Source organism: Hyposmocoma kahamanoa, unplaced genomic scaffold, assembly GCF_003589595.1.
Source record: "Hyposmocoma kahamanoa isolate Upper Pololo Valley unplaced genomic scaffold, ASM358959v1 303, whole genome shotgun sequence".
NCBI lineage: Eukaryota > Metazoa > Arthropoda > Insecta > Lepidoptera > Cosmopterigidae > Hyposmocoma > Hyposmocoma kahamanoa.
The window spans coordinates 715,137-844,739 of NW_020653784.1; the positions used below are offsets into that span (position 1 = coordinate 715,137).

The 129,603-nt window shown below is 36.2% G+C and overlaps 1 protein-coding gene across 2 annotated transcripts; it reads left to right on the forward strand.

Moving 5' to 3' along the window:
- Positions 1-22,883: 22,883 nt before the first annotated feature.
- Positions 22,884-121,684, forward strand: LOC113229327 (lachesin). Of its 2 annotated transcripts, XM_026462881.1 has the most exons (11): positions 22,884-23,107; positions 53,975-54,128; positions 56,781-56,887; positions 79,079-79,286; positions 89,314-89,475; positions 101,326-101,454; positions 106,764-106,938; positions 110,030-110,139; positions 110,651-110,713; positions 111,163-111,324; positions 120,640-121,684. In XM_026462881.1, exons 2-11 carry the CDS (start codon positions 54,056-54,058, stop codon positions 120,705-120,707), a joined length of 1,257 nt encoding a protein of 418 aa, XP_026318666.1. In that variant the 5' UTR covers positions 22,884-23,107; positions 53,975-54,055; the 3' UTR covers positions 120,708-121,684. The 2 variants fall into 2 exon arrangements, with proteins under 2 accessions (XP_026318666.1, XP_026318667.1); XM_026462882.1 differs by lacking the exon at positions 111,163-111,324.
- Positions 121,685-129,603: the final 7,919 nt, after the last annotated feature.

Below are 129,603 nucleotides of genomic sequence, written 5' to 3' on the forward strand. Positions count from 1 at the left end.
ACTATGAATTACAAGTAACTCACTTACATGAGAACACAGAGAATTTTGTTAAAAAATTTTATACACGGACGGTAATACAACTACAAAAAAAATTTTGTTTTACCCTATTCTAACATAACAACACTCAACACTGATCTCAAATGCCAACTGCGCAACCATGGCTATATTCGCAGACTACGCCCACTGTTATACTAGATGTGACTTATTATGTTAATGTTATTATCTTAACAATTATTTATTATATAAATATATTATAAGTATGATATAATTATGTATTTTATATCATATTATATAGCAAATATAACATAATTATAATTGTAAAGTTATAAAAAATAATACGAACTACATGAAACAAATTATGTGTAATGAGAAATTTAATAACTCACCTATTAAAGAATTAAAAAGTTATCTACTAATTTCGTTCCTAGAATCATTAACCCACTCTCCTGAAAAGTTGTCATTTTGCAGATGAGGTCTTCTTACACCAAGGGTGCGAATTATCAAACAGCATTACTTAATTATAATATGTATAATGAAGAATATTATTACAAGAAAAATAAGCGTTGCATGAAAAATTATGCAAAAATTTAAAAGTCAATGAACTCTGCCAACGAGTTAAAAGTACTACTTATTACGACTGCTTCTAGTATTCTTTCGTACCCATTAAAATCACTAGTTAGTCCAATTTTTTTTATGATATACCAGACGAACAATTTATGCGCATGATGATAACCGCTACGCTTATCCATAATCTCCTTACGTACATTGTAATAGGAAAACCTTCTGTGCCATGGACACGACATAGACAACCTCAAATTACACCCAAACTGACGAGAGAAATAAATGTAGACCATACAAATATTTCTACCGCATGGAAACCGTTCGGCCACAAAAGTTTCTTTTTTTAACAAATACGAACAAATTGTGCGCCTGGTGGTAAACGACACGCCTACTCATAACAATTGCAGAGCCGTTCAGAGCTTTACATGGCAAAGATCTTAGGAACACTGCCACTGCGCCCGTCACCTTGAGACACAAGTTGGCAGGTCTCATGTGCCTATAATTTTACCAGCACCCTTTCTCTTCTAAACCGGAACGCAGTAATGTTCACTGCTTGGCGGCAGAAATAGGTAACGTGGCAGTACTTCCCTGGACAAACACTCTAGGAAGGAGCTCTACTGCTACTAAGTTATATTATAATACTATTTTGTCGCTTTAAAAGTGGTAAATAAGACACTTGATGGTTATGTTTACTGTAAGCTGAATATATGAAATATTAACTTTACACGTCCTATCTAGTTAGGTCCTAAAACCTTTGTTAATCAAGTTGCGATTTTCGAAAAAAAATAACATGTTTGGAAAAATAACTAAATTGATTTTTTTTAATCCAAAACGTAGCATATGTTATTTTAAAAGAAGTTATTGGGCGAGTCCGCCAAGAACTACACATTTCAAAAATCATCACTTCATTCCTGAGGGTACAATTTGGCCTATAGATTATTACAACCATCACCATCATGTTGATTTGTTCAAATCGAACTTTGAATATATTCAATATAGTTTGAGTGCTTTCTGTGCAGCACTCAAAGACATACAAGCACTAAGTTGAACTTAACTAAGTTCAAGGAAGGTGCGACGGGAAGCAAAGTTGTCCGCCGCCGCCGACGCCGGGGGCGTTACGCTAAGTCAGGTAAAGTAATAAGTTTATTGACTATATTAGTAGACAGAATAATGTTTAATCTCAACTAATACCGTTTCTGAACATAAATACAGAGTAGATATTTAGGAGTCTTCATTCTTGGAGCTATCACAGACTATTACAGAATTATGCCCACGGGCTTTTTCGTTACATTAATACCTTAAAATTTAATTGCACTGTACTTCTCTTATACATTAAGATTAAGCAAAAAGTTTTAAAGCTCATCATGTATGCTTGAAGTATAAAAAAACTACTTAACATTTGCTAAATTAATTATATAAATTCAAATTCTGCAGCATTCTTACTATTTTGCTATTATTCATTTTATATCTTTCTCGTCATTGCTGTACCTATGTGTTTTTGCCATTTACAATATTTTAGTTCTAGTTGTATTATCTACGGAAGAATAGCTGGCCATCTGTTTATGCAAAAAAAAAAAAACAAAAACCTGCTATTCGCAAAATTTGTAATTTTTGTATAGTGAAGCGATATTTATTCATACAGGAAATAATTATCATTATATTTATTGTCTCGAGTCATTGAAGCCCTCAGCCTTGGGCTTCGGGCTTATAATGAACTCTCATTAGTAATTTCCTATTTACCGCCCTTAATACACAATTTACTATTGTTTTTGTGTTTGTTTTAATGTGTCAGAAAGTCACATGCATAACGACGTGAGCTCAGCGATTGGCACTGCGGGAGCTTTATCACGAGGTCTCGGGGTTGATTCCATAAGACCGATTTATTAAATGTATATTTTTAAATCGTTTCTGGTCAAGGTGTTCAGTGTGGTGCGGAGTTACCGTTACTCCGTTACTCATATTACAGGGATTTACCCTGTTAGAGACAAGATTGTTCGTGTGATCGGCTGGAATATTATTTATACTTTAACACGTATGCACAAAAAAGCCATGGTAACCTAATAGTTCCACTTGTGGCCGGTCAAGCAGAGGCCATGAGTTCTATTGAGGTTTAAATGAGTGTACAGTATATTACGAACACTAATTATCAATTTTATTTAATAATGTAAAGACGTAGCAGAATACTTCACCTTATTAGTAAGCTTAGTGCTCTCCAAAATTTATCTCGGTACGTCTATACCAATCACGTAATCTGATATCGCAGGCGCCGCGCCTGCCGTCCACCAATCAAGCTCTATGATTAGCTCACCCCAGATTAATTTGCTGCGATCGACTCCACTCGGTTAATATCGACTTCAACTCAGATTCGTCGAACAAGCGACGATGTGATTCGGAAACGAAGCTTAATGGTAGAAGGAGAAATTAATTCTTCTTTCAAATTTAATTGATATTACACTTGAATTTGAACTTTATTGACCACAGACGGAAAAAGACGGGAATTATAAATTTCAAGTGTTTGACTTTGCATCTGTGTGTTTGTCTGTAGCATCGTAGCTCCCAAACGGATAAACTGATTCTAAAACGGCTTTTCTCAGTTAGTGCTGGGGTGTGAGTCATAATATGAATTTTTATTTTATTTCCACTTGACCGATAGACTTGAAATTTGGAATACTATGAAATTCCGATGACATTACAATAATATGGTAAGCTTGATCTGATGCTGCAACCAGGACAGGCTGCAGACTACCTATAGTCTTTTTTTGAAGATGGAGTTAAATGGCATTTGCAGGGTTGCCAGTTTAAACGTACTTGTTATCGACAATTTTGTCGATAGATTGTGAAAGTAGGTAAAGTTTTCAAAAATTAATAATTCAAATGAACCTGTGCCCAGCAGTTGGGCGAATAAAATGAAACAAGTTTCGCTATTTATTCCATAAGCGTAACCAACATTCAATTGGTAGTCGATATAATATTCATCGACTGCAATCTCTAGCTGCTTGCAAGCGGGCAACACTCTTGCACAATGAACTGTCATTTTCCTCCATCTTCAAGAAAGACAGACAGAAATAGGTAATGTGGTAGAACTTCTTTGGACGAACTCTTTCACAAGGAGCTCTTCTCCTACTGGAATACGAGCCATTCGTGCGAAGCACTTACATTACTTATTCCTAATGCGTACGGCAAGTAAACGGCATACACCACCAAGTCTATTTTAATAGATAAAATTATAGTTATATGCATATATGTGACTGATGCTACGTATTACGCACATTATTTAAAAAAAATATAATACCGTCAATTTCTCAAATTTAATTGGATCACTTTACGAAAGTAATCGCTTTGTTATCGAGTGACGGCAAAATAAACATACGAAAACAAATAAAGTGGTGCTCTTTTCATACGCTCACAAGATACAATGCAAAATAAGGGGCGCAATAACAATATCTTTCAACATTACGACGTTCGATGCTGATGTTGTTTTTCGCTCGCAATAAAACTGCGTCATATAAATCATCGCCGGCGCGCGATCGAGGACGATCCGCGGTTTTGCATAAGCTTTATATTATAACCTATTGACGTTCGCGACGAATTTATTTTCTTCTCTCCAAAGGAAATTGTACTCTTAAGTCAGACTTTTGTTTTGGAACTGTAATATAATCTAATAAGTGAGTAAATAATTTGTGCTGGGTTTGTGTCTTGGTCTAATAAAGCTCTAATGTGATCATGTGTTAAGTGTTTTTATCACAAGTCACAAACATAATAATTATATTTTAAGACCTAATTATGTAATGACTGCATAGAATAGTTTTTCTAGGAGTAAATTAAAATGATGAAACACAAACAATAAATTACAGATAAATTTGTTAACAATCCACCACAAACAAACTCAAACAGTAGCCAAAGAAACGGTACAAAAAAAAACCAAAGAGATAGAAGTGTCCGTGATTGGCCAAATACTTGAGCAGCGGTCATTTGATAATTTAATTGGCAAAAATACTTCTTTTTTTTTATTTTTCAGTTCAGTAGCGAGTACCATAGACAATAGAATTTTGGTTCAGAACTGAAAACAGCGCCTTTGTGATATTGTTTATGAAATCATAATAATATTCCACCTCTAAGGGTGGCAAACTAGGGGATGAATCCAGTTTCGCGCACTTTCCGGTAACCGATTTCAAATAAATCTTGGCAAATAGATTCTACGAACGTTTGAGGTCGGTTTTTTGTTTTTATAAAAAAGTTATGTCAATTTATATACAAAGTTTGTTTCCAAAGAAATTATGATTTGTGACTCTTGTGTGCAAATTGAAGTCTGCAGTATTTATCTACCTCGATGGAATACAGATTTAATGTTTTGTCTAGCTACTTAAGCATTTATGTTCGCTATTATTTCAGTAATTGGATGAGCAAAGACAAGGTACTGAGAAATAATTTTCTGAATGCAGCAAACACTCCACCTATCAGTGGCGAAGGCATATTGGCTCGTCTAAGAAATTTATTATCCAACTTAGTAGTTGGTATTGAGCGGAAAATTGCATTGAACCATTTGTTACGTAGCTTCTATACATTCTTACCATCTTCACATATCCCTACGCCACTGCTGCTTACAATAAGAATTTTCTCATACAAAGCATCTCTAAATTTTAGTCCTTAGAGCGTTTCGTGGGTACCTTTTTGCTTGCGCACAATATTCCTAATTTCACTTTTTAGTTCCAATAGAGGTGGTAACCCTATGCAACAAAATATTGTTTATGTAAAGTAGGAGACAAGCGAGCAGACAAGCCTTTTGATGGGTGGTGGTCATCATCACCCATGGACATCTGCAACATCAGATGAGCTGCCTATGCGTCGCCAGCGTTTGAGAGAAAATATGCCTGTAAACACGCTTTTTGAAGAACCCCATGTCATGGCGCAAAGAAAATACTTCAGTAGGAACCATTCTACATCTTGCAAGTTTGAAGAAAGAACGGACGTAATGCCCGCGTGGTCTTATAATGCCAGGCATTTATGATGGGGGTTGCTTCCTGAATGCGAGGTTGACGGTTTGGACTCCTGGGGCGGCATGTTTATGACTTAAATATCTAAGTTACATACATTTTGAATTGGAAGCTCTCGGTAACGGTGAAAGCAATGTCATTTCAATCAAGCAGACTCTGGTGTACACCGGTGGATCCCGGCGCATGACGATGGAGAAATACTCTGCAATACTCCGAGGTCGGTTTCAGAGCATTGAAGTATATACCCTATTTCAATAGGAATAGCATAAAATTTATACATTTCAGTAGCAGCAAAACTCCTTGTGAAACAGTTCGTCCAGGAAAGCACTGCCACCTTACCTATTTCTACCACCAAGCAGTAACGTAAGCATTACTGCGTTCCGGTTTTGAAGGGTAAAAGTGCCAGGGAAATGCACATGGGACTTGTCAACTTATTGCTCAAGGTCTTCTCAAGCTCCTTGCTCAAGGAGATCTTTGCGATTTAAAAAGCTCTGAGTACACTACAACTGTTTTGGATAGGCGTGTCACTTACCACCAGGTGCATGACTTTTTCGTCCCGCCACTTGGTATTATAAAAAAATATTCATAAATTTAATGTCCCGTTCACCGGTTTCGCTGATCTTTTGCCATAATGCTTTTTCTAGACGTGTCCCGTGCCCAGTTGAAAATGATGACGAAATGACAATTTACCTGCATAATAATATGTCCTATTCTGTGCAGCACAATAGGTTAGTACAGTGCACTATAAAAGTTGCACAATGTGCAAAAAATGTCCCTAGTGTAACCTGTGCAGAGGATGAGCGTGACAGCGGTTCTTAAACGCCCTTTTTGAGCAAAGAAGAATTGTGAGATGAATATTTTACATTGAATTTTGTAGAAACAGGTCTTCCTGTAGTATAATGCTGTTTATCACCATTGTTGTAACACAGTGTTGGACAAAATGTATTTCATATGTCTTGCGCGCGTTACAGCTCTTTTAATAAATTATCAGATCATTCTGAATTCCATTTGCTTTGTCCAAATATAGACAGAATTCGACGGTAAATGACCAAACGTCACTTAAATACAGTCATCATGCAAGAGACTGACTGGATTTGTTGTTTTTCGTTTTTTGTTCTCTTACTCTCTCTCTTTCTTACTGATGTTTTGAATAACTATAGTTAACGTCCATAAGTTAATGATTAAGGAGTTATTTTTTAAAGCCTAAATTCTAGGATTCTATAACATTATATAATAACTAAGAGTGACCAAGATGATTGGAGCTATAATAATTATGATTATCGGCAAAACCTTAATTATTATTAATATACAAGATGGTCATTCAGACGTAATTCTAGGGTTGTGAACCTTTCTTCCACTACAATGTTTCTGTGTATAGAGATCAGCAGTTTTACAGTAAGTAGCAGGCTTTTAAGTTGGCAGTTTGCGCGCCGCATTGCCGGATCCCGCGTCCCCCGGGATTCTATTGTTTGTGTCGCCGGGATATTGTATGCACGCTCCCGCTGTAATAATGTTCCCGGCAAAATGCGCTGCAAATTCTGTTAGCTAATTACGTTTGTTATTTTATCCCGCAGCCTCTGTCCGGGATTTGTTACAAAACTGCTTTGATTAATGTTTTGTGGAATGTGTCGCGTAATATTTCTTACATAATATGAGTTTGTGTGTAATGTAGTAAAACTCAATCGCTAAATTTCGGTGTTCACCAAAATCTTCTATGCAAATGTATGTGCATAACATTGAAACGATCCCAGCGGGCCCTATCCAGCAGTAAAAGTCGTTGGAACTTTGTAGTTTCTTCTACATTTAATTTAACAACTGTTGAGTTTAATTCTGTTAGATTGTTGAGAACGAAACTACTACTTGAACCAAATGCAGTATTTTTTATTTTATAAATTTGAGGGAATGTACGAGTAATTATTATATATTTTATGATATCAAAAGAAATCGTGTATGGTGGTAAGCGACACGCCTTACCCGTAACCAGTAACAGTGCCACTCAAAGCTTCAGGCGCACTGCCACTGCATCCTCACCCTTTCCTGTGACGTAAAGTTGACAAGTCCCCTGTGCTTGTGATTTTACCAACTCGCTTACCTTGCAAAACTGGAACGCAGTATGGTCACATTGCGTCTTGGCAGCAAACCTAGGTAAGGTGGCAGTGCTTCCCTGGACGAACGCTTTCACAAGGAGCTCTACTGCTACTATTTTGATGATTGTTAGTAAGAATTCACCATTACCATATTCCTGTTTGAATGATAGGGAAATGTAACCCAATCACAAGTACAAAAGACTTAAAATAAATTACCTGTCACCGTCTGTAACAAATACCTTCTTAAGCATACCTTTGTAGTATCGCAAAGCGACGGCAGTTACCAATTTTCATCACGTACATCGACTGTTTGCCGGTTTGAACCTATAACCAAAAAATATTATTTAACTGTAGTCTTTAAATAAACTTCAAGACTTTTTTATTTTAGAATATAAAAAATACGTAGGGAGAGGAAACTTTAAATTCTACATAGTTTTACAGAAATGTTTGAGAAGTACTGACTGTACTGTACTGTACAGTACTTGCGTTCGATCTTTCTATTAATAATTATAACAAACTAGTGGAGAGATTTCACAAAAAAATTCAATAAATTTAAAAAAATACAATTATTAAAGCGACACCTGTAGTCAGCTGCTGGTAGTAAAGGTATCTTGGCTAAGTGAAGAAACAGATTTCTCACAGATGGCGCTACAGCAAAAAAGGTGTTAGAATCCAAAAACAAAGAGTCCGCTTGTTCGTTCCTTGGTCGTGGCTTAGTTGGTATGGCGTCTGACAAGGTTTGCTGGAAGACGTTGGTTCGAATTCAGCTGGATCGAAGGAATTTTTTCATAGCGTTCGATCGTTGTAGTAATAAATATAACAAACTAGTGGAGCAATTACAAAAAAATTATTGAAAATGATGCTGGTCAAATATCGTGACATTTAATGAACTTAAAACAATTACAAGTACCTGTACTGTTATTAATTATATTCATAAAGGCAATTTCGAGTGGAAAATACCAACTCAGTGATTTGTGATCGGTGCTTTGGTGCTTTAAGTTTATAAACCTGAACAAACCTTATCACAATTTCAATTTCCATAAGCAATAAATCCAATTTGTTGAAAGTGTTACAATGACTCTCAAAAGGAAATGTAACATTTTATCAAAAGTAACAAAATAAATAAAAACCATGAAATGAAACTAATTATCGTATTTCGTATGAAATATTATTTTGTTCTATTTGGCATCAGACAAATGGGATCTAGGACAAGTGCCACGAACAGTCAAGAACAGTGCATCAAGCTTAACACTTTAAACTTTGAACCGTTTTTGTCGTAAACAGCACAGAGTTGAATTTAAATAAAAAAAGGTTATAAAACCCTAGTGATAATGACCCGTTTAGAAGCTCAGGTTATCTTAATATTTCAAATAAATATTCTTCTTCTTCTTGTAAAGTCAATGACAAAAACCAACAAAAAACCAGTATTATATTACTTTATTGCAATACGCAGTCACCTCTACGCCCCTATCTGTTGCCTCAGCAGGTCATCGCGGGTGCAGCGGGTCGGACACTGTGGCCATGAGAGGAAGGGAGGCATAGTTTGTGTGGGGGATCTGCAAGCATAATGATTTTGGGTCGGGTTTAAATAACCTTATTTCACCGTGTTGTCTCTACATCGAAATAAATATTGTAAATAATAAATGTACGCAATGTTTATTTACAAAGAGGAATACCTAGAGTCTTGCTCATTTTCAAGGCTATCTGCTTGACGGACGATTGATAGAGTTTAATCAAAGTGACGATATCAAGTCTGATTTGCTTACCTATTAAACTTGTGACATAATTTTGAACAAATCTAATTCGTCGGTTTTCCCATAAATTACTTTCCGAATTTTGTCATTTTATTATTAAGGATGCAATATATTGGACTGTACTGTAGGCATTACACAAACGGACGCGCAACACCAAAGAAGCAACCACAAAAAAAAATCACAATATTAAGTGACAGAACGAACAAGACCTGATGATAAACTACACGCCTGTCCCCCTGAAACACACAAGTCGCATGTGCCTATAATTTCACCACATTTTATTATCAAAGTAACAACAAAACACTTACCATCTCACCTGTCTCGCACTGAATTTGGCAAATTATATAGACCTCCACCAGCTATGCTCTTTACAAACCTTCACTTGTATCGTCTTTGAATACACACCTGTTTATAGAAATAGAAATAATTAATTCCAAAAATAGCAACAAGTTTATTCTTGGTATTTTTGATTGGGCCTTATTAAAGGATATCCTCAAATAATGATGAGATAATGTTCGGGGAACGATCTCTATCGATAACTTTCCTCTTCCTCCTTCCTATTTGTTCTGTCTATAAATATGTATTGTTATTCTATTTACATCCATCCTTTCCCTATGACCAAACCATCGAAGCATTCTTTTCTAATAATAATAATAAAATTTATTTGAAAAAACATGTTTACAATTTCAAATTTACCACGGTCCTCACACTAGGCAAGCCTGAATCGTGAGGTCCCAGACATACGATTTACATATATTACAAAAATAAATATCATAAAAAGGTATATAATTTAAAAATATGAACAACATTTTCAGCAATTTTATAAATTACTAAAATCAATAAAGTAAAATGAAAAATTGAAATTAATATAAATGAAATGCTGCTAAAGCATACGATTAATCAAATTTTCAATAAAATCATAAGACAATTCAAGCAACCAGTTCTGCAGTACACGTTTAGCGTCGATACAGAGCTGAGTTTTAGGTCACAAAATCTTAGGATGTTGTTGTATTTCTATCCTAGTGACTACATCATCTTTCACACAAAACAAAAATCTACAGCAGTTACTCTACTTTCATGCATCTTCTGCCATAACCAACATTCACAACCGTACATCAAAGTAATGTGACCAGCTCGCCCGGATGAACCGCCAGATGTGCTTTTTGATGAGTTCGACCTCATCAGTGGCTACCCGTAAATTGATGCAGAACTCCATTGTTTTTTCTATGATATCAAGTACCGGGGCAAATAAGCCATACGCCTTGTGGTAAGCGACACGTCTTCTGAGTGGCACATGTAACTTATGTCTCAGAGTGACGGGCACAGTGGCAGTGCCCTTAAGATCTTTGCGATTAAAAGCTCTACGTGGATTTGCAACTGTTATGGATATGGATAGGCGTGTCGCTTACCACCAGGCGCACGACTTGTTCGTCTCGTCACTCGGTATTTAAAAAAAAATTGAAGTGCCACTCAGAGCTTTAAGTCGCAAAGATCTGAGGGAGACTGCCATTCCGCTCGTCACCCGGAGACTTAAGTTGACAAGTCCCATGTGCGTGTAATTTTATCAAACACTACCCTTCAAAAGTGGCCCTGGTTAGCGACAGAAGTAAGTATGGTTTTCTCCTGATTTTTGGCTTTCCTTTTAATATCATATTCACACTCTCCATCTTTTATTAAAAAACTACTCAGGTGAACTAATTCTTTCGTTCCACTCTGGCCACCGATAGGAATTTCGCATTATGTAACACTTTCACCTCTTTCAATTAGGTACCATTACTTTGGACTTACCAGTATTCATTCTATTTCTCAAAAGCTTCATGCCTAACTGTTGCCATTTACAGCAGCTGTTCTGCCGACGAGACATGAATTAGTTTATCATGGGCGCAAGACAGGGTTTGATAAGAAACTCATTCATTCTTAATTCCCATTCACTCTTTATTCATATCTGACAAGCACTCGTTCGTGAATAGATTGAATAGCCCTCCAGATGTTAAACCTTTCAGTTTATACCCCGCTTATTCTAACGCGAGCACTTGAATCGTTAAATAAAGATTTGTAAAGAAAATTAAAAATAAACAATAGTTTTGCTGTTGTTCAACCGGACAGTGCAGCATCTCAGCTGTCTGCAAACCAATACATTGAAAGGATTAATGGACCAATTGTCAGATTGTTTAATGTACGAGTACAATCATCACCATAATGTTAGTTACAAAACGTTTAAATTTATTTAGGACCAATCGTGTAATTTTAGTATATACTAAAAAAATACCAATTGTGAAAACGTGGTATGCTAAAGCGAAAAACATAAACCTGACCTCTACTCGGGATCAATTAGCTTATGTTTCATGTAACGAATTACACTCAGAGTTCAGTTATTTGAAGCCATCACGAACTTAATTGTATCAGTATATTTTATGAAACTATGATACACGTGGTAGGCCAATGTTGGTAAAGTTGTTTTCAGAATTTTTTCGCAATTCCTCATCAATACTTGGAAAATATTTTTCTGCTAAAACAATAAATTTAAATGAAGTTGATCATGACTAAATTGAAAGGAATAATATAAAATATTTTACAATAAAATTGTGCATGTAGGTACATAACAATAATATATAACGTGAAATACAACGCTGTACAACTCGTTACAACGTATATTAGTGCAGAGAATTAGAGTGTATAATAGTGTGTGTATCTATGTGAGTACCTCGGTGTGTGGATGTATGAATATGAGTTTGAGAACTGTCTGCCTTACATTCTGGTCCCGCGATTACAGGTAGCATATCTTGGTAACGAAAACCCGAGAACAGGCAGTACCATCGTACCTCTCTTAAAATGTCCTTCATTGAAGAGTTATTAAAAAGCAAAAACGTGCATCTGTGTCCGATTAATTTCTTATTTGGATAGAGCGTTAGATTGCTGTTCAAAGTGGAGAATTGTATAAGTGCACTAAATCGTCTACAAATCGGCTTGCCGGCAAGGGGTCGAAACGACTCCGGATCCGAACGGAAGCTGCGGCGGCTACGGACAAGTTTTTAAAAACCTCCCGCGGGGCAAAGTGGGCATGCTTGCTAACTATTATGGTACACGTTGATTCATTGATTTTTTGCGAATTTGTCGTCACACTGACAATAAGATTCGCACCGTTTAGGTTTCATGATCTGTGGTTTTTTGTATGTATTTTTTGTGATAACAAGTGACGAGATGAATAAATTGTGTGCCTGATGGTAAGCGACACGCCTGTCTATAACAGTTGCAGTGCCACTCAGAGCTTTAAGTCGCATGTAACTGAGGGGCACTACCACCGCGCCTGTCACCTTGAAACATAAATTGACAAGTCCCATGTGCCTATAATTTCACCAATGTGTTACTTTGTAAATTTTTTATATTTTCCGGAAGTTTGTTATATATTTTTATTGACATTTTGTATGAGCATATCATAATGCATACTTAATCTAGAATATGGTAGTGTTCATCTGTTTCTGTTTCGAAATGCATATGCAGTTGGCATATCTTTCGATTTCGATATAGGTATAAATTTATAAATTTCTACTATATACATAGATACAAGGGAAAGTTAGGATTTTATGTTTGATGAAATGTATTATGTATTTTGTGAATAAGCTAATTAATTTCTTTTGTAAAGTGAACAATTGCCCCTTGGAATTACAGCATAACCACGCGTAGGCGTAGGCATAATAGGTAGTTACAGTCTGTTGTTTAATAATAACATACACAGTTATAGACCCGCACTAGGGAAACCCTGTGTCACGAGTGCTGTGGACACACACATAGACAACCACAAATTACACCTAAACAAAGGCTCTGTCACTCGCTCGAGGTGACGCGATAAGTGCCTACCGCTGAGTGTATCGCCGACAGTACAAGCGCTAAGACAAGTCTTTAATTTGCTTTACAATACTTGTACAGCCCCAGCATTCGGTTCCGCAAGACTGCATACGGCGCGCAACGTTATTTTCACCTCTCTCAGCGCGTGCTTAGGTTTCTTTTTCCTCGTAGTGAGCTCCTGGTTTCATTAGTCAGATTTGTAGGCTATTATGGCGTAGGTATTTTCGATTTAGTTTTTGAACGTGTTTTTTCAAATTTAAATCTTATCTATGTCAACTGCTAATAATGTATAACCATCAACTGGTGTTATATCTGTATCCTGGTATTTTACAGCATTGTAGTTATTTTCAACTACAAAAGTTTACAGAGAATTCTCGAGGTTTAACTGTACCCTTTAAGTTTACATAAGGTACCAGTTTCAATTTATTCAACGGTATAACTGTTTGTTAAGTCATAACACAATACATGTGTAGTTAAATCGCTGTGTCATTTGAGCAGACGATCGTTTTATTTACTCGAAGTTTAGCTGTTTTGTTATTTTATTTCTTCAAACATCAGAAGTATGATTATTACAATTTTGATCAACGTAACTTGAATCGCGGGTCCATGTGGACCCTCCAATTAAAAACCTATATAATTCCTAACAAACTTACAATTAACACACAAATGGTTTACGAGAGCATTAAAACAAGTTTTATTAAAATAATCCACCTTGTATTGAGCAATATCTTTAAATTATTTTTGGCCCCATTTTTTGGCAAGATTTTTTTAATACCCTATTTTAGCACGCTTTAAAAAACTTAAACTTAATAATTAGAGTAACATTAAGGAATCGCGGGTCCAATTGGACGTTTTGAAATTAAACGGTTTTTCTGTTGTTACCGGGTCCAAATTTACCCACAATTCCGGTTAAGGGTTAAACATTAAGTAACATTTTGAATAAAGTGAAAATCTAGTTGGGGTAAAGTATATACTAACTTTCTACCATCAATAACTGATCTCGCCAACCGCAGTCTGGGAACAGTGGAACTCAAAAAGATGTAAATGACGTTGAGGGAGAATGATGAATGTAACACCTTACACAAAAGTGTTACTTCAATGCTCGAATATACTATAACTAGGTGTATTATAATTTCTTACATTATGATAATTAAATAATCAGTGTATTTAATACTGCTGCTGCTGCTGGTGCCAGATAACGACATCAATTACCTGGTTTCAAATTAGGGAGTTCCCAGTACTATCGCTACCACAGAACATCCAGATTAGAACCAATTTAGAAAAGCTAATTTCCGAATTTGGTTTTTCCGAAAATTTAACTCGGAACCTCCTCATCTAGCGGCCACAGTGTAAACCGTTGGTCACCGAGGTCGTACTCAAATTATCGCTTCAATATGCAATTTTTAGATAACACGACTTTAAAAGGGAAAATATACAAAATATTTTGTACTGTTTGTGTATTACAGTATTATATTATTATAAAGCGGAATAGCGCTTTGTCTTGAATTTGTTTTTAAAAGTTATTTCTTTAGCAATTTCCGTAGCTACAGATTGCACAACAATAAAAAAAGTATGTATACACAAAACTTGAGCTGACTGGCTTTGGTCTGCGCCTAGAATGAATTAATCCGTGAATTGCAAAGCAACTAATCGACAATATTACCGGTTTGACGTTAATTGCCATCGATTTTGAAGCGCACGTGCTAAAATGTTGCTACGCAACGTTTCCTTATTTTCCCGGACAGCTTTTAACGTCTTGACCTTTTAAAGTGGCGTTCCTCGGGGTGATTTGGTCCATTTTTCTTATCTATGTATCAAGACAACAACTACACTATAACTGTGTTTCCCAAGAACTTTACTAGGTTCAAGCTTTTATTACTTGAACCTAATATAAACTATAATTTTGATGAAGTAAGTACAGAAATATCAATGCCAAATTTGGCGAAGCCTACCCAAGCAGCACATCTAAATATATACTATAAGATATATAATAATAATATACTTTTTAAGAGTTCAAATTCCCTCAAGACATCTTGAAGAAGGTTTCTAGATAATTAAAAGTTTATTAGCAGATCACAAGAGTGCTCTGAGAAATTATCTGTAGGTATTAAGAGTGATTCTTATCTTTTTTCTCAAATAACCCTGCTGGAATGCTACAAGACCATTTGTAGAACACGATTTAGTCTTGTAGATAGTTTTTAGATAATTTATAGTCTATGATAGTTTTCTTAGTAATGCTATTTTAAAGCCAAAGTAACTAAACCGTTACAAACGTAAGACGCAATTCTCTTAATGCTAATAGATTTAAAGTCTAATGGCTTACAAAGTATAAACTATCAAAATTGCAACATGGCGAAATTAGATATAATATTTGTGACTTTTTCGCGCAATGTTTAATCGTTTAGAAAACACGAATTGACATGCGACTTTAAATACATTGTGAAAAGTAATGAAGAACCTGTCATAAAACTAATGCGCTCGCTGTATTTTAAATATTTATGTATAAATATAAATAGGAATGAAACTATTTTTCCGGATTTAAATCGCGTATATTTGTTTTTTCAAACAAACCGACGTTTCGGGCCCTTTACAGGTCCCATGGTCACGGTTGACTGAGGTGGTACAGTCTTCAACCAGTTATGTCTAATATTGATGCAAAAAAAAAAAAAATTTTTTGCATCAATATTAGACATAACTGGTTGAAGAAATAGTTTAATTCCTATGTATAACAATCGCGAAAACCTAAGAACTCGATATATAAATATAAACTTAATAAAAATACAGTTATCGATTTTCGGTTTTAAATATTTATAAAAAGCTTAAATACCTGTACAAAATAAATCACAAAACAAACCATTTCCAAGAAGTTCTAGGCTTCTTCAAGCTAATTTCAACTTAGATTTACTTTTTCAAAAGAAAATAAATTTTTCTCGGCTACTTTCACACAATGATTTCTATTACATCGGAACCCTGAATTACTTCACAATGTTTATTTATTTGTCAACAAACAAAAACGCACCATGCCCGGCTCGCGCGCGAATTACCAACTAATATATCGAATGATGTGACATAATATCCAAGGTTCACATCTTCACCAGATCTTTTAACATTCTTCGCTTTATCCATTTTGCATGAACTCTCGCAACGTCCAATAGAGTAAAAACCCTAATGTAGTATTTTTTTAAATAAAATCTATCGTGTTCAGTATTTGTCAATAAGCATACTCTACAGAATGTCTGTAAATGAAATGTATCTAGAATAAACTTCAGAACACTAGTTTTTACAGTATTAAGAGACTTTACTGGATGTGTGTAGAACAATTTTACTAAAAATAATCAGTTGTTCTACAGATGAACTTAAAATAAGGACTATAAGAGTAAATCTTAAGAGAGATCACACTTAATTAAGTAGTTTGGTATTGAGAAGGTTTTAAAATTTTAACTTGAGTGAAATAAGTCTATAAGATCAATTTCTTTCTTCCAAAACCATTTATAGAGAACTATTATCTAAAACTATACCATAATAAGACTGTTTATAGATATAATAGTTTTGAGGCGTATAAAGTGTGCTCCTTGGGTAGTGCTAATCTTTAGGTTGTAAATTTAACTATTTCAAGTTTAAAATCAATAAGTAGATATAAATAGTAGATGAATTACATTTTAAGCCGGGTACTCACAAGCGAACTGTAACTGTAACTACTGCATGTTACGTTACCAATAATCTTAGCGTGTTCCGCTCGCCAACGATAACCATTCTAGCAAGTGAAGACTGTTTCACGCGTACACCCTAGAACCTCGTTACTGTATTTGTTAGTTACATTTACACCTCGCTAATAAGTACTCGGCTTTAGATCAGTTGTTTTCCTAAAATGGGATCTATAGAGTATTATATTATGTAATAACGTCACTTAAATTTCACGACATTATTCATTTGTGCGTCATTTTATCCACTCATACACAGCACACGGCACGCCTGCCTCTGACTTTCGTTGATAAATTAGATTGATTCTATATTAATGCAGCTTCCAATCGCGTTGACTGTTGCAGCAACGCCGATTTATTGAATTCTTTCCGACAAAATTTGTACTTATTCCCCAAGACCCCGAAATTCACCAATGTGAATTTTATTATTATATTATATTGAATGTAATTAATAGAAATCGATTTATTTAATTTAAGCTAATTCTTGGAATGTATTAAATTATATATAACAAGCAGCAAACAATGTCACAATACGATACAACATTACAAGATACACGGTATTAGTTACAATAGGTATCAGATTAGCTAAAGGTGAAATAATAGGTAGTATAGAAGATGATAGTAGCAAAATGCAACACCTAGTTTAAAGACTAGTATTGTGAAATATTTGCTAGTATAAGGTGGTGGCGCCAGTGACTGACACCACTATTCAAGATCTTTTTTTTTCAAGGTTTTAATTATTGGTGAGTGTCGATTACTGGTTAGTTAATTAGTAGATTTTTGGTATTTAAAAAATGCGTCGTCAAGTAAACTAATCACTATCGATATTATGTTTAAAAATAGTTATTACAAATTTAAACACAAACTTTCCTTAAAACCCTAACTTATACAATGGCTACATAAAATATTCATAGCTTTTGCCTTTTACTATTTGAATGACTTGCGACAGTCGCATAGAAGTGACTTTGTATAAAAATGCAACTCAAGCGAGCTACACCGACACATTTTCGCACTAAATGGCGCTTCTACGATAATTTTGTCGATGTGAGCATCATTTATAAGTACACACTGCACTGAAATTTTCCAAAAACTCATTTTTAACCATATCCAATTTTGCTTTTATCTTTCTACACCATTACCTTAAAGAACCAAAGATTCTTTTTTCAAAGGCCTCACGTTAGCTCAAGGCCAATTTATATTTACCGTTGGAGAAATCGAGCAACTATCGCTTAATTCCTAAATGCAGTACTGTAGTTTAGTTCTAAAACACAATATATTTTAGTAATCACAATGAAGAGAAAACAAAAAATATATAAAAATGAAAATATAGCTAAAATAAGAAAAATTTCAAATCTCTCACTAAACGATAACGACGGAGCTATCGACCGCATATATAACTTTGCAGAACTGTATAGATATCCGTATGATTAATTACATATCGTTTGACGTTTCTATTTCAAGGTCGTAAAGACTCGATAACTTCCACTATCGTGGCGATTTGCTGTACAATGATAGTATATATCGATAAATGGACAGAACTCACGAAACGTCATCAAGTTGTATTCCTTAAGTAAAATGCATAACCTCCACCTTAATATATACGTAAAAAATATAATAATTGTAAAGGGTTTTTCAACAAGAACTTTGTTTTGTAAATAAAAAAAAAATCAATTTAGATGACAATGAAAAATGACATCTGATAAATGTCCACCATGACCACAGTTACAGATGTCGATTCTTTTATCAAAGTTTTTAATCACTTTTTGATAAAATGGTGGGTCTATTTCGTTAATCACTTCACGAATTTTGGGTTTTAAGGCTGCAATCGATTCGATTGGCTCCGTATAGACTCTGTCTTTAATATAACCCCATAAAAACTAATCCAGCGATGTTAAATCACATGATCGAGTTTGCCACTTAACGGCTGAATTTGGTGAAATTAGGCTATCAGGAAATTTGGTCGGCAATAAATTCATTGTTTCGGTGGCTGTGTGATTTGTGCCTTTGGCATTGGGCCGTTTTTTTTTCGATAATTCGGCTGGAAATGCGGTTACAGTCAATGGATTACGCTATCGAGAGATGTTAACAACTCAATTTTGGCCTATTATTGATATGGATGTCACTAACATGTGGTTTCAACAAGACGGTAGAAAAAATATATTCTGCACCAACAGGTGCCCGACTTCGTCTGCGTAGAATAAATGCTTCGAGTGGCTAACTGTATTATACTAAGTTTTATAGTTTTATTAGTTCTCCGTACAAACTTTCGTCGTCTATTTCAACCTCTTCAATATTCATTTTTATGGCAAAAAGTAGCCTATGTCCTTTTCCTAGGTAATAGATAGGAATCTATCTCTAAATCAGAAATCATCACAGTTAATTCAACGATTTAGGCGTGAAAATGTAACACAGTTACTTTCGCGTTTAGAATATTAGATTAGATTATGTGTTAAGCAGAGTTGTGCTTAAACTAAGCAGAAACTTGTATTACAGGATACCGGGTCGCTCATCACGGATTGTAGATAAGTCGTGACATAGACATAGACATACTTTTATTGGCACGAATACAACAACACAAAACCACACTAAAACAGTTTACATACAAATAAGTAGGTATATGACTTATAATTACAAGTAAAAACTAAAACAATGATGCACAGTAGACAGTAGTATGGCCTGTGTTGTAGCGTCATGCCAACACGGGACTTATTTCAGCATATGCTGCAGTAGCTTTACCACAGCGCTGATTTTCAGTAAACCCGTAGAGCTCGACGCCAGAAATTCATTAAAAAGAAAAGAATAAAACTAAAAATAAGACTAAAAAGTCGTTGAAAGACCAAGTACAAAGACACGACGCAAGCACATAGAAAAATTCGTGAGGTCGGTTGGTTCGTTCCGTGGCTTAGTTGGTATAGCGTCTGACACGGTATGCAAGAAGACGTCGGTTCGAATCCGACCGGATCTAAGGAATTTTTTCTGAGTGTTTTTTCTGAGTGTTCGATTTTTGTATTAATAATTATAACAAACTAGTGGAGTATTTTCACAAAAAAAATAATTGAATATCAATTCAATAAAAATTTAATTAAAAGAATAAAAAATAAAAAATAAATTAGAAATATTAGTGCTTTCTTTTTACTATTACTATCATATAATATGCAAATAAATATATATAAATATAAATAAGATATATTAGCGAAAATTACATAATACTTATATTTAAATGATATGAAATTACAGAGCTATACCCTATCAGCGAACCTTTTACCTCGAAAATGCTGGAACAACCCGGCCGCCCACGGACAACTCGGCCTGGTATGATGTTAATAGTTGTTTTATTTTGCTTTTAAAAGAAAAGAACGACTTTACTTCCCTCATAGGCGGCCTCATAGGTGACCTAATAAGTTGGTGAAGTTAAGTTCAACGAATTAAAAGGAATAATCCTTATTTTATAAGGTTAATGTAAGAAAGTAATTTTAATCTATCAACTACATTGTGGTGAGTGCGCGCGGGCATGCGTTCGTGCATTTGAGTGTACGCATATGCGTGTGAGTAGGATTGTTGCTGTAACTTAGGTTTTATTGTAAATACAATCATTTCGTGATTGACTTGAGCTTCACGTTTAGTGAGGAGTACCATTTTTTTAATAATATTAAGCAACGGCACAAACAAATCGTGCGCCTGATGTTAAGCTACACGTCTTTCCATAACAGTTGCAGTGCTACTCAGAGCTTAAATCACTTTAAATCACAAAGCTCTGAGGGGCGCTGCCACTGCGCCCGCCACCCTGAGACAAGTTGACAAGTCCCATGTGCCTGTAATTTCACCATATTTTACAAACTGTACAAAATTGTAGTCTATCGTTTGAAAACTTTACTTGATTATAAAGTGTGGAAACGATTAAATCGAATCGTCTACGCTCTACAGGTAACTTCAAAGATATTGAATACTGTCTTTATACACCTAAATTTCCCTATAAATATCTAAATATATCTCGTATACGTTACCTATTTAGTGACCTAAAGGACACTGATAGGCAGGCTTGACTGCCCCTCTATAGCAAGATATAATGCGAATAATATTGGAAGTGTATTGAATACATATTGAATAGCGAGATGATACGTCTACCCATTTTCTTGGGGTAGCATCCTTTGGCATTCAATTTTAAAAAGGTCCTCATGTCATAGAAATTGCGTGAATGTGATCGATCTATCAAATGGTGAGTTTTTCAATACGCTTACCTTCGCTAATACTGTTATAATGAATTATCTAACAACGTGTATTGATCGAAAGATGGAACGTGTTCAGTTATTAGGTCATTTACAAAGGCACTCGTAACGCAATGGCGCAACGTGACACTGCCACTGGATGGAAAGCTATTGTATACAATCCTGAATCCAACAAACACGCCATGCGGCGTGGTTGTGTGCGTGTTAAAATTGCGCTTGTCTCACTTCGCGTAGTGTCGCAGTAAAAGAATTCTTATTTTATAGCAATAATATATTATTTTTCTATTCCGTCAATTATAATTCCATATACCGTATCATAAAAGCGCTCTTTTTAGTTCTGAATCAAAATTCTATTGTCTATGGTACTCGTAAATGAGCTGAAAAATGTCATTAAAATTATTAATACATTGATCGAACACTCAAAAAAAATTCCTTCGATCCGGCCGGATTCGAACCGACGTCTTCTAGCATACCGTGTCAGACGCTATACCAACTAAGCCACGGAACGAACCAGCGGACTTCACGAATTTGTATTTAGTTTTTCAACAGCTTTTTAGTCGTAGCGCCATGTATGAGAAATCTATGAAAGTTTTATCACCCAGTTATATACCTTCGCAGCTACCAACCCTGGCGATTCACTGTATTACTAGTGGAGTAATTTTACAAAAAAATTATTGAATATCAAATGATTATCACTAGTATCAGGTTTCTTACCACGGTATGACTTCTTTTTATTTTCCCGATATTTCGGAACGGTTGCACGCTCCATGGTCACGGGTTGATACAACTCAAAGTGTCAAGACTTTTACAATTAAATAACAGTAGCAGTTATCGCTACCAACCGCGTAAAATGTTTGTATTAAAAATGTTGTTTCTTCATGTGCCCCAGAGACGCTGTATAATTTCCCATACAAACTTATGAAGTAATTTACGCTTTGACTTTTACCACGAAATTACTGTGACAACCGTCAGAGTAAACTCGGGGTAGAGGCACAGGTACACGCTGTCACAGGAATTCGGACAGTCGTCCCCTCAATTGAAAAGCTATCGTCTCCCGTCGTGCTGCCATCGCTTTTCAGATCGTAAAAGAGGAAAAACAAATCGAGTGCTTAGGTTTTCGCGATTTTTACACATTGGAAATGAAATCTCAGTCAGACGTGGTCATAGGACCTATAAAGAGTGAAACGTTGTTTTGTTTAAAATATACACAATTCCGATCCATTCAGAAAAAATAGTTTAATTTCCTAGGAAAAACAAATTTGAAATAATTTATGCATAGCAAAATTTTTTTTAAACTTGTCAAGTTTAAAGTCAAAGTACAACTTTACCACCGGAAAGTAATATCCCAGCCAACTGTAAAACTATGTTACAGTGGCAGTTAAATCCAAAAATAAAAATGAACATCTTTAACTCTAGTCGCGCGCAGTAGATCGAGTCGAAACAGTGTCACTAGACAATGTGTCTACCACAATGTCGTATGGTTCAATTTGGGTGTGTTTAAAAACGCTATCTAATTAGAAAGTTGGTCCACGTAACTAAAATGCAGCGTAGCAGTGCATCCCTTGCACCGAGGGTGAATGACCACGCATGCGCCGTACCTCCTCCTTTTTTGGACTAAATAGCCAACGAGCTGTCTTACGCGTTCATACTGTCTAACTGCGATCAAATTTCGATCTTACTATGTAACGAACTGGATCCCTTTGGAGGTGCGTTCGGTGGCTGGATACGGACGGCAGTGCCTCGCCGGTCGCCAAAGGCTGCGCGCGTACAATACATTGTCTGGTTTTTTTCGCGGCGAAAAGTTTTCGAACTTCTCTCGACGGCTTCTAAATTTGAGTGCGTTATATATTTTGTTTGGATGCCAAAACATTCTGTTGTGTGTACTGGATTATGTGGTTGGATTTTTGAGTTCTGGACATAATGTGGTGTTGAACTATGGTGAGTTTTACAATACAAGTTTAAACCACGTTGCTCCTAACAGGCGGATTGTACAAAAAAGGCAATTGTCTTTTTAGGAAATAACTACATCTGTTTCTTACTCCATTGCGTTTATTTCAACTTGCAAAATACTTGAAACCAAGTTAAATAATTCCTTAAAAATTTGTTGTCGCCGTTGTAACATAAAAATACATTTTAAATGATATATTCACTTTAAAATCAGATTCATTCGTGATTATTTCTCAATAGATATTATTATCACTCAATTACAAAATATAAGCTAATAATCGCATTAGAAATAAAATATGAAGTTAATAATTAGTCGAAGAGTTAACGAATTAATTAGTTATCTTTCTGTTTTCCAGTTAGTACGGCTTCTTTATGAATTAACATAAAGTCAGCAAAATGTTACTAATTAGTTTCCTTTTTGGAGAAGTAAAACATAAATTAAACTTCCTTGCGAATACTTCTTCGGACTTTAAACTTATTCCATACTTATTTTAAGTCTTTTTGTCCGTTATGATTATGACATAAATTAAATAAGTGTATGTTATTAACTTATATAACATTAAGACTGATTTGTACACAGCGTTATTGCGTTTTGTTCAAAACCTTTAAAGAAATACAAGTACCACTGTGTTGCGAGCACGATAAACTTGACACTTGAGATTTAAGTTGAACTCTATTCTATGCCGCTTATGATAAGAACGATTCAAAGTCAAAAGATCAAAACTTTGTCATAAAAGAATATGAACGTGTATAGACGTACCACATATTCTGAGAATTAATAATAACAAAAAAAACAACGCCATCGTATCAACCCCTTATACCTCACGCTGTAGGGCACGGGACTTTTTTGTTTTATAGCCCCACACAAGGGAAACCCGGTATCGCTGGTGCCATGAACACACTTATAGATAACCACAAAATACAACCAAACTCACGAGAGAAATAAATGTAGATTACACAAATTCTTCTCCCGGCCCGGGACCTCTGCGTGGCAGACCATGGTGATAACCGTCCGGCCACCGAGGGTCACCTCCAAGATTCACTCGCGCTTGAGAGTTTTAAATGTTCTCCATAGGAATTTAGGAACTGGGCAGACTCTGTTAATTTGGCGTCGAAAAGTGAGCGTGTCTTACAGCTCCGCCACCAATGAGGAGATTTGGTAGTCGATTTAGAATCGGCGGCTTAGCAGTGGCAACCGTTAGTCGTGCGAGGCGCGACGGGAAGTGAGCGTGCCTACAACTCCGGTACTGTACGTGCACCCGGGTCCCGGAACGGCTCACCTAAGGCACTACAGAAAACCAGATGAAGTCCATGCAAACGTCCGGGGTTAGGACCTGACTTAGATGGTCCCTATGCGGGTTCGCTCGCACAGGTCATAGTGCCTTTCTCGCCTAACCGAGAGGTTGATAGGGAGGAGCACTATAAACAAAACTTGTGTACCTACAAATACACGGCACTGTTCTCCATAGGTTGTGAATCTTCCTCGATATACAGGTTCAGTTAGCAAGAGGTACCTATAGTATACAATTAAACATTCAAAAGGTACGTAACTTAGGTATTAGAGTCACATCAATTGCGAAACAGTTGTTGTTTTAAGAAGTGACGATAAATAATTAGCTTCTTTTGAACAAAACATATAAATGATAACCCTAAACTATAATTCAGCTTAACCCATCGTGTATACGCGCCCACACCTACATAAACTCAGCAGGGATTCTCCCTAACAATATCTGTGTGAAACGCTCCCCGCATGTCAGGTGCAGGCGGGGCATAGACAATAGCCTTGCGAGGGTATTACCGCAGTTGATACTGCTGTAAACTGTGACAAAAAGATTAAATTGATGGTTTAAATTGTAAGAATGGATGCTGTACCTTACTCTTTGAATTCCGAAAACCCGCCCAGAGAGTCCAGCCGTTCTGTTACGCGTGTATATCTTTTGTAATATATTAAGCGGCATAACAACAGGCTACCTGGTGAAAAATAGTAAATTGTGATTAAGGGCGGTAGATAAGAAGTCACTAACGAGAGTTTGTTACTAGCCCGAAGCCAAAGGCTGAAGGCTTTAATGACTTGAGGTTTGTGATTATTACCGCCCGTTGCATATACGATGTTTTTCATCACATTTGCGAGGAAATGCATACGACGATAATTTATTTCTTGTATGCATAATTATCGCTTCACAACACATGTACGGATTTTGCAAGTGGCGGGTTTTTTTTTAAACAGGTCGCCAGCTATTCTTCCATAGATAGTAAAACTCGAACTAAAATGTTATGTAAAGACACAGACGCATGCGCCTACTAAATTCCAAAAAATACTGCAGAATTTGAATTCGCAAAATAAAGACGGATGGCGGCATCCCGTGTATTTTGTGACCTAGTGTTTTTGACGACGTGCATTAAAGAGACTAATCAATACTTATGATTCATTATCAAAGCATCGAAAAAGCTAATTGAGTACAGCCTGTAGAAGCTGGGGTTTTAAAGTTGATACAGGTTATGTTTATAACATTGTCCTGTATTTTGCTTCAGATGTTTGTCCGTAGTAGCAGATAACAACAAGTTTTCACATTATTCCTAAAAATAATAAAAATATTTCTAAATCTGCCACATTTAATACAACGTTAACATGTTCTGTCGCAATGAAAATTAAATCTGCCCAAATGGCAGACATCTGCCACAAACGGTCACACTGTTCTCAAACTCAAACTGACATTGACATTGGCAAGAGGCATCTTGTCAAAAAGTTCCTTTGCTAACTTTCGTATCTCTCATTTAAATATTGTCTACACATTTTTGTCGCATTGTGTTTTATTTTTTACTTTATAGCATTATTGTTTAATTAATTATTTGATTAGGTATTTTGTAGCTTTAATGTTTTATGTGTGTACTATAAAATAACCAATACTTCAGGTAGGTAAACATTCAATCATGCTTAAAATGAAATGTACGTACAAGAACGTTACCTAATCTATGGTCGAATTGAATCAATTGCGTTGTGTTCTTGCATTTATTCTAAAATGCACTGTTTTGCAATTTCGTTATTCCCGACTTTGATGTTGATTTTGGGTCAGCTTTCGCCATCCTTCTTTAGTGAAATATAGTTAAAATGCAAATGTTTAGTTTTTTCCATCCGTCAAGTTTATGCGAAACATTATTTTGTTCAGATTTTTCAAGCATAAAAACTTTTTGCTTAATCTTGACGTAAAAAGTCCGTAGGGCGATAATGTAATGGAAAAGTCCATGGGCATAATAAAGGATATTACGGCTTTGCCCGTATGCCATGACACCGTTTACGAGCAAGTGTGATGAAAACGCCATTGTATATTATATAATCATCAGAATTCTAATGCAATTGGCTCGCTACTGCAGCGCCTCGGGTATTTTCGCCGAGGTGGGTGAGATCAGAACTCGTAAAGCCTCGTTCTGGACTCAAGGGCCAGAGCCCAATATTGAGCTCTTTAGTGGAGAACGTAACTAGTTCTATGTTTTGGCACTGGATCACCGTGTACTGCACTGGCAACGTTAGACGACGGCTACTTTATTTTATCATATATTTTTTTGTCCAATGGCATAATTTTGTATGAAGAGTCTATGCAATCTGAAATGGCTTTGGTTGAAAGAGAAAGTGTTAAATCAATCACTTTATGAAAACACGATTCCTAAAAGTTTTCACAATAGAAAAAAACAAACTTATCTCGAAATTTTACAAGAAAAACGCTGTATTCAATAAGTACTAATGACTTTTTTTGTATCAACTGAACTAAATAGACACGTGTACTTTACGATACACATTTTATCAAATGGTTTTAATTTCGTTTATAAAAAAAATAATTCTGAAATAAAGCCAGTGTCCCTAACGCTCGACCCAAGCAAAACGAACCGTATTGGTACGGGAAAAATTTGAATTCTTAAGTTTTATCGTTAAGTATGTAATCGTATTATTATTTAATGATTTTACAACATTGAATATAAACGTGTGACCTTATTTGGATAGGTGCACAACCCTACCACTAGTGTAGTATTAAACAAATGAACGAAAGCAATGCGAGGTGGCGGTGGTGGTGCCGAGCATTGCGGAACCCGCGGGAAAGTTAAGTCCGTTGCTAACTATACATACAGAACCTGTGAGTATAACTGATCCCCGATACTAGAACGTCTTGGGTAGACGTTCTAGTATCTAAAAGTCTGAAAAGTGTGTGTGTGAATTGAATAATGGAGTATAAAGGAATGGCTTTTAAAGACATTGTATTTTGACACCAGTTATGTGCTTTTCTGTAATAATAAACACTTTATTTCAGGTATGCCCATAATTACAATACAGAAAAAAGCAATTTTGAAAATTTTGAAGCGAATTATAAAACATTAATTTAAAATAAAAATATAAATGTCAAAATTGACAATTGAATAAAATTGCACAATTTTTTTTACAACATTTTCTTTTGTATGTCGTTCCTTGTTATTGTATTTAACCCTAGAAAGATAACCATATTTCATAGTACGTTAAAGATAAGTCGATACGACGTGTTACCGTTCAAGTACTCATAATTTTGATTGTGTGTATATTTTTTTGTACCTGTGGTAATGTATCAATTAAAGAGCCATTCTGCTAAACTCAAACTCAAACTCAAAATAATCTTTATTTCATAGGTAAGCATTATTACACTTGAAATCGTCACAATGGTTAAACTCTACCGCTCATTCGTAAGGCAGATTCCCCTGAGAAGAATGAGCAAGAAACTCTAGGGGTTGCCCTTTGTAAATAGCATTTACAATATTTTTTTATTTTTATTTGAAACATCAGAGATCGAGACTACCTCCATGAGCTAAACGGGTTATTACCACGGATTTTTGTCATCCAAGTACGCAGAAGTTGTATAATAACCTTTAGTATAAAGTTTTTGTTTCACTAAAGTTTTAAACCTCGTGAAAGGCAAATTTTGTATATCAACCGGAATCTTGTTATAGAAGCGTATACATTGCCCCTTAATGCTATGTGTAAACAAAACAATGACGATTATTCGTATTTTTATTTAAAAAAATCGATATGTTTGATGAATATACGAAATAGGTCTTTCTCTAAAAAATATTGAGATCTCTTCTATAGGACGTAAAATTATAACTATAAATTTGAGAAAATCAATAAAGTACATTATGCAATATAATTTACTACAAGAATTTAAATAAATAAAAAACATTTTGGCCTCTAAGGCGTTTAGGACAAGTGTTCGACTTATGCTTTCCGCAAATAGGATTTTTCATTTTGTCACTCGTGGACTTTGTCATCTTTTTCATTTTTGACAGATATAATACACAATATTACCTTTTATTCGGCTTAGGTATATTATTGTTATACATATTAGGCCTTAGGAAACAAAGCCTTGGTAGTCTAATGGTTTGTCTTACCGCCTCCCAAGCAGAGGCCGTGGGTTCGAACCGGACTAGTAAAACAAAATATCGTGATGAAGCCTGCACGTCGAAGAAGTTTCACAACTCTCGAAAAACGTGTAAAGTCCCCAAATGGCATTGGGTCAGCGTGGCGGACTTCGGCCTAAAACCCTCGTCTTAGAGGAAGCCATTGCCCGGCAGTGGGACGTATAAATACATATGTTGTTGATGATGATGAGGCCTTTGTATCTTTAGCCGAATTTAGCACTTTGTATATACGTCGTCTTGTAATATATTATCATCACTTTCATTGTCTGATCTTTCGACATCTTCGTCTCTCAAATCTTATAGTAACCGGGATATTTCAGCATCTTTTACAAAACCTTGTCGCGTCATTTTCTTGTAATAACATAGCCAGTATTTTTTTTTTAATAATTATTAAAAATATATATATTTGTTCACACATAAATCACAAAACACAACACCACCAAAGTACAAAAACTAGCGCAAAAGGTATATTACTTGTAAAGCAGTTACTTACCTGTCACTAACAGTTTCTACAAGCTCTAGAGGTCAATTGAGTTGGCAGGAACGGTGCGTGCATTAGTGCCTAATACGAACGAATTATAACGATTTATCCAAATCGAATACGTCTTTTCGACGTAGGTTATCTTTCTAGGGTAAATTGTAATATCGTGACATTTGGTAATATGAAAAAAATAATTATATTGTTCCATTGTATCATATTCAATGACTATGCGTTTTTAGACGCATACTTTTATACTAAGTTCTTTATTATGTACGTGACAGTTATAGAAACATATTTGTGAATAGATAAGATCGACATAATTATGCCAGCATGAAATACGGTTCACACGTCAGGTGCACGAGTACGCGTGACAATACACGTAGGACACAGCGTTGAAACTAATTTGTTTTTGGAGTGTGACATAATATTCATGCTACTACACCAAGGCGTAACTTCAACAACGGTATGAGACATAATATTGCATAAAATATTAAGATATTTTATGAAACACGCATGTTTATGTCGAACTGCGTACTGAGAAAGCATTGTGGTGTGAAAGAAATTTTAGTGATCAAGATGAGAAAACTTACTATTTTAAAAACTCTCCGTACAAAACAGTGTTTATTTTTTTAAGATACAAGGGAAGGGACAAACAAGTCGTACGCCTCGTAGTAAGCAACACGCCTGTCCATGACAGTTGCAGTACCCTCAGCGCTTTAAATCGCAAAGATCTGAGGGGTCTGCCACCTGCGATATGAGTTGAAAAGCCCCATGTGCATGTGCCTTCAAAACAGTAACGCGCTAGTAAGGTGGTAGTACTTTCCTGATGGGACAAGGATGGAAAAAAATTTAAAAAACCCGCGATACAAAACGGAGTACTCCAAAAGGTCAATAAAGTCACCCGTAAGATGGCACGGCGTTGTCCAACAAAATGATTTTCCGTCCAGTCTTGAGTAGCCCTAAATTCTAGTTTTCAGGAAACACAGATACCGGAAGTGTATGCCATTCATTTATATATAGTGGGAAGAGGATCGCTTGAGCGCGCCCTACTCACACATTGCGGCCTGGAGGCCTACCACAACCTCTTAAAACAATATTACTTTAACCTTACATTGACTTTTCGTATCATAACTTAAAGTAAGCTTATTATAATGTTAAAACTATGATGTTTTGTTGGCAGTTTTGTGACTATTCATTAATTCAGTTCGTACTATGACGCGATTTTAACATTAAAGTAATATTGTTCCTATGTGAAATTTAGCAATCTTAAAATAATTACTCGGACGCAGTGGAAACAATATTATTTTCGAATTTATTATCTAAGTATTGATTTGCAATGATTAAAAGTTATGTTGAACTTATTTATTTACATAAATCTCTTTAATATTTTGTTTATTTTTTATTTAATAGTACATAGGAAATAACTTCTCATTAAATAAAAATACGCCATGTTTATTTCGTAAAATTATAACAGCAACATCTACATGCTCCTTGGCGACACTAACCGTTGACGCTAGACTTTAATTCCGAATTCACAACGTAACTATCGAGACTCAGCTTGTTTCATTTATTTTTCTTAATAAAAATGCGGCAAAATAATTGAAAACAACGTAATTTTAATAGATTTTATTATTACACACTTTTCTTTTTATAGCAGTTAAAATTCTCTGAATGTAAATAAAATTGAGTACTTAAACATACTATGACAAGATGATTCGGAACATCAAAGAAAGTATGGCATTACACAGTTCATATAGTGTTATTTCTTTCCTATTTTTAGTGAGGAATAGACAATATTGAGAAATCATTCGTTCTTTCAATCTCTTTAGCAATAATACATTACTTGGTTGACGGGTTTGTCATGGTACGAATATGAGTAATATTATAATAAGCTTACTGTATGCTTACATTGAAATAAGATTGATTTTGGAAAGGTTATGGTAGGCCCCCTGTTCAGATCCGCCTCTGATCGGTAATTGCAAACGCGAGAGTGCGCGCGGCCTAGCTCTCCATACATACTCGAAACTCATCCGTTTTGCGAGCTCCAAGTAGAAAGCAAAACGCCTTGGGAGAATGACTGATATACAATGAAATAAGCATAAAGAGTTTCGGACTATAGTGTAATGTAATGTACTTTCATTATAAAACAATTTAAAATTTAAAAAACCCCCGGTTTTTGTACATGTTCCAGAAAATCAGTAAAGTTGCCATCATCGGGCAGAATGATCAGCGTGGTAGTTCGACTGAGCTGTAAACACTGTACACTCAACTTTACACCCCAATACAATATAAGACTCCAGACCATACCCACAAACCTAGACCAGCCTTTTCTTTATCTTTACCATTGTTTATCTTTACCTTTACCATTGTTTATAAAGTACTGCGATTCAGCAAATAAACGTGTTATCTATCTATCTATCTACAGTAAGTAGTTGAACAGTTGAGTAGTCTGCAGACTGCTCCGGTTGCAGCATCAGATCAAAGTTATTGTAATATAATCAAATGGTCATTAAACATAGTTAGAACCGTCCCGATTAAATTGCTTTCAAATAAAAAAAAACTGCTTTGATGACAGCCCTTCTATTTGAAAGCTACCACGCCATAGACGTACACCCAAATACACACACAAACGCTTCAAAATTATAGCTCCCCTCTTTTTGCGCCGGGGGTTAAAAAACGGAATGCTTTGATTGTTTGCTCATATAGAAAGGATGGATGTCAGTAGATTGACAGCACAAATGAATTAAGCAAACGTGAATAAAAACGTGAGAGAGGTACTTCGACGTAGTACATATCACAATCAGATTGGGAGTGGATGAAGAGAGTGATCAGGGGTGATGAGGGGTGGAGGAGGGGAAAGAGGTTTATGATCACTATTTATGTCTAATGATATGTATGTGTTTGTTTAACATGAAAAGAAATAGGTTTGTTGAAGATTACGTATAAATTAAGAGAGTCGGCAACCTTTTGGTCCGTAAGCAATTTGAAACCCAAACTTCATAATTCGATCAGCATAAGATAACTTAATTAAAAACGCCCCTTGCCGGCTAACCGGCTACAAAAAAAAGACATTCCGTGGAAGGGTAGCTTGAGATAAATTAACGCTCTTCATTTTACTCGGATAAAAATCAAATTTCTTTAATGCCCAACATTTGTTCGTTGTCGTCGCGACTGAAAAATGTGGACAAAGATTAAAATGTACTCGAGGCAAGATGAAGAGAAGGATTGCGGGGAAAAGGGGACCATTCTTTACATTTTATTATGTTTAACGCTGTGTTCGTCGAATAATTTGAGAGCTTGATTTGATTATCTCTTTTATGAAGCATTAATAGCAACTCGGCAATAAAGAAAGAAGAATGATGTTATTTTCTTTTAATAGACTAATTAGTTTCTCTCGTAAATCTTTCAAGGAAATTAATAGTGAAATAAACCTGGCAGTTAATTTAACATTTTAAATTCCTGTCACCGCCATGAAATCGCGATAAACTCGTATAGTGTTAACAAACACTCAGCCGCTCTCCGAGGAAATAAACCGTGCCCAAACTGGCCGGGTCAGCCCCGCGTGCCTTTTTCAATTCCTACTGGGAGATTAGGGTCACCAAATTTTTAAGTAACTATTTGACGTGCTTTTTACCTTAAAATTTCATCGACTGAGGTACCGACCGGAAGATGGAATTTCACATTAAAATATTGCACAAAACATGGATTTTTTTTTTCATATATATTGGTAATAATAATAATCAATAATACAGTGCGCCAGAAAACCATACCAATAAGCTGGTCTTAACTAGGGAAGTCATTGTACTATGAGTACACTGTACTATATATAGTCACTTCGGAGCACTAACCTTCGGTGGCACCTCAAAAACATTAATTAATTTTGCTTTAGCGACACTAGTGTTTTTATAGCTATATTCTGAACCTAAGAAATACACACTTTCGTCAGAGTTGTGGATATAAAACGGTAGTTTGTTTTTCAAGTTTTGCAGCCTTATGAACTCAAGTCAAGATCCCGTGGGATCACGGGTCGGATCCCGGCACAATGGGCCGGGAATTCAGCCGGCGTCACGTTGACTGTGATTTGCGAACCTCTTTGCGCTCACGCGGACTTTTGATTGGTTACAAAACGCCATTGCCTTGTTGAATTACAGCTCGATTTTTTTGAGTACGGAGTCCGGTGCTTTCGCTAACCGATGATTTCTCCTAGTTAGATGGTCTGATACGTAGGTATCACGTAGGTATACGTAGGTACTTTGTCTTTTTTTATAAAGACTACGTCAAATATGCTTCTATCAGAAGATTTGTTTAATGCGCAATACTGTTAGCTTGCAAAGGGAGATGGACAAGCACCCGGGTTTTTACACGGCGCTTTTTTAACGCCGTGTTTTAATCGGGTTGAAATCCAATAATGTCCGAAATCTAAGGCAAAAACTATTTACTACTAAATATTTGTAAGTCAGTTTTGATCAGATATAATGATTATTATTGCAAAATGTTTATTGCTTGCTTACATATTTAACCTTTCTACTGAATCAATTCCCTAGGAACTCGCATTGAAATGAATATATACAAAAACTCGTTATCGTGAACACTTGAATCGATTTTGATAAAAAATCGAATCGTTATGTGCGTCTCTAGCGGTAAGTGAGAGTCCACAGGATTGCAAGAGAGTATTGGGTGGCGTTGCCTCTTTATGTAAAAAAAAAAATTCATCGCAATTTGTAATAAATGTGGAATTACCTCAATTCCGTGTTCGTCGTTTTTGCCCACGTTTTGGGGCAGAAATGGGTTAAAACTCGGGCGGGTTAATTGGGTTTTAACCTTCTGCCCATCTCTGGTTGCAAACCTTTTGCATGTTGCTATGCTTTACACTAAGGGTACCTCCAAGAAGTGGCCACTTAGCAATATTGTGATACACTTACATTAATGTTATTTATTATCATTGTAATTTCAATGTACGTAAAAGAACATTTCAATCATTCATTCAAATATGCACCACTTTTTTCGTTAATAGAATCAGTCCCACTATTACCATGCAATGACCGAAACTCGAACTTTTGTTGTCCCAAAGAGATATGAAACAGGGCACAGAATACGGACTGCTCTAATAAAAACATTAATGTTTTCGTCTAAATCAACGTTTGGACAAGCTTTTGTGCCGTACCAAAATCACAGAATAAATCAATAACCAAGCAGGGCAGCGGCTGAAAAGTTGTATTAGCCGCAAGCAATTTGCTCACGGAAAAGCGACACAACACGAAAACGTCACCGCCACTGTTGAGGAACAAAACACGCTATTACCTCAACGTCGTGTTGCTTTTCATAGACCGGCCAATTCACGCTTCTGTTATATTACGGCTGAAGCCAGTTCCTTAGTTTTAGACTTTGATGAATTGAACAAGATGTTTACGGTCATGTTATGTTAGTTACATTGAATCTGTTCCCGATTACCAGCCAGTTGGTAACTGTAATACGAAAAAAAATCTATAATTTTATGAATTTTTCCCGTAAACACATAAAAACGAATACAACATAAATAACGGTGATGACGACGTACCAATGACGTTATTACATGATAATATATAATACAAAATACAAAATTACGAAGTAAATGACAAGGCGTTGTAACTTGTCTCGTCATATCTTAACGGTAGAATTCAGAAAGTAGACATAAATGGAGTGACTTCTTTGGGTTCTCCGGTAAAAATGGGTGTTCCACAGGGTCCAATTCCAGGGACCTTTCTTACTTCTCATTTATGCCAAAGATCTACGATTCTTTGTTAAGGACCTTTGCGAAATAGTATTGTTTACTGATCCTTGATTTTTAAAACAGACAGACATGACATTAACTATGATAATATTAACGATACCCTTTGAAAGGTACTGTATTGGTTTAATGTTAACATAAATTTGAATTACCTAATGTAAAATCGACTAGTCCAATCATAGAAAAAAAGGAGAAAATTTAGGCCTTGTTAATAAAGCTGTCTTTTTAGGAGTGACCTTAGATAGTAAACTTCAATTGTTTCCACGAATATCTTCCTTAGCCAGCATATTAATCTCTGCTGCATACGCAGTCCGTAGAATACGTGAGCTTACCGATGTTACTACTGCTAGACTAGTTTACTTTAGTTACTTCCATAGTATACTGTCCTACCGGATTCTCATGTTGGGAAAGCGGCAGATATACAAGCCATATTTGTGTTCCAAAATTGAGCTATTCGTTCTGTATATCGTTTAGGTTCTTGGGATTCTCTCAGAGAAATGTTTAAGGAGACTGGTACATGATTGTGGCATCACAGTACCAAATATTTTGTATGCCCGTAAAAATATACATAATTTCATTAAGAAAGAAGATACATAATATTAACCTTAGAACTAAGTCCAAGCCCATGGTACCACGATTTCGTTTAACTACGGTAAGCGATTCTTTTATGGGGAACTATATATATTTTTACAATAAGCTTTCAGAGCATATATTAAGATTATCATTTCCTAAGTTTAAAACTTACATTAAACGTATTTTAATTTAAAAGTCATATTACAAAATTGAACAGTACTTGTTAGATAAAGATGTATGGAAAGACAATATGAGTCTTGATTCCACACAATTATGATTCAAAATGTGTTCTATAGCATTTAAGTTTATTGGAAAAGAGCAATCCCTAGAGTTTCTTGCTCGTTCTCAGGGAGGTCAGCGTAATGAACGAGCAGTAGCTTAAAAATAGTGTAAAAATTGCTCAAGTGTAAAAATTTTAGCTATGGAATAAATGACTATTCGACTTTGACTAAGCGCTGCTAATATCCCATGTAGTTGAAGACTCATTAAAATCGATAGATAAAACACAAGGAGGTTGCGAATGCGGCAATACCAGAATGTAACTAAACTCTATTTGATATGAAAAAAGACATATTAGTTTTATTTCGTGTGTTTATTTTTTAAATATACATTGTCATTTAAGACACTTTTTATTATTGAACATGCGATGATATTTGTGCAGCAAAAATCCCTTCTGTTTAAGGTTATTTATGAATAATAATAGTAAATTTATTTGCCATAATAATAATACAACTTGCATAGTGTACAATAAGTAAGTATCAAAGAATGAGTAAATATGACCGCTGGTACTTAAAAAAGGAAAATCTGAGCTATAAATACCAGTAAACCGTAAAATTGGCAATTGTCGTTAACTTTATTTATACATTATGCAAAAATTATAACAAGAACATGTAGCAATTTGTGGAGACAGCAAATAAATAAAATTAAATTAATCTATATTAAGTTCTTAGGTTTTCGCGATTGTTACACATAGGAAAAGAAACGACCTACTAAACGTCGGTTTGTTTGAAAAAACAAATATACGCGATTTAAATCCGGAAAAATAGTTTTATTTCCTATTAATCTAAATTACATGTTCTAAATAATTCTCTCGCTGAAAGTGTATGCGTGGGTGTGTGAGAGAGAGTGTAAGTGTGTGTTTGTTTGTGAGTGTGTGTGTAGGGGGAGTGTTGCGCGCGCGCGTGTGTGACTTGGAAAAAGAGTGCATATTTGATGTGAAAACACTTCATTGAACAGCATAAGAAGATTTTCTGTTTCTTCATATGACAGTTTTAGAAGCCATTTGGTTATTATATTCTTAAACTTATATTTATTTTTTAGAAGAAACGGTAAAATATTATTACTTTTGTTGTATAAGAATCGTCCCAAACAGTAAAAGAACTTTTGACTGAAAGAAGTTTTGCAGATAACTCTTCGGGGAATGACATTCACACGTCTACTTTATTGCAATGAAGGAAAGTACATATACATATATACTGGGAGGGGCAGGGTGTTGTCGTAGTATAGTTTGGAGAACAAAGAGTTCGCATATTGTGAGTACCTCACAATCGTTGGAAAACGAAAAGGTTCGAACGAACTTACCTTTAAAACTGCTCTCTGAGCGCGCTCGATCCAACCGATGATGTTATGCAGTAAACCAGTAAAGATTGAAACAATGCAAGGTACACCATTTTTAATATACGGGGTTCAGCTACATTTTTTTTTTTTTTTTTTTTATTGCGACTCGACAAAATGACTGCACCGCGCCTGATGGAAAGTGCGAATACAGTCCAGAGATGAGAGTAACGGATGGAAAACACAAATATCTTCACTCCGTCACTATCATTTTGCCGGTCTGGCCAAATGCACTGGATGTACACCAACTGATCCCTGAACGCGATTCGCAAAAGCGTTTCACTGTGGAGGGTTTTCCGCCGTGTGTACTGTAGACTAGGCTGTACTCTTTGAGTAGAATTGCTGGCTGAACATAGGTAATGATTATAGTTTTGTATTTGGAACGCTAAGAAAATAAGAATAGAAGAGCTTGACATTAATAGATTAAGATTGTTTTGTAACCCAAAAGTATAAAATATGTAAAATAGTGAAATAAACCAAAGTTTAAGATAATCCCAGTTTATATTATTAAAAGTACCTCTCGCAATGCGTCTGAGCTACAGCCCTCGATTATAGTACTGTGGTCGCTATCCAGTCGGCACAGAGCCTACCACAATGCTAAGCAGATGGACACTTGTGACGCCCTCGGTCGCCTCTTACGACCCCCACGGGCATGTATGGGGAGGCGACAATGTATTCTTAAGCCGTCGCCCCACGGCTAAAACATATCTTAGATGCTTAAAAACGGTATATAAGCGTACGTATTCTGCCTGTTAGGTGTTCAATGTGGATTACAAAATTTAGATGTTCATCTAAAATCACACCCAGGTACCTGACAGTGGTAGCTATTTCTGATTTAGGATAGTCGCAAGGAAGGTTACTATTTACAGCGTGGTTATGGGCGACTAAACTTAGCTGTTACAGTTCTAATGCTTTTGGTTGATTAATAATGAATTTCAAAAACTTCGTTTCAACAACATTCAGCGACAGTAAACTTTCAGTGAGCCAGCTGGTTATCGAGTTAAAACCAATTTGTGCAGCTTCAAATGCTTGCTCCCAAGTGCGACCCGTAAAAATGAGAGCCGTGTCATCAGCAATAATAATCTAATCATCTGTTGTGTTGGTTACTTTCATTGTGTCGGGTAATCCAAAAACGGTATATACGTAATATCTTCGTAGCCGAATGCTTTTTAATACTTTATTTCGCTCGCTCTATTATAAAATGAAAAATATCTTTTGACTGACAAAATCATTTAAAATAATTATAAGTTTTTTATTTAAAAAAAACAGACCTGTAAAGTTTGCTTATCGACTTTTTTTATTAGAATTTCTGTGAATGAACATCTATTTGCTAAGTTTTATTGCAATCGGTTAACGGAAAGTGCGCGATACCGGATTCATCCCCTAGTTTGCCACCCTTAGAGGTGGAATATTTTCTTCAAATTTAAATTGTACCTACACGGTCTTTCCAACAGAAAAAGAATCTTCGAAATCGGTTCATAAATGCCTGGAGTAATTGCGTAAAATACACACACACACACACAAAAAACACACAGTCCAATTGAGAACCTCTTCCTTTTTTGAAGTCGATTAAAAATAACTATTTACGCTAATCAGTTATAATAACCAGCGGTGTGGTTTTCTGTGAACTATCTTGTCTTAACCTACTAATAAGTTGAAGAATAAATCATGTAAATACGTGTTATACGTCCCCACCCTTCGCCAATGGTATCTAATTAAACTTTAAAATGGTAAAATCTTTTATATAATTAACATTAATGAATTTATAAAACCCTTAATCGCACCCTCTGTAATAAAGGGTCGTATTCGAAATGTAACATTTATTGGAAACAAATTTTTTTTTAATGTCAGATATTATTACGAGCAAGTCGTCCGTCTGGTGTCAAGCGACATGCTTATCTATAGCCGTTGCTGTGCTACCCAGAGCTATAATCGCAAGGATCTGAGGAGCTCTACCACTGCGCCCGTCACCCTGAGACAAAGTTGACAAGTCCCACGTGCCCCTAGTTTCACCAGTACCGATACCCTTCAAAACTATTGTCCAAATTGGTCCCATTTCAATTTGAAGGAAATATTCCACTTCTAAGGGTGATTAATTATGGTATGAATCCGGTTTCGCGCACTTTCCGGTAACCGACTTCAATAAAACTTGGCAATCTGTGATTCCACGAACTTTTGAGGTCGGTTTTTTTAATAGAAACAGTAATAATTATTTTAACGATTCTTTCCACTAACGCTGTTGACCAATAAAATTATAAAATTAATCAAGAAACAGCACGCAGTGTAATAATCATGGCTTCCATTTCCAAATCTCATTTCATTCAATATTACAGGCATTGTGCCTATTCCCTGCAACGCAGCTACAATCTTGACCAGGAATTGAACTCAAGACATAACGGGAAGCGTGGACTCAGCAGGCGGAGCATGCAAGTGACGTGTGTATGTAATATTATTAAGTAGATAGATACCAGCGAGCGATGTAAAATAACGACGCAAAGCACGATATACAAATAAAAAATACGTTTGTACGAGTATATTTATAAGAAAAGTGAATTATGTATAATTATACACGTACTAGAAAGTAGAAAAAGAGACAAAATACTAGTTATCCGCTCACGCGATGCGCTCCCCCTACCACAAATTGGCGGCTATTTGGTTTCGCAAGTTAGAAAAGGATTCAGTTTAAATACAAGTTTTTATAAATAAAAATTATTATTCTGCATTGCTAAATGAATACCCTCCGTACTACAACAAAAACATCTCAAATAAAATGCAGTAATACACCGCAAATCCTGTACTTAAAACGCACTAATGAAATTTTTGGTGTACTTAAAATTAAGTACGTAAATATGATAATATTCCGTTTGAGTGGTTCTAACGTTTACCATGAAATTACTCCTTAAAGTATAGTATATAGACATTTATGTTCAGGGTATACTTAAAAAACGCTACTTACGGTACGTTTTCAATAAATAAACACCGAAATCACCAGCCCAAACAATAACACACACGATTATCGTGACGTATTTTTGAAGTTGTTTATTTTTTTTAAATGACAGACCCAGGCATTAAAAATTTTGTGGTTTGCTAGAGTAGTTACCGAAATAGCAATTAGTATTAGTTCTTTTACCTGTTATAACTTCGATATCCGATAAATCGATATAAAATCATCACCGGCACCACTAAGTGTGGTATGCGTCTACGGCTGTATGTATCGCGTGAGCGGTTATACAGTGTTATGACGCGATACGAATATAATAATAATAATGTATTTATTTCTCTCCACAAACATAACAGCTGAACATAAACAAAAGTAATATAGACAAAAATAGTGTTTATATTGTTAGCAAAAGACTAATACGAATATGTTATGAAAAATTAATGCTAACAAGCTTATTGAAAGGCGAATGTTTGCGTTGTAGCTTTTGCAGCGTACTTCGGCATACATTCTTTACATATCCATTCCTTGCCAGTAAGTACTAGGTACCGGAGAGCAAAGTGATACAACACGCCTCAACAAAAATAAAAGAACTTAATAACTCAACTGCAATTCAGAAGAGAAACATAAATCTGTGTAAAGATATTAACATTGCTGATAAAATAGCGCGATTGCAAACTTCGGAGCGCAAAAGAGAGGAAGTGGGCAGCCCGCCGTCGGCAAAAGTAAACTAACCAACCGCTTTTGGTGGTGCAAAATGGAAACTGACGGTTGTATATCAAATTAGTAGATTTTATTAATTGAAGAAGAAGAAGTATCGGCAAACCATAACTATCTTAAGAAGCTAATCGGCATGTACTATCAGCGAAATTGACGCGTTACCACCTCAAGGGTATTTTTTGAAAGGAGGCAACGGTGCCCATTAGCGGCCTCCCGCAGCTCGATTATTCCTGTGAACCAATGGCGCTTAAGGTTATATCTGCTTACAAACAAAACTGTTTTACGAACTGGGAAGGTTCAAACTTTACTGACAGTACATGTTTCTTGAATTCTTCTTCAAAAATTATTTAGTATAAATTACGATTTTTTAATGTATACCAGTTCGACTATACTCCAAATATTCTGCGTCGATCGTCTAATTTGATCGAAGATACAACGCATTTACACAGACTTAAATCTTAATGTTATTTTCAACTTTATCAGAAAGTTAATCTGTCGAAATAACAGCTCGATTCAGATTTAAATTCGGTTTTGCTTCGTCCTTTGCTAAGTTTCTGTTTAGCTTCGTTGTATTTTGGGATGTTTGGAAATTTGGTATTTATTTCAAATTCATTCATTTTTTAATTTTTTTCAATGATTTTTTTATGACATCAAGTTACGAGACAAACAAGTCGTGCACCTGGTAGTTAAACATCACCATTATCAGCCTATCACAGTCCAGAGGACTGTCCAACCTAGGCTTGGGAAAGCCTATGTCCAACAGAGGTTGGACATAGGCTTCCCCAATGTGCACCATTTCGCTCGGTCCTCAGCTTGTCGCATTAATTCGCTGCCAGCAGCCTTTCGCAGATCGTCGCTCCATTTGGCCAGATTACAAATAATGTTTAACAATTCAATATTTTCCTCTTCGTCTATTTTAAATTTTAAAAGCAAAGCATTTAAAAATGTAGATACAGCTGCTATTAATAAAACAGCCTTCGGTGTTTTAAAACAATTATTGTTTAATTATTATAATAACCTGGAATATACATCGTTGTTAACCGCGTGTGATAAAGAACATCTGTGTTTCTTATATTTTTTAGAACACCCAAATATGTAAATGGTTGAAATTGTACAAAAACATTATGATGTATATTTAGAAAACTCGTGAGCGTAATTTAATTATAATATTCACTGTATGCTACATACATTTTTTAATTAGTTTCATTTTTCGCTTTCCCCTTCCTGTACAACCTGCGTCAAACCACATAACTGTGTCTTAAATGAAACGTCAGTCGAGGTGGACGCTATCGACATTCTTATCATTATCATCATTATCGTTGACGCATTGTACGTTCCACTTATGATCATGGGTTTCCTCTAATGTGAGTTGGAGACTTCAAGGTTTGTGAACCTGCTTCGATGTGCAGGTTTCATCAGAATTTTTTTCTTCACTATTCGAGAGGTTTAACTACTTAACATTCGTAAATGTACAGACGGTAGCACACCAAGCTACACAATGACGGATCTCGTTCCGTTGCGTTGGAGGCGATACTGGAAACAAAAGTCTATAGCTGGATTTGCTGTTGACTGTACGTTATTTAAAAACATCTAGTTTTAGAGACGTATTTAATATGAGCCGATTCCCCTTGACTTTCAATTCTTACCAAAAACAATGTCATCTAAAACAATCAAAACGAAATCAAACACCGAAGCACCCCTGAAGGTTACCTTATGCCTCCAGAACCCCTAAAGGTACCTTATACCTCCCTATTTACACCGTACGAGACGTACATAATACGCCGAGTTTGCCCGCGGCAAGCGGCGGCGGCGTCTTATTAGAACAGGGAGTTGATTAAATGCACGTTTATCCAGCCTGCTGCCATCTTGCAACGACGCTAACACTCGTAAAATTATAATAATAAGCTTCTATTTTACTTGTGGTGTTTTTATGTAGGTATGTATGTAGTATAATTATACGTACACGTCTTTGCGCTTCATAATTAATTGATCTTACGTGTCACAACCCTGGGAAAAGAGTTACGTCCCCAACTGACATTGGACCGGCGGACTGTGGTCTAAACACTCGCTGTACCTGTTCCCCATGCCCAGTAATAGGGCGTACAATAATAATAATGAAGTGCCACAGACAACGCTCCAATTACCTGGTCTCGAACTAGGAAATTTTCTGACTGTGAGTACCAGAGGAATTTACTCTGGGCACTACCCAGAATGATTCAGTTGATGACGATGATGACATGAATGGTACAACACAAGATCACGCGTTTGCAGAGTTTAATGCATAAAAATGAGCTACTAAAAATGTGCATACATTACAAAGAATTGAAAAAAAAAAATTACTAAACCGCCAATTACACGCCCTTGCAGAAAGTCGTTCTAGCAAACTCGTCTCAAATCAAAAGATGATGAGTATCGTATAATATTTGTTGCAAATGACGTCGCAGAATCATTAATTACAAGGTGTAGTGATTATTCTTGCTTTGGCAACGCACAAAAGAAACAAAAACAGCTTGATACAAATCCACATTTTATATAAAGTGTTATTTACGAAGAACTTGTTAATTACACTAAAATACGAGTAACAAGTCTAAACAAACAGAGCATGTAATACAAACGAGGCTTCGTGTAATAGGGGTATGGAGGTGACAACGGTCATACGACTGAATTGGGATGCTCTAAAATGAGTCAATTCCACTACCCGTGCCCGTGTCGGAGCCGGGTCGGCGCCGGGTCGTTTATTATGAATAGAAACTCTCGTGTGGATTTGGTTACTCCTTAACCAAATTCTATGTAAGTACTAGAGCCTAGTTATTACTCTGGTTGCTTAATAATGGAGTTGCTAAATCAAAATCAAGTTGATGTTTCTTGATGATTAATATATTTGAAGATTTATCCATTATCTTTAAACGTTCTAGATGTTGTTACTCATTTCTTGTCACAACTGACCTTTATAAGCTCCAGTACATTTTCTCGAATGATTTCGTATAAGTAATCAAATTGGTGGCGCGATTTTAGTTGTGGGTAGCCCAAAGCCGGCCAACCATGCGAGAAATGCAAACGATGCCGTTCTTCGCTTTGTGGACTGTTTAAAATAATAACAATAACGCACATACTCATAGCCCCGCACAAAGGAAACCCTGTGTCGCGGGTGCCATGGACACACACATAGATAACCATATATTACACTCAAACTCACGAGAGAAATAGATGTAGGCCTTACAAATATTTCTCCCGGCCCGAGAATCGAACCCGAGCCCTCTGCGTGGCTGTCCAGAGTGGTAACCGTTCGGCCACAGAGGTAGTTCAAAATGAAATAAATAAGTGTGATTGATAGGAACAAAATGCGACTAGGTAAGCTGGGAGCACAATACCTTTGAATGAAACCAGTCTATTGACCGGTCGCCGGACTGTTGAGAGATCTCGGCTCCTTGCCTCGCCCATGGAGCGATTCTTGATGTTGCAAATTCACCAAGCGTACGTTCACTATTGCCCACTATAGTTTTCAGTTTAGTATGGTTTCACTGTGATTTTTCACAATAAATTAACGAAGGCGGTTGCGCGCGTAGACATTGCATTCGTCGGCGAGATTTCAACTCCGGAAGCGAGACTTATCTCCTCCGTCCGCTAGGTGTCACTAGTTGGGTGACATTGACTCGCTTGCGTGTGAGTAAAGTGTGTGCGGGAAAGGATGAAGCAAGGAGGTAAATTATTGATCCAATCAAACCATTTCCAATACGATTCAAATATGAAAGCGTCCAAATTTTGGGAAGTAAAATCAAAATGCCATTTCGGCGTAACTACAACTAATATTCGCAAACTTACATTCGGAAAGCATTGATTACCTAGATTATAATTTATTTAGCGCTCTTCGTCCTTATCATACACGAAAATTTTGTAATGACAATCGCATCCATGTCAAAACCTCAAGCCATTACATTCAATTACGCGCCAAAAAAGATAGTACTATAACAAGGTGCTTAATCTAAGACCCTTTCTAAACGCCGCCACTGGCGCGCCTTGTAATCCGCCATTATTTCGCCTTTCGACAATTACGCTGAATAAAGATGTTTCCACAGCAATATTCAACGAGCAGGAAGCTGTATAAAAAATTATCATCACCTCATTCCGTCCCGCGGGCTTGGGCCCAAATAAAAAAGTAAGTCGCGAGTAATTTTTTTACAGGCTTTACACATCGCGGCAATAAAAAAGCGCCGCAGCGAAGAGGGCTGGCTATATTTCATTTTATGTCTCACTCGAGTCTGCCCCCCGCGGGGGTGGCCTCCTGCTGTCTCTGGCACTCGTGATGAAAGTTTAAATGTCGCTTGAAAATAATGTGAATTACGTGGTCGCACTGTCGTGACGTCTCCACAATTTGACTGCGAAAGAGTTCAAAGAAACTTTCTATCTTACAATTTGTGGTACTGCACAAATTAAAAAAATAAGAATCTAAAAAAAAGTCGCCATTTGTGAGATTGAAAATGTATAAAAAGCTACGGTCGCAATTGACGTCATCGCGGGGCTCATTGGATATGAAAAGAAAGATGTCGTCAGACCTTCACCTGTTGATCGCTAGGCAACAAATACGACATCCGTTTCATTTCAAACGATTACTAAGTATAAGTACATTCTCATATTTCTACAAATAATCCACACGTAAACGAACGTAGTTATAGGAAGTTCTAACACAAAGTCTTTTGTGCGTATGAGCAAAAAGACATTAATTAAAAATTTTAAGAAGACGATGATAATAAAAAAATAGGTTTAATGCGTACGGTACACCTCCCTCTCATGAATACTCTTATAGTTCTTTAAAAAAATAATCACGTCTACTATTTATCAAGTTAGAAATTTCCAATTCAGTACTTGAAAAAAACATTAAGTATATCCAACGTAAATCCATTATAGTGAAGTCCAAACATTGCAATACATCCGTTGTAACGGATCGACGGACGGGATCGACGATTGAACTGTAGCTCAATCGTCGATCCCGTCTGTCGTCGTTGCAGGCGCGTTTACACGGACTCATTTGCAACGCGCGCCGATTTAATATTACGAGATGAGCCGAAAATGTTCACAGTCACGCCCCTTATTACCCTCCCGGGGTTTAAGGTTTTTTAATCGCATTATACCCCAGGAAAATATTCATATCGCAGGAGAAAGCCTCAGCCCATTTCTCGATTAAGAAATTTCAATAGCTCAAAGCCTTTTCAAGCAAATTGATTGGTAAGTTTTTAAAACTTGAACAAGATGAAGTGTTGCGATGGTGATTTTGAGTTATTGATTCAATTTCTAACTTTAATCTGTTCACGTTATTAGGGTTTCTTTTGAATCGGACCTGATAATTTTCTTACAGTTTTATCGGCAAAGTTTGCAAAAATTTACTCCAAATCATTCTAGGTAATAAAGTTTGTTCCACGCGAACGTCACTGCAGACAGGATGTAGTAAGTTAGGTATTTTATAATACCGTGTTTTTAACGATAACGTTAAGAAAAGGGACAAAAATAAACCAACTCGACATCTCGGTATTGTCAATCTGCCCTACTTTTTGGGCTTAAATACTGGCAAGATTGTCTGCAAAGAAAATTATCTCAATTAGCTCTAGTCGTTGTTGCTCCGTGATTCCCCAAATATTGCAGCAAAAATTGGGATTAAAACTCCCTTCATAACTGTTCAAAAGCCTTAAAAGCACTTTTCAGCACCTAATTCTCTCTTAAAAGATGTCCCCGTAGATCGGAGATGGCAATTTGTCTGGCTGCCGGCGAGTCTCAAATTCAATATCTGCTGGCATTCTCCGCGATCGCTCTGCGACGCTGTTATTGGTATTTTATTGCTGTAGCATTCTTGGCTAGTCCGATCTCTCGATTGTCAGCTTAGTCCATAATTCACTTATTTACCAATGCAATGTCTTGTCGGGAAACACTTTTACCAGTGTCTTTTATTAGATTGACCTTAAATGTTCATTCATTTTGTGTTTTGGTTATTGCAAACTTCAAATGGTTGATTTTTAAAGTTATTGTTTTTTATTTTAACCTCTACGCGTATTTAGTATGGAACAATACTAAAATTACAATTTCTTCCATTTCGCATGTTTTCGCAAGAAACATTTACGGAAAGAACCTGCGGTTTCGCAGAAGTAGACTTTTCCAATTTATCTCTTTACATCACTTGGCACTCCATTCTTCTCTCTATAAATTTCAAGTATACCTGAGAAATTGCAACGAAAATTACTTTCCACTTTATCATCGTTGAAATAAAACTGAGGCATTAAGCGCTCGCTGCTCCAGCCATTCGCGACGACCCGCACGAAGATTAATTGCTTTAAGAACTGAATCGAAGCTTCAGTACATGGCCTGTTATCCGTCACGACCAAAATAAATTTCTAAGAAAAGAGGTACTATTCATATCTTCAAAACCAAAATCGAATCTTGCGAAGATACTTCAATATATGGGCGGATAACCTTACATCGGTAACTTTCAGGTAGTTTTTGTTTCCACTTCAGAGGCAGTTTGATATAAACGGTAACCATGTCATCGGCGACGCTGATATCACCTTAATGACTGTGACGACCTTTTTAATTAAAACTTGTTAAAATAATGTCTCAAATAAAGTGTAGAAAAATCGAATGCGAATTTACCATGTCACCCACAGCACGCTTGTGGTCAGTTGTCAAAACGAAATTTATGTCAGCAAACAGCGCGCCGTTTGCGGCGACCGGCCTAGCCGTCAACGTATTGATGTTGACAATGACATTTTTTAAATTTCAAATTAAGAACTTGATCCAACAAAAAGAAAACGCCGCGGAATAAAATAAACGCAAACAAACCACTGAAACATGATGAGAAAGAAACGAGCATAACAAAAACAGTAAGTAATGTTTTGAGCAAAGTGATCTCCAGTGAGGAAGTCCGAAAAGACATCGAAGCGACCCTCGGGGAAAGATGAATTACAGGCCGACAGACGACTCTCTATTGCTTTTCAATCTACAATTCTATTACTCGGAACTTGAAGATACTCTCCTGCAACAATGGATGTTGAGTTTAAAAATTTGTCAAAATATTGGCTCCGAGGGTTTCGAGGGAATTGTGTTGTGGTATCGCTGCCGGCCATCGCTGTTTATTTTGTTAGCGTCGGGAGATTAAAACACGGTGAAAACGGCGTGGATAATTGAGAATAATCTAAAATTTGTTTAGGTTTTTTTATGAAATTACTAAAGTTTATTCTGTAAGATCATCAGGTGTACCTTCTTCTTACCTTTAACTTTAATGTTAAAGTTTTGGAATCCATGTTTTGTTTAGCAAATTTATAATCAGGTTCTTTCTGGTTTGCTTAAAATTGTTTTTGTAAGACACATAAAAACCTAATCCATTTTTTCTGTTATTTTTTTGGATCCCGTTCTGTGCTCTTACTTTTCTAAATTGGTTCTGGTCTGGGTATTGTGGAGTGAATTTCGAGGCTTTGGTACTCATGGAACAAGGAATTCGCTAATTGGACCAGGCATTTTGAGACCAGGTTATTGGCATGATTTTAAAAGATTATTATTGACTCTTGGAATAATGATAAAGTTAACTTATTTGAAAACTTTAAAATACTTCAGAACTTTTCGAGTACTGTCTTGTATAACGGATAAATAATTAAAACATGGCTGCCAATGTAACCGATTCTACTTATATTGAATATTCCATCGGTTGTTGTACAGAGGAGGTGGGCACATACGCTGCACAAACAGCGTCCGCAGTCAACCGCTCGCGGTTCGGCCGTGTCACAATATTTATGGATAACTCCGCTTTGTGTCGCGTCGCGCGGACGAATATTTATCGCACCTTTGTTTCCGTTCAACGCGAAAAATTTGTGTATTAACAGTTTTAAGATAACGTTTTTTAGCATTCATTTTTACATTACACCCTCAGTAATAAAGTGACTAATTCCGAAAAGTCTTTTTTAAGAAAAAAAATTGTCAATTTTTAAACTTTACTAAATACCTATTACAAAATTATATTTGATATGATAATGTACTTATTATAGGCATTGTTTAACAGCTGTGGTTGCCCAATGGTTTTACCACTAATGTTCGAGACGGTAGCCTCTCAACCAGAGAGATGTGGATCCGAATCCGGGCTTGCACCTCTGAATTTTTCGGAATTGCGAACATGTGTTCTAACGCTCAATAACCAAAATAGCGATTTCTCGAAAGATCTTGGATTTAATTTATTTAAACGCAATATTCAATATTTTCTTTACATTTCAAGGTGAGAAAACTCCTCTGAATTCATGAACGCCTGGTGCTAATCGACACGCCTGTCCATACCAGTTGCAGTGCCACTCAGAGCTTTAAACCGCGAAGATTCGAGGGACACTGCCACTGTGCCTGTCACTCTGAGACATAAGTTGACTAGTCTCATATTCCTGTGATTTCACCAGCACCCTTACCCTTCAAAACCGGAACGTAATAGTGCCCACATTAGTGCTTGGCAGAAATGAGTAATGAGTTTCAACTGCCTCAGTGGCCGAACGGTTACCATGCCGGACTGCCACGCAGTGGTCCCAGGTTCGATTCCCGGGCCGGGCGAAATATTTGTATGACCTACACTTATTTCTCTCGTGAGTTTGGGTGTAATTTGTGGTTGTCTATGTGTGTCCATGGCACCCGCGACACAGGGTTTCCCTAGTGCGGGGCTATGTTGAGTGTGTGCGTTATTATTATAAAAAAAAGTAAGGATGCTATACAATATAAAAGGAAATACAAATGAATAACAAAACAATAGTTCTCAGGCAAAGTCAAGCTATTTTAATAATAACGTCGATCTAGATATCATCGTTATCGACCTGGAATTCATTACCTTTTCATCACGTCTGACGCCGAATTTTTCAATCGGTGAGAGGTAAAATGACATTTTCTTTTCATACGTTTTATTAACACTCGTCGCGTTTAACGACGCGTGCAGCGATTCCGCAATTCATAGAGCATCATAAAACCCGTCTCTGCCAAACGTTGCATTTTTAGTACAGCATTATTTGACTTCCATTTTATTGCTCGACGAAGAATAAAATGGCACTCAATAAAATATTTTGCAACAGTATTTTTCCAAACGAAATGAATGGCCTTCAATTGTATGCCCAGCTATCTCACCGTTTACACACCGCACACAAAAAAAGCCCCGATATTTGTGGCAGCAAACGTGACTGCGAGTTTGAAAAATTCAAATTCATAAAAACGTAATGGGATGGTGGTGGCGCGTCGACAGTGGAATTTTTAGTCAATTTCTCGTTGGACACAATTGAATTTGATCGTGGGATAAATCAAGTTTCTGGGCACGAAGCGAAGGCGAATTCCGTGTTCAGTCGGGGCGACGCCTCCGGCCACGAGCGGGTGCTTCTAATGTATGATACATTCATAAGCGGTAATAACTGTGGTAATTCATTTTCATTCTATTTGCATAACCGCCTCCGTGGCTGAACGGTTATCATGCCTGTCACGCAGAGGTCTCTGATTCGATTCCTGGGCCAGAATAGATATTTGTATAGCCTACATTTATTTCTCTCGTGAGTTTGGGTATAATTTGTGGTTGTCTATATATGTGTCCATGGCACCCGCGAGACAAGGTCCCCCTAGTGCTAGTAGGGGGACCCTGGGCTATGTTGAGTGTGTGCGTTATTATTATTATCCTATATGCATTTAATGTAACAATTATTTTAGTTAAATTGAACTCGACACATTCCCTGACTTCTTCTTCTTATTCGATTCTGTCTGCCAGATAATTAACACTCTCAGGCATACACAAGAAACATCATCAACCTATTCATACATCCCACTGCTATGCACGGGTCTTTCCTCACGCGGGGGTCCACCACGGTGGCCCGATGCGGACTTCACACGTGCAGGTTCCACTATGGTTCCTTCACTGAAAAACTTATGGTTTTTTTTATGATACTAAGTGAGAGATTATACGTATCTAGAAAACTCGGACCCACTTCGGATGTCGCTTGTGCACTAAGTCCTTTTCGAATCCGAGAAACTACGAATTTCGCTTTTACACCTAGAGATAAAATGATCTCTGTGACATTTCGGACCGAAATTTCTCGAATTCGGAACTGATACGTATCGGACTTAGTTTGCAAACGCTCTTATTGTAAAGGTGAGAACTTACCGTATACTCATAATATTATTAGATACGGCCCTGGCGTCTTGGCTAATCGTAACTTGATAGCCTTTTCGTACTTCTTTTTTATTATAGATAAAATCATACATTTCTTGCATATACGGCCTTTAGATAACCACCGCCAAACTCCTATATTTGCACCAAACGTCAAAACCTTTGTGTGGCACGAGGCCGTCCGTCCTCAGATCACTCGTTTGAGGCTATTTAACGAATCTCGATATCGTTCCGTTTGTGAAAGAAGACCAATCATGCCATCTATTTGCCTTAACATTTATTTTCTAGTAGTGATCACTCGATTGTGTTTATATATGTCATAAATAATAACCCTTCACATTCAATAAAATAATCACATCAGAGATGAGGCGCCCATATTTTTGTAGCAGTAGAGCTTCTTGTGAAAGAGTTCGTCTACGGAAGTACGGCCATCTTACCTATTTCTGTCGCCAAGAAGTAATGTCAGCATCACTGCGGCGGTTCTGGTGAAATTACATGCACATGGGACTTATCAACTTATGTCGCAGGGTGACGGACGCAATGCTCCTCAGATCTTTGCGGTTTAAAGGCATTGCAACTGCCATGGATAGGCGTGTCGCTTACCGCCAGGCGCACGACTCGTTCGTTCCGTCACTTGGTATTATTAAAAAAAATTACTCAATTCCCACCGATTTGCGTAAAGTTTTCCACGTATTATCAAAAGACTGTAGTGCGTATGACTCACCATTTATGGTGTAACGAACCGGTGTGCACAACTCGATTTATTAATTGATAAATATATAATATAATTTGATTAATCCACTTCAAAAAAGAAGGAAGATGTCAATTCGACCTTTTTGAGTCTATGTTACGTTTCGCGCTCTTTACGTTACCCGATTCCAATAAAACTTGGTAAATATTAGAGATGTAATTCCAAAAGCCGATACGCAAACTTTTGACGACGGTTTTTTTAATAAAAATATAATCGAGTTCTTAGGTTTTCGCGATTGTTACACATAGGAAATGAAACTATTTTTCCGGATTTAAATCGCGTATATCGGTTTGTTTGAAAAAACAAATATACGCGATTTAAATACGGAAAAAAGGTTTCATTTCCTAAAAATATTATCACTAAATATTTATAATAAAATAAAATTAAAATACTCACCCGTCCTTGATAAGGCATCATCATCATCATCAAGCGGGAATTCGGATTATATTTTTATTCAGAAAACTACGGGCTCAATACAAAATATTGGTAAAAATGGCCGCCGATAACACGATGAACTTCGAATTCTGGGCGAATAGATTTCACTTAAATCGTAACTTTATTTGTTTATTTAACCTTATTACTGCGGTACCAGTATCCTTAGGAACAGTATCCTTAAAAATAAACCGTACGACTCTAACACAACACAATAAAGTTCAGATGAATAATCCCTTGCACTTCAGCTTTGCAGGGAATCTATCGAGGCATATAACCCAGCGCGGCACCATATAGACATAGCATTAGAAATCCATAAGTTACGAGCTAATATTGAACTAATATTGACAGCAGCGCTGGGTAGCATCGCGATCGGGTTGCGCACATGTTTACACGATACGACACGACATACAAACGATTCGACAAAAAATAAAAAATAAAATTTGCGTTCTCATAATATACCTGTAAGACATTCTGTAAACTTCTATTTTAAGAAACAGGAACAGCCTTCTGAAAGCTTGCCGCAAATAGCGCACATATTATGTATTTATAGGCATATACACAAACCAGCTCCAACTGAGCATAAATCTCTAGAATCCATCGCTGAAGACTTTAGACCATGCTTTGTTAACGTCGTCTTTGTCTTTAAACATTGCCTTCTTTTTTTTTTCTTCCCAATGCCGGTTGGGAATAACAAACAATAATCATAGTAAGTAAGTGAAATTACTTCACTAGTTTGTTACAATTATTAATGCAAATATCGAACTGTGTGGAGTCACACACAAAATATCCTTTGATCCGGCTGGATTCAAACCAGGGTCTCTTAGCAAACCATACCACATGCTATACCAACTAATCCACAAAACTAGATGTCCCACAGATGGCGTTAGGGCAAAAACTTAACAGCTACTGCAACAAACACATAGAAAAATTCGTCAGATCCGCTGGTTCGAATCCAGCCTACTATTAGTTTGTCAAATTTTAACAAACTAATAGTATTAGTCATAAGACTGAACTTATTTTTTCTTCTGTATGTGAATATAGCACAAAGACAGAAATGAGAGAAATGTTAATAGTTACTTATTAAGTTTAGCAATTTAAACGGACTTGTATAACACAGATTGGGAACCTGGAAATCTGTACAAATACGCTTCTACAGCTTTACTTTTTTCACACAAAATCTAAATCCTATACATAGCCCTTGAAACTGTTCCAACTGATCGATGGAAGAATATTTTAGTTAGAAATCAATAAAAACTGTATTAAAATTTTAATATCAACATACAGGTGTAGCTTATCCCGTGACAGAGTTGACAGAGTTTTTCCGTCCATTGTACAGTCGACTAAACCGCTGAAGGATTACCATTGGATCAGTTTAATTTGGAACTTTAAGCCATATAGTAACGAAAATAACGCAAAACATTCTATACCCCAACATAGAGACGAGATAAAAACCAACGTCGTGATATTTAAAACCTTTTCTAACTTTCGATTAATAGGATGTATGAACAAAGTTAAATAAGCACAAAATCGATAATTTCGTTTATTAACAATATGAAAAAGTAACTAAATACGAGAAGTAGTGATTTATCGGCGCTCGCATGTCACCCGTTTATCATCAATTTGATGAACGACACGAACACGTCCCACAGTGATAAAATCACTGTTTGTGTACCATACTTGATGTATGATGAGGCAGATCGTCGATAGCTGCTTTCAGTACTTTATTTTAACTTCATTTATATGTTGACATGGAAGAGCTGTGACAAGTTCGGATTCTGAAAAAGGATAACATACCCAAGCGAAACAATGAAAATCTATATAAAAACACTCCAAAAGATACTGTTGCATCAGCATTGCTATTTCAATGTAAATTATAAAAATCATCAAGTGATAAAGACGAATAGTCCGTCTGAGAAAATGTTTGCGGATATGTTTAAATTAACGACAACAAGTTAATTCAATTTTGCCTAAAGCCATTTTTACATTCCAGATGCCCAGTGATGAGAAGCTACTGTTCATTTGCAAGAGACAGACAGATTGAGGCGAGACGTAAAATGCGAGACTGAGCGCGATGATCTGGCGACGGGGGCCCTGCAAGAGCTTCGCGATCAGCGTCGTACAGATCATCACTATCATTTGCCAAGGTAATTAATGTAATTGTAAAATGTACACCATGCAACAGTGGAAATCAACAAATACCGTGTTTCACATTTATTCAATAACAAGCAAACAAGACTAGAAGAAGTGGAAACTTCGCCTCAATGTTGATAGCGCTAAATGAACTGTGTGAGAACAAAGCTATCTGATTACATTTACCACTAAATCTGTTAAATCCTGGGAACTTTAAACTTCCCTTTAAGCTCTCATGGGAATAATACAAAATTTAGCCAAGTTCCACCGGAACCGGCCCCGCAGCCAAAGTTTACCAACTTAGGTTTAAGTAACTTATCTTAATTTGAACCACGCGGATACAGCCTCTGAATGTAGATCCCTTTGCAAATGAATAATATCAGGACTGCGGAATGTTTAAATGCGGAACCTGGCGGGCAACAAGGCGGAGCACATAAAATTTCCATTAACACTGAATGGCTTATCCCGAACGCAATAACCGTAACAAAGCAGCATCAAACCGATATCTTTTTCAAACTTTTAAGGTGATGAACATCACAAATGGAACTGTTAATAGGCTCACTAAGTTTACACAATTACATGAGAAGTTTTCAAATAAAACGCGGCTTAAAGTGCGCGGGCAATGAAGACAACATTTTGGAGAATTGGGAAGTTAGCCAATTAAATCTAGAGTTCATATCCAGCATGGGTCTAGTCTCTCCGGTAGAAAATTAGTTGCGGTGTCAATCAATGCGACTTGAGACACAGTTCCAAAGTGGAAAAGTCAGTCGGCGCGAGACAATGGCGCAGGTTAATTAGTTTACTCTATCTCCGTAGACGGAAGCAAACTCTTTTGTTGCTTTGTTCCCACTTAAGAAAGACACGGGTTGATACTTCGACCCTCGCAATTTTGACGAAAAATATACAATAAAAGTCAGAATAATAAACGAAGTTGTATTTAATATATTAGCATTATATGCACAAAAGATTTTTATTGAAAAGAAATAGATGACTCAAAGTGAATAAACACGTAGGAATCAGAAAAATATGAAAATCTTAAGTAAACAGCTAATTCATGTAAGAATAACGAGGGTATTTTCACTCGTGGAAATTCTAAAGTAATCAGTATTCGTCGGAACGCTCTACGCGGAGATAATATCTCGCAGAGCTTCACAAACATCTCGTTTGAAAGGAAATTTATTATCTTTCGCTTGACTAGGAACGTTTTTTCGCTATTATTAGCTTTAAGCGGTAAACTTCGATAAACGTGAAGAGCCGCTTTGTTGCCGTCGAGAATGTTTTGCATCTTAACATTTTCCTTTTGTTCATAGAAGCCGTTGTGAACATCTTAAAGAGAGTTATTGGATTGAAACTTAAATTTTTGTAATAACATTATCTAATTTCAAAATCAGCAAAATAGTAACAAAACGAAGAAGAATTAATGTTCTTGAGTACTATTTAAAATGGTGTTTTTTTTACGAAACGAAGGTATGAGATTTTATGTGAGGTTGTATAATGTTATGAACAAGAATGACATAACTAATAGGGAACTGTGTTAACTTATTACTTAATACACTTTTCAATGTACTTACCTCTTTATTGTAGTCATAACAAACAGAAATACAACAACGGCCTTCGCTAACGCAAACTAATTAAGCCTTACTCAAAGGGAACATCATTTTAATCACTTAGCAAGCCCTAGTGGCCATGGTCCACAAATAACGGTTTACAAGTAAATGGTTAATAAAAATTTAGTTTACTACAAGTTCGAAGCAAAACTAAGTCGTGAAGGTTTAACAAAACCATAATAGAACAGTTAAACTCAGAGCAAGCCGCGCAACACACTGCAAAGTAAATAGAAATGTTCATCCGGGTAGTAAAGGTTAAAGGTACTTTAAGTACTGCTACCGGTTAAAGTGCGTTCATGTGTACTACGAGCGAAACCGAATTGAAAATTATACCGGTTTCCGAGACCGGCTATACTCGGGGACTTGAGAGAAATTATTGATGAATATTCACCAAACTACGGGTACCAGAGGCCGTTACCCGGACATAGTAGGATTATTGGGGACATAAACTAAAAGGAACGGTTTACAAAACTTTTTCTGCCTATTCAAAATTTATCCACATATTTATGAATATTAAAGGTTTTTTGGGGTTACGACATTTCAATCTTGACGGAGCCGCTCATAGTTACGTCACTGTCGTCCACACCTTCGCACTTGATTAAAATATCAATCTTCGTCATTCGTTCCTTTGAACGAAACGTATTTTTGTTTAGGATTTTTTCCTTGTATTCTTTTTTGGATTTTCGTTAAAAATTTTTGTAGCGAAATAATCATTTCGTATCGAAATGCTGTCTAGTGAGTGACTGTATATAACAATACCGTAATATTTCCTTTTTAGAACGGCTCAATTTAAGATTGATATTTTGTTAAACAAGGATTTTTTTCCTCGTAAGTTTGTATATTTTTTAGTAATGTGGATCTTAAGGTATTATAATACCTTGTTTTTCTAACTTCACTGTATGTACTTGGTACAAAATTATGTTTATTACCAATTAACAGAGTATTGTAGAGAAAGAGTGCAAAATCATCTTAAACCTAGCTCAAAGCTCGCCAGTTGTTCAAAGGTACTGAAGATTTTATGGTATTCAAAACGGCTTTATAGAAACATTTTGTTTTCAGTGCTAACGGAGGAGCCACGGTTCGCCGAACCGATTCCCAACGTGACGGTGGCGCTAGGCCGCGATGCCAGCCTGCCCTGCGTCGTTGAACACCTTGGCACCTACAAGGTACGCGTGGAACTCATATTCTCCCTGTATATGCTTACCAGAGCCACGTACTACCACCTTGGTTACGTCATAATTTAATATGTTTTTGTCTATGTTATTTTTTTGCTAATTATTGTACACCACTGCACGCGATGCCATCGTTTTTGTTAGGCGCAATGCACCAATTCATGGAGCTAATACTTGCGCATAATTTTTGTTTAAACGACTGGGAGACTATAACGTCAGGCTTCCAAAGGTTGTGGGACATCTCGTCAGCCTACAGTGAACATTTTCAACCTCATTTTTTCCCAATCCCGGATTAAAGGATGCCCTGGAGAATAAAGGGTGAAAAAGCCTTATCAAGTTTTTCCAATACAAATAAAACAAAAAAAGCCATATAATCTTCAAATTACAAAGCTAAAGGACAATATTAACGTTAACAGTTACTTTAGGCTTAACGAAACCTTATAAAGGTTCTGTACCAGAACAGGACATTTACGAACAGAAGAGTTTAGATGGCTGCAACGACATTACAAATTATGTTCTAGTACCACAGATTTATGTGAAAAGTTAGTTCGTGCAGACATAAATGCTAAAGTCGACAGTCCACGGGCTTGCCATAACCTCTTAAAATAATATTGTTTATTAATCTTACATTGACTTTTCGTACCATGATGCGCTTACAGTAAGTTTTTATTTTTATTTTTTATTTTTTATTTATTTATTTATTAGCAATACTAACATTATGTTCACAAAACATTTTGAGCTTATATGACTAGGGTGTTCTACATTGTAAACACAACAATTACAAGTATCGACAGCAATCTCAAAACAACAGACAAACTAAATTAAAATTTTCGACAAATTAATATACATAAGTAATTTAAGTTAGTAATAGAACACACTGAGAAATACTTGAGGAACTTTTTATTATTAATAATTATTATTTTTAAGTAATAGTAATAGTAATAGTGTAAGTTTATTATAATGTTAAAACTACGAATGATTTGTGAGTATTCATTCACTGAATGCATACAACGTCGCGTAATACGACTTTGACTTTATAATAATATTGTTCTTATGTCAAAAGCTATATTAAAATATATAGCCTACGCGATGGAAACAATATTATATTCTAGTCTATTTTTAACCGACTTCAAAAATAGGAGGAGGTTCTTAATTCGACCGTATGTTTTATTTGTATGTATGTTACGCGATAGCTCCGGCATTTGTGAACCGATTTTGATGATTCTTTTTTTGTTGGAAAAAGGGTACCTCAGTAGTGGTTTCATTTAAATTTGAAGAAAATATTTCTCCTGTAAGGGTAGCAAACTAGGGGATGAATGGGGTTTCGCGCACTTTCCGGCAACCGATTTCATTAAAACTTGGCAAATCAATGTAATTCCATGAACTTTTGAGGTCGGTTTTTTAATATCTGTACTGAGATTATCTGAATATAAATTGGTGACATTCAAAAGTCAAGCGTAACTTATTGTGAGGTTTTCATAGTAGATATAGAAATGAGACTCCAGTTATTGATACAAATTAAATTATAAGATTTTTTCATTATAAATCCAAACAAAATAAACCACGCCCTTTCTCGTCAAATATGTTTTTCGTTTTATGTTGATGATGATCTTCGTATTCGTTCATCCTATTCGCAAAATAGTCTGTATTATATTTAGCAACTTTATGTCCACAATGTGTATAAATCTTTTTTACGGGCGTTTGATCGTAAATCGATTCCAATTACGATGATCACAGATGGACCTGTCCAACAACAAGGCGCGGGAAGAAAGTGTTAGAGCTATATTCCACTGTGTTGAGTTGGCCCAATGCATTTTGTAGTTTTAAAAGTTGAATAATGCAAGAAATAAAGTCGAAACCCATTTGATAACTTCAAGAAACCTTTTTAGTACCACGAATGTTAAAATTCTCATCTAAACGATTCCAAGTAATCCCCAAGAGCTTCCCACAAATGCAAAAAGACTTTAAAATGCAAATGGGCCAAAGAAATCAGTTGTAATAAAATCAATCCTAGTCTTTAACTTCTTACAGCATTACTTGTATCTCAAGTTGGAATTCTCATTGAATATTGTTACTTTCTTAATATCTACCTACTCCAACTAATGAACTCATATGTTATTAGGGGGGGCTTCCGCAAATTCCCGAATATTTCAGTGTAATACTACTTCGGGCTTCCGAGATGTGACTCATTATAATCTCTCTACTGAGCGTGTTACGAATAAATAGATTACTTCTGGGCCTTTTAGCGTAAAAACTGTCTTTGTTTATGACTTACTTGGAATTTGTACGCGACTTCGTTTCATTTTCCGAGTGACTGTTATATCTAGGGCTGTAACTAATTGTTATGTTAGTGTGATTACAGCTACATTTGTTTCAGTCAAACGGCAAACAGTCAACATTTCACCTGATGGAAGGTGGTAACCATCGTCTACTGATACTTGCGATACTAAACTAATATCTCTACAATCATAAGTACATTACGGGCTTTTGAGTATTATGTATTTGTCATGAATACAGTAGTGCTGCCTTAATATAGAACTACACTGCACAATATACAGTAGTTGCTGTTGATGCACAGCCACGCGTCACGTGGAATAGCTGAAAATATGTGTTTTGCTTTCCTGATTTACTCTGCGTTATGACCTTATTAGCTTGCTGTAGCACACACAACTTGTTAGTTTGTTTATTGGTTACGTTATTATATTTTATGGTTTTATGATTTTTACGTTATTTGTTTGGTTTTCAATGTTAATTTTATAGGAAATGAAACTATTTTTCCGGATTTAAATCGCGTATATTTGTTTTTTCAAACAAACCGACGTTTCGGGCCCTTTACAGGTCCCATGGTCACGGTTGACTTAGGTGGTACAGTCTTCAACCAGTTATGTCTAATATAAATGCAAACCACCCTATTTTTTCACTATAGTTACAATAGTTATTAATTAAATACCTTATTTTTAATTTTACAAAGAAAACATTCCAATTTACGCTACATTAAGTTTTACAAATTATTTTATTGAATGAATTTTTATTAAGTTTAATTTATTATTAATTATTAGGTTTGTTTGAAAAAACAAATATACGCGATTTAAATCCGGAAAAATAGTTTCATTTCCTATGTGTAACAATCGCGAAAACCTAAGAACTCGAAATGTTAATTTTAGTTTCTGTTTTGTATTAGTGCTCTTGTCAACTTGTGCTCGTAAGTCAATATAAACTATCTATTTGTCTACCACTGACTAAAGCAGGTTCTGAACAAACGAAAATCCTACCACCAGACTAAATGTAATTGTCACCATTGTTATTAGTCAATTTGAGTTCTCACTGTATAATAGTAATAATAAAAGATGTAAATTTAAATCGTCAGAAAGTTCATGCAGATGGAAGAGGACGAAGGTGGATCTAAGTCAAAGTCAAAGTCAAAGTGAAAGATTATTTATTCCATAGATAAAATAAATTTACACTTGAAAACGTCACATTTAAGCCACTGCTCGATCACTACGCTGACCTCCATGAGAAGATCGAGCAAGAAATTCTAGGGATTGCTCTTTTTAAATAAACGTAAATGTTATGGAATACACTTTGAATTAAATTTGTCGTGTCGTCTTTCCATACATCTTTATCTAACACGTAGTCTTCAATTTTGTAACATGATTGTTCGATCAAAATAGTTTTAATGTAGTTTTTAAACTTAGGAAATGATAAACTTAATATATGCTCCGGAATTTTATTGTAAAAACGTATACAGTTCCCCATAAAAGAGTTGTTTACCTTGGTTAAACGAAATCGTGGTACCATGAATTTGGATTTAGCTCTAAGGTTAATATTATGGATATCTTCTTTCTTATTCAAATTATCATTGACTTACAATTATATGGACGTCGGGTCCGCGCTAAAAAGTGTCCGAACTTATAGGGCGTTAAAATCGTATACAGAGCGTCATTCACGCTTTAGTCTTGTTTGTTCTAGTTTGTTCGACTGACAGCGAAGCAAGCAAAATTAGACAATACTGTGATGACATTACAATTGAAATTCAACGTTTTAGCTTTTTCATATTCCTTTACATGTCACTACGTTTAAATAGGATGACTTGGGACATTTTTTTCGTAGTTTGTGTATTAGACCCGTCGTCCATTTATTTGTAAGTCAATGGAAATTATGTATATTTTTACGGGCATATAAAATATTTGAGTAAATGTACTGTGATGACAACAGTCATGATACCAGTCTCCTTAAAGTTTTCTCTGAGAGAAACCCGAGAGCCTAGACGGTACACGGAACGAATCGCTCGTTTTTGCAATACAAATATGGTTTGAATATCTGCCGCTTTACCCCACATGAGAATCCCGTAGGACATTATACTATGGGAGTAACTAAAGTAAACTAGTCCAGCAGTACTAACATCGGTAAGCTCACGTATTCTGCGGACTGCGTATGCAGCGGAGCTTAATCTGCTGGCCAAGGAAGATATGTGTGGAAACCATTGAAGTTTACTATCTAAGGTCACTCCCAAGAATACTGCTTTACTAACAAAGTCTAACTTTTCTCCGTTTATTTCTATGCTTGGACTAGTCGATTTTACTTTAGGTAATTCAAATTTAACACATTTTGTCTTCTTGGTATCTTATTACACACCCACCGCATACTCATAGATACACGCCATACTGCATTTACTTGATTTAAGTCCGTAAATGTGGTTCACATCAGATAAGTAACTAAGGAGACTACAGTAAATAATCATAATAATAATAAAATTCAAAATTAATCTTTAAGGCCTTGGGAGAGGCGAGAGTCTAAAATAGATACAATAATAATAATAATATTTTCTATTTCTCCACAAACACAATAGTTACATTAGAATCAAAACATAACATACACAGTCAGAGATATTAACATTATGTTTGTAAGAGGCTGGTACCTGAACTAAAGGAAACCAGGTCCCTCGCTTCGGATATCGATTCTTCAATAAAACATTACAGAAGTTAACGAACAAAAGGAGAATTGGAAAGAATTGGACAGGTTAAAGTGCGTAACTCACTTTCATATAAATTACAAAAATTTAAGATACCGAATGCAAAACAAAAAATTAATTAAAAAATAAAAATAATTTCGTATAGTGTTGTGTATGTGTGTGTGAATGAAAATGTATACTACAAGTTACACTTTTATTGCTAGTAGCTGTACTCTCTTAATGTGAATCAATTATAATATAGGTTTTCTTCTAGCTGACTGTTTTTTAGGCTGTTTTGTAGGCGCGGCTAACATAATCGAACGAATGTTTGTTTTTAATTCGCTTGAAATTCAGCGGTACTAAAGTAACAGGTACATATTTTCAGTGACAAGCGACGTCAGTATGTAATAATTAACTAATTGAGTACAGTTGGCATACAGGTAAAACACAACGCTGAAAGAAAAGCAATTAAATGATTTGATTGCAATGAAACGAATACGATAACAATGAAGACGACGTCTAAAGTTTCCAAGTCTCATTGGACTGATTTATTGGCCCTAACAGCGGGTCGCGTAATAAGCTGATAAATTACTTGATTTATGGGGTATACCGACAGCTTAATATGTTAAATATGAAAAACTGAGTTGAGTGTACTGTCAGTGCCGACGCGGTGGGCACATATCGGCCTCGAGGGAGCTCGTGGCCGCACGGGATGACGCACTCGCCGGTAAGTACGACTCAGCGCTAATTAATTGACTTACACCATTCAAATTGGGTACAAAATACCGGTTAGCGATAATTATCATTTCGGGCTGTTGCCTGTTAACAAACTTAAAAACGATTGTAGTTTAGTATCTGTACCTTAGATCTAGTAAAACGAGTGAGTTTATATTATCTCACCTTCATTTTTATATCTTTTTTTAAACTTTGCCCCGAGCCCTCCGCTCTTAGGCCTTTACTTTTGCCCCGAGCCCGTCCGCTCTTAGGCCTTTACTTTTGCCCCGAGCCCTCCCGCTCTTAGGCCTTTATTTTTGCCCCGAGTCCTTCCGCTCTTTACTTCGAGCTCTACTGCTCTTAGCGCTTCAACTTTGGAGCGGCTGAGTACTCCATAAATAAGCCTAGGTCAAAACTTTTTTCTCATCTAGAGCGGATGACAACTCCTTAAAGAAGCCTTAATCGTCATTTGAAAACAACCTTCTCGAGTGGTAGTCATTGAATGTAAACTCCATCCTTATTGGAATGCAGATGATAGCATGTATGATGACGAATATACCTGGTTGCTAGACCACCAAGACTCGAGGGCAGAGGCCTCCAACTCCGTGTCTCCATCTTTTCTTTTCACCTTCACACTACACTTACATTGCTCACTCTACTACGTCCTAATATAATAGTTTCTTTCCACCTCGACCTTCTAGCTCTCTACCCCCACAAGTTATGGTAACTAAAATGTACAATCACGTACCAATTTACATAAAAGAAATTAAGGAATTTAAAATTTCCTCCAAACATTTCAAATAATTTATCGTAAACAAAAGTTATTAACCGACTTTAAAAAAGAAGGAGGTTATCTATTTTGTGTGCCTGTTTCTTTTATGTGTATGTTACGCTATTACCCGGCTATTTGTGAATCGATTTTGATAATTCTTTTTTGTTGGAAAGAGGTACCCTCTCAGTCAGTAGTGGTCCCCTTTAAATTTGAAGAAAATATTTTTTTGATCCTATAAAAAATATTGTAGAACTTAATTGGTATCATATACTTGTATTTAGGTAAAGTACTTAATTAAACAAATTTCATAATTTACGGTACTTAAATCTAGGGAAAGTACATGAAATGCTTGCTGTTCTTACGAAACGACTAGGTGTTCTTGCAGTTCAGTTAGGCTTTAATACTTTAACATTAATATTAACATTTTAGTAACAGTAAAGCTTCTTGTGCAAGAGTTCGTCCACAGAAGCACTGCCGCTTTACCTAGTTCTGCTGTCAAGCAGTAGTGTGAGCTTTACTGAAAGGTAAGGGTGCTGGTGAAATCACAGGCACATGGGACTTATCAACTTATGTCTCAGTGTGACTGGCGCAGTGGCAGTGCCTATAAGATCTTTGCTATTTAAAGCTCTGAATGACACTGTATCTGTTATGGAGACGCACGACTTGCTCGTCCCGTCAGTTGGTATTCTAAAAAAAAACTTGCCAGGAAGGTGCTTTTCTAACAAAAATGCAAATATACCTTTTGGAGCCACGCCACGCCATAAGTACTAACTCGTAACTCGCTTAACCATTTTTCAGGTTAATCCAGAATTCAGAAAAATATTATTTCACCATTTCACATAAGTTCGATCCCCGGCCGGGTCAATGTAGAAAACAAAAACTTGTCTATATTGCTTCGTGTCTGGGTGCTTGTGGTACCGTCACCGTTTCCGATTTCCATAACACAAGTACTTTAGTTACTTACATTGGGATCAGAATAACGTATGTGATGGTGTCTAATATGACACATTTTCACAACGTGCTCGTGGTTCACACATGCGCCAACAAACACATTAGTAAAATAAGATGTTCTTCTCACATACCGCTTGTGATAAGATGTGATAAGATATTGAGATAAAGTGACAAATTACATAATAATAATTTTGGATGCAAAAATGTTTAACCCTGTACCAACTCATATAAGTTACATTGCGGAGCACGGGGTTTCTATAAGGAAACGGTTTAAGCCTTATTTCACTACCATGAGTCCAATGAGGTTTGACGGTTTTCGTATCTCCGGAGGCTTTGATAAAGTCTTTTTGACACGGAAATTTCTCCACGATAATTTGTTTGTCCGTTATACTAGTGATAATTATAATATACCTATATTATCAATATTCTACTGCCGAGCACGAGACTTTTATAAACAGAGGCTGTAGGTCATAGTGCGTACAGGAACTTCACACTCTTTTCAAGGGTTATGAAACCTCTTCGATATGCAAGTTCCATCCCGCTGTTTACCTTTATCGTTACTGAGAGGTACTAAACACTCACAAGTATAATATATAAAAAATATATAGGAACATACCGCCAAAAGGGTTTGAACCGTGGACCTCTTCATTGTGAAGCAACCGCACACACTGACGTCGGAAAACTGTACGCAATGACAACTATAATAGATAAATTATTAATACAAAGATCGAACACTCAGAAAAAATTCTTTCGATCCGGTCGGATTCGAACCGACTCCTTCTTGCATACCGTGCCAGACGCTATACCAACTAAGCCACGGAACGAACCAAAGGACCTCACGAATTTCTCTATGTGCTTGCGTCGTGTCTTTGTACTTGGTCTTTCAGCGACTTTTTAGTCGTAGGGCCATCTGTGAGAAATCTATTACAGATTTATCACCCAGTTAGTACCTTTACAGCTACCAGTCCTGGCGAGAGATGTCGCTATTCACTGTGTTAATTCAATAAAAATTTTATTATAATAGATAAAACTTAGAATAATAACGCATAGAATGATAGTTTCATATCAAATGAACTGTCACAAGTGAGGCAAAAATATTTGATTTTTGTAGTAGCATGTAGGCTAGTTTTAGTAGTAGGTTAATTTTCGGTTTTAGTGAATATTTATATAAAAATACAAGTTCAAACGCGTTACTTCCTTGTGGAATGTGATGTTAGTATCTATTCTATATTTGTCTGACGTATTTTTACACTCATTTACCGCACATTTCATCATTTTTAGCTAAAATTCTTGAGCTGTTCGCGGTGCAAGTTGACCTTGAGCACTGAAGCCACCCGCTCGTGTAGGCCCATTGGGCGCGCTTCAATTTGCCTTAAGCCCGAACACTTAGCGTGTGCGTTATTATTCTAAGAGATAAAAGAACACAAATTAACATGGATTTATCAAAAATAACTACTTTGTTAACCGGTATCACTGATAAAAATTAATTCAAATCAATTGTGGCCAAAGCTTTTAATTAAGTGCTTAATTCATAATTCAATTTATTTTAATGGTTTAATTAAGAGCAAAGGTAGAGCGTTTATATTGCTGTAATAATTTCTGTTAAACATTAACTTGAAAGGAAGTAAATTTAGCAAATTGAAGTGGCTAACGGAGGCCTCATAAAAGGGATTTTGGGATCACTTTTAGCGTGAGTGACTTGGAATCTAGACTTTACAACACGTCCATAAAATTTTAGTAAATAAACACTCAGGACTTTCAAACTTAAATGCATCATTAAACACCCTTAATAACAAACAAGTCTCCGCTTTTTAATATTTAACGATTGGTTAAACAAAATGTTTGTTTAGGAGTTGTAACACACATAATTATGGAGTATGGTGACTTTAGAAATAGTACAAATTGTTGTTGTGTATCACAAACGAAATGGTTATATGTTAGCAAACGATAGATTAAGTCAAATATCATTTTGTCGACTAGTTGCTTTATTAAATACTGTTTTATAAATACAAAAATAATAATAAATTGATGACGCACGCACAGGAGAGTGGTGGCAAAAAAATTTAGAGCGTCCTTGCATATTCATCAATATTTTAAATGGAGATAGCTAGTAGATTGATGAGTATGTTTACTGTAGTCTAGGCTCTACTCTATGAGTAGAATCACTGGCTGAATGAATAGTTTTGTAATTAGAATGTGTTTTGAAAAATGAAGTAAGAAAAGAATAGAGCATCTTGAAATAACCGCCGAAAGCATGTAAAAAAGTGCAATAAAGTATATTTTGAAGATTATTCCATTTTAAATTCACAAAAATATCTCTCGCTACTCAACCCAAGCTACGCCCCAGTTACATTACCTAGGTGAAGTAGTCTCATTGGGTAATAGGCAAGATAAGGAGGTCGATCGACGTCTCGAAAAGTTTGGAAAAGCTGGATCCATGAAAGAGCTTATGAAGGGAAACCTAGTAAAGAGCGATTTTTTTTTTAAATAAATGGACTTGCTCTTGTTCATACTCGGAATCTATGTGCTCGAAAACACAGTCGTAGGCAGGGAATTCCAATCCTGGGCTGTGCGCATTATAAAAGATGATGAAAAGCGCTTAGCACGCCTGAAGAGACCATCCACCAAGTAAGAATGATATCCCGCCGTACGTCTGGATGTCCGATGGTCAAAAGAGGCGGTCGGGATGAGCTGATGGAGCTCATGAGCACACTCATCAAAATATATTCTGTAGAAAACCAAACAAATATGCTACATGTCTGCTGTGAAAGAGAGATCTGTATAAAGTTTACGCCTTGATTTCTTGATGCGAGCAGTGTGCAGTGCAGTGCAATGACACGGGTATAGCAGTGGTAGGTACAGCAGAATCAGCGAACCAATTAACGTATTCATGAACGCGATGAGCTCTTCCAGTCTTCATGTAGATTACATGCCGTTATACATCTAACATTTTTTTTGTTTGTTTGTTTTATGCCTGTACTTGTCCAAACCAAATAATTTATTTCACACATGTAGTCTAAAAGACTTTAAAAGCTGCGACAGGTCAAAATTAACATTACAAATGCTGTGACAATATAATATCTCTCTAAAACACCGTTGGAGAAGTAAGGCTTGCCAATTAACGTATTCATGAAACTCGGTTAGTCACGCAAACAGCTGCTGACGCGAATGACGCGGGTTGCGCAACTCGTAATGTTATCGCGTCGCTTCTTCAGCAACTTCCGTTATTGTTCTTGTAACCAATTTAGTTTCAACGATGCTTATTTCGGCCTAGCACCTTTGGGCTCTCGGAACTTACGTGCGAAGTTCAATTTGAAATTTACGACAAGCTTTTCGGTGAAGGAAGGTTTTTAAACCTTGAAAATTTTTTTTTATAATATCAAGTGACGGGACGAACGAGTCGTGTGTCTGGTGGTAAGCTACGCCCCTGTCCCTAACAGTTGTAGTGCCACAAAGAGCTTCGCAAAGATCTGAGGGGAACTGTCCCTTGTGCCTGCACCCTTACCTTTCAAAACCGGAATGCAGTAATGCTCATATTACTGCTTAGCGGCAGAAATAGATAAAGTGGCAGTAATTCCCTGGACGAACTCTTTCACAAGGATCTTTACTGTTACTCGACAGGCATATAGGACTTGTCAACTTTACGACAGACGTTGCGATTTAAAGCCCTCTGTGGCGCTGCAACTGTTATGGGTAGAACTGTCGCTTACCATCAGGCGCTTGTTCATCCTATACTGGATATCGCATAAAAAATTTAGAATTACATTATCTAATGACATAATCTCTCTTGTCTTATTGTTTAAACACTCATAACTTACTAGTGAAGCATTAAACCCTATTTACTGTCCGCCCGATTTTAAAATCCTTTGAATCCAATGTAGACATAGGGCTGTGGCGGAGCTCTCATTACGCCGTCTTGTCTCTCGACAATTAAGCGCTACCGCGGTTCAGGTTAATTTACGCCATTGTCGTCTCTCGCTCAATGGAGACTCTGCACCCCAGTTGTTAGAGACGTGTGAATGTATTAATGAATCCTATAAGCCTACATATAATAAGTATATATACGTAGTAAGTTTAAATCCGTACCGACAAAAAACTGTACAAGTTTGTTATGGTGACACATATCGATGATACACGTGCAATATCTCGCCAAGTTTGAAACCTTATAAAAAACAAGTCACAATCTTCCTTTAACTTTTGACCAATAATTACGAGCTTTCTTTGGAATGGTTTTTTACAACATAAGGTTATAAACGGATTTGACAAACAGCTTCCGTGGTCGAACGTTCACCATTCTGGACTGCCACGCCAAGGTCCTGGACTCGATTCTCAGGTCGGAAGAAATATTTGTATGGTCTACATTTATTTCTCTCGTGTCTTTGGGTGTGATATGTGGTGTTCTACGTGTTTGTCCATGACACGCGCGACTTTCTCTAGTAGGTGGGTTATTTATTTATTTTTATAAGTTACATACGCAATCTATTGGTTTAATTCTGCAGATTTTCACTAGTCATCATTGTTATTCATTACTGCAGATAAATTTAGGGACAAATATGTTTTTTAAAAGAAGCGTAATAGGACTACGTGAAGGCAAAAAAGTATTTCTTGAAATAATATTGTTTTACCAAGTGTACTACTTGATAAAACTTGATAACTTGGTAGACACATAATTATGTACGTAATTTTTTTAAATGGACTTTTAAAAATCTTTATTTCGATAACTGTCACGATGGAATCGAATGTTGTTAGACACAACTTTTCTAACAAATTACCAACGCCATATTGGAATATTCACAAAAATATGTAACCTATGGCATGCAGACAATTAGAAGAAAACTAACGAAGCCGCGGATGTTGCAATTAGTTAAATGGTTTAACCTTTATGAAGGAAAAGATGAACTTCTACTTTATGAGATTATGTGATCTAAATAACTTCCAATTCTTACCTTACCCTTATTTCCCTAAATCGTCATTTCTATAATGCTTCTAATAAAACTGTCATATCATGTGCCCAAACAATTTATTTGATATGTTTGTATACTTCGGAGCTTTGTAGAACGGGCGAAAGCGCCATTTCGAAAAACTTTTGAGGTGACCATGTTTTAGTATTTCACGAGTGTTTTAAAATATTTAAGTCCTGTTTTAAATTGAATTTTAAAACTGAAACTTCATTAAAACCAAAATTTTATTTTGAGTAGGACGTAAATATTTTAAAACAATGTCTTCTTTCATTTTTCAGCTTCCCTGAAAAATTTTTCAAAATGGTTTGTTATTCAAACATATGAATACAGCCAGAAAAACATACGCCGCCAAAATTGTAATCCTTGTTGACTTCACCGTAGATGGTAAAAAGGAAACCGTCAATAACCAGGACGCAATAGAAAATCACTTGGTCAGAAAAAAACATAATCGCAAAGTTGTAAATCTCACGGGTCCACTGAGGTATATTTGATTAGGGTCCCTTGCGTCCCTTCACCAGACGGCTTTGGCCGGTTTCGGCCCGCGTCGGCCACGCCGGCGTCGGCGGCGGCCCATGTACCCCTTTTTATATGGCTCTTTATATTAAATCGATTTCCTAATGCCCCTCAGGTTTCTCTTATATCGTTTAAGGGTTTATTTATTTTTAATTTTACGAGAATAAAACGTGTTCCGACTGTGTATGTTTGGGAAGGGTACCATTTACGTGGAATTAATTGGCAGCGGGGCAGGAAAACAGATTCGTGAATTAATTCTCTAATTTGGGTGGAGCACATGGACATGGGTTGTCATAATGTCAGAATTATTTAACTTTTTCATGGTCTTTGAGATCAAATTCTTTTCTTTCAGTGCACTACATTCCAAAACGCTTGTGTCTAATTGTTTTTATGCACGAGTGTATGTCATTTAAATTTCGAAGCCGTTGTATGTAGAAACGTTGTTGTTTTTACAACATTTTACTTACATTGTTTTTATTTTTAATTATATAATTTAATTACACTGATAATTACGTTAAGAATAAATGCAAACAGTATATACTTTAAAGCTTAATTGTAATGTAATAAATATTAGCATGCTAATTGTTGGCTCAACAATATGAACTATAAGATGATGCTTTCAAATAAGTAGATCTATGTATGTCTATATCGACTCTAGCCCAAAGATGACTCGCCCGGACAGAACAAATGCATAAAAACAAAATAGAAACCCCCGTAAGTCATCAATCGTTCGCGAGCCACTTAAACTGACAGCAGAGATCAATTAACGTTGGCTGACAAAAAAGCAACCGTCTAATAAGCCGAAAATTCCCTTAAAACGAGTTCCGCCCAAGTATTTACGAGCCCGCCGTATCGCGATAATAGCGCCTGTAAAGTAAAATAAATAATTAGGGCCGAGCATTCATGAATAAGTTAATTGTTGCAAGATACTTCAACCACAGCCTGCAGATGAAAGCAAGTCTTATTCTTTTCACCAAAACGCCCAGTGGTATGAACTTCCATGCTCTGTTGCGTACCAACCTGCCTTTAGTTTAGCATTGATAAAGTAAACAATACATTCAATTCGAAAAAGTTTTCTTCAACTCCCTGTTAATGTTCCAGGTCCTGTCTAGTTTAAACAATTATAACCTACTCATTTGCTGAAATACAAAGAAAAACATCTAGATTTTTAAAGTAACCTTTCTAATGTAACGCACATTAAAATTAAAACTGAACGGTCTTGAGCAGTCTTCAATTAGTTATATAAATCACACCTTCGTAATAAAATGACGTAAATCGAATAATAACAATTTTGAGAGTGACAAAGTATATTTATGAAAAAGAACGCACATGTGGCCTAAGGCTTATTTGGCTGGTGCTAAATATAACAAATATTTATTTGATATGAAAGTTGATAATATTTATAATTATTTATATAATTTGATATATAGTTTTTATTTGGTGCATTTTCTTTTATTTTGTCAGTTTCCCCGAAAAGTACAAAAAAAGTCTCCGTATTGTTGTAAATATCCATGAAAGTTGTAGACCACACTTTATTAAAGATAACATTTTAACACTCACATCACTTTACATCATAGAAGTAGCATTATTTACCCGTAAGCAACCAACATATTTTGAATTTAGTAAAAAACCCTCGTCGCCAGTATAACTTGCTCCTCTATCAACCTAAATTAGAAATATACAGACGCAGTCCATTGTACAGATCGAATTTAATATAATAATATATTAAAATTTCAATATTATTTAAAAAAAAAATATTAACACCTTTAAAAATAAACTAAAGCAATTCTCATCCTCAAAACCATACATTCTTTAAATGGATTTTTAATTGAAAAATAAGTCACAACTCACGGAAAGCTCACATCGATCTCTTTTATTAAATAAGTATGAAGAATAACAATTTAATAATTAGTTTTTAAGTCTCCTTGCTACACCCTGACTTGGTCATGTACATATGTAGCATACCAAATTTTATTATAAGACCTTTTTTACCGTACATGTGCAATATTGAAATAAATAAATATTACTTTTCAATTTAAAATCATTAAATGTTAATATTTCTAAACATGATATGCTGAATTTGGTACACTAAATACGAGGAGTGACTCAGTCTCTTGTTTCCCCCCGTTTAATTACTAGAGGGGAGGCAATTTGACAGTTTATTCATATCTCGCGAGAAGTTTATGCACTTAGCGGCTTGCGGCCTGGCTCTGATTAGACGCTTTGTTCTCGGCAGCTTCTTCGCGCTAAATTTGGTACACAAGAGTGACGTCGGCCGGGAACTTGGAATAATTTAGACAGCACCTTATTGCATTTATTTGTAGCACAAACAATATGTCTCCATATTACTACGACTCTAGAAATGGAATATATATTTTTTATCATCATCATCCACAACTCGACTTCATTCGGTGTGCAACCTTCCATAGGTTGTGTCTTCTATCACGAACTTGCGCTAGTCTCACCCGTCTACGGCTCGTGATTTTGACCATGTCGTCTATCCATCTCGCTGCAAGATATCTCACACTTTAACCACTTCTTGACCACTATTCGATTGTCGATTTTACTCCCTTTATCATCACCAGCTCTGTTTCTTTTTTACTATTTGTAGATCAATTTTTTTATTACTTATTACTTTTAATATTGAGTCGCAATTACGCTATAGTCGTAACTACTCTGTTATTACCGCTCTGCCTGGAAATCGGATGTTGGGTGCCTAATGGACAAAAAGACACACTGAATCGGACCAGTATTTATTGGAAGTGTAGCATCACCTAATATAGCCCTAAACGAATTTACGACTGGTTGCTTTTGGCGTAATAAAAATAGATGTACAATTTTCTTACTTCCCGTAAGACCGAGTAAAATAAAAACAATAAAAATGAAGCCCTAACTTTAATTACAACCTAAGTATAACAATTTGAACTAAATTTGTAAACGTTGGTTCCGAATGTGGTTCTGAAATGCCAAAAAGTTAAAACAAATGTTATTATCTTTTGCCTCGTGCAATTGTACGGGGTATCCCCACACGCCTCTAGTCTGCGAAAGACAAGTATAGCAACTTCACCATAATAATATGCTGAATAGAAAGTGGTACGTACCTAAATGACGTCTAAACTAAATAATTATTTATATCTGATCATTTTTGGGTGTTATAACCAGCCAGTCACTTATCAACATAAATTATGCCACTACTACGTATTTAGTATCAGGCGCTACCAATAGATGGCATTACTTGTATTCGAAAATAAGTCATGTCAAGCAATTAGTTCAAGACTGGTGAGATGTTTTATGAATTGTATTGGATTAGAAATCTAGAGCGATACCTCACTACTAGTACCTTTGTGGGACAGCTGTCTGAAAACTATGGAACTATGGGCATATATGGGAGTCGATATGTACCCACTTACCCCTGTGGTACGGTTTACTTAAGGTCTATTATAACCACATCGTAACTGTATTTGTGATTTTATAGTATTTACATCTAAGTTTGCCGAAATAAATCTTCTTACGACTGTAATTTAAAAAAAAACAGTGTATATTTGAAAAATAATAATACCAGTTATTTTTGAGAATTTAATTAAACATCGAGTGACACAAACGTCGTGAACAGTACTCAGAAAGTTGTACTACTGTATGTGCCTGCTTTTCTGGCGTTGTCGGTTGTTGTCGCCGCGGGGCACTGCTAACTTGCTTATAGCAACTTCAAGCGACATGAAAATAACTCCCTGTTCACAACTAATTCTTTGTTGCTTCCAAACAAATCATAAACTGTGTACTTTTTGGGTTATTAGGCAGCAAACTTTCAGTTGTTAAACGATAACAAAGAATATTGTATGAATTTCCGTTTAGTACAACATAATATTTTACAATAACAAAAAAGCCAAATAACAATCTTCAACAACCACATTCATTCATACCATCACGCTTACCTACCACTGGCGTAGGCGGGACTATGAAACTCCACCTACTACACGTTTCCAACCACATTCTTTTATAACATTTGTGCCGTCAGTCTATTAACATCCATTCTTTCTACACGACTAAACCATCGAAACACTCCTTTTTGTATTTTAAGCATTGAAACATCTTTTATGGACCAAAAATCACATGCAAAGAATAAGAAATATACTTTATGTTATTCATAAAGACTTCGCTTTAAAATAAGAGACAGTATTTTAGATAAGTGCGCCGACCAAGCCCCGGAGTGGACTTTTTATCTAGCAGAGCCAAGGCAGAGCCAGATAAACCGAAGACATATGGAGGCGAACCCGGAACGAGCCTAGCCAAATCGAGTGCTTTCACTAAAATAACAGTCTGGTGGCGATTAAATATGATATTGTCTGTGAGAATAAAATAAAGGAGCACTTTAGGACGAAATCTTGTAACTTATTGTAAGGTTTTAGAAAATGTTATTTCACGATATTTTTTTTATCTTCTTACACAATTACTTCTATAGAACAGGTCCACCAAATAACGAAGTTTCCGTCGGAATAAGGCGAGCAAGAGAATAACAAAAAAGTGCACGACGAATCACTCGCTGTGCTCTAAAATTCTAAATTAGTTCCGCTCATGCTGTTACGTTACACAGGTTAAGCGCACAACACTCGCGCTCGTTCAAAAAACAAGAACGCGACTCGTGGTCTTGTTGTTAAGCTGTTCACAACTGAAAATGTTTTTTAAAAACAACAGGCGCTGTTAAATTAAGAATAACAAAGTTAAACAAATGCGCATCGCCGAGCCTCGGCCCAAGTTGAGGTACTCGGATAAAGCGGCGGTTTACTCGGAATTGCCGTTAAGTATGTGGTGGGGAAATAAAAAGGGGGCAAAGAGGCTTAAGGGGGCTTTGCGCGACTCTGAGAGGCAAGTTTCAGAGTTATGCTTCTTTGTGTGTTTGCTCACGTGCCATTTGCGAGGTGATTAAGTGAGGGATTACGAGTTTATGAGAGATTATTTGTATTACTGAAGTGGATCCGTAACGGATATTTTTGTTTGTGTTTTGTCTTTGTGTTTGTTGCGTTAAAAGTTCGCACCGCGCGCCGGCCCGCGCCGGCCGCCAATATTTTACTGCGAGTTTACAATCGTGAGAAGGGATCTTATACAGACATATTGTTCGTAAGTCGCTCCTAGAAGACTGTAAATAAAGAATAACGTATTTCAAATGAATTTTGAATTTTCCACATGCCAGCGCAGTTTGTGGATATGCATTACGCCCCGAGTCTGAAAATATTTTACAAATATTTTGCTCGAGTTGTGAAAACCATTTGTCATGCCTGCTTCTAAGTCACTTACATGTGAGGTATGGTAGAGAGCAATTTGTTGCAATTTATTGTTGTGTTGGACAACTGCTCGCAGGTGCATTTTAGTACAACTTACTATATTATTCCCTTGCTGAACGCGAATTTAAACTCTCAAACTCTCAAGCCTTTATAAAAATTGATAATACTTAAGACATGGGCCATACATATTTCTGTTACCGGATCCACTGAAAAAGATCGACGTAGAACCTTCAGTGAGATGGACTGAGTGGATGACTTATTCTGTAACGGCACAGCGCACACTCTGCCAGTTTTCTTAATTATTATTCGTAACTTTAATTATTAAATTAAGTTTTCTACCGTTTTATTTTTCTTTTTTTCTTTTCTTCCATTCTCGTAAATTGTTAAATAGTTTGTATTGAGTCATGCTGTGGTTTCAATTTTGCTTTATGGTCTAATTAAATTAATATATGCTAATTTTATGGTCGCGAACTGTTATATATTTTTTTAGTAATGTAATGTGTGTATACTGTGTTTTATACAGAATAAATTATTTCTATCTATCTATTAATCTAAAAATGTCACTATAACGGTGACAGTGAAATGTTAAACAATATCGTTTACCATCAGCTTACACGCATCCACTGCTGGACACAAGCCTCACCTAGAGCACGCCAACGGATTGAGAGGACCAGCACATGATCTAATAAAATCATACCTAGAGAATCGCCAACAAGAGACACATATTACATACATGGACAAAAACACGGAGAAAGTAGCCAAATCAAATATTAGAACTGTAGAGCGCGGTATACCGCAGGGCAGTATTTTAGGGCCACTATTATTTATTCTCTATATTAACGACTTGCCAGACCATGTTCAACAAAAGATGATACTTTTTGCTGACGATTCCTCTGTGGTTGTGAGATGCGCTAATATTGATGAATATGAATCAACTGTAAATGATGCACTAAGTGACACTATAAAATGGCTACAATTAAATAATCTCGTAGTAAATTTGGACAAGACTAAGTTTATGCAATTCTACATGCCACAATCACGACCAAAAAATTTAACTATAACCTACAATGCACAAAATATAGCTCAGGTTGATGAAACAAATTTCTTGGGCCTTACTCTTGATAATCACTTGAGCTGGAAGTCACATATAAATAAGTTAAATACTAAACTTAGTAAATACGTATACGTCCTGAAAAATCTAACGAGAATAACGTCACAAAAAACTGCTCTTTGTGCTTATCACGCCTATATAGCCTCTAGTTTGCGATATGGTCTGCTGCTTTGGGGGAACGCTGCTGCAACACATATTACACCACTGTTTAAAACCCAGAAGAAATGTGTTAGGGCCATGTTTGGTGTGAGCCAGCGAGAAAGCTGGGTACCCTATTTTAGAAAACTAAAGATTTTAACCCTACCATCTATGTATATTTACGAGGCCTGTGTTTATACAAAACAAAATCCCGGCAACTTTAATCTAGTGAAAACCAGACATCCCAGGAAAACAAGGAACAAAATAGAAATACGGCCAAAACAACGCCCCACCTTGGAATTTTACAATGGAACGATGTTTATATTGGCACCTAAATTATTTAATAAAATACCAGATGCAGTTAAAGAGCTAAATTGTAGGCAATTTAAAATAAAATTACATAATTTGTTAGTTACACAATGCTACTACAATATAAATGATTTTTTAATAGATAACATAAAATGTAAAATTTAACCACTGTGCGCGATTGAAATAAGAATAGTGTAAAATATTCGCATGCCAAGTTTTGGTGAAATGTACGATCTAATAATAATATACTATAACACCATTATAAACTGCATTTTTCAGCGAATAAATATCTTGTGTTCTTGTATTCAACTTTCTCGATCTTGTGCCGCTCGCATCCACCTTGCTCAGGTCGTCCGTCCACCTTGCCGCAGGGCGTCCCACACTACGTTTTCCAGAACAAGTCTGCTCCATCGGCGATCAACCCTCCTGCAGACATGCCTGGCCACTCTCTGCCATTTAAGCTTGCTGATTTTGCGAGCTATTTCGGTCACTTTAGTTGTCTGACGTATGACCTCGTTAGAGATTCGGTCCATCAGAGAAACCCCAAGCATAGTTCACTCCACCGCACGCTGAGCGACCTGGAATTTGTGGACGAGGCCTGTTGTTAATGTCCATGTCTCGGCTACGTAGGCAATAACTGGTAGAACGAACTGGTTGCCTTAGTTTTTAGGCTTTGTGGGATTGACGACCTGAAGATGTGGCTAAGCTTCCCAAATGCCGCCCAGCCCAATAATATTGTATTGATACATAATTACACATTTATACTTAGCCGTTACTGTATTGATTCAGTAATGTTATTGAATACCTCCTACGTACCGCAATCCATTCTTCCAAATGACAGGTTCGAAATTGTCAAAATAATATTTATGTATTATTTTTTCACAAAATTACTATCATTTTCATCAATTTCTCCATCACTTTACACCGAAATTCCAAGTAGCTATCTATCACAACCAGTACATGCCAACCTACTTAATTATAATGTGAGCGGCCAGTACTAAAGTAGAGACTAGAATTAATAGAGACCGTGGTCCAGCAGCACCACTTTATCGTCCCCTCGCCCCGGAACTACGCTAGATAAATTATGACGCCACTTAATCACAAATTCGCCATTCCTGTTAATAGTGCCGGGTGCATTGATTTATGTTTGTGCGCTCCATTTAAATCAGACTTTATTACGAAAGGTCAAGGTGGATTTCTGGATTAATGAATGTAGTGACCTAATTCAGACAGACTTCGGAGTTTTGTAGCAGCTGAACGATTTATATTCACAGATAGATTCCATTTAAAAGATCGTGCTTCAGTTTAACTTTTGACTAAAAATTCTAACTCACATCTTACGTGGAAGTACAAAAGATAAATAAAAGAAGATAAAGGAGTCAATTCCTGCAAATCTGCAAACGTTTCGAAGGAGAAGTCACAGCGCCCATGTAAAATAAAAATCGTGCGCCTCACGATCGGATCAGAGTACACAAAAGCAGATAACGTCTGAGCAAAGTTGAGAACTCTCATAAAATATGCAAGGTATTGACTGTTGCGCACTGCGGCAACGGGACACGGCCGTCTGCGGCGTTGGATTTAACGCCGCCGTGACTTTGTCAAAGCAAACAGCGATGCGTGGCCCACCCTCCGACCACTAGTTAAACTTCATGTAAAATTGTGTTTGTCCCAAGTTTTAATAAGTGGGTGCTCGTTGACGAGAAGCCTTGAACCCTCCACTGATATTTCAGTTAACAACAAAGTGTCCACTTCCGCTGAAAGCAGGGTTTTTCATGCATGTATGCTTCAATTTTATATTTTCCGGTCCAAATTTACGCGTTTTCGGTGCATATAAAATTTCTTTGTGAAATATCGAAACCGATCACAGTTATATCCTTCCATGAAACTTCGGCCTGATTTTATTCCTGATCTGTATTTGATCCTCCGCGAATTTCAATACATTACTCGTATTCTGTTCTTTGTTCCGAAGCCACATACAAGAACATACCTCTGGTTTACATAAAATCGATAACAGTAAAGTAAACCCACCCATAATGGGACGGTACAGTATGTGGTTGGAATTCAATTTCCGATACGCTAAAGCTAAATTCATACTAGAGTTCAGTAAGTCCAATAATTTAAGTCCGCAGACATAAATATTAGAAGACGGCAACAAGAACAAAGTTACTATTTTAGGTATGAAATTTTATGTGCTAGGTGTATAAATAAACGAGGATCGAGAGGAAATGAAAATAAATTATGATCTTGGGTATCGTATCTACTAATGGGGGAGATAAATAATAACGCACCGGCTATCTCCCGCGAGGATTCGGGAGAGCCATTTGCAATAACCTTTTAGGCAAAAATACTATGACTTGAGAACTCCGTTTACGACCTGGTGTATTATAGACATATTTCATATATATAATATCTAAGTTTTTTTATTTCTTTCAATGACGATAAATTTTCATGCAATCGGAATCATATTACTGTGTTTTGTCCATCAGGTGGCGTGGATCCATATCGATCGGCAGATGATCCTAACGATCCACCGGCACGTTATTACGCGACTGGCACGCTTTAGCGTCTCTCACGACAACGCCATGACGTGGCTGCTGCACGTTAGCCAGGTGCAGCAGGAGGACCGCGGCTACTATATGTGCCAGGTCAACACCAATCCGATGATTAGCCAAGTTGGATACCTACAAGTTGTTGGTAAGCTTTTTTTTGTGAAAATTTTAAACTTATTAAAATGTTGTGCAATGTGTATGTGGTACAATTATTTTCTTAATATCTCTCGGAACCTTCGTGTTTCGTCTGTCGTTGGGTTTCTGTCAGTTGCTCTTTGCGCTTGGTGCAGCCTGGACGCACTTAATCGACTAGTAAGTGATGGAAGTCGATTAAGTGTGTCCAGTATCAACAACCCCAAGCAGCATGCCCATATCTAAATATTTAATAGAATAAGATATCTAATATAATTTAATTCGATTGAGTATTTTAAGAGTTTAAATTCCCTCAAGATATCTCGAAGAAGGTTTCTAGATAATTTAAAGTAAAAGTGGGCACAACTTTATTAGTAGATCACAAGAGTGCTTTGAGAAAATATTTGTAGGTAGTGTTAAGAGTGATTCTTATCTTTTTTCTCAAGTAACCCTTCTAAAATACTATAAGACCATTTGTAGAATGTAGGCAGTTTTTATTTAGTCTTGTAGATAGTTTTTAGATAATTTATAATCTATGATAGTTTTCTTAGTAATGCTATTTTAAAACCAAAATGCTAAATCGTTACAAACATAGGATGCAATTATCTTAATACTAATAGATTTCAAGTTTAATGGCTTACAAAATATAAACTATCAAAATTGCAACAAGGCGAAATTAGATATAATATTTCTGACTTTTTCGCGCAATGTTTAATCGGTTAGAAAACGCAAATTGACGTGCGACTTTAAATACATTGTGAAAAGTGATGTAAAACCTGTCATAAAAGTAATGCGCTTGCTAAATTTTAAATATTTATGTATAAACTATAAACTTAATGAAAATACAACTATCGATTTTCGGTTTTAAATATTTATAGAAAACTTAAATATACAAAATAACTCACAAAACAAACCATTTCCAAGAAGTTCTAGGCTTCTTCAAGCTAATTTCAACTTAGATTTACTTTTTTAAAAGAAAAGAAATTTTTCTCGGATACTTCATAGTCATTCTTTAAAAATAAAAATGGCATTTTGTGTATGGCTTTATCTATAGAAATTTTATTATTTTTACTTGCTTTAGTGTAGTTGATCTTGTAGAAGAATATTCCCTCCTATGAAGCTTTTATGATTGTCTACAAAACGCGATGTTTCTAAGCGATTTTTTCTTCCATAGTGAGCGTATTATGCAATAAAAAACTTTTCAAAACACCAGGTCAAAAAAATTAATTTAAAAAATCCAATTTGTCGCAAAAAAACGTTATTCTGTATAATGTATAATTATATGGAATGTGTTATATATGAGTAGAAAGGTGGATAAATTCCCTGTCATATAAATATAAGGAATATTTTAATGACATACCTAACTTATGTTGGAAGAAATAAAATTTTCATTACAAAATTGAGGTTATTTCTTCACGCCAACCACATTTCAAACAATGATTTCAATGTATTCTATTGACAGACGGCACAACACACATACACGACATTGAAGTACAGTAGTTTACGTGCTCATTTCAGTTGTTGTTATCACTTCTTATTTATTTGTCGACAAACATGACCGACCATGACCGGCTCAAGCACTAATTACGACTATTGTATCCAGGGTTGCCAATTTGTGGGGAACTCCCCGAATTGTGGGAAATTTCAACTAGATTGGGTATTTTGTGGGAATTGGCGCTATGTGAGGAAAATGTAGGGATTCTAACATTTTATTATTTTATTTAATCTATCAATTGCTGATGCATCGCTAGTTTGATAGTTACTGTTAGAAACTCTGTTATGGGCGATATCGACGTGTTTTTCAATATCGCACATCCCTTGTATTATTAACAAGCAGTTTAAATAGAATTATTATTAGAGCACTTGGTTCTGAATTGTAAAATTACCAGTTGGTGCGTGTTGAGTTCGCGATTCCTTCTCCCGCTTAGGCCGGTCCCCGGTATGAAGCAAAACGAAATCAGCTTTTTTTGATAAACAAAGCCGAGGAGTTGGTACTTCCACACCACTACTTACCACTCGCCAACATTAAATATTAAATATAGGTCGAAACTCATTGACTGTTTCTAACATTAACATAGTGTTACCAAATGCACAACAAATAATCAATTTACTTAATTTTGTTAGGCAAAGAAAAATGATTTTTTTTCAAACTGATTACAGATTAATGTTGAATCTAACTAAAATAAATAAACGGTTTAAGGTCATCTAATTTTATAATTAGTTTTACATTTTACATTCTGTTTACGTTCACAGCAAACGTAATAGATTATTACATTTTGAGTTTCTTAATTCTTTATTATATTTTAAGCGATGTATTTCTAATAAATAATAAAAAGTCGAGATTTAGGGAATTTGTGGGGAATATGAACTTTGCTCTCCCCAAATTTGGGGAGTTTAACCGTGATTTTTGGGGATTTTGAACAATTGGCATTGGCAACGCTGATTGTATCGAATGATGTGACTTAATATCCAAGGTTCACCACTTCCACCACATCTTTTAATATTCTTTACTTTATCCATTTTGCATGAACATTACAACGTCCAATAGAGTAACAACCCTAATTGTAGTATTTTTTAAATAAAATCTACTGAAGACGGTACAAACACTACAGAATGTCTATAAATTAAATATATCTAGAATAAACTTAAGAACACTAGTTTTTAGAGTATTAATAGCCTTTACTGGATGTGTATAGAACAATTTTACTAGAAATAATCAGTTGTTCTACAGATGAACTTAAAACATGGACTATAAGAGTAAATCTGAAGAAAGATTACACTTAAATAAGTTGTTTGGTATTAAGGTTTTAAAATTTTTAATTGAGTGAAATAAGTCTATAAGAACAATTTCTTTTTTTTAAAACCATTTATAGAGAATTATTATCTAAATCTATACCATATTAAGACTGTTTATAGATATAACAGTTTTAAGGCGTATAAAGTGTGCTCCTTGGGACTCTTTGTTTTGGTTATACGTTTTCGAAGACCAAAAAAAAAATGTAAGATTAATTTATACTTGCATAAAAGGAGAACACTTTATTTAGTTATATTTTTGGCAATTTGTTTGCTTTATTGCTAAGGAGCAAGTTATTATAAGAAGGGAAATATTTTAAATTTTTATTGAATTGATATTCAATTATTTTTTGTGAAATTACTCCACTAGTTTGTTGTAATTATTAATACAAAGATCGAACACTCAGAAAAAATTCCTTCGAATTTCAATTTCCGTAAAACACAGCGAATAGCGACGTCTCTCGCCAGGACTAGTAACTGTAAAGGTACTATCTGGGTGATAAATCTTTCATAGATTTCTCATAGATGGCGCTACGACTAAAAAGTCGTTGAAAAAACCAAATACAAAGACACAACGCAAGCACATACAAAAATTCGTGAGGTCCGCTGGTTCGTTCCGTGGCTTAGTTTGTATAGCGTCTGGCACGATAAGCTAGAAGACGTCTTGGTTCGAATCCGGCTGGATCGAAGGAATTTTTTCTGAGTGTTCGATTTTTGTATTAATAATTATAACAAACTAGAAGGGAAATAGTTTTACAACTCTATGTAGTTCACATAGAAATCAAAACAAAACAACAATAGAATACGTACGATAAATTTAATTATTACTATCTAGGAACATTTATTTTCGGATGCATTCGGAACCCCGAGTATTGCCGAAAGACGGAGAGATATTAAATAAATAATCTCAGTACAGAGTACTAAAAAACCGACCTCAAAAGTATGTGGAATTACGTCTATTTGCTTAGTTTTATTGAAATTATTATTAGTTCGCCACTATACAGGACTTGACACTGGAGATAATAATAATGGGTTCTCACTACAAAATTATATTGAAAGAAAAACGCCTTGAATTGGAGAAATAGCAAAATCAACCATTAAAATAATTGCTCCTAAATTAAAGTTAGGCACTATTTATAAAAATGAATCTTCATGCGTGAACAGCCACCCTTAAAGGTGTATGATTTTCTTCAAAATGAAATGGTGCCACTATGGAAGTACCCCCTTTCCAACAAAAAAAGAATCATGAAAATCGGTTCAGAAATACCGGAGTTATCGCGTAACACACATACAAAAAAAAACATACAGTCAAATTGAGAACCTCCTCCTTTTTTGAAGTCGGTTAAAAAATTTTAAATTAGTTGTACCTACTTGAAATGGATTAGCGAGTGGATAAATACATTTTCTCTACTACCATTTAAAATGTTTTGATGTTGTAGACTATGTTATAGACTAGTTTAAAATACGTAAGAGAGCGAACGGGGTTTTGTGGAACGTAAATGGAACTGTACAAGTTATTTGGGACCATTTCCATTTCTTTGCTGTATAATTCTTCGAAAACGTATTTCTACATTCAATTACGTGCCAGCACTTAGGAATAAACTCGAAAGTACTCGGAAATATTACAAGTTCTTCGTGAACAATGGTTTACTTCTGCGAGTTACAAAGCTAGCAACGTAATAGTTATTACTCACGGCAACTGCACAGCAGGCAAAGTACGTCTTGAAAGTCGAGCTTTCAATTTGCATTCAAAATAAAAAAATAATTAAAACGATTTCTAATTTTGTTGTCATAATTAATTTAAAAGCAAACTCTTGTTTGTTCAAACCGTCAGGTGATTTATTCATAATTCACCTTTAATCCAAATCGTATTGAGTTATTAATAAGGATGAGAAAACATTGACGAAAGAATCACTTCCACGGAATTCTATTCGCGGTTGTTAATACAAAGTTTTGATTACTTTCCTTTAACATTTCAATGGTTTTAATAGGCCTTCTTTGTCGCTGAGGAAGCCAATTGTTTAGGAGCGATTACCTGCACATGAATTTTGAAGAATTCATTACGAAATTGCGGTTTACTACCTTGGGTCATCCGTTGGGAATTTCTTTCAATTCTTTAATGGCCAACTTGCAAATTAGAATTTCTTAAGAGGTTACTGTTTTTGGCGTACAGTCGTATCACGTTGGTAGTTAAAAAAATATTAGTGTCGATCGATTTTTATGATCGAAAGTGAGCGTCGGCGGAGGTTTCAAATAAGACTGCTTGATCTCTGGGGCCTAGTGAGATGGGTAAACTCTCGGATATGTAGCAATTGGTCGGCGAGGCATAAATTGGTAGTTGGTGGGACGTTAAACCCGGAACCGGAGCCGGGGCGAGTGCGGGGGCGTGGTAACGTAACAGGCGATCGGGGAAACACTTAGTCTTTTATATGGCCGCAGTTTCAGACAACTTTTAAACGGAAATAAAACCGCTTTTTTGGGTTCCATAATGTTTATATTGTTTCTTTATTTTCAATATATTTATTCTTGCGTCGACCAAAAACAGTCGTTTTGCAATGGATAAGGGAAATGACAAAACTTGTCATTATTATTTTAAAACTGCGACATGACCTTAAAATAATAATGATGAATAGTATTTTTTTTATACTTTGTGTACGGCTCCCGATTACTTTATTTTAGTTTATCTGATTCGATTCAAGATATTCATAGACGTTAAAACTTCGTTAAACGTAACTATAAAACAGACCACAGTACATTTATGAAAATGTAATTTATGTTAAAAGGAACAGTAATTTCTTTATGAAAAATAGTGACAGACATAACATTAACACGAGGAATAGAAATAAACTAGCTTTTCTTGATAGTCGTCTTCACAAAGTCAAAAAATCATTTAAGGGGCAATGTACACGCTTCTATAACAAGATTCCGGTTGATATACAAAATTTGCCTTTCACGAGGTTTAAAACTATAGTGAAACAAAAACTTTACACTAAAGGTTATTATACAATTTCTGCGTACTTGGATGACAAAAATCCGTGGTAGTAACCCGTTTAGCTCATGGAGGTAGTCTCGATCTCTGATGTTTCAAATAAAAAAAATATTGTAAATGTTATTTACAAAGAGCAACCCCTAGAGTTTCTTGCTCATTCTTTTCAGGGGAATCTGCCTTACGAATGAGCGGTAGCGTTTAACCATTGTGACGATTTCAAGTGTAATAATGCTTACCTATGAAATAAGGATTATTTTGATTCTGATTTTTGATTTTGACCATTGCTACCATTCCACTCCATCTAGATCTTACATCAGGGGCCGCACCATGAACTCTTATTACAGTTCAGTAGAGTATAGGTTCGTAACGACAAAAAAGCGGGATGGTGAAATACACTTCATGTAGCGCTGTCTCACAACGATTCATTATAGGTCCCAAACTGAATCGTAATAAGAGTTCATGGTAAGACCCCAGTAAGGTGTTCTGAAATGTTCTTTCGAATCGACAAGGGAAGGTTCATAACTCTTGACGACAAACTCCCACTATTGTGAACAAGCGAGTGATACAATTTTAATTTCAATTAAATGACAATGACATATTTTAACTACCTGGTACTCGCGACGTCGTCTGCTTAGAATAAGTGCTTCGAGTAGCCTGCTTACTACTACTTACTTCAGAAATGAGCGATTCTCCATACAAACTTTCATCCGATATTTCACCCCCTTTTTGATTTATTTTTGTAACAAAAAGTAGCCTATGTCCTTCTTGTAGGTCCCTATACCAAAATCCATCAACTTCAACTGTCCTGATTTTTTTGTTCCAATGCAATAAAATTATCCTTGCATGAAACTAAGTCAATCATAAAAAATATTCAATTTTATTAATTTTGTATGAAAAATGTTTTATTAAATTTGACCAACTTCTGCTCTCCCGATTCCAATAGAATGAAATAATACTTAATAAAACTGAGTCAATCGGCACTAAAAAGAGAATAATCATTTTTAGGAAATGAAACTATTTTTCCGGATTTAAATCACGTAATATATTTGTTTTTACAACCAAACCAAACCACTATGCCAAAATTGTTTTCACAAAAAAAGGAATCACAATGCTTTCTAAGTCAGTTTTCCTGTATCTCCTATAGATTTGCATTTCCCCATTCTGCCCCAATGGTACTGTCCGACCGGCTAATCTGGCAATCTTTGGGGGAGACCTATGTCCAGCAGTGGATGTCTTCCGGCTGATATGATGATGATGAGCCAAAAAACACACTGTATAACTGTAATAAAAACCAATAAGATGATTGCGAAGTAAGTTCACCAAGATTCTCGTATAATACAGGCTGTATATTTTAAAGTGAGACATACTTATAGAGTGCGTTATATTCCTGATTCTGAACCCAAAAAAATAATAAACTAATGAACATAAACTCGCCTGCAAAATGGATATTTATTCTAATGTCGAATTAACTGAGATGGTGCGACTTTACGCAATAAGTGGTGATAGTGTGAGTCGAGCTATTGAAATGTTCCCAAATTGGAATTTACGCGGACGAGGTGAACAGTGTCGAAGTTCTTGCATGAGAGGATTATCTCAGCATTTTATACTGTGAGACAAAATGTGTTTGTGTTGATCAATTTAAAATGAATTTTACTATACCGTGCTAGACTATGCATTGTGGAAAACGGTGGACATTTTGAACACTTGCTCCGCATCACGTGAGTGTAAATAAACTGCAAATGACTAAAAAATCAATCTTGTAAATAATTTGATTTCACGTTTTTAACTACGCCAAAAACCTCAATTCTTATTAAATGATAACTTAATTATCTTTTTAGTACGTAAAACATTTCGATGCTAGTTCATAACTAAAAAATAATTAACATAAGCTAAACCGTAATCATTTCGATAACAGCTTTTTCATCATAACATAAATGAGTAGGTGAGAAAGAGATGTGAAATCATTGTTAATGTTGCTGTCTCACTCGGCGCTCGCTTGGTAGTATTCTCAATGCACTCGAAATCAAGCGTAAAGGGAATGTGGTTTATTCATATGTACACTCCAAAACAAATTTGTTGATTTATTTTTTGTTCTATCCCATATCCTAATTTTATTTTAGTCTATGTTAAGTTATAACATGATTTACTGTGACATGCATGAATATGTCTCACTTTCAAATATACAGCCTGTATTTAAATTAAAACATGCTCTATTGGCCCGCTGACAACGACTGCCAAATCATTTCTGAGCTAGATAGTTGCCCATTCTATGCCACTGAAGGATGGACTGCGTCGCTGTGGTTGAGTGACGTAGTCGCTATTGCCGACTCGAGCCTGCTCAGTTATATTTGGGCTGTTGGCCGTATTGCTAAAATGCTTCCTGAAATAAAATTATAAGAGTAGCTAAAATCATCATCTTGAAAAGATACGTCCGCAAGCTAGTTTGCTTCTCATGCCATCAACAATGCTCCGCACCACGTTCTCCTTTCTACATCCGTTCGAAACCATTACTCTGAAATAAGTAATACACGACCAAATCAAAAGAGAATATGAAGTATGAAGCTTCATTTACAAATGTAATGCAATATGCGTTGTTCTCAATCTCGAATCGTTTATAAATAGATAAAAGATAAGTATCGTGCGGAACTCAGCAGCAATACGTGTTCCACTGTCCTTTTTGGAAGCTCCGGCACGTTTACTTGTTTTTACGTCTGTTTCATGACTTTCTACTTTTACGCGCTGAAACCCCCAGCCCCGTGTTTTATCGGTTACTTTTATTAATTGACTACGGAAAGTACAAATTGAATGTTCTCCTTTACTGTTTACGCCTTGTTTATAGTCTAATCTAAGTTTGTTGGTTTCTTTAAAACTCTTTCAGATTGTCTTCGTCTTGTGATCTCGACTTTGTTTACCTACATACTCTGTAAAGATACTTGTTACTGTAATAATAATAATCGGCTAAGTTGGACCTGTCGTCCAAATTAAAAAAAGCCGTGACAATCAGAGCAACATCAATCGTTCACCACCATCTTAGCATGCAATAGTCAGGTGTTGTGTTATCTGCTCGGGCCACTCTACCTTTACCGTCATCCATTCAGGTGTACCATAAACACTCAAACAATAATAAAATGGAATATATTGAAAAAAATTGCATACATTCAATACATAAGCAATATTAACACGTTTGATCAAGATGTAATAGTATATTATTACGGAGGCCGGAAAGTAAGGGATTGCTGGATGAGTATGTACTTGTATTAATACTACGACGAATAATAAAAGACTAAAGAGAGGAAGATGTATAATAGAAAAAGTAAATAAATACTAATTAAAATTAAAAGTAATATTTTACATTATTTTTCAACGCTAATTAATAGTAGTCTGCTAAACTTCTGATGACGTAGTTGAATGTGTATCCATTACTGTATTTTGACTTTTGTCACTAGAACTAATTTTCGCGACGAAAATACAAGCAATCGAAAAAACAGAAAATAATACCAAAGCATAGTTTATTTTACCGCCTTTTTTAAGTAAACGGCACTGGTAGATATTTTTAATTCTCATAATTGCGAACACTTGGCAGTTGGCTGTATGAGTTTTTCTTCCGCCTGTTTACGCAATTCATTATTAGTAGATAGATTTAAAAGTTTAGAGTAGCGGGCAATCATGGTTTTTCATACTTACTTTGCAGGCCTTGCCCGGGCAGAAGTAGCACAGTCCATGAATGACGAACTTTGCGTGTTCGTTTTTTAAAAGTACCTATGCAAATACTTCCGAGCATGTTTGAGAAAATATCTCATTAACGATATATAGTATTGGTGGTGGTAGCCTAGTGGAACAACGGTTGCTTCACTATTAAGTGGGAGATAGTCGAAAAACGTTCACAACCCTTGGAAAACGTATTGAAGTACCAAACCATAACAAACACATTGATTCACAATATAATTATACAATGTTTAATATGATTGATATTATATAACAATGACATTAGAGTCATTTAAAACCTTTAAGGGTCTTTATAGGTCTTAAAGGACCCAGAAGTGAAACGTATAACAAGTTGACGACGATGATGAGTACGCCATTAAACGTTATATTAGATATCAAAGACTAACATTATTTTTACACACAATTGTTGTCAGTTTGTTTGTCTAGTTAGAAATAAGATTCAAACGATGTCACGGTGTCAATGACATCTTCTCAAACATTATAATGTAAACAAAGCAATAAATTTAATGCTAAGGCATAATCATGTCAACAGTACCGCCAAATATCCTGGATGAAGAAAGCACACAGTCAGCAGTGGCGGTGCGGGAGAATCAGAACATCAGCTTGGTGTGCAAGGCCGACGGGTTCCCCGCACCTAAGATCATGTGGCGCAGGGAGGATGGGCAGCCCATCTCAGTCGACAAAAGAAAGAAAGGTGAGTGATAAGTCTATTCAATACTAGAGGAGTTATTATGCCTTAGCTACCTCCGTGGCCCAGCATTTAACATGGTTAACACTTTTTGGAAAACGAAGTTTTATTGATTGGTCCTTGTCAAGGTGGTTTGGGTGATGTCTTGGAGTTATTTCACCGCTCTAGTACTCATAGTACAGGGAATTTATTTGTTTGGAATCGTGTTATTGATTATTACAGAAAGGCAAAATTTGAAATTGTTGATAAATGAATAAATATAGTCCATTAATTTCAAACTTAATGTAAATTATGTTCTTATAATGCTGGAAAAGCAAAAACAAGTAACAAAGTTAAAGCAACAAAGACAATGTTACTAAAACGTAAATTAAAAAGAACAAGCAAAAAGCATAAATTAGAAACGACAAAAAAATGTTTTCAATAATAACGGAATATCTACCGCGATTGAGTTCTAAGGTACAAATTGTTCAGAATGTAGAGATTAAAAATTCCCCGTGCGAACGTACTAACAGCAGTTTAGCTAGTAAAGCTTTATAATACGAGTTATAAGTTGTGCAAATTGCGGACTTAATACCCATTAGCATTCTCCGCTTAGTTCGGAATAAAAAAACATTGTTAACACCCCAGTATTAGCGCTGCAGTGTCGTTTTAATGTTGTTAATATTAATACTTCTATACTTCATAAGACTTTTATTGCTTTAGTGGAGTGTAAAAGCAGTGTTTGCCCTTTTCTATTAGATTTTTATCTTGCACAATAAAAAATAAGAAATCATTACATTGTTATAATGCATACTCACAAAAACAAAAGACATTGTGATAGAGAGATGTCCAAAACACAGTCTTTGTTATCGTAGTCACATGGTCCCATGAGGACGCAATGGGTTTAAGCTTTACTTGGCCATGTAGCTAACTAGTTCAATATGGGTTGCATCTGACGTTGGCTAGGTGCGCCAAGGTCGCTCCTGATAGGCTTCAGCAAGCCTTTTGAATTGGCTGAGGTTCCTGGTAAAACCCTGCACCCTCCACAATTAGAATAGGAGCTACGACGCCGAGTTGTTTTAACCAATAACATACCGTGCCATTCATGGTCCAACCAATCACAATTTAAAACATAAATTCTAATTAACATGTAGGCATGATCACATTTTCAAATTAATTGTGTGTGAAACTAGATTGAAAATTACATGGTGGTACAATTTGATGCAAAGTTGTGGGCAGGTGGGAAGGCTCCCAATTAGCACTCGACAAGACGGGACGAGCTCATGATTAGTTAATCACAGAACATGGCCTCACCGACCTTTAACGGTAACGTTGCCCCACAGTATGAACTGTGTAATATTGTATACGGTAAACGGAGTGAAGAGCTTTCAGCAACCGATAGTGTTTCTTTATTTTTACGTATCCGTACTACTTTTTCAAAATAACTGAATAGTATTATAGATTGGAAACACACAGCTCTTCACATTACTCAATACTTTTATTGCATACCAAAATGCCATATAAGATGGTAAATCCACTTGAAGTACAAGTACGTAAGAAAAACTATAATTCGGTTATACTTTTATAACAACATAAATGTATTTTTTCTGCTCTCCACTTTGATGGTTAATGGACATAATGGTGCTTTAAGTTGCTAAGATTTAGATAAAAGCCGAACCATGAATGTGATTGAAAAGCAAACATAGATGTTATATCTTAAAACATAGTGAATTTTGAATTATTTTATTTTCATAAATACAATACTCGGATTAGTGATAGTAGAAACTCTGACGGTTGGATGCAATGAAATAAAAATTAAAGTTAGAAAAGAAGACGTAACGTGACCTTAAGGGGATTTTGCTGCAGTAAACGCCAAAGATCGGCGAATTAACTCTAGGCCTGTTTCGCTATGTCGCTAGCGGCTTTTTGTTTTGCGGTTAACCCAAAGCACTTATGTAAAGCAGCAGCGGGTGTCCAATTATTTTTATTTATCTTTTACATCGCGCACAAGGTTCTTGAGCGTCCCGAGGGGTGCGAAGGATGAGGCACGTATTCTTGACACATTTTACTTTCGGCCAGGCTATTATTTCTCCCAGTTCATTATAATACTGAAAGCTCTTTTGCATAGCAAATTACATTTCCAAGCGCTCTGAATCACAAACAGGGATCTTCTCAGTCAATGAAATAAAACCACCACGGTGGAGAGTGTAAAGATATTAAACCATATTCATGATCCGAACCCATGTTAATACCGTGAGCGTAACCTCTCTCTTCAAGGGGATTAAAGCTCTTTACAAGAAAAAATCTGGTTTAAGGATAATTATGACCGGCAAAGCTGAGTCGTGCCGGCAAATTAAAAGGTTGGAGCACTCATTCGGGGGTTGAGGGGACGACAAAGGGGCCCAAAAATTGAGTTTAATTTTAAGAGTGATTTCCTTGTACCGGGAAAATTAACGTGTGGTCTGGAGAGCCACTTGGCGATAATTGTGTGTGACTCTCTCCGCCCTCGCGCCCTAGCCGCCGTCCCCTCGCTCGCCCTCGAACGTGTCATCGCATCTGCCAGGATTATTTGTGAAGGACATTCAACACGCATGTTTTAATTACGAACGAGAAAAAGTGATTTCGTTTTCAATTCGGCAGCTGTTAAGCTTTTGTTAGTATTAATGTGTCCGCAAATCCTGTTTTTGTTTGCCAATTTAATTGGAAGGTTACACCCAACCGTTACGCCGATACCTTCATCGTTCCCTTTAGACAGCCCACGGGATCCATTTTTATATGACACTTTAATATAATTATATGCACGTGGTGGTGAAACGTCCAATATGCCAAATTGGTTGATAACTATGGGAATGAAATTACCTCAATGTTCTTTAGAGCAGTGGTGGCTAATTGGGAGATCGGTAGTTTCTTTATTGAACGGTTTGAATCTCTGTTGCAATATTTTTTTAATGTTTCGTCAACAAATCATGCCCCTGATGGTAAATTACACGCCTGTCTATAACAGTTGCAATGCCACTCAGAGCTTTAAACCTCGAAGATCCGAGCGTCCCTCTGACACATAAGTTGACAAGTCCCATGTGTGTAATTTTACCAGCACCCTTACTTTTCAAAACCGGAACACTAATGCTGACAGTACTGCTTGGCGGCAGAAAAATAAGGTGGTACCTCCCTAGACGAACTCTCTCACAAGGAGCTGTACTGCTACTAACTGCTAGTAATTTCACAAAAATAGTTAAATATCGTCGTGTCCTGCCGTTCAATAAATTTAGAAAATGTAGCTTATTTTTTTTATTCAAATGAAACGGAATCTAATTAATTATTAAGACGTTTCGAGTTCATGAAAGATTCAGCAACAAGCTGCAGTTAGTCGGCGATCCGTTGTGGCGCGATGTGAAATTACCATTAAAAGCGCAGCGAGTGCAGTGGCACTAGTTTCTCTAATTGCTTAATATATTCGTGCGCAGAGCACTCCCATTACATTCATTGCGCTCTGCGAAAACGTTCCTTAATTGTAAATACAGGCAAACTCATTTGGCTACTTGATGGCGGTTCGCGGCACGCCGCGCACACCGACGGAATTTTTAATTTTTATGAGATTTTAAGGTAGATTGTTTAATGCCCACATGGGAGCACCCTCGTTACGGAAACTACCCTCCACTGCGACAATGTCATTCGCGTCGCGAAATTTGTTGCGGAAAATTAACATTTGATCGTTTGCAGTTCTACCATATTTCAAATAATCATCATCAAATCATATCAAAAATACCTTTATCGTATAGATAAGTAGCTTACTTATTATTACACCATATCTTCAACAATTTAATGACGCTGTAGTTGAAACTTCTATTATTTATTTTTAAAATATGATGTTACGCACTGTACCAAAACAAACTGCGCTTAGTAATTGTTATTAAACAACTATTAATAGGCACAAAAAACTTATTGTTTCTGTACCGGCACGCTATTATGGCCGTTTTGACAGATTACAATAGTGAGATCAAATCTCAATTCATTATCGAAAAAAATATAATGAAATGCGAGTAGCATCTCAATGTTTTTACATTTATTACTAGTATTGCAAATGGTAGCTGATTAAAAAGTTTTAATAAAACGAAAATAAAAATGTTTGCTTCATATTCACATCGCCAATTTGAAAATGCTTTGTTCTGCATTGAGCTTTGACGCGAGTTTGCCGGAGGTGGCAGTGTGCTGGCCAGCCATCCCATATGTGACGATCGTATTAGATTTCATTTTTTTAAATTTTAGTGTCGTAAAATTATACATTCCATAAATTTTACTGCACGTCTCTATTGACAACAATGTATAGCAATTAGCTCCTTCAACGTAGTTATGAATTAATTCGAAACTTGATGAGCGGACAAACGTCAAAACGGCCATCATAGCGTGCCAGTACTATAACGAAAGAAAGAACGAAACATTTATTAGGCTAACAAACACATAATAACAATTTAAATAAAACAATGAATTGGCCACTATTAATAAGAAAAAAAGACGATTTCAAACTCACATAAATCTTTATTTCACAGGTAAGCAAATTACACTTGAAATCTTCACATTTATTGAACACTACAACTCATTCGTAAAGCCGATGACTCTGAGAAGAGTTAGTAAGAAATTTTAGTCGTTGCACTTTTTAATGATAGAAATAATTTATTAAGTCAAGACAATTGAATAGTATCTTAAAATTATGTCACACTTATCACACGAGGAACATTTTAAGATAAGGTTGAACTTTAGCGCGCACCGTGTGTCTACCCCGTTCTCTGTCCGACATTCGTCCGAAGTCAAAGTGAAAGTCAAAGTCGAAGTCAAAGTCAAAGTCAAAGGCAAAGTCAAATATTATTTATTCCCTAAGTAAAATAAATTTACACTTGAAAACGTCACATTTAAGCTACTGCTCGTTCACTACGCTGACCTCCCTGAGAAAAACGAGCAAGAAACTCTAGGGATTGCTCTTTTCAAATAAACTTAAATGCTATGGAATACACTTTGAATCAAATTTGTGTGGATTCTGGAGCCATGTCGTCTTTCCATACATCTTTATCTAACACGTAGTCTTCAATTTTGTAATATGATTTAACGATCAAAATATTTTTAAAGTAGTTTTTAAACTTAGGAAATGATAAACTTAATATATTCTCCGGAATCTTATTGTAAAAACGTATACAGTTCCCCATAAAAGAGTTGTTTACCTTCGTTAAACGAAATCGTGGTACCATGAGTTTGGACTTAGCTCTAAGGTTAATATTATGGATATCTTCTTTCTTATTGAAATTATGTATATTTTTACGGGCATGTAAAATATTTGAGTAAATATACTGTGATGACAACAGTCATGATACCAGTCTCCTTAAACTTTTCTCTGAGAGAAACCCGAGAGCCTAGATGGTACACAGAATGAATTGCTCGTTTTTGCAATACAAATATGGTTTGAAAATCTGCCGCTTTACCCCACATGAGAATCCCGTAGTCTAGCAGTACTAACATCGGTAAGCTCACGTATTCTGCGGACTACGTATGCAGCGGAACTTAATCTACTGGCCAGGGAAGATATATGTGGAAACCATTGAAGTTTACTATCTAAGGTCAGTCCCAAGAAGACTGCTTTATTAACAAGGTCTAACTTTCCCCGTTTATTTCTATGCTTGGACTAGTCGATTTTACATTAGGTAATTCAAATTTAACACATTTTGTCTTCTTGGCATTAAGCAATAAATTGTTAGCATTAAATCAATAAACTAACTTAGAGAGGGTATCAATGAAATGGTCATACTTAATGTCATGTCTGTCTGTTTTAAATATCAAGGATGTGTCATCAGCAAACGACACTATTTCGCAATGGTCCTTAACAAAGAATGGCAGATCATTAATATAAATCAGAAATAAGAAAGGTCCAAGTATTGAGCCCTGCGGAACACCCATTTTTACCGGAGAACCCAAAGAAGTCACTCCATTTATGTCTACTTTCTGAATTCTACCGTTGGGATATGACGAGACCAGTTTCGACGCCTTACCATTTATACCGTAATGTTCCAGCTTCCTCATTAGAGTAATATGATCAACGCAATCAAATGCCTTTGAGAGGTCACAGAAAACACCAATAGCGTTCTGGGACCTTTCCCAAGCATCAAAGATGTGTTTTAATAACGCTACCCCCTCATCGCTAGTCGATCTGCCACTAGTAAACCCTTATTGTTCACTATGAAAAATATGATTCCTACCGAAATAGGACAGTAATTGAGTCAGCATAACCTTTTCGAATATTTTACTTAAAGCTGGTAAAATTGAAATGGGCCAATAGTTGCTAGAATCAACTTTCCTACCGCTATTGAATAAGGGAATAACCTTGCTGTATTTCATTAAATCGGGAAAAACACCTTCGTCAACGCACCTATTGAAAGCTACAGCTAAATGTGGGGAAATTAGATCAATAACTGAGTCTATAACTTTAGTTGATATGCCCCAGAGATCTTCAGTTTTTTTAACGATGTCTTGTGGATTAACATGACGGAAATTAAATAAACTGTCACAAACTTTAACATTTTCCTTTAAATCGAAATTAGTTCAAAAGTAATGAATGATATTAGTACAAAATGATTCTTGTTTTCTGATCTAGTCTATTCCATTTGCTTGAAAATTGCATTAAAATAAATCGATACAAAAAATCGTTAGACTGTGTGCATTTTAATCGATTTCCATAAAAATCCAATCTTAATGTGCGTTTAGTAGTGAGTATCCACAGGATCGCAAGGTGGATATTGTGTGGAGTTGCCTCTTCTTTATCTAGAAAAAGATTTTTTGTACATCCATTTGTAACAAGTATTGAATTATACCAAATTTGTGATTCACCATTTCGAAATGGATTAAAATCCAGCTTTGGGTAAAAACCCGGGCGGCTTGGGTGGATTTTAACCTCGACCAATCTCTGGATATGTAGCATTCGCGTCGATTTCAATCTAATCTGTAAAATGCATTATGATGTACTGCATAACACTTGTGTTTCAACTAATATTGGTTGCATTGTGAGAATTGACCGCGAAAGTGCGCGACGCGGGCATGCTCGCGTGTGTAAACGTTCACGTGAGTCATGTAAAGAAAGCATTGATGTCACATTTACTGGGCCAGATTTGATGGGAACGAATTTAAAGTTATCAGTGAAAACGCGACGTCTGTATATCAAATATCCTGCACAACATGCTTTTACGTAACAGATTTGTAATATAAACAATATTTGAATAATGATACGATTGAGACATCTTATAAAAAGTTTAAAGTATTATTTACAAAAAAAATTATGTTAAACGTTAGTAATATCTTAGACGACAAAAATCTATGGTAGAGGGATCCACATGGTACCTTGCAAATGGCAAATTTTGTACAGCAACCGGAATCTTATTATAGAAGCTTATACGTTCGGCGCGTTTGCGCATTGCATCCGAATCGTATTTGTTCCGAATCCGGGACTATACGTATCTAGAAAACTCGGACCCACTTCGGATGCCGCTTATGCACTAAGTCCCATTCGAATCCAAGAAAATACGAATATCGCTAGTACACCTAGAGATAAAATAATCTCTATAATATTTCGGATTGTCATTTCTCGGATTTGGAACTGATACTACTGATATACTGATACTCTGACGTTTCTATAATAAGATATTATAGGTAACCAAAAATTTTACACTAAAGGATGTGTGAAGGTATTATACTTCTTCTGTACATTTGGACTTACTTCATAGTAGCGACCCGTTTAGCACTTGCAGGTAGTCTCAATTAGTGATAATATTTAAATATTTATTTATTTATCTAAAAGGAAGACCAACAGCTTAAAATTACCTTAAATAATAACAGTAACAACCGAGAGCCAATACATATCCTCACTAATAAGAATATACTAGGGTACCTGGATGCACAATGTAATTAACCTACCTATTACTTACATAAAACATAAAAAGACAACCGTAGTTGTAAGTCTCACTGGGAGTCTAAGAAATTCCCACGCGTTTGCCGAAACCACACTCACTTAAAAGATCCAGATCAAAAGAATTACATGGAATGTTAAAATTATTACTTGCACGCGACGTAAACTCATTTTGCATTTTGTTTACAATTGTAAACGATAAATGTGTACAAACGTTTATTTACAAAGAGCAACCCCTATAGTTGCTTTCTCATTCTTCCCAGGGGATCCGGTGGAAGACGTAGCGTCTATCATACAATTTTATTTGAAACTGGTCTTAAGCACTAAAAGACGCGTGATGCGAATGAAGCTTCATATTTGATATTGTATTTTGACTTAGTCGAGCATTGACTTACAATTATATGGACGTCGGGTCCGCGCTAAAAAGTGTCCGAACTTATAGGGCGTTAAAATCGTATACAGAGCGTCATTCACGCTTTAGTCTTCGTTTGTTCGACTGACAGCGAAGCAAGCAAAATTAGACAGTACTGCGATGACATTACAATTTAAATTCAACGTTTTAGCTTTTTCATATTCCTTTACATGTCACTACGTTTAAATAGATTGACTTGGAACATTTTTTTCGTGGCTTTTGTATTAGACCCGTCGTCCATTTATTTGTAAGTCAATGTAGTCGAGTATTACTTTTTGACTTTAATTGTTACAATACATATTTAATACTAAATAGTTTTTGCCTCCGATTTAGGGCATTAATGGGCTTTAACTCGAAATCATCCCGGCATTAATAAAGCACCGGGTTAAAACCCGGGTGCTTGCCTATCTCTGTACATATCGCATACACAATTTTAATACGATTAGGTTTACAAATTCTACATGAAAACTTTTTGATAAATGGAACCTAACTGTTCCTACTTTAGAACTAAGACACACATACGATTACACCTTGGTCTGTGATCACACATGTCTCTCACTAAAGTTGAATCAATCAATCAATTAATAAATTAGGCTACCAAACATCATTATCTACAGCCCGACCGATTGCATTCACCACAATCTTGCGCTAATCTCACCCAACTTCGGTCCGTGATTTTGACGATCTCTCTATATTGCTGCAACATGTCCCACGTTTCTGTAACCACTTCTTAGCGCCATTCGGTTGTCGCTTAAATCCATCTATCACCAATTCACAATATGTCCTGCCCAGCTACATTTTAGCTTCATATGTCTTGGACCTTAGTTCGTTTTCGGACTTCAGAATTCGAAACTCGATATTTAAAGCTGAGTATGGCACGTTCGAGGCGACGAATACATAGATACTGTATCTAGAGTAATTCCTTCAATTACAAGTAAATTAAATCACATTTTTTGTATTTCAACATTATAAAAAAACGCGTGTGTAAAAATGCCGGTGGCCATAGCCAACAACTCTCAAAGGCATAAATCTGGGCGATCGGACGACCGCCGCCGCGTCGTGTCGATATTGCCGAGTTATAGCGCAATTTGTCGTGCGCACTCCACGAAGCTGCCACAGGGTTAGCAACGTAAAGAGATAATCCGATATTACACGAAGCAAAACTGACAGACATTCAAAAATATAAATTGCAGTTTTTAAGAATACAAACCGAAAGTTTGTTTTTACAATTTCCAAAAGTTATTTGCAGTTGTTACTTAGTATGACCATGGAGCAATAACTCAAGAGGATTGCTAGTCGCGATACAAGATGGCGTAGTCGGGTAATTAATACCTCTTGGTACACCAGATGTCGCAACGAGTACCAAATATACTCGTTTTTTGTAGCTAAGCTAAGTAGTAGCTAATTTTGTAACTAATTTGTTTTACAGTGATTTATCCAAGTTACTCTAATTTCTAGTGGTGCAGCCGCAGGCACATGGGACTTGTCAACTTATGTCTCAGGGTGGGTCCACGGCCATTTACATAAAAACTACTTCCAAAGTATTTGATCAGCGCTTTCTAGATATAAGAGGGAATTTTGATCTTTTTAAGTAAGTATGGAGATTTCCAGTCGAGTTGTCCGAATCCGGCCGGATCGAAGGAATTTTTTCTGAGTGTTCTTTATATTAATAATTATAACAAACTAGTGGAATAATTTCACAAAAAGTAATTGAATATCAATTCAATAAAAATTTAGAAAATAATTTATTAACACAATACCGCATCATCGTGATCAACAACCTTTTATAGGCCACACTGCTGATCACGGGTCTCTACGCAGGTGGTTTTGGCTATAAGTCTTCCACGCTGGTCTAATGGGGGTTAGGGACTCGTACACATTTTTCAGGGGTTGTGAACCTTCTTCGATATATAGATTTCTTTACCGTGCGAGATAGGTGTTCTGCCTTCGGAAGAGTCACAAGCAGCAAAGTCTAAATTCGTAAACGTGTTTAAATATTTTTTAGGTTTTTCTGATAAAAAGAATAGTTAAACTGTACAATATATACCACAGAAACTTCTATAGTATTTTAATCAGCCGTTTTCAAAATAAAATTTTCATTTTATCTTTTAACTGAGTAGAAAAAAATATAAAATATTATAACTGCGTGTAAAGGGTAATGCGACTTTTAATACTTGACATGAATAGAACTAACGGGCTCAGTTATATTCAGGTGTTCCTTTTTTGTGTTATTATATGAGTATTGTAATTAAAGTACATAAAAGGGCACAGTTCCGTACATTACTACGTAAAACCCTTTGAGATTAGTGTTTTTAATGTAATAAACGTCAAATATGATTGTTCATAGTAAAAAAAATCTGATTATTGAAGTCAGTTATGCTGTTTGCTAGCTGTATATTCAACAATTATTGAAACATTTTTCCACAAAAAAAAAAATAGCTAGTTTGGCCTTTATTTCCTGATCCCGAATATGTATGTAATTCAATTTTGGTAAAAATGTTAGTTGTACTCTTTTTCGTTCAGAGGGTTATTAAACCTTGTTACTAAGCAGTTACAAACTAAGTAATTAAAGCCATATAGCATCGGAAAACGAACCATAGGCCTCTCAATGTAGAAATTCTCAATCAAATCATGTTGTTCAAATATGTAGTTATTAAAATGTTGTTGCACGAACCTTGCAAGGGCGCCGCAAGCCTAAAAATTTAATTTATTTATTTACAAGCAAAAAATAAATAAAATTAATCCATATTAAATTAAAAATTAAATTAAATTGCAAAATAATTTAGTGCAATAAAATTTGGCAAATTAAACACATTAACTATATTTTAAAATTAAAATGAAATTTAATTAGGCGTATGAAAATTGATTAAATCTCCAAAATTAAATAAAATTGAAAAAAAAGGAGAACCATCGCAATACGGAAAAAAAACTAATTAATTAATTAAATGTTGTTGAAGCGAATAAGAACATTTTTGAATGAGGTATTTTTGTAACATTCTTTTATATTTCTGCTTTAGTATTATTGTTATAAATTTTCACTGCCCTTGCTAAGAGACCACTTCAAAACATTTCAATTTTACATGTGGGCTTGGCAAGCCGTGTTTGCGATCTTAAGTGTTGTGGAAATGAAAAGAGATGGAGATGCTTTCTTACAAAATCACAAACTGCATAGATATATAGCGAAGGAAGACTTAATATTTCGTACTCTGAGAATTGATTTACTACCTGTTGTACGTTTATATTAGCAAGCACCCTTATGCAAAGTATATTGTTGACAGCCCCATATCTTTCTGAAATAAGTTTTATTTATACTGATCCACCCTATCAATCTCTTGGGTACGGGGAGGGCACTATATCCTGTGCGAGCAAGCCTGCACGGGGACCTTCTCAGTCACTAACCTAAACTCAGGTCAGCCCGTTTGCACGAACTTCATCCGGTTATCAAAGGGCAACTAATATTTGCCACCGCCAAGCCGTCGACTCTAAGTCAACTACCAAATCTCATCTAAAAAATTGTTGACAGTGACAGTATACGAAGGCGACACATTGAGCCTACAGCGCATCAGCCGCACCGAGATGGGTGCGTACCTCTGCATCGCCACGAACGCCGTGCCGCCTTCCGTCTCCAAGCGGATCATCGTCGATGTCGAATGTGAGTATCCCAGATCCCACATTCAATTATAATTCATCTACACTCATTGGACCTCTAAAATAAATCGACACAGTACACTCTGAATATTACCCGTATTCATAATTGAATCATGATCTTAATTTCGTTCTTTTAACTCACTTTAAGCAGTCCCATTCTCTCGGAATCCGGTCAACGAGGGGCTAAATTAAAATTCTTTATCCAGCAGACATTTCATAGATTCTAATTTAAGTTTTAATACTATTCGCTCCCATGTTAACGAACTAAAACTCCGTAATTCATACCACAGCCGAACATCATTTGAATTAAAAATTTGCTCAAAGCTGGAAACGGTAACGGGAAACTTTTTTTAAAGAGGATTTCTGCTCCCATTTATTTTCAATTCTTATTACAAGGCAGCTGACTAAATAGACGGCAAAATTGCCGCCCTGTTATAATTGAAAGATAATATTTTTTTGCGGTGCACTGTTCGAAGATTGCGGCTTCGGGGAGTTGATCATTATTTAAAAGTCTTCTTTCGGCGACCAAATAAGCGAGCAAATAACTTTGAGGACATTTTGTGAAAGAAAGTTTTCGTTCGCATAAAAGAACATTTTAAAATGTTTATGTTTGAACAAGCGCAATTTGAGAGTCGTTTGACACGAGCGAGTTCGAGTTAAAATGAAATAATCGGCGACGAAGAAACTCGCGAAATGAATGGTTGCACGAATAGCACGATGCGCGCGCCGTATCAATATTGGCGCAGCCGATGATCTTTGATTTAAAACTTTACATTAATATAATTAGAATGCTGAATAAACGGTTGTTGATTGGATTTTAAATTCATTTTGATTGTTATATAAACTCTATTATTTGTTTAGTTATAAATTACGTTCGTTTCATTAGTGAGTAGACACAGAATTAATTGAAATTTGACCACTGTTATAGATTAGTTGGCTGAGTTATGGTATGATAATATTTTGAAAACAATGTTAAAGATACTTCATACTTCATGTAATACCACATTAAGTACCAGTGGGGCTCATTGTGACAGTGATCGTCCAAGATCTTTTTGATGATTCTCTAAAATGTACAAGTTTTTATTACACAGTACTGTATGATTGACAAGCGCGCTGACGGTCGACCAAACGAAGACTGATACGCGATTGATGATCTGTGTACATTTGAATGCCCTATAGGTTCGGACACTTTTTAGCGCGGACTCGACGTCCGTTTATTGGTAGGTCAATAATCGTAATAATAATTATTTTTCCATGATACCAAGTGACAGGGCGTACAATTCGTGCGCCTAGTGACAGGCGACACGCCTGTCCATAGCGATTCCTCTATTGCAAATATCTGGGGGTTACAGCCACTGCACTACCGTGTCTAACCAGAATACTGTAACATTCAAAACAGCATTTAGAGAAAAAGATTTTTCGGTTTTTTATAATTTTGGAGGCTAATAACATAAAAAGATACACGTTGTACATTACATATTAAAGAAATCTATCTAGCTGTTATAATTTTTCTTTGGAAAGTCAGTTATTTCTATTGAAAACGAATAAAATTCTTTTCCCTAGTTGACAGTCGAAAGATTCTCGTTGTTATGAAATTACAAAGCACTGTATTGCATCTCGCAGTGTATTGGTTTGACAGGATACAATGTCGTTTCTTATTGTAAAAATTTGAGCCGCGACAAATATTAGTAGACGCTCCTGAGACATTGCGCGATCTGAGGGTTGCGCGCAACACTGTACTGCGTTTTTCTCAAAATCAAAAGACTCTATTGCTGCGTACGTGTTATGTCAAAGTACTTTCTAAAATTTACAACTTACAGTGTATATTAGTTTTTAACATCCCGTTCAAAAACACTATTACCACTATTGAAATGTCAGAGTATAGATTAGGCCTACAGTAATCAAAACACTGTAATTGACTTCGGAGTGTTTTGGTTTGACGCGTCTGCGCGCCCGTCAATCTGAGACATAAGTTGACTAGTCCCATGTGCCTGTGATTTCACTAGCAATTTTAACAATTACAGTCACTATCACAAAGCAACCCTCCCGTGAAGTCCAATGAAGGCATCCATATCACAACGTACAATATTTTTTACGTAACAGCCATTTAAACGTCCAAGTGCATCAATTACATTGAACGCTGTGATTGTGAAATTATTCCGCCACCGCCATTGCAGTGCCGTTGAAGCGGTTAACGAGTGCGACGAAATCAAACTGCAATCGTAAACCCCCTTATTTATAACCCAAATAAAACCGCCCCCAGATAACGCCATAAATATTCGCGTCTCATACAAAAATTATGGTCTCCAACAGTAATGAAGTCATCCACAATAACGGCATAAAGAAACGGGAACTTGATAAATATTTTAAAACCGACGAATATTAAAGCGTATCACGAGGCACGGGTAATATTCTTCGTGAAAATTGCCACCATAAACTCTTGGAATGTGAATTACGTTCTCAAAGTGTGGATTTTATTATCTGGCGTTATGTGAAAAATGGTCGCGCGTCGACGGCGGTCGGGGGCGGTGGGGGTAGCCGGGCCCTATCCATCATTATTGAAACTTTATAAATTGCTTTCTTTAAGTTTCCAATAACTAGTCTCCGTGGACGGCCTGTTGCTGGCGATTGATGAAGTAGGTACGCCCCCAGGAACTGACAATTCTTTTGCCGCTCGACTGGAATAGAAAATTCACGACGTCGTGTTCGCGCGTCTCTCAATGGGATGTTGAATTTAGTTCAATAATTTTCAATACGCTTTTGTAGTGATTCATCTTTTGAAATGTTACACTTTGCTTTTTGGTTTACTTCCTTCCCTTGGATTCTTTATCTAACTCACGATGTTGAATGAGTGTGTGAATGATGCGCGCCCAAAACATGGTTTACGAAAGGTGCAAGTAAGCAGCACACAATTTTAAATTTCAGATGAATAACTTTACTTTTTTATTTATTGACAATTATACACAAAATTGAATACATCATAACGTACAAGTAGCTCGTCAATATTGCGGTGATATGAGAAAAATGTACCGCATGTGATCATAACAAGGCAAAAGTATTAGTTAATTAAGGCGAGTCACCGGAGAAGAAGCGGGAAGAAATTTTACAAAAACTATACGATACACATAAAAGGGTATTTATTGTCTAAAGAATGTATTAATCTCTTCCACGATAAGATGCACTGCGCCCGATCATATAAAATCCTGAAAACAGGCTAAAATAAAAATCTAAAACGAATAATTTATGAATAAAACATCTAACTTTGCACATCATTTTTATGTGTAGATATTTATCTTCAAGTACTACAGAGAACCTGCTAAATTTTGGTTTTCAACTGAAAAGCCCTGCAGCTATTAAATTCACATTTATTATAAAATTTGAAAATTGCCCAGCGGTTTAACGAGGCGCCGCGCCTCCCGCTAACTCCGTCAGTCGCCATCGGGCGCTTGTCGAAGTCGGATCTGTGTCAAATTTTCTCCGCCTGCTCTTATTTTATTCATGTCAATTTCCAGCGCACGAATTGCGGGACGTGGGGGGCAGCCCCCCACACCTCACCTCCTAAAATGTAGGCTCGTGTTGAAATATCTCGCCTTAAGTGACAGTAACTATGACAAAGTCTATCGTTTAACCCGATCTGTTTTTTGTACTTTCGAACTAATTACTGTGAAAATTGGATATACGAATGAACTGGAATCAACGGACGGTATTATTTCACTACCAGTCAAATTGAAAACAACGAATAGTGAATAGGCCAGTTTTCAATCCACGAACGTTTCGTATTCAATTCTTGACTAAATAAATGATAAAGTTTTTTCCCTTAACATCTCCCTTGCGGTTATATTCTGACATATATATATTAAGGAGTATCTTTGATTTCTTGGCCGTGACATTAACTGGAAGTAAGGCGTTATATATTTTCCTACATAAAACTCAGCATTGTTTCCGATAGCAACTTAATTTAATTCGTACTTCTGCCACGAACAAATCTATCTGGGTCTCACACCTTTTTGAATTAATAAATAAGGTAAAGTGCTGAAAGTTTTAAATAAAGATTTACACGGTTCGTAGGGTTTTAAACCTCAAATTGCCCGAACGCATTGTTTGTGCTACAAATAATTTGTTAGTATCCCTTGAATTTCCCCACAGAACAAGCCCATGTCGAAGTACGGATGCCATGACCTCTAAAGCTGTTGACATAAGTATTGGTATTTACTAGATTAAGTATCTTTCAAACGATAAGAAGAATATTTATTTTTATTTAAAATAAGAATCAAATTTGCATATGGTAGCACAAAAAACCCCGAGAATCGTGTAAACTTCTGTAAACTCTTAATGTACTGCCGCTGCCTCGTATTTATGTAAAGAATAATTATAAACTTTTTAAAAGGACATGAGACGTTCACAATAGAAATGTAAGGTACGTACCCAGACAGATTAATTAATCACAGTTTTACTAATTAAGTTACTACCAGAGACAATCTGGGGCCATGTGTGTAATAAAATATACATGTCGGAACCGTCAGGATTTAGAACTAAATCTTCAGACATCGTTATCGTAACACTGTATATTTTAATCACTTTGAAATTAAATAGCAATTTCTCCTTTCTATTAATTTTAACCATCAAATTAGGCACTAGGCGAAATGTAGGACAGTTCCTAGGTAGAGTGTGCAGCCCGAGAGTCAAACCACCACTCTTTCCTCTCTCGTCTACCACCACCGTTTCCCACCCAGACTCGGTTGAGGTCACACACTAGGTATATGTCTGTGGTCGAGGTCAACCGGCAGAGAGAGCGCGCGATACACTCTATAACCTACAGGGGGCGTTTCCGACATACATATAATACTGCAGTACCCTCTGTACTATCGTATTGTCTGTACCTTCTGTACCTAGCACAAGCAATTATTTTGCTTAAAAGGAACTGCCCAGCCAACTTGTTGTATACTGGATTTAAGTGAACGAAAACAAAGCTTTTTATTTTATTTTGTTACCCCCTGATATAAATAATAATCATTTATTTAAACGTAAACTGATGTTATGACTGGGAGATAAAAATGTCTACTCCATTATAGACTTTTGACTTTTGAAATTTGACTATATAATTGATTTGACCTAAAAATTACATGAATCTGTAATTTTTTTTTAAATTTTACTTCTATTGCTACATGACATTACAATAATTTACTATTACTTTTAGCATGTATAATTTAATTAGTCTATTTACATTATTAACATTGTTTCAGACTAATTAATACATCAATCAACCTTCTTATTGTTTTAATCAACAATCCTGATCAGAATGTATTGTTCCAGTCTCCCCAATGATTTGGGTGCCGAACCAGCTTGTTGGGGCGCCAGCAGGAACCGACGTCACGGTCGACTGCCACACCGAAGCCCACCCTCGTGCCATCTCCTATTGGGTGTACGATAATGTCATGGTGCTGCCTACCAAGAAATACGCCGTCAATACCGAGGAAAATTCTTACAGGTACATTTAATTAAGGCTTGTTCTACCAACGTTCAGTGCTGTTGTTTTGTAATTTTGATAACCATTATAAAATCGTTTAATACATCACTATTCATAACGAAATTTTCTTTTTCGACACTCTTGGCATGGCGGTATATCGCATGCGATATGTGATCAACCTCCTCGTGACATATTTATCGCAGATACAGCTATGTTACCATTATGAAAATTTTATTTTTTTATTGTGAATACTGAATCGTTAAGATACCGCACTAGTGTCGTAATGATAAAATTACCGTGCACAACTGTCAAAATATTTTAAAATCAGCTGTGATCTTGCGGGGCCATGTTTGGCACTGCGATATACTTTCGCGGCCATTGGTCCTGCGCGCGCACGATTCGTCAAAAATTTAACGTCACGGTGCTCGCCATGTTCGCTATAGCCATAAAATTTCAAAATGGCGGCTAAATGTGGATATAATAGTTTCATCGCGGCGGCATGCTGCAGGGGCTGAATTATTTATATATTTTCCGTGTCAATTAACATATCACACTCTTAATAATAAAGGGACGATATAAAAATAATTTGGAATGTTAACATTGAACATTAAATACCTTATTCTCAGTGGGTTAAACAACAATTTTTGAAAGCCAAATATCGTCTTTGATTCTAAAAACGTGTTGCTACATGAATTGCCCAAAAACTCTACAGCTTTTCTATCTGTTTATGGTTTTTATTGAATTCAGTTTTTTTTGAAGCTTTATATTGTCGCCAAGGCTTTGTGATTGTATTGTTTTTTTTAACTGACAAGTACGTTTTTATAGATTGTGTGTTGTAGTTCAGTTGGTAAGGTTGGGTTATGTAACACACTCTCAATAATAAAGTGGTAAATTTCGAAAATAAATTTTTGAGAATTGGCATTATAGGTATCTATTTTTATTATAAAATGTAATAATGTGCTTGACAGTTTAGGAATGTAAATGTAATACACGGGCAGAGTTAGTTTTAATAAATTGTTCTATTAGGTAATTACTTATACGTATATTTTTTACGCACACACTTATAACCCCGCATTAGGGAAACCACGTGTCTGTCGCTGGTGCCATAGATACACACATAGACAACCACAAATTACACTCATACTCACGAGTCAAATAAATAAATAAAAGTAGGCCAAACAAATATTTCTTCCAGCCCGGGAAACGAACCTAGGACCTCTGCGTGACAAGCCAGTATGGTAACCGATCGGCTATGGAGGCAGTTTCCATCGATTTCTTGGGTTTTTGTGATTGTTACACATTGGAAATGAAGCTAATTTTTCGGACGTAATTGCATAGGTACATTTGTACCATATTTTGTAGACAAGTTTTCCAAAAATGTTTTCTGATTTCGTCATTATAATATTAAGATTGCGATTATGATAATATTTTTTTTATAAATTATAATTAAATATAATCTAATATTACCAACTGAAAAAAGTAGCACACAATCAGAATTGAAACGATCCAATTAAAAAGAAAATGATCCACAAACACTTAGTGATAGTATAAATCTTAAAAAGAATGAGGTATATAACAAGCATTTTCCGAAGTAAGACGGTATTTGACATTCAAAACTTGTTATAGTTTGACCCACTAAGAATAAGACATAATGTTTCAACCTTCAAAGTTACAATCCATTCACGCATCTAATCGCTCCACGCCCACACTAATATAATAATCTTGATCACTTTCACCCCAATCGAGCGATCGCTGATCGCAGACAGCCAAAGATCAATTACGTTAGTCGACGCAAAGGGCATAACGGAATGTAACAGCTCGTTGTTTACGACCCAACGGCCATTCCGGCCAATCTGTGCTGATCCCAGCCATTAGTGGCCATTATATCGTTTATCAATGACCGGAATCTCATCGTATTTATACACACCCAAAACAATCGTTTCCAATAACATTTGCTCTTAATATTTTACTAAAAACTCAACATAATCGACCTATACACATCCAACTGCCTCGTTACAACAAAAGTCTCGTTACACCACGCTGGCTAAATGCGGGTTGGGACTTTACAATTTTTGTAAGATTGTGAATCTTCTCATCACAATATTTTTCTTCACAAGACGTAATGCTTAAATGTGCGTCCGGTGAGAATAATTTCATTCTGTTTTCGAAACGTTTGTCTTTGCTCTATACAAAACAAAGGGCAGAGATATTTAGATTTATTCAGTTTTATACTGAAACGTGGAAGGGTAGTTTTTTAAAGATAAAGTGGTTGGAGAAAAGTTATTTCTATCTGTTGTATGAAATACAATTTGTGTTCGAAGCGTAGTTTATTTTTATTTGCTGTTGAACGACGGCTTATCAATAATTCATAGGATAAATGACAAATAGAGCAAAATTTATTGTTTCCCCTTTTAATATGAAGTCTAGTTTCGTTTGCACAGTCTCTTGCTTTTTAATCCTTCGTTCCTCTTCCATTTGCGAGCAGCGGTAGCCTAGTGGAAGTGGAACAGTTACTTTTCAAATTAGAAGTAAACGATTCGAATTCCTATGGCATATTTTGTTTTATAATGACAAGTGACGGGACGAACAAGTATTGCGCCTGATCATAACATTTGCAGTACTACTTGGAGCTGTAAATCACGAAGATCCGGGAGCTGCTTTTGTCAAGTTGACAGGTTTCTTGAAAACCGTAACACAGCAATACTCACATTGCTGCTTGGCAGCAGAAGTAGGACAAACTTTTTCTAACAAACCTATGAATTTAAATTCTAGGTTACGTTATATGAACACTTAGTAGGAACACCTATTGCTAACTTTGAAGGAAAACATCGTGACGAAACAGTTTAAGTAGCTTTACGACTTTCGGAAAACATTAAAGTCCCCAACTCAAACTGTCACACTGGGGCAGCGTGGTGGGCAATGACCACCTTAACCTTGTCTTTAGGAGGTAGGAGACCGTACCTTGGAATTGGATGTGTAACGAGTTGACGATCATGATGATACCTTTACGTATGAAAAGATAGCCATGCCAATTCGAGCTTAATAGACGGAAAAAGCATTTATCGATGTCTATGTTCAACGGCAGCAATAAAGAACTGTATTGTTGTTGCAGAGCGCACATGAAGTTGACCATCAGGAACCTGCAGACCGGTGACTTCGGCAACTACCGCTGCATATCCAAAAACTCGTTAGGAGAGACGGAGGGCTCCATCAGATTGTACGGTAACTAGCTCATTTATAAGTTTATGTGTGGAGATGTTAGGAACATCTTAACGTAGTTAGGTAATAGCTACGATTAGCACTTAACTAAAATATTGAATAACGCGGAGACGTTAAATGGTTTTAGTTGATTCAATTACATAAATAGAGAAAAGTTTTTGAAGTGGTTTGGGGATATGGAGCGGATGAATGAAGGTTGAGTGACGAACCACATGCCTAGAGTGAAGGTGGATCGATCAGATGAAACCGAGAATGTTCTTAAAACGGCTGGAGGGAATAGTAAGAACAATAGAATGGTACGTAAGGAAATACTAATTAATGTAAGTAAAATATTAATGACGCAATCGCACAACCCCGATAACAATCCAGAGTCGGATTATGTATACATGTATGCATGATTCAATTTGCCGAACAATACTCATGCCAATGTATTTCCACAAACGAAGTTTAGAGTATATTGTTTAAGTGTGTCGAAAATTAACAAAATATGCTTAAAGGTTATTATTGTTTGCAGAAATCCCAATGCCGTCGACGTCCCCCAAGGCGACGGAGATGAAGAGCAACACCAATAAAGAAAGTAAGAGATATATTCCTATCTCAATTATCATCGATACGTCGCTCACTTGAAATTAAAGCTTCATTCAGTTTACTTTTCGACGCTTTGGTACCTGTCGCTTTGCAACCGTTCGTATCTGATACCACGAACGCAAGAATTTTGCTGTACCAACCGACCGACTACACGACATATTTATCAATCGTGCATGGAAGACTGCGATCGGCATTTAAAGTTTTGGCTTTAGTTAACTGCTGGTGAATGATAGAACCCACAAAGCGCCGTTTATTATTCGTCATTCGCGAAGCGCCCGGTCTAGAGCGACAGGAAACGCTCACAACTCCGTTTCCCCCTTCCGTGCCCGGCGGTCGCCGCTTCGAAGCAGAGCCGGCCCAGTCCGCGAATCCGAGCACCGCCGGTCCGACCGAGAACCCTTCCCTGTGCCGTCCGCGCTAACGTGCGCCGTGTTGCAGCCGCGCGGCGCGCCAACGCCACGCGCGCGCGCGAGCGGGCCGGCGCCGGCGCCGCCGCGGGCTCGGAGCGGCCCAGCGTGGTGCGCGCGCAGCTCGACCGCGCGCCCGACCGCGACGCGGCGCAGCACGTCTTCCGCCCGCCGCACACGCACCCCGTCTCAGGTACCACGCTTCGGCCGCTTGCGTCCGGGCGTCGTTCGCTCTAGGTCGCCACGGACGTGTCCAAGTCTGCGACAGCAATTGGTAGTCGTCGATGAGCGGCGATCGGCAAAAATAAGCGACGTCACCCTTTACTCTACTAATATAATACATATTTAAGGAATAGTTTTGTCCCTCCGGAGTCGCACACCCGAAGCTAAATTAGTTTCTACAACTAAAACACGTTTTAACATTAATCGAGCGGCGGCGGCCGCTACGTAATTCGTGATTCATTACATGAACCGTTCGTTTCCAAACAGCAATTAAATTGCTTAATATTATTATTAAGTTGTGAGGGAAACAGCGTGCGAGCACGGGAATCAAAATCGCAATAAACTAACGATTGGCCGATTGATGGTGTCGTTCGTGCAGAAGATTATTGAATTACGATATCGGGCCACGAATATTACACATCGGGAACACGCGATTACTACGAATAGTTCCAAATTATTATTAGTATTATTGATATATTTATGACAATTCAATACAAAACTTTATTAGTCTTTAACTTCCAGATGCGACAACAGCGTTCGAAAATATTCGCGGGCTCTGAATTTCCCGATGTGTAATATTTACGGCCTGGTACTGTAATTATTCTGCAAGACTTTAAAATACTAAAGCTAATATATACGTTGATGTAACGAATGCTAACAGCGAAAAGGAACCCAAAATGAAAATTGTTTATTTATAATGAACAGTTACAAACACATTTCATTATGATAGGCTTCTTTACAATCCACTATAATACACACAAATAAAATTTGTCATAAAATTAAAATAACAAATCATCCCAATAAAACGTCGGCGCAAATAAATAGAGTATATTCATTTACGCTGTAATAAAATCGTTGTCAGTTCAAAAAAAAAATTCACAGACGTCAATTATTATTGTTTCACATGAATACTTTGGTAACCCGTGGTTTTGCAACTCCATACGAGCGAGGTCGTAAAGCCCCTCATTTCAGCACGTACACTAGATTCTCACCTATAGCACGCTCTTCTGGCGGAAGTCCCCAGTGACGCCTGAGCGGAGGCTCTTACCCACTTGGGCGCCCTCAGGCACTCCACTTAGTTTTAGCTTAGCCATCAGTGGCCAACTGCAAAGCATCAAAGATAGGTAGTTTTGGAGCTTTTGTGACACCTCTTCTATGCTTTTTGAATTCATCTTTATTACGAAAACCATTGCCCTTAAAATGTAATCCGTAGCATGGAATAAAACACACAAACCCGTGATAAGCTGCGAGCCTTTTGGAATACTGGGATCTAAAATTAAAATTTATATGGAGCATATTAATTTCTGTTCGTTTTCGCATGTAGACAGTGTTATACATTTCATCTAATATTTTAATTATTCAAGCCTAAAAACAAGTCGCTTTTACTTATGTATTGAACGTAAAGGTTAGTTGATGTATTAGCAGTTGTTGCTTGTATTCTTATATCTTTTTTGATATATTCGATCACATTTCTGTCTGCCCCGTTTTGACTACTTGTAAAAGTTAGAACTTACAAGTTTTCTCAGTGACAATGGTAAGGTTTGTATAACTTAGGGTAGGACCTGTTACACTTAGTTAAATCCTACTAAAATTTGAAAAAAAAAATTTAGATTGACCTTTGAATTTTTGTTATTGTTATGTGTTGACACTTTATATTATGCCCGTGGACTACTCTCCGAAGTGCCCTTATAAATTTACATTCTGTGTAAGTAATGACTTAAGTCTGTATTGTAAGCCTGTATAAATAAATAAGTTTACCATCATCCACAAATATGACCAAGGAACACTTGGTATTTGGGAAAATCATTCACAAAGAAGGACACTAGCGGTCTCAGGACGCTACCCTGTGGGACTCCTTATTACACTGTTTTAGGAGTGGTAGCAATGTAATATCTACTTTTTATTTTAGAGATACTCGGTTGATATGAGTTATTGCCAAATGACATCCCAAACCAACCCTGATCATAGGCGCTTGGGTGACATTCTTAAATCGATTTTGTTCATCTCAAAGGTCTTCGTCCCGCCCCGATCCCTGATTCGAACTAAGATAAACCTGTCTATCATTCGACGGGATTTAGTATTCCCTCAAAAAACAACCGAATTACTCGTACGCAAAAAGCTAACGCTTACAAAGGCTTTTGAATAATCGCATCAAAAAGCAAGTGGAGCCACAAGAGGCTTAGTCTTTGTATTCTTTGTAACAATACGCTGCATTATTAAGGCGTCCCCTTTAGCGGTAAAAAATAAATGCTTGCGTCGCGAGGTTACTGCGCGCACTTCGAATGTGGCACTTTTACTGGTGCCAAGAAATATAAGGGTTCTTGAGAATGTAGTTCCAAATTTATCTGCCTTATTCCTGAGTTCGTACGATTTACAGCACGGCTCCGATCTGCCTCTGCATAAATGAACCAGACTACTTTTTATATTCGTTTTTGTGAAATCAATCTTTTTGTTCTTTAAATTATGCTAATATACTTACATTTTGTTACAATATTTATCACCTTCAATTTGCTTTGCTAAATACGAAGGATTCTATTCAGCTATTGTAAAATATGCACTGACTAGTCAAAGACTTCGCCGACTTTCAGCATGTGATGAACATGGATCAAATATTAATATCAATCATGCTGATTTGTTAGTGGAAGGACATGGGATCTTATTTGAAGCCGTTAGTGACGTCACGCATTTCTAGAAGGAACACGCGTAGTGAATAACCTTTTATCGGTGCTAGACTGGTGCGGTCGAGACCCTCGCGGGCTTCGGTCTCGGCCCGTGTGCTCCTCCAAATACAGATTAAACATTCAACGAGTTCGCATACACACTTAACCCTCATAAATATTCAGCGCAGACCGCGTACAATCAATTCTTGCTGCTAGAGGTGGAGAGGGTCTTTAAATTTTCTTTCTTGCGGAAATACTGCTACTGTAGTGTAGGTGAAATTTTCTGGAGGAACGTTCCTTTCGACAATGATTTCATTCATCTTTAATCAGAGTATATTTATGCAAGCTTCAAGTAATACACATAGAGTAAATGAAACCTCTAAAATGCGGAATTATTAAAAGTAAAAGACAAAATAGTTATTGCAATAACTATAAAATGAGTACTTCTACATGTAGTCCCAGCGAACACCGCTACTTTGTATTAATTGTACTCAGAAGCACGCTACTGTTTTGTTCACTTCAATAGTATAAGAGCTCTCATGTTTGTATGATCAATCTTCTTCTAGTACGAATATTAGTATATGGCACTGAACGGCACTCAAGCCTTTTAGATCATTCAATCATAATACCGATGCCTTGCAACTTCAAAAAGTATTGGGTTGTTAGTGTTATTTGCTATACGCATTTTGTCATATTTCCGGAAGTCGCTGAAACACACCACTTAGTGCAGTTAGTGTTTGGCTTCTCAATCGTCATTCTTCACACCCCTTGCTGTTTACGTCGCTGTATTACATTTTCACTTACAATTACAGACCTTTTCTTTCAACTAAACTACCGTTAGCACACGCCAAAAACGTATCACAAAATACGATAGAAACTCCAGAATTTCAAACGGGGGCATCAACCGCTCTGTGTACATTACGTTCTTGAAGTTTATGTAAATATACTCTGCCTGTACCGATCTCTGTTAATAATATTCCCTTTTTGTGTGTTTCTCATCTCATCTCCCTTTTTGTATTTTCGCTTGCTATCAAATTATTTTAAAGTAGATATGCTATTTTCGGGTTGCCATTTGATACATAATACATATATATATGTATCTATATATAAATTGTTATATATAAATCTTTGTTTACATCAAATAGTATTTTAAGTTATTATTGTTTTTTTTTAAATGTATGTGGTTTAAGAGAGATGATTGAGGTGATGAATGCACGTGGTGGGAAATTAGATGTTGTGCTGGTGTCAGAGTGTATCGCGGACACTAAAGTCCTCTAAATGGAATGTGGCGGACTGGTCCCAAAACAAGATGTGTATCACCCTCCGCTGGAAATATCAATTCCTCTCAATTGTAATAATAAGAAGACCAGTTGATCGAATTGATCCCAGTTATATAGACTTCCGGCATGATTGGAATTTCGGTAAAGGTAATTATAAGCTTCTTCACGACTTAATCACCGAAGTAAACTGGCAAGAAGTCTTAGATGCGGTAGACGTTGATACCGCTGTGGAGAATTTGTATAACATCTTGTACTGTGTTTTTGATAGGTGTATGCCGAAAAAGATACGATCAGGGAAGCCCAGTAGATGCTACCCAGTTTGGTTCACAGCAGACTTAATCAGAGATCTGAAGCGCAAAAGCAATCTTCACCGAGAATGGAAGTCCACTAACAGTAAATCTAGTTACTCTAAGTTTGACAAAATTACGTCAGACGTGAAAAAACAAATATCGTCCGCCTATGATTGTTAAATAAGTCGAATCCAGGTCATAGTAAAACACATTCCACGTGCTTTATGGCAACACCTGAATAGTCTGAAGTCAAGATGCGGCTTCGTATCTCGTGTGAAATTTGAAGGGAAACAGTGTACCGGTAGTGAGGTAGCTAGTGCGTTTTCAAGTTTCTTCTCTGGAGTATTCTTAACTGATATTCCCCATCTCGATCCAAATCTTCTAAGGGCCAACAGTCAGAGTTGCAGTGCCAACTATATTAATATTGCATATATATCCATGGAGGAAGTAGAGATGGCCATAAGACGTCTTAAAACTAATTGCTCGGTAGGGCCTGATAACCTGCGTGCATATATTGTAAAGGGGTGTAAGGAACAGCTTAAAATCCCTATACATTTTATCTTTAATCTAGCAATCTTTTCTGGAATATATCTGCAGCGCTGGAAACTCACGAGGGTAAGACCAATCCCGAAGTCGAGTGATACTGACAATGTAGAGAACTATAGGCCAATAGCTGTTCTGTCAACTCTAGCCAAGTTATTTGAATCTGTACTCATCGGGCCTTAACCCCACAAATTAAGCCTTTTTTGTGTGACTCGCAACATGGCTTTAGGTCAAATCGCTCTGTTAATACAAATCTATTGGTTTTAGTCGACATAATTTCTGATCATCTGGACAGGAGTATCCAGGTTGACGTTCTCTATTTCGACTTTTAAAAAGCCTTCGATCGTGTAGATAAAGACATGCTTCTAAGCAAGCTAGATCGAATTGGCTTCTCCCCTAAGATGGTTAAACTTTTTGCTAGTTATCTACGTGATCGACAACAGTATGTTCGGCATGGATGTTTCGTCTCTGCTCCATATCATACTCGATCCGGCGTTAGCCAAGGTTCAGTCCTGGGTCCTCTCTTATTTAATTTAATGATCAACGATCTGGAATCAGTTCTCGTTGGTTGGTCGTGTCTGGGACAAAGAGCGCTCGTTGTCTGCTTTATGCTGACGACCTCAAATTAGTGTATGGGGTGGAGCACACAGCCGATTGTGAACCTTTACAAAGAGACGTCAATGCTGTGTTCCAATGGAGTGTGGATAACAAGCTCATTTTCAATCCGGCGAAATGTTATCTCTGCACTATTAGCTGTTCACGTGCTCCGTTACATATGCAATATGTGCTTGGGACTGATCCAATTAACCGCGTTTCTATAAAGGATCTTGGTGTAGTCTTTGACTCGCGCCTCACTTTTCACGATCATGTCGTGACACTTGCTGCCGACTGCTTTCGAAGACTGGACTTTGTGATCCGCAACGTCAAAGACTTTCAAGATTTTGGTGCTATATGAATGGTCTATAATGCTTTAGTGAGGAGCAAACTTGAGACGTCATCGCTTATATGGCACCCGCATGAAGCTACGTATACATCTTTGATAGAAAAGGTTCAAAAAGCTTTCCTTAGATTTTTCTACAAAAAAATGTACGGCTATTATCCGTTTTTGTACCTGACAAAGTATTTACTGGGGACTCTTCAGTATAATTCCCTTGAGGTGAGGCGGAACAACAACCTGCTGGTATCTGTTTCTCAAGTATTACGCGGCGGGTCGGACTGTCCTGAGCTAGTGGGACAGCTTGTAAGGCTCTTTGTCCCAGACATTCCTAAAATAGTTTTAAGAGCGCGACGTCGTGAACTATTCACAGTCCCACTGGTGCGTACCGTATCGCGCAGGAACTCACCACTGCTCCGTGCCCTCGCAATGCTCAATCAACTCTTGGCATCAGCACCGGAGTGTGTTCTGTTTGCATGGCGATGGGCGGCTGTGTGTTATGAATGCCTGAGATTTTGTGAAGCGATGGATGATAGTAGGTCAAGTATTTTTTGGTTTATTTTTCATTTTTATTGTTATTTTTTAATTAGTTTGGTTTCACGGCGCATTGGTTATGGAACTGTAATGCCGTGTAAACATATTTGCAATAAATAAAATAAAATAAAATAAATATATACTAAATATTTGAACCGAATATTTATTTTATTGAATATCATGATGTTTTTGCTACCATGATATTCATACAGTATATTTTTTGTGAAAATACTCTTGTTGGTTTTATTAATGATACAAATACAAAGAAAAATTCCTTCGATCCGACTAGGCTCGAACCAGCGTCTGTTGGCTCAACGTGGCTATCGCTCTTACCGACTGAGCTGCAGTTTGAGCTAGCAGATATTACGAATTCCCTATCTGCTAGTTGCAAATCTTTTCAGATTTAAAAATTAGGTAGCCTGCACGCAAATACACAAATAATTGAAAATAACACCACCAGTACAGGCAACTCTACATGCTCTAGGAAAAGTGTTTGAACAGTTATATGATATGATAACAAATATAGCTGGGGAACACTTTGAATAAATATAAGGGATCTATGCTAAAGATTACCAATGCGGGTTAAACATGAACGCTGAATTTTAAGCATCCATCTACGTGATCGTTGTGAATACATCTGAACTATTCGATTAAAAAAAATTACAAATGTATTATAAAATAATCTCAGTACAAAGTACTATAAAAACCGACCACAAAAGTACGTGGAATTCCATATAATTACCAAGTTTTATTGAAATCGGTTACCGAAAAGTACGCAGACCCGGATTCATCCCCTAGTTCGCCACTATACGGGACTTGACACAGGAGATAATAAAAATTGGTTCTCACTTCTCAAAATGTAACGAGAGAAAACCTCGTTGAATTGGAGAATAGCAAAATCAACCATTAAAATAATTGCTCCTTATAATAAAATTCAGGCGCTGTTTCTAAAAATGAATCTTCATGAGTGACCCTTAGAGGTGGATGATTTTCTTCAAAATTAAATGAGACCACTATGGAGGTACCCTCTTTCCAACAAAAAAGAATCATGAAAAATGGTTCACAAATACCGGAGTTATCGCGTATGTATACATACGAAAAAAAAAACGTACAGTCGAATTGAGAACCTCCTCCTTTTTTTCAAGTCGGTTAAATAGATGTGCTATAATGCACAGTACAAAGCGCATGTATACTCAAATTATAAGTTATAAAAATGTTCACGGTTATTCACTAAATTCTTATAAACTATTACAGGTTTCTCACGACGTGATCTAATGAGGCATTACCTTAATCTCAGAAACAAAGATAAACATGCAAACCCTGTGCTCAGATTTATCAAAGTTAGTTCGTCTATTTGTAATGCACTGTATAAATTTTCATGGTAAAATTCCAGAAAATATACAAAATTTATCAGAAAAACTCCTTAAAAATCACATTACAAATATTATGCTATTAAGAAAAATTACAAAATCAATGATTATATAGATAATACGAAAAAAATATTTAACTCACATTGACTTACAATTATTTGGACGTCGGTTCCGCGCTAAAAAGTGTCCGAACTTATAGGGCGTTAAAATCGTATACAGAGCGTCATTCACGCTGTAGTCTTCGTTTGTTCGACTGACAGCGAAGCAAGCAAAATTAGATAGTACTGCGATGACATTACAATTTAAATTCAACGTTTTAGCTTTTTCATATTCCTTGAAATGTCACTACATTTGAATAGGTTGACTTGGGACATTTTTTTCGTGGTTTTTGTATTAGACCCGTCGTCCATTTATTTGTAAGTCAATGTTATCTCAGATGAATTTGACCTACGAATGAGTAGTTTTAATCTATGTAATAATTGGAAGTGTAATTTTATTTGACCCTACCAATAACATTTACATTTTTATTCTCTTATTTCCTAGAAACGTAGTAGACACCTCGGCGCGTAGGCCTCTCCCATTCTCATCATTCTTCTATAATTCTCTGACACTGGCTTTCATCATCCATTATGGTGCTGCTTTTTCTATTAAAATGTCTTTCCATCACTTTCTCGGCAGATATTTATATTTTATTTCGTTTCCTTGAATCCCTTCAATTACTCTTTTAGTCCATTGATCATTGTCTATATACTATCCTGCTCATTTCTGTTTGAAAGATTATATATATTTGAAAGTTTTGTTCTTTCCCTGGCTGTTCTATTCTTAATTCTTTCTCTTTGTTGTGCGTCTAACATACTTTTCTCCGATTTTCTTTCAAAAATGTGTACCTTACTTTCATTGACTTTTTTCAAAGCCCAGCATTGTCAGCCGTACGTATATTTATTTCTTTATTTTTTAAGTTAAGTTCTCCAATATTTATTTCGAGCACTAACTATTCTTCTATTAATTTCGTTATTAGTGCAGTTAAAAAAAAATATTTGCCGCAAATACATAGTTATTCAGATATTCTACTTTTCCGACTACTACGATCTCTGGAGCGTGTTCTTTCTACCCGTAGCGTGTAATTAATTGTTCCGAAATATCGGGAAAATAATAATCATAAACAAATTATTACGTATGATGTCATAATATTTGGATATAGTTATGGCAATAACACTCGTTACAACTCCAAACACCGCTAAACGAATGTCAACTAATTTGATCATTCCTAAACGACAGCAGCTCGTTGGTCCAATCTGGGACCTGGGTTGAAGATCTCATATTTTCCAAGGATTGCAACCATTCTTTATCATCCTGGTTTAATCACGATGTTTTACTTAACCGTTGCAAGTGCTATTGCTGCTAAACATTCACAAATTCAATTGAAAAGACACAATTGGTGAAGGGTTTTGCCAATCGGCGTAATCGGTTGTTGCTCAGGGTGCGCTAGGAAAAGATGGGTATGTCGTGCGGGAAGCCTCTTTCCGTGCACTCCAAATTATGCTTATTATTGGCCAAAATAATAATTCAAGAACTAGTTCCAAAGACGATAGACTGTGTTATATGTTTTGGTAATTAAATTACGTTTAGAACGTAGTGTATAACTTTTGTAAATTGCAACGTTTATTTGTTCCAGGCACTAGAAATCTGCGCTGTTGGCGGCTGTCGCTCCTCGCTATCGTTATTATAATCCAAATTGTTTGATTCGTCAATCGTCAATGATTTTAAACAAAACTAAACACGTTTAGGGTCATGTTAATTTTAAAAACATTTGTTTTATATTATATTAACGAGCAAAAAAGTATGAAAACGTATTTTGGATGAATGTTATAATAAAAATGTTAATTTATATAACCTAATAGAAAATGAAACATATCATCCTACTGTTACGTCATATCCTGAGTGAAGATCGATGATATAGTGAGAATTTTATATTTGTATACAGACGACGTTACTTTTATCTTCCTGACGTTAACGTACGAGTAATTTTGTACACACGGCACATTAAATAATTTGAGGCGTGATTGTGTTTACCACGAAATAAATTATAATTTTCCGATATATCCCCATTTGTCGACCTCGGTGGTGCAGAGGTTAGCACAGTGGACACTGCATGTGGAGGTCTCGGGTTCGATTTCCGGAATGATGTATTTGGAAAATTTGGGAACTTTCTATATTGGTTCTTGTTAGGATTTCTGGGTAGTGCCCCGAAGTGACTTCAGGTGCTCTGATACCCATTATAGGGATTTTATAGTTTGAGAGCAGATCAATGTTTGTTTAGGTACAAGTTGGGTATTTTATAATAAAGTTTTGTAACTGTAAGTAAAAATATTACTATTTTGTTTTCAATTGGAGCGTAGGTAATTACGTAATTATCGATGCTTTAAGGAAAAGCTTTATATTCATGATTGTAACAAGAGCGAAAAAAGCATTTTGAGAGTCGTGCCGGTTCGTATGACGCGAAACGTCACGGGTCGGCAACGAATCTTTCTTAGCTTTCGATCGCGTCCATAATCAAATGACGACGGCCGATCGGCAGGTCGGATCGACGGTCGGTCGGGCGTTGACGTCATAATTTGGCTTGATACACCAAATGTGGTAAAACATCATCGCCTCAAACTGATTTCATGTCAATAAGTTTGAGGACTCCTTAAATCTGAGGCTCTAGTGAAAAGGGGTACAAGTAAAAAAAAAACAGTTTTACAAGGAAACGTGAAAAACTCTTAAGCGTTAAGTGTTTTTCATTTTCATTTTTCCTTGGAAAGTTGGCTTTTTTTAATAGTACCCCTTTTCACTAAAGCTATAGAAATACGCGCAGCCTTTTCTTGTCTCCGCTTATTTCACATATAAAACAAAAATCAGGTATTCCGTCAATCTTATAACCAAATGTCGTGTGTACAAACTCCATTAATATCTACTTTCATTCCTACGGCTTACCAACGTATTAATTATTTATGTTATCTTCTGATATTGTATCGCAGTTGTTTACTTTCAGGAAAAAGTTATAAATTATCAAGAGGTAATTCTTCCTACATACCTCTGCCTCCTTTATCTTCTTCGATACGCAGTCTATGTACTATGTCCTTCCAACGATACTCTAATATTAAATGTATTTATTATATTCGTTGTTTGTGACGCTCGCCATCGCCGTGCTTAGCATAGTTCGATACACGAGTGTCATTGTCTCTCTCCCGACTGACTTAACTAACATTAGGTAAATTTTCGGTTTAGTATTTTACTATTGTATTCATGGATTAAAAATATTTTTTTTAATATTAGTGGACGTATTTTACGTCTTAGCTAGTTGTAACTAGACAAGTGCGCAAATTATAAAATCGGCGGCGACGTCGTGCTATGATTTTTCGACCAGCAGGCGGCGTGAATGACGTAAAATCGGCGTGGGGCATAATGTTCAGTTGTATAAAAGAAACTAAAACATTGTTAATCTTTGTATTCATTTTTTTACACTTTAACTTGTATTATTTAGCGCGTAGGTATCAAATATAATCCATTTTTTTAAATAAACGCTCTTAATGTAAAACTAGTACGAATACATACTTAATTTTAATTGTAGGATAAAATTGTATTGATATATGATAAATAATTAACAAAGAAACTAATAAGTCATTAAAATAAAACACATTTTCTCCACGCCGATTTTACGCCATCATGTTCGGCGGCGGCATGTAAAAATTGGCGGTGGCATCGCGGCGCACATGTATAATTACAACAACAATGTCAGATATTACAGTTAGTATTTTTTTTATGATACATAGTGACGGAACGAACAACTCGAACAAGTGGCAAGCGACACGCCCGTCAATAGCAGTTGAAGTGCCACTGAAAGCTAAAATAGCAAACTTCTAAGGGGCACTACCACTGCGCCCGTCACACTGAGGCTTATAATATGTTGTAGAGTCCCTGTATGTGCCTGCAATTTCACCAGCACCCTTACCCTTCAAAACCGGAACGCAGTAATGCTGACACCACTGCTTGGCGGCAGAAATAGGTAAGGTGGCCGTACTTCCCTGGACGAACTCTTTCACAAGGGGCTCTACTGCAATAAGTCTGGAAAGTCTAGTCTGGAAAGGGGCGATATTATACCGACTGTGTTTTGTCGATTGTTCCGATTATTAAAAAAAAAGTCCCGAGTATAATCAGCGCGCTATGCTTCGGGCACTTACCCGCCGGTGTAACAAATATCATAAAATAAAGACAAAATGTTTGATCACCGGCTGAAGATATTTATAATGAAAAGCAAATTCTGTGAATTCAGAATTTTTTAACATTGAGTTAAAATAACATCGCAATTTCTTGACATTTCGTTATTTATTATTCTAACTGAACAAATCAATATGGTAATGTTAAAAATGTCTTGTATTATATTTGTATTGCTCATTGATAGCTAGCTGATCGATAGCTTTTGTTATATTTTACCCACGAGCGGCAATAACGGGCTTACGGAATTTTTGCAATCGACAAAACACAGTTGGCTTTAAAATTTATTTTTATTTTAGTACCCTCTCAAAGTTCTATGTGCCAAAGAATAATTATTAGGAATCTATTATTTTGATACATTGATTTAAACGTTCACGATTTTCACACATTATTTTATTTATAATTCGGGATTTAATCCCCTACTGAGAACCCTAGTGCACAAGTAAATAATGAAGATCAAGTGCGGGTAGTTAGAAAAACTCGCACGACTAGAAGATGCTGACACCCGCCTCTTCAGTCCCTTCGAGGCCATGGACGTTGCAATATGTCCGAAACGTCGAGGTAAATAAAATATGTTTTATACGTGATAAGTCCCGAATTAAAAATCAAATATTATTTTAATGTCATGAATTACGTTATTGAAGTTATAAGTTACTCTTTCCTTTGTTACGAATTGTTGAATTGTAATGTCGATTCAAATAGATATTATCCACTTAGTATAATCGAGTAACCAAGCTTGCCCCTCACGCTTGTCAAATAAAATGTAAATAAAAAAGTGCACAGTAAGAACGATAAATTTTAAACTATTATTGTAACGATTAAAACTTCATATTTAATATATAAATATATATATAAAATTTGTTAATCGATCGACCTAGATATACATTAATGTATAAATTGTATCTTGTATTTTAAATAAGAAATATATCACCAAGTTACATGTGCGTAACCTTATTGTACAGATTGTGTGAGATTTTGAAGATGTAAATAAAGGTTATTAAATTAGTATAAAATTATTTGATGTTGCTTCATTGACCAATTCCGAAAAATGCGATGAAGTGATGCGTGGAGCGACCGGCGGCGATAAGAGTAATTAAGGGGCTGGAGGAGCCGGCGGGCCCGAGGCCGCGCCCGCGCCGACAATCTTATCGAGCCCCGTCGCTCTGACGGACGTTATCGACACTCGAGAATCGATGTGCTCTTTAATTGATTCCCCATTTTCGCCGGACGCTCCACAATCGGCTCTTTGTCTTTTTCGCATCGAAATTCAGCCCAAGTAAATCCCGGCGCTAACGAATTTTATTTAAAAAGAATACGAACCCGGCGCGGTGAAAAGAATAAATACTGTTTTCGCTAAAGCGGCTTTCAGTTGCAAAAACAAGGCGTGCCGAGATGCTTTACCAACGATTTATTTATTTACAAAGCCCAAGGAAAATAGTATATAATGTGATAAGGGTGGTAAGTCCGCGTGTGTTCTGGTATGACAGTTTTTCTGACTGTTTCTTTTTAGCAAGTATACAGAATATTTTGATTAGGTAAACATATCCAATGTAAACAGGTGAGGAAATAAAGTAAATGCTATTTATGTTGCAATCGCAGCTCGTTACTTTTCAATATATTTAATGAGCCTTGAAACCGTTCAGAGTTGGCTCCAAAATAAGAGCTACGATAATTTTGTCCACTGGAATTCGTATAATACCTTCATCACAACAATATGCTAGATTTCCAACAGACAAAATAAGAGAATAAGTTTTAATGGGGACCCTATTAATATACCGCACTTTTAATACTATAGTGTATAAACTCAAAAAGTAGTTTCTCAGAATCGATGAAAAAGGAATTCCCGTGAAAGATCTTTAAACTTAATGTATCTATGGGTTATAATTTATTACAGACATTTACACAATTTCCTACTTGCCAAGTATATTTACAAATAAAAGCGGAACAATAATATTTTGAAAATTTTTACATTCAGTAATGATACAATCTCGAAAGAAACATCTTAAAAGGTTAAGGTGTAATTGAGCAATATTTCAACCACCACAACACACAAACATACACGCACACACACACGTACGAACTCAACTAGTTACAGCGTATCCAGCGCCTTCACAAGTATCATCCCGTTCCTCCATCACGCATAACGGGTACCTAACCACGAGAGTTACGCGATAAAAGATGTATACTCAAAATGCATAAAGATTGTAGACAGGTTATCGAAACAAATCCGCACCTCTTGATTGACACAGGCCGCTACGCGCTGCATCACACTGGCCGCCTCTGCCCCCACCGCCCCGAACGTCGCCTTCGCATCTGGCACTTATAGACGCTGCGGAAGACAGCAGCGCTTCCATCATCATTATTCATTTAACGAACACGATTCAGGCGAATGTAAGTCTTGGAATCTTCAGCTTAGAATGCAGGCGATCCAAAAGCGAACAGTTGTCAGCTTCCGGGGCACGATATGACCCCAGAGCGAAGGTATTTTTCTACTCTAAATCTATTTTCTAATTTCAATAAGGTTTAGAGTTTAGCTTAGTTTATCCGAAATTTTTTCTTGGCTGCATAAATTAATAGTGGCCTATCTAAAAATCAACCCAATTCATCAGGAAGATGGCTTAGAAACAACTGAAGCATATGCAAAGTGCAAATGCTTACCAATCATACACCAGTCCTTGCTATTACTTATTCATTTTAATCCATTTTTAACTAATAACAAGCGAGGTGTTATTTATCCAATAAAATTTAGCACATTCTGAAAGCAGCTGTGTTACAAGACTAATATAAATTATTTTGGTCTGAGCCACTATTCTTGAAAAGCAGCGAATTATACTTCTCCTTGAGCAGTGGTGTAAACATTGACCAGTACAAGTAAAGGTTGACGTTGTACTGCCACCTCACCTATTTTTGCCGCCAAACAATATTGTAATTACATTACTGCGTTCCGATTTAGAAGAAAGCTGGTGAAATTTCAGACACATGGGACTTGTCAACTTATATCTCAGGATCACGCGCGCAGTGGCAGTGCTCTCTAAGACTTGTGCGATTTAAAGCTCTGAGTGGCACTGCAAGTCTGGATAGGCCTGTCGTCCACCACAAGGCGACTTGTTCGTCCCGTCACTTTATAAAAAATAGTCCGCAATTGAAAAATTAAGTTTGCAATTGCTCGTGTTCTATCTCAAGTCAAACTATTATTATTATTAAGTATATCAAAGATCAAAATAAGGTTTTGTGGTCGCATAAAGGACACCTGCACCTACTCGTTATGCTACTCAATAAGGTACACTTATTTTGTCTTTTTTTTTTAAATTTGGAGACTCGAGTAAGGGAATGTTAAACATTACTGTCACGCATTTTAAAAAATATTGAAGTTGCATGAAAAGAATTTAAAACTTGAGATTAAATATTCCGAATTGTTAAGTTTTACCATTGGAGGAGTAAATATTATATTGACAAATAAATTTAAAATTATTTACATAGTATGAAAATGTGTACAAGCCAAATCCAGCATTTTTGTGAAAAGTTAATAAGTAACAAAATAGCAAGGTTATAATTGGCTAATTTTGAGGTTAGTTTTCTTTATCCAATTTCGGTGGCTGTTTTTATTATTTCATTATTCTAGAATATCATCATGAAGTAATACATAATATATTAGTGTAGTGTCCTGAAATATTATATAATTATATTTATAATTCTCGATAATGTACTCGAATACTTAAGTAACTAACCTAAAAATTATTCAATTATGGTCTCTTTGTATCATAATTTTATCCAAGTTAAACCCTTATGTAACATGGTATTTGTCTTTACAACCATTCAAATCTTATAAAAAAGAGGTTTTAATATGCATTATGCTTTGCACAAGAATAATCAGAAACATTTGTCTACGTCAAAGAGTACTGGCAGCCACGATAAAACGTTCTAAATTTGAAAAGTTTAAATTTATTGAAAAAATATTCGATTGGAATTTAAAGATTCTTAGCGTTGTGTTGTGTCAAAAATGGCGGGTTTTTGTGGTAGAGTTTTTTACACGAGTTAAGTTACTAATTATATTTATTATAAATTAATAACATTTACAGTTTCATTCTTTGTTATCTTTTTAAGGCTGTGGCTCTTCAGCCAATGCTAAAAAATAAACAATAATAATTGTAAGCGTTGAGTGGTTGGATGGATATTATATAGCTACACTAGAAATTGAATACGCTGTGGAAGACCCGCTCAGGCTCAGGGGCCTAAATTAGTCCGTGGGCATTGTTAAGCAAGATTGAGGCTTACCCAAGTTGTGGACTCCTGTGGAGTGGAGTAGAGTGGTATTTTCTGATGAAGCCAGACTCTCTTTGTTTGGTGAGGATCAAAGACGCAGAGTGATGAGAAGACCTGAAGAGCGATATGCGAAAGTTTCAAAGAGATTTCGCCGTACCATGGAGGATCTTTTATCTTTTAACCAGGCATAACTTCCGAAGATCGTAAGTACGGAGTTAGTTTTCATTAAAAATTACTCTTTTAATGAAAACGGTATATCTGGGAAATCCTAACTCCTCACAGAACAGAATACAATAGAAAACGTTTATTTGCCAGAATACTGTAATTATACAGATCTTAAATAAAAATAGGTACAATGTATGCAACCTGCAAGCAGGTATGCAAATATTAATTGAAGTAAATATTTTGGCCTCCAAAATTTCAAATAAATTAGTATTTCTAAATTCTAAATATTCTTTATTACATAGAAGCAACATGTCGTAAGCCATTTTGTCAATTGTGATTTAAACGTAGGTCCGTGTAGTAATTTAAATTCATTTGGTAAACTATCGAAGATCTTTAAGCACATATTGAAGCAGTTATTCTTATAAATTAATTTATGGCAACGAGGTGGTGTAAAAGATTCATGATTACAGTTTGATTATGGCTTGCCTTTGTATCATTTCATCACATGTTTTAGAATATAGAGCATGAGTGTTCACAAATACACAGATGTCCCTTACATACATGCATGGCAAAGGCAGTATGTTCTATTTTTTGAAAAACGGTTTGCAGCTATCATCGAACCGCGCAACATAAATCGCTTGAAGACATTTCTTCTGAACTTTGAACACTCTCTTTAAATCCACTGAGTTGCTATGAAACGTAGCCGTGATAGGCCGTTAGCGCCGCGTCTCGAGAGACAAATCTATTTAGTCTCATGCAAAATTGTTTGATGTGTTCCTTCCAACTAAGGTGTTTATCGATTATCAACCCAAGAAAGTTAAATGTGTTAACTTCATCTATAGGGTCGGTATTGTAGTGAATTTTAGTTGGTATCGAATTTGAATTATACGATCTAAGTGTCATAAATTTAGTTTTGATTGTATTAATACGTAGGTCATTAATATCTATCCAACTTATTACACCTGTCAGCGCTTTATTTATGTCGGTTTCAAACGTCGCTATGTTTTCGCATTTTGTTATAAGAGTTGTATCGTCAGTAAATTGTATACATTTATGGTCAATGGTATATGGAAGGTGGTTAATATAAAGAAGGAACAGTAAAGGACCGAGGACGGTACCTTGAGTTATTCCAGTATCAGTAGTTTTAAAGTGTAATCTGATGATTTGTTTGTTAAGTATATATTGTGTTTGTTTTTGTTACTCCACTTATTTCTGTAAATTGTGTTCGATATATTTGAAGCTTGTGTAGAAGCTTGGAATGATTAACAAAGTCGAAGGCTTTACACGTTTCTAGGAAGACTGACATTACAGGAGTAGAGGCGTTCATGCTTTCTAGTATGATGTATAAAAAATGAAAACATGTAAGAGTTGTAAAGTTAGTTTAGGGTCCACTGATAATCAGCGTCACAGCCTTTTCTCGGCAGTGACATTAGCTGAATGGATCCTTTTACATACGCTTTTACATTATCTTTGTGGTCATTTCAGGACTTATAATAATATGAACTAAGATTTTGTTTTTAATTCATTTTTTTTCGTTATTCTATTTTATTTTTGGTTTAATTTAGCTTCATCTTTTTTTTAATTTCTTACTGTGTGTTTTTGTGTTGTGGCGTTTTGTAATAAATGGTTTGTATTTTATTCTATTCATAAAGTTAGTTCTGTTATGCATAGTGTCATTCTTTATTTTCTTTCTTTCGTTAACAATATGGCGGTAGCTTTATTATTTTTATACTCATTATTCTTATATAACGGATGTAATGGTGATTTGCATATTTATCCTCTAAACAAGTTTGAATGTAAGAACGTGGTCACTAAAAGACTATTGATTTTGTCATATGAGGAAACCGAAAACCTCCTTCATGTTCCATTATAGTTAATTCCCACACGCACAAACACACACTCTCACTCACACACACACACACACACACACACACACACACACACACACACACAC

Coding starts and splice junctions, on each gene's coding strand:
- LOC113229327 (XM_026462881.1), top strand. CDS start 54,056: ATGATCTGGCGACGGGGGCCCTGCAAGAGCTTCGCGATCAGCGTCGTA. Junction 110,714..111,162: donor GAGCAACACCAATAAAGAAA/GTAAGAGATATA, acceptor GCCGTGTTGCAG/CCGCGCGGCGCGCCAACGCC. Junction 111,325..120,639: donor GCACACGCACCCCGTCTCAG/GTACCACGCTTC, acceptor TATTTGTTCCAG/GCACTAGAAATCTGCGCTGT.